Raw genomic sequence first — 144,179 nt, 5'->3', positions numbered from 1 at the left:
ACGCCGCTGAGTCCTAATGAAGGCAATGCCTTCAAAAGGGACAGAGAGCAAGGCAAGCCAGTGGGGCCACTCACGAACGCGAATCCTAGAAAGTAGAAACTGGACACATTCTCTCTCTGGGTGAAGTGACATGGTGTAGAGCCATGCGCTTCTATTTATTTAGGAACATAAGGAAATGGGGTATGATTACATATACATGTCAAAATGATACATAGCTTCAAACGTATCTTTGAGTTTTCTCCCTTTCCCATGCATATCAAGGAAAGGAACTTCAAGGATCTTTATACATATCAAGGAAGGAACTTCATAAAAGGCAGATGTTAATTCACACCTAGTTTCTTTTGAAGGTTTCTTCTGGCTAATCCCTCTTAATTGTCCTTTGATAGTTTGTTTGCTTCAGGCAATGAAACCTCCTCCCTTTGATCCTATAATGTCCTGTCCGGAGTTGTGAAAGCTTTAGAGATGTTTATTCTGAACCTCTGAACCAGGGATGCAGATTAGGTTTACGGCCTTTCCTTGTCCTGGGGTTTTTGAATCAGGGTCACACAGAGAATATATATATTTCTATGCTAGAATTCCAGATTAATAAAATCCTATCCCAACATAGTTTGATATACTGCAACAGGTAATCAAAACTCTGGTCTGCTGTATTCTTTGGGAAGTCTTTACTAGTTGCAAATTTCAACAGGAAACACAGCTAATCTCTTCAGCAAAATTGATGTTGGTGTTGGTTCTGTGCTCCACTTGCTCTTTTTTTTTCAAATAAGCCCACAGTTTCTTTTGTTTCTTTGAAACCTGATAGACATCGTTTTGCCTGTACCGCCAGTAACGTCTTGAAGTTCTCCTGAGTTTACAATGAGAACCATCAATTATATTTTTACCATAGCTGTTTTTCTCTGTTCAGTTTCATTTTCAATTGATTTTTCATTTTTCCAAGCATCATTGTCATCTCCAGTAACTCTTGCTTTCACATTATGTTTCCAAAATAACCATTTAAATTTCTTTATTAGGCTTCTCAGTTAGCATTTTATTGCCAAATGAAGAATACTTCTTGTAAATCTAGTGCATTCTTAATCATTTTTTTAGCAACACAATTTAAAGTCATAATTTTTCTTCATTCACCTTTCTGATACTTTTCACAGCCAATAAGTCACAATTGTAAAAATCATAGCCTTCGGAAAAATGTACTATTTTTGTGCGTTGACTCTCTCCTAATGATCCTGCATTGCAGAATTGATCAATCTGGCCCAGATAGAGGATTAAGATCAATTAAGTGGAACTATGCTTTAACACTCTGCATTATAATTCTGTGCATAATAGTAGTGAGTTGCAGTGGCAGCCACTACAACAATTGCAAAAGCTCTTCAGGAGGGCTTTAATAGGACTGCTCTACTCAGCAGCACTTGCTTAAGAGTGCCACGTTCATGCATATAATATTTAGCTTTTAATGCCTATGTTTTGGGAGCTACATTCCCTGCTTGCAGTTGAATATCCATTAGCTAATACCACAGCATTCTTTCTCGTCCTCATCATGCCAAGTAATTTAACAAGAGGATTGCTATTTTTTGCTAAGATTCCTTGAGTATTCAGCAGAGCAACAGCTAAAGGGAGTGGGGGGAGAGTATTTTTGTAAGTATGGATCCAGCTGTGAGCTGGATTAACTGATATAGAATCTTCTGATCATGACCAGCTGTCGGTAAAGTACAAATTGTGGTTGGCATTTAAATGTGAAAAACAGTGAATGAAGAGAAAAGAAGGAAGAAATAATATATAAAATAGATTTCCCCCCTAATGTTATGTATGTGGGCATTTCTATGCAGTATTTATCTGCTTTAATGAGAAGCCTACATTTCATTTTAAGAAACCCATTGTTGTTCCAATGTTATACAGTGATACCTTGTCTTACAAACTTAATTGGTTCCGGGACGAGGTTCTTAAGGTGAAAGGTTTGTAAGACGAAACAATGTTTCCCATAGGAATCAATGGAAAAGCGATTAATGCTTGCAAGCCCAAAATTCACCCCTTTTGGCAGCCGAAGCGCCCGTTTTTGCGCTGCTGGGATTCCCCTGAGGCTCCCCTCCATGGGAAACCCCACCTCTGGACTTCTGTGTTTTTGCGATGCTGCAGGGGAATCCCAGCAGAAGAATCCCAGGGATTTCACTGAGGTTCCCCTTGCTGGGAAACCCCACCTCGGGACTTCTGTTGCCAGCAAAGCACCCATTTTTGCACTGCTGGGATTCCCCTGCAGCATCAGAAAAACCTGTAAGTCCGGAGGTGGGGTTTCCCATGGAGGGGAGTCTAAGGGGAATCCCAGCAACGCAAAAACAGGTGCTTCACTGGCAACGGAAGTCCGGAGGCGGGGCATCCCAGTGGCGGCGGTGGGTTTGTAAGGTGAAAATAGTTTGTAAGAAGAGGCAAAAAAATCTTAAACCCCAGGTTTGTATCTCGAGAAGTTTGTATGACAAAGCGTTTGCAAGACGAGGTATCACTGTATCTTTAAAAAATAAAGTACATTTTAAGTTGCATCAATGTTATCATTTAAATTTTATGCTGTTCTAATCACCCTACACTATGGCAATAGTGATAGTCTAATGGCAAAGATTAGAAACAGCCGTGCTGCAAAGCAGTGGCAATCTCTAACAGCATTTCCAAGAAAGATTTTGGGTCCACTCCCTATGCATTCTTGCAAAATAAAGATGGAAACCCAAACCTTTGGCAGTAAGTAAAGATAAAATTTGAAGAGAACATCCCAAAGGATGGGGGGGGGGACAAGGAAAAGTGCCCCAGTTTGTTTTCTGTTGAATGCATGGTTCAGCGTGCCCTAGGAACCATTTTGTCAGAGTGACCTTGCCAAGTTCTCAGCAATATCCCAATTTGTTCAAAACAATTGGATCTGATTAACACTGCATTAGATAAACAATATTACTGAGCTACAGCCATGTACAATATCAATAATTCTTTCTGTGCAAATTGCTTGTCCAAAGGGGTACTTGAGAGTCAGAATTGAGTAGAGAAAAAAAAAATATAGTCAGGATTAGTAACCCTAAGTGATATCCCATTGTATTATAATGTAAAGTAAGAATGTAAGCATGTTATACTTTACAGAATGTAAGTTATGCCATAAAGTGTAAACTGCAACCCGATTGGGCCAGAGCATTATAAAATGCAGATCAACTTTACAATGACTGCTGCTGTTGTTGATAGTGGTTGTTATTTATTTATTTATTTATTTATTTATTACTTATTAATTGGATTTCTATGCTGCCCCTCTCCGAGGACTCAGAGCAGCTCACAACATATAATACATAATATACAATACCTTGAATCCAATTAATTAATTAAGAATCTAAAAAAACCCAAAAGCATAAAAAACTATCATTCCATCCCATTGTTACCTGGCTAGCTGGAGTAGTTTGAGCGTGAGTTAAATACTGAGTAGAGCTATGGTGTTGTTACAGAGAAACCTGGATTGGTTTAATATCTTCTTGAAACCTGGATTGGTTTAGTTTCTACTTGTAACCTAGATTGGTTTAGTATCTACTTCTAAGTAAGCACATAGCTAAAGTAAAGTTTGTTCCTGTAAATAGTAGACTAAGACAGAAGATATTTTGCTTGCACTGAAGAGTAAAACTATTTACTACTGTTTTCTACAAACGTGTCTTCTTCATTTATCTGCGCTGGTTCCTTAATTGCCACATTATAAATTCTGGTATCTTACCAAGTCCTCCTGCGTAGCTCTGTATATCCGGACAAATCTGCCGTCCTTTTTTGCTACTTAATTCAATTGCTAGACAATTCATTTGTCTCCCCCAAACTGGACAGACAGTAGTCAAGGAGATTTGCTAATAAAATCGTAAAAAGCAAAAGAAGTAAAAGCAGTTGTTTAATCCTAAATAACATCTATTGCGTGGTAAAAATAAACAAACAAAATTTTGCAATAGTAAAAGGAGACAAACACTCTCCAATCTATGGTGGATATGATAACGAATACATGGAAATGACACAATGTAACAAAATAACAAAGTGTTTTTGCTTAAAGCAATCTCAAAAGCCAAATGTAAGATGCTTTCATTTTCCATCTTCCTATTGTAAACCAGTTCATTATGTAGAATGAAAAAAATTGCTATAAGCATGCATATTTTTATAATATAACATCTATATTAACTTCAAAGTAGAATAGATGCTTTAGATTTTTCTTAAAATCATGGCAATCCAATCAAGTAACACTGAAATCTAAAAAAATAAACAATTATTTAAAACAAGCAATTGGATATTATTTTGCTTTTGCTTATAGATTTATATGCGATCATGGATACTTTTCTTGAAGTTGTCTGTCACAATAAACTGATGTTGAATTATAAAAATAGTCTGTAGTCCTTAAAATGTACATGATAATAAGTTTTCTTTAATATACCATAAGTTGTTGGGTTTGCAGTTTTGAGTGCTAAATTGACTTCTTTGGGAGGATTCTTGCAATGTACAGTAGATACAGTTAGGTTAGCCAATATTTTTTTAGGGCAGCTCTTCAAATAGCACTAATTTCCATTAGTATAGCTATACTAGGCTGCAATATTCCTATTTTTTCTTTAAAAGGCTAAATTATTTTTAATCTGTAAGGTCAACTGACTTAAATTTCATTTCTTTATATAAGGGTTTTTGTTTTTAATGAAAAATGTATAAGAAGTGGAAGAAGGCACGACGGCTTATATAGATTTGCAAGATGGTAAGCATAATGAGTTAACATTGTTAAAAGGAAATTAATGTTGAATTTAATTAGAAGAAAATTGGTTATCTAGATGTCAAAATTAGAGGTCAAGGTTTGGGAGTTTGATATGAACTGAAAGTAAATAATTTGGAATTGGAAATTTATTTTTGGAATTATACATGTCTAACTAATGAGAGACTGTTTTTATTGTAACACAAATAGAAGGTATTTTGTAAAGTATTGAAAAAGTTTATATGGGGAAAAAATAAAAAATTTATACCAACAAATTTCATTTCGTCAGCTTCAGATGCTATACACACATTCATTATGCATGTACACAGGGGTGGGCATCAGGCAGGACAGGGTGGAACGCAGTTCCACTGGCGGAAATGAAGATGCTTGGCAGCTCCAGCTGATCGGCAGCTGTCACTTCCTAGATTACTGGTCTCGGCTCAGCTCTCCTTTTTTCCCCTGCTGCTGCTGCTGCATCTGTGCTCATTGCTTTTTTCCTCTTTCCTCCTTCCTGGCCTTGGACGAGATTCCCTCTCTCCTGCTCGGCTCCCCTCCAGCCTCACATGGCCACCTCCCACCTAAGGTGCAAGCAGAAGGCATGGGTGGAAGTGGTGCTGGCAGCATTTATGCTTCTGGCAGCACTCATCCGCCTAGCTACCCAGCCTGAGGCAGAGGGAGCGACCCAGGAAGGAGAACGTGGGAAACATGAAGCAAATTGTCACCCCAGCGAGTGACACTGGTAAGGTTGTAAGTCGAGGACTTAACAGTTCACTTGAACGATGATGATCATTCAAGCCACTCCCACCTGGTCACATGGTGACAAGCCACTCCTACCCAGTCACATGACCATCAAGCCACACCCACAAAATAAGCCACACCCACAGTGTGGTAGTAAAATTTTTGGCTGCCCATTACTGCATATACACCAACACACAAATTCACCAAAAACTCTTACAGAGACAGCGAGTGGGGGGACGATGACAATGAATGGAAAGAATAGGATTGTCAATGAGTAATGAGAAGCATAACTAACTTTAACAGCCAAGAATCCTCTAGTATCTTAAGAACCAACAACAAGCTTTTATGAGTTACATCTGTGGCTTAGTTAAGTTTTCTCAGAAGTAGCCTTCAATGATGCATTGAGGTGGATGACATACTAACCCGAGGCAACATATCTCAAATTCTAATTGGCACAGCACGGCCCTCAGGTTTCTTCAGGACACATTTTATTTCTGTCATTATGCCATGATGAAATTGGAGGAAGGCATATAATAAAATTCCTTTTCTGTGCCCCTGGTTCATCTATTACGAATGGGAAAAGCAGATTTAAAAACAAGGGAGAGAATTACAGCACGTTCCTTTTGAGCGAGTCCTTAGATTTGTGCCTACTCCGGATTGATTTCAAGAATGTATGAAATGCAGAACAATATCTCTTTGTAAAACTTTGTAGACACATGGGCAACTTTAAAAACTTTGACTTGTCTGTAATATCTTTATGACATCTGTAAAAATGACAACTCTTCATACAATGCTTCTTAAAGATCATTTATAAGGTATCCCCATCTTTGCACTTTTGAGACATTTGAATCTAAGATCTATAATCCCCAGTTAGACATGTTGGCTTCGTTTCCTTTGACTAATATGACTAGGAATCTTGGGAATTGAAAAAAATACATCTGGAAGCCAGCAACCTGAGAAAGCTGCTTGAATTGTTCTTACTATGAGCAAACCATATGATATCGCCATAAACAGGTTTCAGCCAGCATGAGTCCCAGCAACCGGTCAGGTCCCATAGAGTCGGCCTTCTCAAGGTTCTGCCAACTAGACAATGTCCCTTGGTGGAGCCTAGGGGAAGAGCCTTCTCTATGGTGGCCCCGGCCTTCTTGAATCAGCTCTCCCTGGAGATTTGTACTGCCCCTACCCTCCTTGCCTTCTGTAAGACTCATTTATGTCACTAGGCTTGGAGTTATTAGACTTCTGCCCCCAGGCCAACAAAAGTTATGCGAGTTAGTGGATTGAATGGTTATTAGTGTTTTTATGGTCTTTGGATTTTTAGATTATTAGTTATTAATTGGATTCAGGATGGTATATATAGACATGTCATATGTTTTAAGCCGCCCCGAGTCCTCAGAGAGGGGCGGCATAAAAGTCAAATAAATAAATGAATGAATGAATGAATGAGTAAGTAAGTAAGTAAGTAAGTAAGTAAGTAAGTAAGTAAGTAAGTAAGTAAGTAAATAAATGCTATTGCTATTGCTATTTTCCAGTGTTTAGTAGTGTAATACAATTGAAACAGTCTTCTACCTGCTCCTGATTTTTCACTTCTTATACTGTATATAACTTGTAATTTATTTTCTCTGGCAAACCCAGCTACATTGGTACATTATTTTTTTTGTTGAAATGCCTCATTGTAATATCTTCATCATTCTCTGCAAATAATGTGTCCCGATCAATAAACCAAATACCACCAACATACAAAATCATGCACTCCTTCACATTCACAATCAACATTCCTCTAGCACCATCATGTGCATTACACATTACAATATACACATAGCTTGTGTATGTTATGTTCTGCTCAACTCTTAACCAATTTATTATCCATACTTGCTGTATTTTTTCATGCATTGTTTTTCTCACCTACAATATCTGACATTCAACTCTAAATTATTCAGTATCTGTCATCATTAATATCATCCCCTTTCCCCCAAATCAGCAAACATACAAAATACTTCCTTTTTCACATTCATCCATTTCTGAATAATTTATTAAAATCCCCCAATCTTCTCATTTTCAACTCCTGAATCCTTTCTTTCACTTGTTGCCTAGTGGCTGGGGAGATGTTGGTGTTTGGGTGTGAAAGAAAGAGAGGGGTACAGCCTACCTCCCAGATTTCCCAGAGGCAATTTTTATTATTTTGAATTTTCAATTTCTATATGAAAACACTTAGTCCTTAGTTGCAGACTGTTCCTGCACCCATAAGAGCCTAACAAGTATACATCCATGCTTTCCACCTGAATTTTGACAAACAACATCCTAGGCACATTTTAAGTGCCCTAGTTTCTGCTGTCAGTTGCTGCTGCTATCTGTCCAGTTACAAAGGAAAATGATAACAACCTACTTCCTGTTGTCATGTACAGCTGCAGCTTTCAGACCTGCATTTAAAAAGCTTTTCAGCCACTCCATGAACAAACCACATTCCTATTATACGAGTTCCATTATCAACACATGCAGCCTTCCCATTTATCAAATATATCAAAACATTTATTGTTAGATTGTGGGCAACTGAAGAGACAGAGGTGGATCTTCGACTTCAGTTGTGTATAAGCAATAACCCAGCAACTGTCTGACAGCTTGCCCTTTTATAGGTAGCTGTCAAACAGCTTAGCCAATTAGAATAAACTATCTTTCCCGCCTAGACGGGGGACCTGAATGAAGCCTATATTCTTCAGCTTCACCCTTTCATTTGGGTATTTAAAATTTATGATTATCATTCTTTTCTTTTCTTTTTTGCAGCATGAACATTTATGGCAGGTATTTCTTTGATACATCACTATAATCCCCATACAAATATATAAAGTATTTCTTGTAGCATTTCATTTCATTATTTCATGACTTCATTACATGATTTTTATTCATTGTCAAAAATCAAAATGAAGTCATGCATTTCATCACTTTCATCACTTTTATGTTTAATTTCTATAGACTTCGCTGGGCTTTTTTTTAATTTAGCTGATTTCTACCCATTTTCAAACAGTTTTTACTTGCTTCAAAATAAATGCCTTTTCTTTTTCTCTTTTCTCAAGCATGGTTCCTTGCTCTCTTTCACCACTTTAACATTTGCATTATCTTTACATGCTGCAACAATTGTTCTCTTAAATGCATTTTTCTACTACAGACTCTTTCATTTCATCATTCCACTAAGTGCCCTTTAGTATATTCTTGCTAAAGTAATGCCATGTAACTTCTATGGCAATCTACCAGAATGGAGAGGAAGAGTATGTTATGGGTTCCTTTTATATTTGTTTGTTTGGTTTGTTTGTTTGTTTGTTTGTATAGGATAGTAGTAATTTGTAAAAACATAACATAAGTAAAAAGTAACAATAAAAGAGGGCAATAAGATAGTAAGACAGAGACAGTAGGCACGCCGCTTAGAGACCTCTTAGAAATGGAGAGAGGTTGACTATAGACAATCTAAGGTTAAAAATTTTGGGGTTTGGGGAAGAAACCAAACCCCAAAACCTTTAACTCCAAAATTTTAACCTAGCCTCTGGGTTCCTTTTTCCTTCTCTTAAAGACCTCAATCTAGTGGGAATAAGAAGAAAAGCCTTCTCCATATTGGCTCTCTCCCAGTGGACTATCATCTCTTAGATCATGGGTATCAAACTCAGATCAGCCCACGGATGCTTAGATCTGGTTTGTGAGGCCATCCTGGAAACAGCAACAGATCGGCCTGTGGGTCCTCTGCTGGTGAAAAAGGAACTCAGGAGGCCTCCGGAACTCTGTTTCCAGCTGCGATGGCCTCCTGCAACTCTCTGCCATTGAAAACAGCGCAGGAGGGGTGTGTGTGTGTACAACCTTCCTGGGCTCCATTTTTGCTAACAGAGAACTACAGAACATTGAGTTTGACACCCCCTCTTAGATGATAAGAGATAAGACTGGGCACCATGCAGCGAAGGGCTCCTATCGGTACGGGATCCCGAGGCCAACACGGACACGCGCAGGTCTGACAGATGTGCATACACCCATGTGAGCTTTCGCTTCTGCACATGCGCCCGAAGCAATATCTCGCGTGAGGATGCTCACATGGCCGAGATTTCGGCAATTTTTGCCTTTTTTGTTTGCTTCTGTGCACGCAGAAGCGAAATCTCACGTGGGGGCGTGCACACATGTGTCTGGCACTTCTGCAGGCCCCCCTCTAGAACCCATTAAAAAGTCCTCTCTTTTTCCTTTATTTAGATTTTCCAATACAATAAAAAGAGAAAATATATACACATGCAGACCATAACCCATTTCTGAATCAAAATGCAACCGTTTCATATTTTGTTAGTTACTTTCATCAATGAAAAAATAAGTTCATCTTATTAAACGTTAGTATTTATGTGCTTCATCTGTTGTCATCTAAGTATGTTTTAGTCCCTCATCATCTCTTTCAATTATTCTGTTCTCAATTCTGTTGTACCATTTATCCCAGGGTTTGCCATTAAAAAGTCTTAATGGCAAATCACCAATCCCATTCATACTTGGTGGGGTGCATTACTGGCACCACCTTGATATCGTTTGGCGGGCCCCGGGGAAGAGCCTTCTCTGTGGTGGCCCCGGCCCTCTGGAACCAACTCCCCCCGGGGGTTATAACTCCCCCCACCCTCCCTGTCTTTCGTAAACTACTAAATACTCACTTATACTGCCAGGCATGGGGGAGTTGAGATATTCCTTCCCCCTAGGCCATTACAAGTTATGCATGGTATGTTTGTGTGTATGTTTGGTTTTATAATAAGGGTTTTTAGTTGTTTTATTATTGGATTGTTACATGCTGTTTTTATCATTGTTGTTAGCTGCCCCGAGTCTACGGAGAAGGGCGGCATACAAATCCAGTAAATAAATGAATGAATGAATGAATGAATGAATGAATGATTGAGTGAGTGAGTGAGTGAGTGAGTGAGTGAGTGAGTGAGTGAGTGAGTGAGTAAGTAAGTAAGTAAGTAAGTAAGTAAGTAAGTAAGTAAGTAAGTAAGTAAGTAAGTAAATAAATTCTTCTGAAAGATCCCGAAGACAAGATTTTGCCAGAAGGCCTGGGGATCCTGGAGAGATATGGACCCTATCAAGTGTTTGAGTGTTATCGCCAGATGGGTGGGGGTTATTGGTTTGTTATTTAGGGTTTTATTTCTGTAAGTTGCCCAAAATCAGTGTAAGTGAATGTACCTATACATTTTATTGAATAAACAAATTAATGATATTATTTTTACTCTAAGCAGTTTCCATGTCCTGTTTCCTTAGGACCATATTCCATCCTCCCCCCATAGATGCACTATTTTTTCTACAGTTGTTCTACTTTAATTTTTGCTTCCTTAATTATTTCCTTTTTTTCATGTCCATGTCATGCACCTATATTCAGAATCTCTCATTTTCCCTTCATCCTTCATTAATTCCTTTAATCTTTCATCAAAAGCAATTAAATCAATCATGCTTCTACTTTTATATAAACCTAATTCTTTGTTGTCTGTATATATGAATAAATTCATTCCAAAATCCTGTTTTTTGAATAAATACATCTTTTTCTAAACAGGAACTCATCAGCCATTCATTTATTCTTATGTCTCTGGATGGCTCAATTACTTTTTCTGTATTCTCTCATCTCATTCTCCTCTATCCATTCATGTCACCTACTGGAATAATTTTACTGCTGGCTCACATTCATTCAGAATGTTGCGCAATTTCCCCCAAAAGTCGCCTCTGATTCTTCCATTATCAGCTTTCACTGAAGCATAAAATGCAATTGTCACCAGCCTCCGAGTTCCTTTTTCATGTTTGCTCACAACAACCTTGATAATACAAATCCATTCTAACATATATTTTAGCTGTTTCATCCACGATTAAACCAATACTTTCACTTCCCATTCCACTCCCCCCCCCAAAAAAATCAGATGACTTTTATTTTTATTTATCCCTCTGCTTCCTCGTAATTCCATAGATAATATTGCTTTATTGATTTTAATTTTCATTAGATGGAGCTCCATATGCTATGATTGTCATCAATTGGATCCAAAGAAATGGATCTCCACAAGCAATCTGCCGCACGAATCCCAGCGACCGGTTAGGTCCCACAGAGTTGGCCTTCTCCGGGTCCCATCGACTAAGCAATGTTGTTTGGCGGGACCCAGGAGAAGAGCCTTCTCTGTGGCGGCCCCGACCCTCTGGAACCAGCTCCCCCCAGATATCAGAGTTGCCCCCACCCTCCTTGCCTTTCGCAAGCTCCTTAAAACCCACCTCTGTCGTCAGGCATGGGGGAATTGAAATTTCACTTCCCCCTAGGCTTATAGAATTTCTACATGGTATGCTTGTATGTATGAATGGTTCTTTAAATTGGGTTTTTTAAGATTATTTTTAATATTAGATTTGTTTTACATTGTCTTTTCATTGTTGTTAGCCGCCCCGAGTCTTCGGAAAGGGGTGGCATACAAATTAAATAAATAAACAAACAAAGAAACAAATAAATAAATAAATCATAGTTGTTAGCTAAGACTTTCACAAAATGTTTCTTAACAATCCCTTTAGTAAGATAGATTATGCTAGGCTATTAGCTTTAATTATACCACCTTGCATGCAGAATTACCCAATTATTGTAAAGTTGATATTAGCTAGTTTTAGTACCATTTTGCTTGCATGCTACAAATACAACCAAAATCCACAAGCACATTTATTCTCTTCTATGAAAACTTGGATATCTAATGTAGACCCTACCAAACCAACATTATTTGGATTCCACCAGTTAGGAGGTATATTCATATATTGGCACACTCAGGATGCAATAGATCATGGGTGGCCAATTAATTTTGTCATAGGGCCGTATGAGAAATTGGGATGGTTTTAGAGGGCCGGACTAATATAATTAACTCAGTTCTACCCAATACTGTAAAGACCCAGAACCTGGCCTGACTTAAACACCAAGATCCACTCTACAGACCCCTAATTATTTGCTTTATGGCAACATGGTGCACCACAGTTACTGCGCTGGAGTGTTTGCATGGTTTCTGTGCTTGGCCGTTCTCGGTAGGAGGTTGGGGTCCGCTCCAGTACGAGGAGGAGAGTCACCGCGTCTGCCGGGACTCCTCTGGTTCCTGCTTTCCTCATGATTCATCAGGAAAGCAGGAACCGGAGGACTCCTAGTGTTGTGGTTAGCTCTGGCCCAGCTCCTGCCCCAAGGACTGTGGATGTGGGGGAGACATCCACATGCTGCAGGCCTGTTTTGCCCCCGGTGGAATCTGCTGATGAAGGCTCCTCTGACCAAGAAGACATGAGTGACAGGGGGGAGGAGAGTGTGGCAGACAGCTCAGAAGGAGATCAATTATGTAGCTCCTCCTTGGATTCAGAACAAGAGTTAATGATATAGCCACACATGTGGAGAGCAATGCATAGACAACAACAACTGAGAGATTATTATCAAAGAAAATGAGGCCACATGTGTTCGGGTGGGGCTGTGGTAATTAGTGAGGCTGCTATAAATAGCAGCCTGTGGGTTTGGCCATTGTGGAGGATTATCTGATCGTTGTGTTTCGTGACTGATTTACTGACTTTGACCTTTTGTGTGCTGATTTTTCCCCGCTTTGAAACTAAACCAGAGCAAAGTGTGTATCACTTTGTGAAAAAAGAAGAACTGTGAATTGCCTCACAGCTGCAAGCTAAGTATCACAGGACTGATAAGGGACTTGTTCAAATTACCAGTTTGGTTGGAGATGAGTGCTCTTTGCTATACCAAAAGAGGGCTTGGTTTAAGTGAATTTTCATTATAAAGAACATTGTTTTGAATTTTCAAACATGTGTGTGTCTGAAATTTGTACCTGTGAATTTTTGGGAGGAGTCTACCAGAGAGCCCGACAGAACACCTGGCAGATGTGGTGAGCTCTTTCCTCCTCACACTGGAGCAGACACCGACCTCTGTGGATCGGTCACAGATAGCGGGCGGGCTGGTCACAGACAGTAGGCAGACCGCATGTGGCCCGCGGGTCGCCCTTTGCCCAGGTCTGCAATAGATAATGTAGAAGAAAAGCAGAAGAAAACAGCATCTGGGGCAGACATCTCAAAAATGGGAGTTCTTTCTCACTACATTTTCAGTGGGTTAACTGAGAACTATAATTATTAGTCATTCTTCAACTAAGTTACTTGGGAAAGATTTACTCTTAAGTGTATGCATTTAGGATTCTGACCTAAGATAACAACCTTGTTTTTCCTAATTGGTTCCTGGGGAAGGTTCGTAAGACGAAAAGTTCGTAAGATGAAACATTGTTTCCCATAGGAAACAATGTAAAATCAATTAATCCGTGCAACGAAAAGTTCTTTTTCAAGCGGGAAGTTCTTATGAACCTTTCGTCTTACGAACCTCCCCCGGGAACCAATTAGATTCGTAAGACGAGGTATTACTGTATATACCTTAAAAAATGAGACTTATTTTTCTGTTATTTCATGATTAAATCTTCTCTCCCCCAAGATGGAAAAATAGGCCCTTCTGCTCTTTGACTTTCGTTAACTGAGGGAAAGATTCATCCTTGTGAAGGAACCCTTTACTTCAGTGGTTCTCAACCTGGGGGTCAGGACCCCTTTGGTGTTGAACGGTCATTTCACAGGGGTTGCCTAAGACCATGGGAAAATACAAATTTTCCATGGTGTTAGGAACTAAAGCTTTTATTCTGTTGTCTTGGAACATATTTTTACAATCCGACCAATCAGGCGTTTACAGTGGGGGTGTCTCTCTGACCATTCTGCCAATCAGCTTAAAGCTCTGTTGGGGGAATTGGGGGGTCACCACAACATGAGGAACTGTTTTAAGGGGTCGCAGCATTAGAAAGTTTGAGAACCACTGCTTTACTTACTTACTTACTCACTCACTCACTTACTTACTTACTTACTTACTTACTTATTTATTTATTAGATTTGTATGCCGCCCCTCTCCGTAGACTTGGGGCAGCTCACAATACAATAAAACAGTTCATAACAAATCTAATAATTTACAATTTAAACTATTTTAAAAACCCCATTATTAAGCAGACATACGTACAAACATACCATACATAAATTGTATAGGCCCGGGGGGGATATCTCAGTTCCCCCATTCCTGACGACAAAGGTGGATTTTGAGGACTTTACGAAAGGCAAGGTGGGTGGGTGCAGTTCTAATCTCTGGGCGGAGCTGGTTCCAGAGAGTCGAGGCCGCCACAGAGAAGGCTCTTCCCCTGGGCCCCGCCAAACAACATTGTTTAGTTGACGGGACCTGGGAAAGAACTTCCTTTCCTAGTTCTTTCGTTCACTCTTGGCACTTTTATTTGAAGAACCCAAATGATATTTAAGATTGTTGAGCTTTCCACTGCAGTGATAAATATTTTCCTTTATGTTTGACTACCAGATTTCTTCTAATCTTTCAAAGAGGTTTACGCTTCAGTTGTGTCTATTTTTATATCCTTATCATGAGCATCATTTTTCCTGAATCACTGGGCAGGAACAGTTGTTGCAGAATCATTATCCTCTTCAGATCCTATCTGTCTTAAGTAAGATGCTTCCCTTTCTTAGTTAACCCGATTCTTAGGGATTGACTCAGATAAAGATGTGTGGGACGACATTATGAGTGAATCAGTGCCACATACCTATGTGAGAATAATAATTCAGCTTCTTTTCCCTGTACTGGGCAAATACCAATATATGTTTCTCTGACATTTCTTCCATAGATTAGAAAATAAAATTTCTTTCCAGCTTGACTTCTGTACAAGTACAAGTGCACTAGAGTGCCTTCCGTCCCCTGTCCTATTACTCTCCTATATCTCTTCTTCTATTCTTTCATTGATATATTCTATTCCTATATATATATGTATGTGTATGTGTATGTATGTATGTATGTATGTGTGTATGTGTATGTATGTATGTATATGTGTGTATATATATATATGTGTGTGTGTGTGTATATATGTATATGTATGTATATATATATATATATATATATATATATATATATATATATATATATATATATTCTATTCCTATATTCTATATATTCTATATATTCTATATATTCTATTTCTATATATTCTATTCCTATATCTTCTTTTCTATTACTTCTTAGATATATTTTACTATGAGTATCTCCTCTACAACCTTCATCATGTATTTTACTATGTGTATATTGATATATACTCACTAAAACCCTCATTGTGTATTGGACAAAATAAATAAATAAAAATAAATAAAATAACATTCATGGCTGTCCTGTTAGTTTCCTTCACAATAACATGGAAAAGAATAGCTGTTACTTTTTCTCAATAAGTTTTTCAATTTCTTTTTTACTTGCTAGTCAAGACCAAATCCCTGGTGGTCTTTCATTTAAGTATAATCAAACCATAACGTGTTTTTTAAAAATCAGCTACTTCAGTTATTGCCAATGAACTTACAGGAACTCACAGGAACTGAAAAAAATGTAACTAGCCCCATTGAATTTTGTGGAATTTAGTGTAACTAAGAATAGAAATGCATTATGTACCATATTTTTCAGAGCGTAAGACACATTTCCCCACTCTACCCATAAAAAAGGGTGAAAATCTAAGTGTATTTTATACACTGAATGTAGCCAAAAAAGCGAGGCAAGAGGGGGCAATGCTCTGTGGCAATCCCTGCAGCCTGGAACAGCTGACTGGGGGTATTCTGGGAGGCCGGTCCACCCTCCAATCAGCTGTTCATACTGAATCAGGCTGCAATATTGTGCTGAAACTGACCAGGCTGTTCACTATTTGCTGCAAGAATGTGTCAGAGTTTGCAGCAGCAATCACATCCAGAAAGCACACAAAAGTAACTGATTCAGCAGGATTCAGTAACATCTATTTATATATAATATAACACATGAAATAAATATACTATACCAAAAGTGGTAGCAAATACAAGCAAAACACAAGCAGAGGAGTTTCAGTTTTAGCGCATACTAGTTTTAGAGCTCAGCACACACTCAGAGCTGCAGAGCTAAGCCACACCCATGCTCCTTGATGCCTCCTTGTGGCTCACACAGCAAATACAGTTTTAGTTTCCAAACAGCCCTCAATTCTCTCACACACTGACAGGATGCTAGCTAGATGAATACCAATGGATGCTGGCAGGCAGAGGCAGATTTCCCCCCCCCCCCCATATTTTCCTCCCCAAAAACTAAGGTGTGTCTGATACTCCGAAAAATATGTTAACTGTAATCCTGTACAGGGACCCCTGCACTGTCCTGAACAAATCCAACTAGAGCACTGCTACAAATCCATTGTTAACATTTATTTATTTGTTGCATTTATATGCCACTCACTCCGAAAAAGACTCCAAAACGAACATATCTTACAGATTTAACTTTTTCCTTGATTTGAGCATAAATTATGATTAAGAATCTTTATAATAGAAAATCTCAATGTTCCTTTTCAATTTATAGATACAAATTTGTTTGGGAGCAAAAATACAAATATACACTGTTTTAAAGTATCACAAACAAGTATTAGAATTAATGAAGCTACTAAGTGTGTATATGCATAGAGTGGAATTAATTCCATGATTAGTAATGTGGAAGGAAGGGTTTAGAAATCTGGTGATACAATGGATTGTGAGAATGACCCTGGGAGATACAGGAAAAGCCACAGCCAAGGGAGACAGCTAAATTAAAGACAGACTAGGGGCATTAAAAGGCCCACAAAAGTATTGTGAGCATAGCAAACACACCACAAGGGATCCTTGATCTTGCCAGTCTTGCCTAGATTGGAAGCATGCCCATATGAACTAATTCTATTTTATTGTATGGTTACATTAACAGAATTAAACCTATCAGAAGACTGACAGTATATTTCTCCCCTGTCGCCTTTACAACCCAAGAAAGTAGGGAAAGTCCCTCCTGAAATGTTTGCACATCCCAAAGAAGTCTTTTCCCCATACTATAATTGAATTGGTACTGTACTAAGAATAACATAATTCCAAAATAAAACAAATAACATGTTGCTTCAATTTAGAATATTGGATATTTTAATATTGGAGATTTACAACAGAAACTATAAAGTGCTTCTTCAATTGTTTGAAAAATTGGAATACAATATTCAATTCAATTCAATTCAATTTATTAGATTTGTATGCCGCCCCTCTCCGAAGACTCGGGGCGGCTCACAACAGTAATAAAAAACAGTATAACAAATCTAATAATAAAATTATATAAAACCCCCCAACAATTTAAAAACCATACAGCACATACATACCAAACATAAAATCTAAGAAAGCCTGGGGGAGATGTCTTAATTCCCCCATGCCTGGCGATATAGGTGGGTCTTGAGTAACTTGCGAAAGACAAGGAGGGTGGGGGCCGTTCTAATCTCCGGGGGGAGTTGATTCCAGAGGGCCGGGGCCGCCACAGAGAAGGTAGCATAGATAATCAATTCTAGAGTCCAGAACTCTCATGTTCTGTTTGTCTTAGCAGCTCAAGGCTTCCTCAGAAATTATTATATGTGTCTAGGGGAAAGTATCTCGAAGATGACACCTCACCTCCTAGCAGCCATATACAGTACATGAAGATTCCACTGCCTTCAGGGAGATAGCAAACACATAAAAATAAATTTTATAGCATTCACTGAATGAAATTCTCTATGCATTCAGAGCTCCAGATGACCTAGGCCAGTGATGGGGTGCCACAGGTGGCACGCGGAGCTATATCTGTTGGCACACAAGCTGTTGCTCTAGCTCAGTTCCAATGTGCATGTGTGTGCCAGCCAGCTAATATTTGGCTCACATAGAGGCTCTGGAACTGTGTTTTTAGCTTCCAGAGAGCCTGTGGGGGGATGGGGGAGGGTGTTTTTACCCTCCCCTGGCTCCAGGGAAGCCTTTGGAGCCTAGGGAGGGTGAAACATGAGCCTACTGGGCCCACCAGAAGTTGGGAAACAGGCCATTTCCAGTCTCCAGAGGGCCTCCGGGAGGCAAGAGAAACTGTTTTCACCCTCCCCAGGCATTGAATTATGGGTGTGGGCATGCACGCATGCACATTAGCGCACACACACGCTCTTTCGAGACCTGAGGGAAAAAATGTTCACCATGACTGACCTAGGTGAACCTATGGCATATCCGAGGGCATGTGAAGTGTTGCCCTATGTCAGCTCCAGCGCTCATGTGCATTCTGGCCAGCTGATTTTTGGCCTTCCGGAGGGCATGGTGTTAAATCCTCAACATACAACCCCACCAGAAAAGCAAAGTCCTTGACTTACAACTGTTTTCCCGGCTCTCTGGTAGGAGCCTCCCGAAAATTCAAGGGTACAAATTTCACACACACACACGTTTGAAAATTCAAAATAATGTTCTTTATCCCAAAATTCAAAATAAACTAAGCACTCTTTTTATATTGCAAAGAGAACTCTTCCCAAAACGACCGGGTAGTCTGTACAATTAACGTTAAGCAGTCATTAAGTACTTAGCTAGCAGCTGTGAAGAAACTTCACACCCCTTCTTCTTCCAATGAAGTGAGACACACACACACACACGTTGCTCTGCTTTGTTTTCAAAGGTGTGAAAAATCAACAAGCAAAGTCCAGAAACCAGCAACCCAGGATTCCTGACGAACTGCGATCAGATACTCTTCCACAACGGCCAAACCCACATGCTGCTATTTATAGCAGCAGCCCTAATTACTGGAGCCCCACCCAAACACAGTTGGCCGCTCTTATCTCCTGCAATATGTCCTTACTTGGTCTCTTCTACGCATAATTCTGCGCTTGCGTGGGTCCAAAACGTCTTCATCCGAATCAATGGAAGATAAGGGAGATTTACTACCTGGGCTGTGTACCAAGCCCCCCTCTGCCGAGTCACTCCAACCTTCTTCTTCGTCCGAGGAAACTAAACTCTGAACTGACTCTGTTGGCAATAACACAGGCCTGTGGCATGTTGAAGTTTCCCCTGCATCCACCTCCACATTCCCTGGGGCAGGAGCTGGGCCAGAGCCAACCACAACAACAACTGGCCAGGAAGGCTAATGCTGAAGCCTGATTGGCTAAGCACAAGAGGCCTTTCGAGCGGGAACTTAAAGCATTGTGAATGGTTGGCTGTCTGACAGCCACACTATAAAAGGAGCTTTCAGAAGTGTGTTCGCTGTTCTCTTTAAGCTGAACTGGAGTGGTACTGAGTTGCTTTGAGAAGGGCGGCATGGAAGTCAAACAAACAAACCAGCAAATAAAATGCCACAATAAAAATTCCCTGTTTAAAAGGTCAAGCCTCTGCTAATTTCTGTCAGTGCAAAGACTCACCTATCAAACACAGGAGAAGGCTGTTTTCACCCTGCCCAGGCTTCAGGAAAGCGACTGCAGCCTATGCATGGTGAAAAATGCCCAATGGGCCTACCAGAAATTGCCCCTGGTTTTTGCCATCCACAGGCTCCAGAGGTTTTCCTGAAGCCTAGGAAGGGCGAAAAACAGCCCAACAAGCCTACCGGAAATCTGGAGGCTTCAGTGAGGCCTACGCGGATGTGCCTGGGGAGGGGGCACCGCATGCAGGGAGAAGGGCATTGCATTATGGGTAGTGGGCACATTGGCACCTGAGCAAAAAAAGATTTGCCATCACTGACTAGGCTTTGTAAAAGTGCTTTACTCTTGCGGATATCTCTATATGTACCAAAATAATCTAGTCATCCCATAACAAGGCAAGGAAAGGGCATTTCCCCCTACATCTGTCAACCTGTACAGAAAAAAGGCTCTATCTGGAAAGCAGGTTACTTGAAGTTTTACAACCTGTTAAAAGCATCCAATAGGAACTGTGGAAATTCCAGTCCCTTCTCCACTGTCACTTTGGTAGCTGTTGAAGAGCCATACTTTGAATATATGGCAAGGCTTGTATTGGCCAAAGATGGAAAACACCATTTTAATTTCTGATCAGACCAGAACATTCCAGGGTTGTGGATGAGAGAAAGGTTATGTTACGAAAATGTGATTACAGAGACACTGTTAAGCTGAAATTGGAATTTTTGTGGATATACTTCTGTACTTCAAACATCCAGATTTGTCCTCTATTTCTGGAAATGCTGAGTGCTTCTGTTTTGCTGTATCAAATCTCACATCCCAATGTAGATAGAGATGGTATTTATAGTTATCACAGTCTTTATTATAGTCTTCATAGAGCCATAGAGTCTGCAATAGCTCTATTCAAAATCAATACCTTTTCTTTTCATCACAAAATTAGATCAAAAACATGCATTTTGGTATTAGATTTTTTGCAGACCGACCTCCCCATACCTGGCTTGCTCTTAGAATGAATAGTATTAAATACTTTTTTTTTGGGGGGGGGGGGGGGAGAGATAATGGCAAACAATGGAAAATGGAGAGGGTTTTTTTCTGTGTTTCCGGAAGTTGCTTATGGTTGCTAAGTAACTATGCAAGCAAGAGATCTGCACAATTCTTTACTTGCTTTAGCCAAATTATTGCAGCACAATTTTTGCTATTATTCAACTGGATTTTTCTTACTCACCATGGATTGAGACTGGTGTTTATAAGCAGGAGAATTCATTGGTTGCCGATCAGTTTCCGGTCACAATTCAAGGTGACCTATAAAGCCCTTCATGGCACTGGACCAGATTACCTCAGGGACCGCCTTCTGCTGCATGAATCCCAGCGACCAGTTAGGTCCCACAGAGTGGATCTTCTCCGGGTCCCGTCAACTAAGCAATGTCGCCTGGCGGGACCCAGGGGAAGAGCCTTCTCTGTGGTGGCCCCGGCCCTCTGGAACCAACTCCCCCCAGAGATTAGAACTGCCCCCACCCTCCTTGCCTTTCGTAAACAACTTAAAACCCACCTCTGCCGCCAGGCATGGGGGAATTGAGATCCTCTTTCCCCCTAGGCCTTTACAATTCTATGCATGGTATGTATGTATGTATATATGTTTGGTTTTTATATTAATGGATTTTTAATCATTTCTAATACCAAATTACTATTGTACACTGTTTTATTGTTGCTGTTAGCCGCCCCGAGTCTCTGGAGAGGGGCGGCATACAAATCCAATAAATAAATAAATAAATAAATAAATAAATAAATAAATAAATAAATAAATAAATAAATAAATAAATAAATAAATAAATAAATAAATAAATAAATAAATAAATAAATAAATAAATAAATAAATAAATAAATAAATAAATAAATAAATAAATAAATAAATAAATAAATAAATAAATAAATAAATAAATAAACAAACAAACAAACAAACAAACAAACAAACAAACAAACAAACAAACAAACAAACAAACAAACAAATAAATAAATAAATAAATAAATAAACAAACAAACAAACAAACAAACAAACAAACAAACAAACAAACAAACAAACAAACAATAAATAAATAAATAAATAAATAAATAAATAAATAAATAAATATATGTTTGAAATTGATTAGATTGACTCTCTGAGAAATACCTTAAAACAATCCCTGTTTCTCCTCCAAAGTACACGATGTGAAAGCACACTGGAGACTTATAGATTCGGATGTTTGCAACTGTATAGAGATGAGTAGGACCTTCAGTGTGAGTCATAAGACACTGTAGTTCTGTTACTAATGTCCCAACCTAAATAGACCACAGTTGACTGCTTTGGGGGTGGAACTAATTAAAGTAACCACCTGACTGGTGCGCCACTAAAGTTGATTCCGTAAAGCAGATTTCGTAAAACTCTTCATTTGAAATGATGGTGCAGGCAAAAATATATATGTATGTAAGACTGTTATAATAAGACAATGTAGAATCTTATCTTGCTTGAAACAGCAATTCTGAATACACTTTTATAAGTTTGGTAGAGGAAGCTTCCCAATCTAGTACTGTCCATAAATGCTGGGTTTTATATTCTGTAATTTTAGTGTATCTGAATAGCAACAACTTGGAAAAGGTTTATAGTAATATGTTGTTGAAGAGATCTTATACTAAGGTGTGATCCTTTTATACAGTGGTACCTCTACCTAAGAACGCCTCTACTTATGAACTTTTCTAGATAAGGACTGGGTGTTCAAGATTTTTTTGCCTCTTCTCAAGAACTATTTTCTACTTACAAACCCAAGGCTCCAAAACTGTAACTGGAAAAGGCGGAGAGAAGCCTCTGTGGGGCCTCTCTAGGAACCTCCTTGGAGGAAACAGGGCCAGAAAGGGAGGGAGAAGCCTCCATGGGGCCTCTCTAAGAATCTCCTGGGAGGAAGCATGGCCTCCACCCTTCCTGTGGTTTCCCCAATCGCACACATTATTTGTTTTCACATCAATACCTATGGGAAAAATTGCTTCTTCTTACAAACTTTTCTACTTAAGAACCTAGTCACGTAACGAATTAAGTTTGTAAGTAGAGGTGCCACTGTACTTCTCAAAGGATTTATGACATATTAGATGCTAATCATTAAACATTCACCGATATTTGAATTATGGTTTAATAAATCAATGAAGATCAGGGTTAGATTTATTTACATACAATAACACTTTGATCACTGGTCAAAGAGAGAAATGACAAATGGCATAACCCATAATGGCGAACCTATGGCATGTGTGGCACAGATGGCATGCAAAGCCATATCGGAAGGCATGTGAGACATTGCCCTAAGTCAGCTCCAGCACACACATGTGCACTGGCCAGCTGATTTTCAACCTTGGGAGAGGGTGTTTCGTCCTCTGGATGCTTCAAGGAAGCTTCTCTGAAGCTCCGGAGTGCAAAAAAACATTCCAACAGACTAACTGGAAGTCTGTTTTTCCAAACTTCCAATTTGTACATTTGGCCATTTTTTCACGTCCCAGGCTTCAGTGAGGCCTGTGCACATGCTCAGGGATAGGGAGGATTGTGCACATGCATGGGGCAGTGTGTGAATGCATGCGTCGAGAGAGGGAAGGGATGTGGGCACATATACCCATGCTGGCACACCCACACAAAAAAAGGTTCACCATCAATGACTGTGTAGGGTTTTTACTTGTACTTTTAAAAAATATATTAGATTTGTCCCTTATGCTTTGTTTTTATACTTACTCTGTGAACTGCCCCAAGTTTTCGGAGAAGGGCAGCATACAAATCTAATAAATTGAATTGAATTGAATCGAATCATTGGCAACCTATTTATTTTATGTCCCCATAAATGTTCCCTATTCATCGTTATGTTTTATTGAATTTATTGTAACACTTTTGATTGTTATGAGCCACCCAGGCAGTAATGGGCAGCCAAAACTTTTACTGCCATACTGTGGGTGTGGTTTATTTTGTGGGTGTGGCTTAATGGTCATGTGACTGGGTTGGGGTGGTTTGCTGGCCATGTGACCAGGTGGGAGTGACTTGAACGATCAACATCGTTCAAGTGAACTGTTAAGTCCTCGATTTACAACCTTACCAGTGTCGCTCGCTGGGGTGACAATTTGCTTTGTGTTTCCCACGCTCTCCTTCCTGGGTCACCCCCCCCACCTCAGGCTGGGTAGCTAGGCGAACGGGTGCTGCCAGAAGCATAAATGCTGCCAGTGTCGCTTCCACCCACGCCTTCTGCTTGCACCTCAGGCGGGAGGTGGCCCCGTGAGGCTGGAAAGGAGCTGGGCAGGAGAGAGGGAAGCTCATTCGAGGCCAGGAAGGAGGAAAGAGGAAAAAAGCAAGGAGTGCAGACGCAGCAGCAGCAGAGAAATAAAGGAGAACCAAGCCGAGTCCAGTAATCCAGGAAGTGACAGCCGCCGATCAGTTGGAGCTGAGCACGTATCTTCATTTCTGCCGGTGGAACTGCGTTCCACCCTGTCCTGCCTGCTGCCCACTCCTGCAGATAGGATCGCTGATTGTCAGGCAACATACAGATATAATAAATATTATTATGGTTGATCGCATAATCAACCCAATCCTGTAACTGGATCTTTGCTGTTAATAAAATATATTTATTCATTATCATCTTACTCATGTCTGTCACTGGTTTTCTTCTTACATCAGAAAGAGTCTCATAACACCTTTCAGATTAACAGTTTTTGCTAAAAGCATAAGGTTTCCTGAACTAGAGCAATATGTAGGACAAACAGTCCAACCTCTGCACAAATGAATTAATGGATCCATGCATAACATCAGGACTCAAAACAAGGACAGAGTAATATCAAAGCATTTAAGTCTGTGAGGAGACTCCACCACAGATCTCATTAACTCTTTTAGAAAAATAAACTTTAAGAACACAAGTGAGCAAGAGATTGCTGAAGTCACTTGCACGAAATAATTCCAATGAACACAATGGGTTTTAATGCACTCCAATTGTTAATTGAGAAGGTATTTACGATGTGTCTCACCCAACCTGCTCCTACTTAACCAAGCCCCCTTTCCCCTCCCTTCTCTGTTACAGTTTAAATCCCAGATCAGTTTAGCCACTACATGCATCCGATGTAGCATATGCCTTAATAAAAAATTATGTCAGAAAACGTGCTACCAGTCTCCTTGTGATTTTTGGCTACTGTAAACTAGCATGGTTTCCTGAGAAATTCATTGTGGAATTTTTATCTTCTTTTTACTCCTCCAGCAGATTGCCATTTTTCAGCTAATCTTGAGTCCAAAAAGGTAAAGTGTCAGTTTTCATATTAACAGGATACTAATTTTTATTTTTATTTATTTATTTATATTTATTTTTATTTATTTTTATTTATTTATTTTTATTTATTTATTTTTATTTTTATTTTTATTTTTATTTTTATTTTTATTTTTATTTTAATTTTTATTTTTATTTTTATTTTTATTTTTATTTTTATTTTTATTTTTATTTTTATTTTTATTTTTATTTTTATTTTTATTTCATTTTTATTTTTATTTTATTTTTATTTATTTTTATTTTTTTTTTTATTCAATTTTTATGCTGCCCTTCTCCTTAGACTCAGGGCGACTTACAACATGTTAGCAATAGCACTTTTTAACAGAGCCAGCATAATTTAAAGCTACAGAATTGCTGATCGTCTATTTGGCTATTTTTTAAAAAATAATAAAAAATACCACGATTAGCTGTGTGAAGTGAATGTTTATTTTCAATCCCGGTTCGTAGCTTTCTACTGGTTTCTAAATAATTAGCAGTTTATTGCATGGTTGTTTCATTAATTGTCAGCAGATGGGGCTAATACTTTAACAAAATCGATAAAAGTCTGATTGGCTGGCTGGGATTTACACGTTTTATTCTTTACTATTAAAAACGTTGCTTCCACCAATTGTTTGACCAAAGAGATGCAGCAGTATCAGCCTATTTTGAATATGAGGACAGAGCTTAATAATGTGTTAAATTGATTCTTGGCACGCATTGTTGTTTAAAAGCGATAAGAAGAACCAGAAGTCTAGCAAATGCTAGATGGTTCATCATTAGCTTGTAATCTGCTTTCTTCTTTGGATTTTCTTAAGGGGCACTCGAATTACTAGCCTTAAAGCTAAGAAATTGATGGATTGTCATAGTGCTCTTAGATAAGATTTTCATTGCAGGGTCCTTGGCGCTGAACTTTGTCAGCACCCAGAGTCCTTGATAAAGGCAATGACTTGTGGAGTCCTTGTTTGCATACAGACTAGCAGTGGGTTGCTACCGGTCTGGCCCGGATCCACAAACCGATAGCGGCAATACTGGGAAATTCCGCCCACCCACTCCAGATGCTTCTGCGCATGCGCAGAATTGTCACATGCAAGTGTGAGCACCATTAGTGGGTTGCTACCAGTATGGTTGAAGATGGTGTACTGGTAGCGTCAGTGCGCTGTGTGTGCAGTTCAGTTTCCTTGCATGCGTGTGGACATGTCCCAGTGTACTTTTGCTTTGTGTGCATGCGAGAAGCAAAATCTTGCAAGGGGACGCATGCACGCACCAGATTTTGGTGATATTTTGCTTTTGTGCATGCACGGAAGCAATAATAATAATATTTTTTGATTTGATTTGATTTGATTTGATTTGATCTGATCTGATCTGATCTGATCTGATCTGATCTGATCTGATCTGATTTGATTTGATTTTTATGCCGCCCTTCTCCTTAGGCTCAGGGTGGCTTACAACATGTTAGCAATAGCACTTTTTAACAGAGCCAGCATATTGCCCCACAATCCAGGTCCTCATTTTACCCACCTCGGAAGGATGGAAGGCTGAATCAACCTTGAGCCGGTGATGAGATTTGAACCGCTGACCTAAAGATCTACAGTCAGCTTCAGTGGCCTGCAGTACAGCACTCTACCTGCTGTGCCACCCCGGCTCATCATCATCATCAACATAATCATCAATCATAATAATAATCATAATAATCATAATCATCATAATCATAAGAATGTAGTACAAATCCAATAATTAAAACTAAAGCTAAAAACTCATTAACATTTAAAAATAGTCAATACTACCCAGTCATAACCATACATAAATCTTATTAGCCAAAAGGAATACATCAATTACTCCATGCCTGGCGACATAGTCTGGCGACATAGTCTTCAGAGTCTTGCGGAAGGCGAGGAGCGTGAGGGCAGTTCAAATATCTGGAGGGAGTTGATTCCAGAGGGCCAGGGCAGCCACAGAGAAGGCTCTTCCCCTGGGTCCCGCCAGATGACATTGTTTAGTCGACGGGACCCCAGAGAAGGCCAACTCTGTGGGACTTAATCGGCCACTGCGATTCGTGCGGCAGAAGACGGTCCCGTAGGTTTTCTGGTACGATGCCATGTAGGGCTTTATAGGTCATTACCAACACTTTGAATTATGTCCGGAAACAACCAGTGCAGGCCGTAAAGTGTTGACGAGACTTAGAAAGCCCATAATTGCTCTCACGGCCCCATTCAAAATTTTTACTACCACAATGTGGCCGTGGCTTATGCATTTTCTTTCAACATCTTTCAGTGCAAATTGGGTGCTCTGGGGTGAAGCTCCATTTTCGCTACCCCACTGCGTCGTCCCCCCCCTGGCCAGGCAGTAACCCACCCCTGGATGTCCTGAAAAATGAGTTCATTTCATGTTAGACATTCCCACTTTAAACTGCCAAGTCTTTCTCATGCCAGCCCACGTTCTGTGCAAATGGTTCCATACCAACAGTCTTGCTCTTATGCTAAGTGCTTATCCTATCAGGGACGATGGATTTTGCTATTGGTGACCTTTAGTTCTAACTGGATTGTTGGAAGATAGCCCCCAGGATTTTCAGAAACTTGTCTGAACTATTCTGCTTCAAAAGATGGGCTGCCCATTTTGCACCTCTATTTATTTATTTATTTATTTATTTATTTATTTATTTATTTATTTACTTACTTACTTACTTACTTACTTACTTATTTAATTTAATTTATTTATTTTATTTATTTTATTTATTTTATTTATTTTATTTATTTTATTTATTTTATTTATTTTATTTATTTTATTTATTTTATTTATTTTATTTATTTTATTTATTTTATTTATTTTATTTATTTTATTTATTTATGTATTTATTTATTTGATTTGTATGCCGCCCCTCTCCGAAGACTCTTATATGTTAGGACATTTATAAATCCTATTCAAGTTCAGTTCGTAAGAAAACGTTCACATCTGAGGCATCTGTATGATTAACATTGTTTGGGGAAGATAATAACTTTGCTGGATTCTCATTGTTTTTGGCATGTCCTTGGATGACTGTACTTGCGCCAAGTGTTCAAGCAGTGGCTGCCAGATCTTTGGCTGAGATTAGTATGGATGCCACATATGTGGCTGATTCTGCCTCACTTGTCAAATTAGCTGATTATCATGTGCTGCAACTTACTTTTGATGTTTGAGTAAGGCACTGGTGACCTGAATATTAGCAAGCTGGCAAGAAGAGCTGTAGCTATTGTTTAACTTTGAATTTTAGGTAGAAAAAGACAGATCTAGCAATTGGATATCATGCCATTATTATTATTATTATTATTATTATTATTATTATTATTATTATTATTATTATTATTATTATGTCAGTGCAACACAGCAAACGAGATCACTATGCTAGATTTTGTATGTCATCACCAGTCGGGCGCTTCCCAAGCACCTAGGACTGTGTGATGTAGCGGCGAATTATGTTTGCCGATCCCAGTAAAGCGGCCTTTTGCAATTGACAGATGGAGATTTTGTCAATTTCGATGGTTTTCAAATGTCCACTGATATCCTTTGGCACTGCGCCCAGCGTGCCAAGTACCACTGGGATCACTTTCACTGGCTTATGCCAGAGACGTTGCAGCTCGATTTTTAGATCTTCGTATTTCACTAATTTCTCTAGCTGCTTCTCCTCAATTCTGCTGTCCCCTGGGATTGCGATGTCGATGATCCATACTTTCTTTTTCTCCACAATCAGGATGTCTGGTGTGTTATGCTTCAGAATTCGGTCAGTCTGAAGTTGGAAGTCCCACAGTAGTTTTGCTTGCTCATTTTCGACCACTTTTTCGGACTCATGATCCCACCAGTTCTTTGCCACTGGTAAATGGTAGTTCCGGCACAAGATCCAGTGGATCATCATCATCATCATCATTTAGATTTGTATGCTGACCCTTTCCGAGGACAATATATCTATTGTCTTCAAATATTTATCCTCATATCCAGAAATCTGCTTACAGCTGAAACTTATTAACACATTCCAGCTAAATATTGTTTTATTGCAGACAGTTTAGATCCCTATCACACACACCCTCTCTCTCACTCCTCCCCCTGCTCCCCCCCCTCAGTCTGGATTTAAATTGTAGGGTTGGGATTTTCAAGGTAATAGGTATTAGGTGTAGTATTCTTTGTGTAGGTCAAAGGTAATTTGGTTGGGCAAGCACAGTTATGACAAAAAGCCAGATATGGATGCTCAGTTCACATCATTCTGTTGGCATAAGTTAGCATGGGCTTTTTGCTCAGGCCTTGCAATCACAGAGTTTCTGGGTAGGCCTGGAAAGTTCAAGCCTGGTGCAATATGTTCCAGGAGGGACATGCTGGCTGGCACCATCAAAACACATTCTTTACCTGCTGCCAAAACTCCCTGAAGTTCTGTCTTTGCATCTGCAATGTTATCAATGATATACAATGTTAGTACAGGAGTACATGTGTGTTAGGGTTTGCCACTGTAAACTTGTACTGTCACTTTAAATGTTACAGTTGCTACTGTAAAACCTGTACTTGAAGAGTTAATATTCAAGGCTGTTTCCTCACTTCCTCATTGAAGCTATAAAAGCTCATTATTTTGCTCGGTCATTGCCTTTACTTTACTTTATTTTTCACTTTTGCCTGAGAGAGGGAGAGTTGTGTCTAAGCTCTGTGCTTGTATAAGTTTCGTGCTGCTTATCTATATTGTATTTTAGCTTCGTGCTTGTTATCTATACTGTGTTTTGCTTTGTGCTAATCTTGTAATTGCTCAGTGCGTATTATTCTGTATTTGCTTCGTGCTTATTCTGGATTGTTTATATTTTGTTTATATGTAAATAATACTTATTTAACTAAGTCTGTGTCTTGGCTTTATACCACATCCACGCTCTGTTAAAATTCTCTGCTTGGTGTTGTCGAAGGTTTCATAGCCTAGCTATACCGAGACAAGCCAACATACAAGTTAACACATCATGTAAACCTGCACATGTGCACAACCAAAGTAGGTTAGAGATAACAGTTCGATATATTAAACGTTGGCTAGAAAAAAAGATGAATTCATTTATTCGCTCCTATATGGTCTTTGCCTATTTTGAACCCTTCAGAACTCTTCAGTTGGGCTACTCTCTTCTCAGTCTTAAGTTTGCAAAACATCTGCTCAGTCTTCAGATTGTGGTTCTTCCAAGACTAAGAACCTTTTGTTCCCACCTTTCCAACTTCTTTGACCAATAGGTTTGTCCTACGAGTTATTATTATTACATGGTATAGATCAGTGTTTCCCAACCTTGCAACTTGAAAATATTTGGACTTTAACTCCCAGAATTCCCCAGCCAGCGAATGCTGGCTGGGGAATTCTGGGAGTTGAAGTCCAGATATCTTCAAGTTGCCAAGGTTGGGAAACACTGGTATAGATTATATAAAACAATTTAATTGATAAATATTTAATGTTGGAACACAGGGGTTGAAAGTTTAATTTCAAAGAGGACATTCAAAAGGGATAGGAAAGTATGTGTTATTTGCTCAAAAACAAACTTCCAGGGTTTTAAAAATGAAATTGTAGGGAGGGGTGTTTGATCAGGATTTCTGAACTATGTGTTTTTTGTACCTTCAAATCAGTGTTGACTCCTGGCAATACTGGGACTAGTCCTTGTAATTTTCATGGCAAGATTTTCAGAAAGCGTTTTCTATTGCCTTCTTTTTCGGGCCAAGAGATAGCAATTGGCTCAAGATCGCCCAGCTGGCTTTGTGTCTAAGAGAGGACTAGAACTCACCCTCTCCTAGTTTCTAGCCTGGTGCCTTAAGCCACTGCACCAAACTAGCTGGGGCACACAACTACAGAAAGTTTGAGAAACACTGATATATATAATGTGATACCTGAAGCTTGTTCTTTGCTTCCTACATTACAGTCCTTGTTTAATGAGAATCCACAGTTACAACACTGATGAAAGTGCAATTTTTATGACCAATCATCACCTTTACAACTTTCACAGGTCTGTAAAGCAAAGGAAAGCCAAAGTAAGATCATAAACACAGTTGTGGGGTGTTTTTTTTAGTGACCACTTCACTTAATGACCAAGTTGCTGGATGGGAGATGGGAGAATTTAGAGAAATAAAACAAGCAGCAATAGAAAGCGCTCAGGCGGTAATAGTTTTGGGTTGGAAGGATGCGACAAAATGGACAATGCAAAATTGGTATAGATACATGGTGGACCATATTCAATTTGAAATTATGGCTAAAAGGATAAATTTGGATAATTAAACTGAATTGAGACAACTGATGGGACGGTGGGACAAGGTAAGACGATATATGATGAATAGAATCCGAGACCAAGCTATAAGAAATAAATTGGAATCACTCTATAATATGTAAATAGATATATTGCTCTTGGGTCAAAGTGGATTATATAAGAAACACCCCCGATTGGTGGTGGGGTATGTGTGTGTGTTGGGGTGGTGGGCACATTTCACTATGCACTGTTTTATGTTGTGTGTACATATTAAACTTGTTAAAAATTAATAAAAAATATTTTTTTTAAAAACAAGTTGCTGGACCCAGTTGTGGTGGGAAAATGACAACTGCAAGGGAAGTATTTGGAGAAACATTGGTATTATTGGGCATCACACTAGCACTGCTGGCTTTGAAGTTTATATATCAGCTGAATCACATCGTTCTGCCCCCCCCCCCTTCCTTCTTTTCTTAAAAAAAAATTGCAATAAACTCTCAGCTTAATCGCTGAGGGATAGGCTTATTTTTAAACTGACAGAGATTTTCGCAGCCTGTTTAACATAAAATCAATACACCTCATTAAAGAAATGCATTCCTGCTTCATAGGATTTCCCCAATTAATTGTAAACTGTTTTCTTGAAGCCACCATTTGTCTTATTTGACTTCTGCCGCACGAATCCCAGCGACCAGTTAGGTCCCACAGAGTTAGCCTTCTCCGGGTCCCGTCAACTAAACAATGCCGTCTGGCGGGACCCAGGGGAAGAGCCTTCTCTGTGGCGGCCCCGACCCTCTGGAACCAACTCCCCCCAGAGATTAGAGTTGCCCCCACCCTCCTTGCCTTTCGTAAGCTCCTTAAAACCCGCCTCTGTCGTCAGGCATGGAGGAATTGAGATATTCCCTTCCCCCTAGACTTATAACATTTATGGTTGGTATGTCTGTATGTAGGATTGGTTTCTCAAATTAGGGTTTTTTAATTTAACTTAAACTTAAATATTAGATTTGTTTATATTGTCTTATTATTGTTGTTAGCTGCCCCAAGTCTACGGAGAGGGGCGGCATACAAATCTGATAAATAAATAAATTTTTAAAAGGATAGATTGAGAAGAAGTAAAAATATTCGAAAAAGGGTAACCCAGGGGTGTACAGTGTTCCCTCAATTTTTGCTGGTTCAAACTTCACGAAAAGTCTATACCACGGTTTTTCAAAAATATTAATTAAAAAATACTTCGCGGGTTTTTTCCCTATACCACGGTTTTTCCCACCCGATGACGTCATGTGTCATTGCCAAGCTTTCATCTGCCTTTAGTAAATATTTTTTAAAAATAAACTTTAATAAATAAACATGGTGAGTAATAATCTAAATGGTTGCTAAGGGAATGGGAAATTGCAATTTAGAGGTTTAAAGTGTTAAGGGAAGGCTTGTGATACTGTTCATAGCCAAGAATAGTGTATTTACTTCCGCATCTCTACTTCGCGGAAATTCGACTTTCGCAGGCGGTCTCGGAACGCATCCCGCGCGAAAAGCGAGGGAACACTGTATTTCCAAAATTCAAGATAGCCATGGTGGTTCCAATTGAAAGCCTGCCTATGTTTTTTTAAGCACACCACCAACCTATCTGCTGTCGTTTGGGCAGCTTTTTGAAAATGTGAATTTGGAATATAGAAACAGAAGAGCACTGAGAAGCCTTAGTCAATGATTGACAAGTGTGTGTGTGTGTGTGTGTGTGTGTGTGTGTGTGTGTATGTTAGGGACTCATTTAGGATTTAAAGTTTCAAAACCTTCTGCTCCAAATCCCAAAGCTCTGAGCAGGGCCAAATGGCGTTATATAAAAACCATATTTAATGTGCCCATTTTGTCTCCATTTTAAACAGCAGCTGCAGGGGCCTGTCAAGGATTGCAGGAGTCAAGGAAGGGTTGCTGAAAAAAAAAATGAAAAGCTCTGGTCTCTACATTTGCAAGAACATCATTCATATCCCAGGGTGTGAACCTGGCATTGAGCCAACCTCTCTCTTTTTTTTGGTCATTTTCTTTCCCTGGGACAAAAACCAGTACACACAATTTGTATATCAGTACCATTTAAAGGAGTGGAATTCTGGTTCTGCTCTGATTTGACAGTGGGAATGAATGTTTATCTTTGATAGACAGTCATTATTTTTTTTTCCAGCTCAGGCTCCAAGGATTAAAGAGGATAAGCTATGCTGTACCTAGGAAACATCTGACTTCTCCCCAAAGCATTTAAATTTAGCCTTACTTGCTATAAAAAAGCAGAAATATAGAGTTGGAAGTGGGTTTTTTTCTTTTCTTTTCTTTTCTAAGGTATTTTTTTTTTACTTTAAAGGTTGTTTTGTTAATAATATATGTTAAGAATGTTTTAAAAAGCACAGATGTATAATAGATTAGCTGTCAAACTTAAATGAACATGCCTGGAAAGTAGTTTAGGGCCCCCAGAATGGGCTGCATGGCACATGCAACTATACAGTACTTTCCCAGAGAAAAGGATGCTGGGAAGGAGTGACTGAGAAATTGTTGCTGCTGCTGCCGCCTACCCTTCAATTGCTTCACTCTGCTCCATAGTAGAGCCAACCCTGCCCTTGGGCATTTGTTCAGTGTGTTACTCATTTTCAAATGTGAAAGACTATGGGGAGTGTTGTATCCGTGTAAATAGTTTGGTTCCGTGTGGAAACGCTGTCTGAGCGAGAATCAGGAAGTCGCTCCTGATTGGCTCAGACGTGGCTGCTCTCTCTCTGGCGGGAACCGCAAATGTATAAAAGAAGCGGTTTCTCCCAGGTAGAGCAGACGGTCTCCGCTGAAGTCACTTATCCTACTGAGCTGAAATAAAGGAACCGTTCTCACCTAACCCTGTCTCTGGGTCTACTTCAGGGAGGCTGAGGAAGGAAGGGATGAGATGAAGACAATGATGATGATGTATGACCAATTCCTTGTTGACTCTTAGCAACCGCATAGATTTTCTCCATGATGGTCTATCCACGATATAAACAATGTAGAGATGACAGATGAATCAGTTGATACCTTTCTTCTATTCCTATATCTCTTCTTCTATTCTTTCATTGATATGTTCTATTGCTATATCTTCTTTTCTATTCTTTCTTAGATATATTTTACTATGAGTATCTCCTCTATAACCTTCATCATGTATTTTACTATGTGTATATAGATATATATACCCACTAAAACCCTCATTGTGTATTGGACACAATAAATAAATAAATAAATAAATAAATAAATAAATAAATAAATAAATAAATAAATAAATAAATAAATAAATAAATAAATAAATAAATAAATAAATAAATAAATAAATAAATAAATAAATAAATAAATAAATAAATAAATAAATAAATAAATAAATAAATAAAATACCTAATTTTTGATTGGCAGCTGCCAAAATTGGTTGAAAGATGTGTGTGTGTGCATTCCTACCATCCAGTTCACAGCCTATTTGGACAGGGAGTCATTGCTCACAGTCACTCATGCCCTCATCACCTCGAGGTTCGATTACTGCAACGCTCTCTACATGGGGCTACCTTTGAAAAGTGTTCGGAAACTTCAGATCGTGCAGAACGCAGCCGCGAGAGCAATTGTGGGGCTTCCACGATTCGCCCACGTTTCTTCAACACTCCGTGGCTTGCATTGGCTGCCGATCAGTTTCTGGTCACAATTCAAAGTGTTGGTCATGACCTTTAAAGCCCTACATGGCAATGGACCAGATTACCTCCGGAACCGCCTGCTACCGCACGAATCCCAGCGACCGCTAAGGTCCCACAGAGTTTTGTCTTCTCCGGGTCCCGTCGACTAAACAATGTCGTTTGGCAGGCCCCAGGGGAAGAGCCTTCTCTGTGGTGGCCCCGGCCCTCTGGAACCAATTTCCCCCGGAGATTAGAACTGCCCTCACCCCGCCTGTCTTTCGTAAACTACTCAAGACTCATTTATACCACCAGGCATGGGGGAGTTGAGATATTCCTTCCCCCTAGGCCATTACAAGTTATACATGGTATGTTTGTGTGTATGTTTGGTTTTATAATAGGGGTTTTTAGTTGTTTTTTATTATTGGATTGTACATGTTGTGTTTATTATTGTTGTTAGCCGCCCCGAGTCTACCGAGAGGGGCGGCATACAAATCCAATAAATTATTATTATTATTATTATTATTATTATTATTATTATTATTATTATTTCTGTCAAATCACCCTGGTATACCCAAATATGGGAGGGATCATACTGCTTCCTTTTTGCCTCCCAGCCCTGCTAAGGCAGTTGAATTTTTATCGCCGACAAACCATATTCTATATGTGTAACGTATTTTGGCTGATAATGAAAAGGAGGGGAGACTAGTATAGGCCTATATCAAGCTATTTTGCTCTCATCAGCTACCCATACCCTTACCAGGATTTGAACCTGGGGAGTCTGCCTGTAAGGCAGTAGCTTTAAACTCTAGGCTACAAGTTCTCCTCCTCTCAGTTTGTACTAGGGAACAACTCAGCTTGTTTATATATATTCTTTTAACAACCCTGTCATTTATTTATTATTTATTTATTAATAATTTATCAGCCCTCTCTGAAGACTCGGAGCAGCTTACAACATATAAAAGGAAACAGTGAAATACAATAGCTAAATCTAATTAAATTAGAATTAGATAAAGTAATCTAAAATCCCCTATTTTGTTTTAAAAAATCAATTATATCCATTCAGACAACAATCACACATAACATTCATTGGCCAGGGGGCCTAAGATCTCATGGTCGCAAGCCCGGCAGCATAAATGAATCTTAAGACTCTTGTAAAGGCGAGGAGGGTAGGGGCAGTGCGAATCTCTGGGGGGAGCTGATTCCAGTGGACCGGGGCCCCCACAGAGAAGGCTCTTCCCCTAGGCCCCGCCAAGCAACATTGTCTAGTAATACTTTGCACTGGGATGGAGAAGAAGCAACTTAATGAAGTTGTAGCGTTTATTGGCTGGATGCCCTTCCTGACACCTACACAGACTTTGCCGTCAATTACTCATTGCACTGAGAGAAATATCTACTGCTACCTACCATCCAGTTCACATCCTCTTGATTGTGAGGTGAGAGCTTCACCTCAAGGCCACCAGACCACTCACAGGAAGCTATACAAACAAATAAAAATCACATAAATCCACTAGAGAAATCTGAAATTTCAAATTTCTCAGAGAAACTTGACTGGTTTTAATGCACTGTTATTGAAGGTGGAAAATTCTTATTTGCATTTCCAAAGTTCCATGTCTACCTCTGATCAGCATTAAAGATACCTTCCTGAAATCTGTATGTCCTTGCTTGCTTGGTCTTGCCAGTTGTGTTGGACCTTAAACCAGGGGACAAATGAAAAAGAAGCTTCTCGTACCCTTCAGCCAATAGGTGTTGCACGATCATGTCACATATTTGGGTATTAATTAATATTATTTAATATTTAATCCATTATTTTAGTATATTATTAATATTTATATAGTGACATAAACATTTCTTCCTCCAGAAAGTAATTTGATACCTGAAACACAGGGCATGAAAAATAGTTAAGTGGTTGAGCGCATTATTCCAATGAATAGAAATAACTGAGGGAAAGAATTTGGGCACCATCCAGATACTTTGCAGGCCTGTGGATGGATTTCATGTGCTCTATTAGCTTCTCAGATTTTCCCTCCGTAAGGGGAGCTTCTTTGATCTGCTCTTGAAACGTCTCTACCATTTCTGGCTTTTGGTTGTTTGTGTGTGTAGTGTTTCTGAATAGAAGGGAAACTTTATAGAGGCCACCAAACACTCTGAGTGTTTCTCTGAATCATGGCCACTGAATATACAGTGGTACCTCTACTTAGGAACTTAATTTGTTCCGTATCCAGGTTCTTAAGTAGAAAGGTTTGTAAGAAGAAGCAATTTCCCCCATAGGAATCAATGTAAAAGTAAATAATGGATGCGATTGGGGAAACGACAGGAAGGGTGGAGGCCCTGTTTCCTCCCAGGAAATTCCTAGAGAGGCCCCATGGAGGCTTCTCCTCGTCTTTTCCAGCCCTGTTTCCTCCCAGGAGACTCCTAGAGAGGCCCCGCGGAGGCTTCTCCCCGCATTTTCTTGCCTTGTTTCCTCCCAGGAGATTCCTAGAGAGGCCCCAAGGGGCTTCTCCCCACCTTTTCCAGCCCTATTTCCTCCTAGGAGATTCCTAGAGAGGCCCCATGGAGGCTTCTCCCTGCCTTTTCTGGTTACCGTTTCGGAGGCTCAGGTTTGTACGTGGAAAATAGTTCTTGAGAAAAGGCAAAGAAATCTTGAACACCCGGTTCTTATCTAGAAAGGTTCGCAAGTAGAGGCGTTCCTAGGTAGAGGTACCACTGTAAACGGGGGAAAAAATCCATCTCAAGTTTTTGGACAAAATACTTTTTTTTCGTTCTTCTTTCGTATGTGATTCAGAGGAGGATGTTCAGTTTTGCTTTACAAATTCTGGTAGTTCCATGCCTGTATGCAGGTTGAGAAAGCCTGATTGTTCCAGTACAAAAACAGGATAAGCTGCTTTGGTAAATCTGTACTTGATAGCAGACAGCAACTGCCCTCTTTCTGCATTGAGAAATAGGAGTCTTCCTGTGTTGTAGTCTAGCAGGATGCCAATGCGGGCAGGCTGTTCAGTCACAATGATTTCACTCATCTCGCCGTTGTGCAGAACTTTGTATGCAGGACTGCAAAGAGCAAAAAAATATAAAATCAGTACAAATCTATGGCAAAGGTCCATCACAGAATTTGTTTAGTCCAATGCTATCTAAATCTCATCTAATTTAAGATGACCAGATGTCCTGCTTTTGGCAGGACAGTCCTGATTTTTAATAATTTTAAAAATTTCATCCCGCGAGGTTTTTAAAAAGTCCCAATTTTCCTTTCTCTGGACTGCCCAGAGCAAATAGCATTTCCTTTCTCTGGGCGCCAGTGGGAGGAAGCTTCCTCCCACCATCGCCCAGAGAAAGGAAATGCTTTATTTGCTCTGAGCCATCCATCACTAAAGCAGGACACCATTGACGGGGGGAGCATCTCCCCCCCACCCCATCAATGGTGTCCCATTTTACCAAAGTTATAATCTGGTCACCTTAATCTAATGCCAACCTGACTGGAAAGGCCAATTTGTAACCGACTCCTTAGAGCGACAAAAAAGTTTCTGAGATCTGAAAAGCACTGTGCAGAAATCTACCGCCTATTTAGAAAGAGATCTCAACAGGTTACTTATTTTTAAAATCTTTATTTTTAAAATCTTGGGAACAAGGATTTGGAATCCCATCGCTTAATAATGTATTCCTGCCACATACCTTCCAGAGACCAATAAGATCCCACAGGGTTGGCCTTCTCCAGGTCTCATCAGCTAAGCAATGCAGTTTGGAGGGACCGTGGGGAAGGGCCTTCTCTGTGGCTGCCCCAGCTCTATGGAATCAACTCCTCCCCCCAAATGTCTGTACTGCTCCACCCTACTGGCCTTCCGAAAGTCTATGAAGACCTGGCTTTGCCAGCAGGCCTGGGGACCATGAATACTACCATCTGTCACAGCCAAATACAATTATGTATTTATTTATTTTATTTGTTCATAAATGTTATTTATTTAACAAACATTTAACAATGTCATGTGTTCAATTTATTTGGCACCCATCACACCACGGGGCTTACAACAATAAAAAGGAAGAAATGGAAAGAAGTGTAAACAAACAGAAGTAAAATAATAGAACAAGGAAACAATGGTCATGAAAATGAGAATACTTCGATATGATAACAAAAGATGGATGGGTAAGAAGCAGAGACAGAAGAGTGTGTGTGTATGTGCTAACCTACAGGTTAACCCAAATTAACCTACAGCAGTGTTTCCCAACCTTGGCACCATTTGCTAGCTGGGGAATTCTGGGAGTTGAAGTCCAAATATCTTCAAGTTGCCAAGGTTGGGAAACACTGACCTACAGTATATGATGATAAATGGGCTATATGGATTCCAGTATTTTTTCTGCATGGAATCTAACAATGAGGCCTGAAGGGAAATACTGTAGATATGACCTACTCATCCCCATATACAGTGATACCTCATCTTACAAACGCCTCGTCATACAAACGTTTCGAGATACAAACCTGGGGTTTAAGATTTTTTTGCCTCTTCTTACAAACTATTTTCATCTTACAAACCCACTGTCGCCGTTGGGATGCCCCACTTCCGGACTTCCATTGCCAGCGAAGCACCCGTTTTGTGCTGCTGGGATTTCCCTGAGGCTCCCCTCCATAGGAAACCCCACCTCCGGACTTCCGTGTTTTTGTGATGCTGCAGGGGAATCCCAGCAGAAGAATCCCAGCAGCGGGTGCTTCGCTGGCAACGGAAGTCCGGAGGTGGGGTTTCCCAGTGAGGGAAGCCTCAGTGAAATCACAGCATCGCAAAAACACAGAGTTCCAGAGGATGGGTTTCGAGGACTTTGGTGTTTTTGCGATGCTGCGATTTCACTGATGCTTCCTTCGCTGGGAAACCCCACCTCCGGACTTCCGTTGCCAGCAAAGCGCTTGTTTTTGCGATGCTAAGATTCCCCTGCTGTGATTTCCCTGCAGCATTGTCCGGAGGTGGGGTTTCCCATGGAGGGGAGCCTTAGGGAAATCCCAGCAGCACAAAAACGGCCGCTTCGGCTGGCAAAAGGTGTGAATTTTGGGCTTGCACGCAGTGTTCCCTCTAATTTTTTTGGGGGGTGGGCGGAAAAGTATAGTGTCTGAGCGGCAGTCCCTTCGGGACTGGGCGGCACAGAAATAATAAATAAATAAATAAACAAACAAACAAACAAATAAAAAACCCACCCTGTTTTGCCTCAGAGAATTTCAAAATAAAATACTGTACTGTGTGTCTATAATAGTGAGCTCATAATAGGACAACTATATCAATATCAAAATGCCACTTAAATAGTTGAGCTAGTTTCAAACTAGATTTTGATTTTCTTTCTCTCTTCCTTACTCCCATTCTTTTTCTTTCTCTTTTCCTTCCTCTCTTTTTTCTGTTTCTCTCTCTTCCTCTCTTCCTCTCTCTCTCCTTCCCTCTCACTCTTTCCCTCTCGGCTTCTGGGCAGGTTTGGAAAACTCTGAGTTGATGATGATTTTTAAGTGAGCGATTGCTCACTGCTCAGCTTAGAGGGAACTATGCTTGCACCCATTAATTGCTTTTCCATTGATTCCTATGGAAAACATTGTTTTGTCTTACAAACTTTTCACCTTAAGAACCTCGTCCTGGAACCAATTAAGTTTGTAAGACAAGATATCACTGTATCTCCTTTTACATATGCATTTGCACGCAGAAATACTGTAAGTATCACCAAAGTATTAATCAAGCTGCTCATTCTTACAGGGCTGCTGAAATAATTACTAAGGAGGTATATATGCTGCACTTCATTTCATTAAGCACTCATTTTGAAATACAGCATTACAGATACTAACCACCCTTTTCAATGAATGAGTGTTAAATTAAAAATACTAATTAGATATGGAGAAGCCTGAAAAGCACCACAATGTGACCTTATCTGCCAGAAAAACGAGACAGAGTGTATCACTAGAGTACTATTCCTAGCTAACGATCATCCAGCATTTCAAAGTTCTGGATTGAGTCCAAGGGAACTGGTCTCTCTTTCGCTCCCAATACCAGTTATATCATCCGGATGACCTCGAGCGAAGCAGCCGTGGGAGCAATGTATTAACTATGCAGCAAATTGCCCCAGGATAAGACAGATGGATCTCATGGTTGGAGGATTCATTACAACAACAAATTGCAAAGGTTCGGAAGCTCTGCTCCTATTTCAGTTAATGAAAATTATACAACCAGAAAATCAGGAAGAGGACCTTATGGTGAAATTTTGTTCATTGTAGAGAGAGTGAGATGGAAGCTTCCATTCAAAATTGTTTACAAATTATTCAATTTCAGTGATAAATGAACTGCGGGTGGGTGAGGGTGATGATGAAAAACTGCCAATGGAAATATGGAAACAGACAAACAAGAAATGATCTAGAACAGTGTTTTTCAACCAGTGTGCCGCGGCACACTAGTGTGCCGTGAGACATGGTCAGGTGTGCCGCGAAGCTCAGAGAAAGAAAGAAAACAAGAGAAAGAAAGAAAGAAAGAGAAAGAGAGAAAGAGAGAGAAAGCAAGCAAGAGAGAGAAAGCAAGCAAGAGAGAAAGAGAACAAGAGAGAAAGAAAGCAAGAGAGAGAGCAAGCAAGAAAGAAAGCAAGAGAGAGAAAGAAAGCAAGAGAGAAAGAGAACAAGAGAGAAAGAAAGAAAGAGAGAGCAAGAAAGAAAGAAAGCAAGAGAGAGAGAGGGAGGGAAGGTGGGAGAGAGAAAGACATAGAGGGAGGTAGGGAGGGAGAAAGAGCAAAAAAGAGGAAAGAAGGAAGAGAGAAAAAAAGAGGAAGGGAGAGAAAGAGGGAGAGAGAAATAGAGCGAAAGGGAGGAAAAGAGAGATTTTTTTTGTCCAAACTTTTTTTAGCCCCTCCCCCTCAATGTGCCCCATGGTTTTGTAAATGTAAAAAATGTGCCGCAGCTCAAAAAAGGTTGAAAATCACTGATCTAGAAGAAGCAACCGATGGATGAAATTTGGGTAATATCAACAATGAGGTAATGTTAAGATTATGGGTTTGACTACTGTAATGCTCTCTATATGGGGCTACCTTTGAAAAGTGTTCGGAAACTTCAGATCGTGCAGAAGGCAGCTGCAAGAGCAATCATGGGCTTCCCTAAGTATGCCCATGTTTCACCAACACTCCGCAGTCTGCATTGGTGGCCGATCAGTTTCCGGTCACAATTCAAAGTGTTGGTTATGACCTATAAAGCCCTTCATGGCTTCAGACCATAATATCTCCGAGACCGCCTTCTGCCACACGAATCCCAGAGACCGGTTAAGTCCCACAGAGTTGGCCTTCTCCGGGTCCCATCAACTAAACAATGTCATCTGGCGGGACCCAGGGGAAGAGCCTTCTCTGTGGCAACCCCGACCCTCTGGAACCAGCTCCCCCCGGAGATTAGGATTGCCCCCACCCTCCTTGCCTTTCGTAAACTCCTTAAAAGCCACCTCTGCCATCAGGCATGGGGGAATTGAGACATTTCCCGCAGGCCTATATAGTTTATGCATGGTATGTTTGTGTGTATGTCTGGTTTTTAAATAAGGGGTTTTTAGATATTTTTTAAATATTAGATTTGTTATTGTATATTGTTTTTATTATTGCTCTGAGCCACCTCGAGTCTATGGAGAGGGGCGGCATACAAATCTAATTAATAATAATAATAATAATAATAATAATAATAATAATAATAACAACAACAACAACAACAACAACAACAACAATAAGGGACATGATAGTTTTAGACACCACAATACAAAAAGGATGCTGAGGAACTGGAAACAGTGCAGGGAAAAACAACAACTTTTCCCTAGTGCTAGGAAACTGCTAGAAGAATAGAGAAGAGGTTGACCAGCAGCAAAGTGGAGCCGTAGGGTAAAAACGTCCTCCCCCATACCCCTGGAGGGTCACTGGAAGCAAAGAACTCCCTCCCAGAGCCTCTGTGCAAGCCAAAAATCAGATGGCCAGTGCACACATGCACGCTGGAGCTCAGCTAGGGCAATGGCTTGTGTGCCGGCAGATATGGCTCCACGTGCCACCTGTGGCACCCGTGCCATAGGTTCTCCATCACTGCCCTAGGATTATAGCCTGTGCACAGCTGTACTCAAGTCCTCCTTCTGAGTCTGTATAACTGCTCTTGCCTCCCCTGCATCCTTTGCACACTTGCATTCAAGATAGGGTCCTTCACTGCCCCTTTCTCATCAGACCCAGAAAAAAGCCCCAATTGGGGTTGTTATAGTCTCTGCAGGACCCTCACACACTATCTCTCCTGCCTCCTCACTGTCTGACTCCTCTTACAGCCACACAGGCCAACCATGCCCAGACAGACCTGGTTCATTAGGCTCGGAATCTATTGATCCAACCTGGCTGCGATCCAACCACAACATTTTGCTATCAATTTTCCTATTGTTTTTGTGGGGCATTCTCTTGTTCATTTGGATTAGGATGCCCATCAGAGGAGATGGGAGCTGCGTCAGCAATGCTGAAGCCACTTTTTACACTCAGTGGTTTTTGCCTTCTTGACTTATTTGAAATTCCGCCCTTCCATGAGTGATGCAAATGTCAGATTCTGAAGATGAAGAAATAGAAACCTTAGTTTATCCTGGGTTACAGAGGTTAATAGATGACAGGGGAAACTAGTGCAAAAGAGAGAGTGATTCCGAACAGTCCCAGGGGGCTGAAGTTAATCTGTAAAATAGTTCCTTATCAGACAGTGATTTATCAAACAGCGAATGGGTGAACTGAAAATATAGAAGATTAGCAAAATGCAGGGAAGAAGTCGAATGTAAACGGTTTTGAATTCTGTAGTTATTAGATCTATGTTTCTGGACACCTCCCTTCTGGCAACACCGGAAAAGGGAAGTTTTGTATGCGAACAATTTACCAATGAATCATGGCTAGTTTTATTTGGTCTCCTGAAGAGAAAGCTTAGAAATACATAATGAAAGACCCTGAAAATGAGACAGAAGTAAATCCGCTGTTAGTTTCAAGTTGCTGGTAAGCTGTCTGCTAAAGTGGAATTTATACCTCCTGTCTTGCTGTTAATTTTAATGGGAAAATTTATGGGGGTTCAAATGTCTCAACCTTGCTGTGAGAAAACTCCCCGCCATGCTCTGCTTGACATTTGTTTAGCATTTGAAGAAGCATCAGTGTGTATGTGTATTTTGAACTGCTGAAGAGAAAAATAAAGCATTTAAGGTTTTGAATATCAAAGCCTTGCGAAGATCTATGTATTCCGTTAGCTGGGACCAGAACACTTCCCCTCCTACACAGATGCATCAGACTGGTCAAAATTTGTAAAAATCCAACCTTCTGCTCCAAATTTGGACATTGCTTTCGAAAGACCATCTGTGCCCACTATCAAAGAAAACATAAAGAGAAGTTTCAATAAAGAGCTACTTTGTCTTACCTTGTTTTGTTGGAGCAATGTAAGCACCACGAATTGTTTTTCTGTCCCAGGTCACTACTTTCTAGGCGTATCGAAGAGCAGACCCCAACCTTGTAAGCTCCACAATCACTGACGGTGATTTCCCAGTAATGCCATCCTTGGGCAGGCAAGAGCTCACCCAACACTGGTGGGCTTCTGCACAAAGAAATGGCAAAGAAAAGTGGCCTTGCATCCCAAAACAACCATGACAACTCAAACATTAAAGAGGTCTCAAGTCTCCTAGATTTTCACCATAACCTTAGCAGTGTTTGGGGTGAAAGAGAACCCCTTTCTCCTTTCAAAACCGATGGGGAGATCAGAAATAAATGATGTAAAAGGTCTCTGATGTCTGTCAAAATGACACATTTGTGGAAATGAAACAAGAGCAAAACTGGAGAGGAGAAGTCATCAAAAGAATGACTTGAGTTCAATAATGAGACCAATCCAGAGGGGGGGGGAATCCAATTTAAATTCCCCAAATGCAGGTGGGCAGGTGGGCAAAAGCTTTGGTTTGTGGATTCATAAATCTCTGTCCCTCCAGCAGGGTTCCCTCTAATATTTTTTGGGGGTGGGCGGAAAAGTATAGTGTCTGAGCGGCAGTCCCTTCGGGACTGGGCGGCACAGAAATATTAAACAAACAAACAAACAAACAAACAAAAAACCCACCCTGTTTTGCCTCAGAGAATTTCAAAATAAAATACTCTCTCACTCTTTCCCTCTTGGCTTCTGGGCAGGTTTGAAAAACTCTGAGTTGATTATGATTTTTAAGTGAGCGATTGCTCACTGCTCAGCTTAGAGGGAACTATGCCCTCCAGGTCATATGGCTTAGAGTGGAACAGTCTACACTCTTCACATGTGTGTGCACAAATAGACATAGATATACATGAATGGAGAATAGAAATACAGTATACAAATGCAACACATATGCACCCAATTTAGACACACGTACCCAGGCAACACATATATCCCCATTCTGATTAGCCCCTCTTTTATACATACACATCTGCATGTACTCAGATTCCACTAACACACCCAGGGCAATATACACTGCTCAAAAAAATAAAGGGAACACTTAAACAACACAATATAACTCCAAGTCAATCAAACTTCTGTGAAATCAAACTGTCCACTTAGGAAGCAACACTGATTGACAATCAGTTCAATTCAATTCAATTCAATTTATTGGACTTCTATGCCACCCCTCTCCGAGGACCCACATGCTGTTGTGCACATTCAACTTTGTACAGAACAAATTATTAAATGAGAATATTTCATTCATTCAGATCTACCCTGTTTCCCCGAAAATAAGACGTACCTCGAAAGTAAGGCATGTCAGGGGTTTTGCAGAATTTGCTAATATAAGGCACCCCCCCGAAAATAAAGCATAGTCAAGTTTACATACGGTACGGTGGAAAAACATATGGTACCATTCAAAGCTATTCATAGCGGTACTGTAATAATGTGGCACCCCCTGCTGGCCCCTTCCATCGCTTTGTACCGTCCAATACAGCAGACACAGTCTGCTGCTGTCTCACCGCCATTACAGTCTCCATTACAGTGCGTAGACTGTAGTTCCCCTGGTGGCCAGAAGCTGCAATAACGGGAGTATACTGTTGTACCATATAAGTGCCATCGTTTGTGTGTGTGGGTGCCATACTGACAGGTACCGTACCGTAATCAGTGTACCGCACGGTACACTTTCTTTGGGGGTATCAGCTTTTCTGCCTGTGAATTTGTCTTATTTGAGAACTATAATGCACCCTCCGAAAATAAGACGTAACACAACTTTTGGAGCAAAAATTAATATAAGACATTGTCTTATTTTCGGGGAAACACGGTAGGATGTATTATTGAGTGTTCCCTTTATTTTTTTGAGCGGTATATATTCATACATCCTGAGTCATCTCTGGAGAGAACGTCTTTACGGATGCCATATGTAACTTCATTACACAGAATAAATATGCAGGTGCTTTCTATGGCTACTATTGGTATAGGGGTGGAAAAGAATTCCAGAGGCTTTGCCTGACATGCTATTGTTTCCAAGCCAATGGAAAGTGGGAAATTAAAGAAACAAGAAGGGACTCAGAACTCAGGACAATTCTCCAAGAACAAGCAGAAATGAGACTGTTATGTTCGTTTAAAAGAAATAAGAGGAAATTCGCTGATTGGTTAAGACGCGGCTAGGTTTAGATTGCCGCCCAAAATAAACGGTTGTCAGAAAAAGTTCCCGCGTTAAGAAAAGGTATAAATAGGGCAACGGATTAGCCGTTGCCCTTGTTAGGAGTTGATTGTCGAGAAAAACTATTCTGTGTTATGCCTTCCTAAATAAATGTGTTTATATAGAACCAGTCTCCGGTGCAGTGATTTAACAGTGGCGACGAGGAGGTCGAACTCCAGCTGAACAACCATGAGCTCGGTCATGGCTCAACTGCCGCCTTTCTACAATCCAGACACAGAACCACGGATGTCTTACATGTCCAAATTTCGCATTTTTCTGCAGGCAAGTAATCTTCAGGATGCTGACGACGATAGAAAGCAAACCATATTTTTAAATTACTGTGGAACAACAATTTATAGCTTAGCGATTTAACAGAGACTGCATTTGACGTGGTGGGGAGTTGCTGACAGAAGACGCTTGGGTTTGAAAATTCCCCCTTGGATTCCTCTGAAGGTGAGCCAATTGGATAACAATTTAGAACACATCTATTAGAATGAAAGCCCCTTCCCTCCTAATTACATGTCCCTGAGTAGAGTATATGTAGTCCTCCAGTGCTTCTGATGGAACATACACATATCCTAGATCTAGAAAGCTTAGAACTATGACGCCTAAAACACGATCTAAGTATTGCCCACAAAATCATATGCTGCAATGTCCTGTCTGTCAATGACTACTTCAGCTTCAACCGCAACAACACAAGAGCACACAACAAATTCAAACTTAATATTAATCGTTCCAAGCTTGATTGTAAAAAATATGACTTTAGCAATCGAGTTGTCGAAGCATGGAACTCATTACCGGACTCAATAGTGTCAACCCCTAACCCCCAACATTTCTCCCTTAGACTATCCACGACTGACCTCTCCAGGTTCCTAAGAGGTCATAAACGCACTAGCCTGCCTTTCGTCCCCTGTCCAATTGTCTCTCCTTTATCTCATATATCATATATCTTTTCTTCCTTTCATATATCTTCTCCTCTACTTTTATATCTTTTATTTATATATAATACTTCATGTCTATCCTCTTCAATATGTATTGTGTATTGGACTAACTAACTAACTAAATAAATAAATAAATAAATAAATAAATAAATATAAACATAAATGCGTCATTGGGAAACAGCAAAAAATGTACATGCAGATTCAACGTGTTATTTCATCAGACAGACAAAATAGAAACATCTTCTGCTTGGTAAAAGGATTGGAAAGAATCCCAGAAGACATGCCCTGCATTCTTCCTCTATCTTGTTTACTAGTTGGGATATGTAGAGAAAGGGTGACAGGGCTCTACAGCGTGGAATAAAAATGATCTTGATCAAGACCACAAGCAACCTGCTGTTTAAAGGACAAAAATAACCTGTGTAAAATTGAAGTTCCAAGGGCCAGTTGGTGCTCCAGATTAGCTGGAGAGGGACCATCCAGAGTAACACATCAAAGCAACAAAAGAGGAAAAGAAATCCAGAAATCATTTGGATATTTTAATTGATTTACATGCATCCAAATGGGTGTTTTTTAAAATTGTCCTTTATTGTGCCTTCCTTAAATCCAAATCATTTGGCAAAGAAAACTACCCAACAATGACTTTTAAAAGATGACAACATATGCTATTTAACTAACCTGAAGTGGGGGGAAAAAGAAAAAAGAGAAGGAAAGGAAAGGAAAGAGGGTGGGAGAGAGGGAGGGAGGGAGGAAGGAAGGAAGGAATTTTTCTTCTATGAAAGAGGTCTGTTTTCTTTTTTTTAATGGCCACTAATCCACGTATCCGGTTGAAAATATCATCCAATAGAAAAAAAGAACACGAGTCAATAAAAACTTACTCAGGGAGATTAGCACCATCCAGAAGGGATATCATGGTTCCATTGGGTGATACTTGCAGTGCAGGGTGAACAAGTTCTCTCATTATATGAAATCTTGTTCCTATTGTAATTCAAAGGCAAAAAATAAACACCATTTCATGAATGAGGAAAAGGGCTGTTTATGTTGTATTGTAAAAACTATAGAAACCACTATTAAAAACTATAGAAATCACTATTACAGAAACAATATTGTGGTGAGATTGGTAGGCCTGCCCATTTCTTTTCCAATTAAGCATTGAGCAATAAGGGTCTTAAAATCCAACTCTAATACTCAATAGCAATAGTATTTAGACTTTTATATGGCTTTACAGTGCTTTTACAGCCCTCTCTAAGTAGTTTACAGAGTCAGCATATTGCCCCAGTAATCTGGGTCTTCATTTTACTGACCTGGGAAGGATGGAAGGCTGAGTCAACCTTGAGTCTGGTGAGATTAAATCTGCCAAATTGCAGGCAGTCAGCAGTCAGTAGAAATAACCTGCAATACTTCATTTTAACCACTGTGCTACTGCAGCTATTTCTGATTTTTTTTAAAAAAATTCAAGTTAGTGGAAAAATCATCACATCTTTCCAGACTAAGATTTGATCTGAATTTAGAAACTTGGATTCGTTCTACTAAACACCAAATCATTAGAACATTATGCTCAAAGGCAGAGCTCACCCCTTCAGCACTAAAGAGCAAAGGAAAATGATTGTGATCAATTTGGTCTCTTTTCCTATCCTACACGAGAAAGGCAACTAAAAAATAATTCCCAAGAATCACAAGTGCATCTTTTCCATTTGCAATTTAGCCTAATTTGCAGACCTTATTTTTCCAGAGAATTCTTGAAAATGTAATTTTGCACAATACTATCTCAATGTAATATTATTTTTACATAATACAGTGGTACCTCTACTTAAGAACTTAATTCGTTCCGTGCTTAAGTAGAAACGTTCTTAAGTAGAAGCAATTTTTCCCATTGGAATCAATGTAAAAGCAAATAATGTATGCAAACCCATTAGGAAAGAAATAAAAGCTCGGAATTTGGGTGGGAGGAGGAGAAGGAAGAAGAAGAGGAGACTCGCTGCCGAAGGAAGAAGGTGAGATGAGGGGAATTTAAAAAATTCAAAACTTTAAGGCTTAAAAAAAAAAAGAGGGACTCTGAGGCGGCGAGGAGGAGCATGCGCCACCCATGCACCCGGTGCGTGGCTGCCTCTTATACATTGCGCCAGGGAGAGAAACCCAGGGGGAATGACAGGAAACTGGCCAGGCCTTTGTGCCGCTCTCAAATTTCCTAGGAAATTTTTCCGGGCTCAGGTTCTTAAGTAGAAAAAGGTTCTTAAGTAGAGGCAAAAAAATCTTGAACACCTGGTTCTTATCTAGAAAAGTTCTTAAGTAGAGGCGTTCTTAAGTAGAGGTACCACTGTATATAAGTTTCCAAATCAGGCTTTTTACATGTAAACATACACAAAGTATGCATTTAAAAAATGTAAATATTAAGCCTTGAAAGTTGAAAAAGCATCCCAAAGGAGGATAACGACAAGGTCCTTCTCCAAGTCCATGAAGTTACCAGGAGTTCAGCTCAGCTAAAAGGAGACCTTACATAGAAACATTGAAACATAGAAGACTGACGGCAGAAAAAGACCTCATGATCCATCTAGTCTGCCCTTATACTACTTTCTGTATTTTATCTTAGGATGGATATATGTTTATCCCAGGCATGTTTACATTCAGTTACTGTGGATTTACCAACCACATCTGCCGGAAGTTTGTTCCAAGGATCTACTACTCTTTCAGTAAAATAATATTTTCTCACGTTGCTTTTGATCTTTCCCCCAACTAACTTCGGATTGTGTCCCCTTGTTCTTGTGTTCACTTTCCTATTAAAAACACTTCCCTCCTGAACCTTATTTAATCCTTTGACATACTTAAATGTTTCAATCATGTCCCCCCTTTTCCTTCTGTCCTCCAGACTATACAGATTGAGTTCATTAAGTCCTTCCTGATACGTTTTATGCTTAAGACCTTTCACCATTCTTGTAGCCCGTCTTTGGACCTGTTCAATTTTTTCAATATCTTTTGTAGGTGAGGTCTCCAGAACTGAACACAGTATTCCAAATGTGGTCTCACCAGCGCTCTACTCTATATAGCGGGATCATAATCTCCCTCTTCCTGCTTGTTATACCTCTAGCTATGCAGCCAAGCATCCTACTTGCTTTCCCTACCACCTGACTGCACTGTTCACCCATTTTGAGACTGTCATGTTATATGTAACCTTTTAAAACACATTTTCACTATCAATTTGTTTCTTCATATAAATCAGAAATAGCCACTCCCCCTCAGATGCACTTATCCATTACACATTGACTTTGGTCCAGAGAAAGATTGACAACTGGCGTTTCTACTAAGGAAGGAGCTGCATTTTAACTCAGAAACCTCTTTGGAGAATCTCACAAAACATCTGCCACAGAAATATATGAGGATTTAATTTGCACTCCTATCCCTAGAAACAAGATCTTTTAAAAAGACAAATGGATTGCGTATAAAGAATCCTAATGCTACATAAATAATTAGAGGAAAACCAGATGGAGCAGGGGTGAAATTCAACAGGTTCTCACAGGTTTTGGAGAATTGGTAGCAGAAATTTTGAGTAGTTTGAAGAAAGGGCAAATACCACTTCGGTCTGACCCCAGTGAGTTGGAATGGAGATTTTGCAATATCCTTCCCCCAGGAATGGGGAGGGAATGAGGGAGGATGGATTCTAACTTACCTTGCCGCCAATTCGCTTCCTCCCATGCTACATGGCTGTGCATGCATTGTGCATCACATGGATGTACCACAGGCACACACGCATATGCACAGTGTTGAAAACTCAGCTTCTGCACATGCGCTGAAGCAAAAACAAACAAAAAGTAGCAAAAAAGCCCCCCCAAAGATGGTGGCAAATGCACAGTGCCAAAAACTCACAGTGCCAAAACCCAGCAAAAAGTCCTGCCAAAAGATGGTGGCATCTGCGGCCCATCACCAACAGAATCAGCTCCCTGACATCACCAGCTGTTTACTACCAGGGCAAGCCGGGAGGAACCCACCTCTGGAATGGGGATTTTGCAGTATCCGTTCCCTGGAGTTGGGTGGGAATGGAGATTTTGCAATATCTTTCCCCTATCATGTCCACCAAGCCACACCCACAAAACCAGTAGGGAAAAATGTTGAATTTCACCCCTGAGATGGAGCCATAGTTGTGGATAACACGGAAAATAAAACCAAGATTGATTTAGGAATGTTAGGTAAAAGTCAAAGGTGGGCCTGGCCTGAATGGTGGGGAATGTGGTTCCACTGGTGGCAATGTAGCACATAGCCTAGCTCCGATGGTGCCGCCGAGTGTGCACATGTGTGCACATGCAACCAGTGCTTCCCTGGACCTCCGCCTGCCCTGCCTCGCCACGAGCCCTTCCTTCTTCTGCGGCGAGTGCTGCCTTCCCCCACCATGAGCCCCTTGCTCACTTTTCATGCCAGCGCTCCCCCACCGCCTGCACTCGTGCCTGCTCCCCCCCCCTCTGCCCGTGCTGCCACCATTCGCCTCTCGCACCGGCTTCCTCCCACCACCCGCGCTGCTGCCTTTCTCTTCAGTTCTCCTCTCGCACTGGCTTCCCCCCACTGCCTGCATTCACGCTGACTTCCCCCCACTGTCTGCGCTGCTGCCATTCACCCCGAGAGCAAGGAACAAAGGGAGGCAAACAGCGGCAGTGTGGCCACTTATCTTATTTTTGCCTGTTTCTGGGGTTTTTCTTTCTGCGCATGTGCAGAAGCGAAACCCCCCGAAATATCGTACATACATGTATTTGCATGAGATTTGGCTTCTGCGCATGTGCAGAAGCTGAACTCTTTGCAGGGACATGTGCGCAGGGCATGCACGCTCCCTGCCCATTCCGGTAGGGCCGGGAATGGTGTCCCGCCCCTGGGTAAAAGCTGATGAAATATATCTTTTTTTCCCCTCATTTCACCATGAAACATTCTTACAACCTCTGAAAGCATAACCAACTAAATCAGTGACCATTAACCTATTTACATCTGAAACAAAAAGTATCTGGAAAGCAACCAATATAGTATTTGCTCCCAACTCATACAGAATATGTTTTCGATTGCCTTTTGATAAATGTCTGGAATAACAGCATCCAGGAAGGCAATTAATCCAATATTTTGCAGAGTCACAACCTTCAAATACTATTTATGCTCCCAATACAATGAAATGACCCATCGTAAACTTTCTTCTGCTCGTATAGCTATTGTGCACAATACAATTAAGCCAAACAGTCAAGGTTAAAACCAATCCTGTCTTGTATGCTATAGCCTTCGATTGTTCTCCAGAGATTTTGCAGCCATAATTCTTTTTTGTATACTAAAAAAAAGGGTATACTATATTTTCATACATTTTATTAATTTGGTATTAAATGTAACATATGGAGCAGCATTTTATAACTTATTTGTATTTCTACACATCTTTACTAAATGCAAACTTCCTATCAGTCTTTGCATCAAATATTCCACCAAGCGGAAGATAACACTTAGACTTATACAGTGATACCTCATCTTACAAATGCCTCATCATACAAACTTTTCGAGATACAAACCCAGGGTTTAAGATTTTTTTGCCTCTTCTTACAAACTATTTTCACCTTACAAACCCACCGCCGCGGCTGGGATGCCCCGCCTCCAGACTCCCGTTGCCAGCGAAGCACCCGTTTTCGTGCTGCTGGGATTCCCCTGAGGCTTCCCTCCATGGGAAACCCCACCTCCAGACTTCTGTTGCCAGCGAAGCACTTGTTTTTGCGATGCTGGGATTCCCCTGCTGGGATTCCCCTGCAGCATCACAAAAACACAGAAGTCCGGAGGTGGGGTTTCCTATGAAGGGGAACCTCAGTGGAATCACAGCAGCGCAAAAATGGGCAGTTCGGCTGGCAAAAGGGGTGAATTTTGGGCTTGCACACATTAATCGCTTTTCCATTGATTCCTATGGGAAACATTGTTTCGTCTTACAAACTTTTCACCTTAAGAACCTCGTCCCGGAACCAATTAAGTTTGTAAGACAAGGTATCACTATATATCGCTTCATAGTGCTTCACAGTCCTCTATAAGCAAGTTACAGAGTCAACATATTGCCCCCAACAATCTGGATCCTCATTTTACTGACCTCAGAAGGATGGAAGGCTGAATCAACCATGAGCCGGTCAGGATTGAAATCCTGGTTGTGGGCAGTTAGCTTGCAATACTGCATTCTTATCACTGCACCACCAAAGCTCTGGTGAGATATTGGCTGACATATGCCAATTCTATATGTTTGTGTCTTGGGTGGGGAGAATAGACAGTTTTTGACAGGATATTTCCAAAGTTTATCAAGCCTGATTTTAAGCAAATGGCTTCATCAATCCATCAAATGTATTCCCCAAAATACAGTACTTGTTTCAATCACATGGCTAATGGGCCTTCATCTAAAAATACAGCTTTTTAAAAAACAAAAAATTAAAAGTATGCTATATGCAAGAAATCATATTAAGTTTTGTACATTTTCTCTCTATTGCTTGTAGAATAGAATAGAATTCTTTATTGGCCAAGTGTGATTGAACACACAAGGAACTTGTCTTTGGTGCATATGCTCTCAGTGTACATAAAAGAAAATATACGTTTGTCAAGAATCATGTGGTACAACACTTAATGATTGTCATAGGGGTCAAATAAGCAATGAAGAAACAATCAATATTAATAAAAATCTTAGGATACAAGCAACAAGTTACAGTCATACAGTCCTAAGTGGGAGGGAAAAAGTGATAGGAATGATTAAAAAAACTATTAGAAATAGAAATGCAGTCTTAGTAAAAAGTTTGACAGTGTTGAGGGAATTATTTGTTTAGTACAGTGATGACATTCGGGGAAAAAACTGTTCTTGTGTCTAGTTGTCTTGGTGTGCAGTGCCCTATAGCAACGTTTTGAGTGTAGGAGTTGAAACAATTTGTGTCCAGGATGTGGTCAGTAAATATTTTCACCGCCCTCTTTTTGACTTGTGCAGTATACAGGCGCTCAATGAAAGGCAGGTTGGCAGCAATTGTTTTTTCTGCAGTTCTGCAATTCAATTCAATTCAATTCAATTTATTAGATTTGTATGCTGCCCCTCTCCAAAGACTCGGGGAGGCTCACAACAATAATAAAAACAATATTCCAGTGAAAACAAATCTAATATTAAAAAGCACATAAAACCCAGCATATTTTAAAAAAGCAAGTTGTGAGTTTTTCCTTAGTTTACCTACCTTTTGTTGAAATCAGAGCAGCTTCACTCTGTTCACTTATTCCAAAGGTATTAACTGCTCTCACATAGAAGAAATAGTTTATGTTTGATTGTAGGTGAACCTTTATTTCAGGCTGGCGAATTCCAGCTAGAGATCTGAAAAAGCAGAAATATGTATAGTTGATATATTAAAAATTCATTTCCCCCCCCCTTCAAAGTTCTGCCCGAATTTTGGGGGGGAAAGAGCAACAAATGACAGAATTTGGATCCTTTTTCCTATGGAAAAGATAAGGAAGGAGGTAGAAGTGTGTTTTTGTATAGCTGTAGCACTTAGACATATATACCGCTTCACAGTGCTTCTCAGGCCTCTCTAAGCAGTTTTACAAAATCAGCATATTTCCCCCAACAATCTGTTTCCTCATTTTACCCACCTCAAAAGAATGGAAGGCAGGGGTGGGTTATAATTTACCTCGCTGCTGGTCCGCTTCCTCCTGCGCAACATGGCCACACCTTGTGGGCATGAGTGCACATGTGCAGTGCTGAAATTTTTTTAAAAAGCCCCCCCCAAAAAAGCCAAAAACAAGATGGTAACACATGCACAGTGCCAAAAACTCAGCTTTTCTGCATGTTCATAAGAAAATAATAATAATTAAAAAATTAAAAAGGAAATATCTTTCCCCCCCCCCCCCAAAAAAAATATGGCAGTGTCCACCAACCGGCGCCGACTGAACCGGTTTCATGATATCATCGTGACATCACCAGCGGGTCACTACCGGTTCGGGTGAACTGGTCCAAACTGGGAGGAACCCACCTCTGATGGAAGTCTGAGTCAACCTTGAGCCTGGTGCAATTCGAACTGCCAAATTGCAGTCAGCCGGCAGTCAGCAGAAGTAGCCTGCAGTACTGCAATCTAACCACTGCTCTGCCGCGGCTCCTAATGTTAATATTACAATTTGTATATGTATAATGTTAATATTACAATATTGGTTGAACATGCTAAAAACTTATAGAGGAACGAATTGTTGAGTATTTTCATTATGGCAAACAGGAAGAACAAAATTGGGATCAAGTATTTGTCCTCTAAATGATTCCAGATAGATGATTTCCAATTTAAATAATTTCATAGCATATCTCTCTCTCACACACACACACACACACGCACAGACGCACACACACAGACAGACAGACACAGACAGAGAGAGCATTTTTCCCAATCATTTCTGAAATAGATTCTGTAATAATTGAGATTGTATATGGAATGACTACGAAGTTTATATTAGATGGAATTTCTGGAGCTCCGTAATGCAATATACAAAACAATTTCAGGAAATGTTTACTATCAAGCAAGATCATTATTGTAATATTTCACTGGTGTCTCAATAATCAGCTAATGATGCTGATCAGCAGGAAGCAGTAGGATTTGGCAAGATCCCAATGCTACACCTTTAAACCAAAAGCTCAATTGTAATTAGCCTTATACTTTTATCAACGTAAGATAAAGGCGCATATGTTATCTTAAGAAAGCAGCACAAGCATGACATTCATTAGTTGAATGTTGTTGATCATAGAACATTGTCTTATTTTATTTATTTATTTATTTATTTATTTATTTATTTATTACTTAGATTTGTATGCCGCCCCTCTCCGAAGACAAGACTGAGGGACAACACTGTTCACATGTGCAGGATTTCATAGGGCACTCCCTATTTTAACCACTTGTTGTCTGTTTGACAAGAATGCAGTTGTCCAATCATAAAGGGGACCTGAGATGCCATAGGATATGAGTTTCAGAAGTTTGTCATGTACCACTGAGTCAAAGGCTTTACAGACGTCTATGTAAATTGCATCTATTGCTTTACCCTGTTTGAGATGTGTAGTCCATATATTTTTGCAGTGTAGGAGTTGCAGGTTACAGGATAATTTTAAAAAAAAACCAAATTGTATTCTTGCATACAATTTATATTGTATTTTCTTCTAGGCTATATCTGAAGTGTACATCTACATTGGCTTGTAGCATAGGACTGTGGCTAAGATCCATATTTTTATTTATTTATTTATTTATTTATTTATTTTATCAAGTACATACTGGAGGTATGTAAAGATATAATATTATTTATATACATCATACTAGTAAAAAGAAAAATAAGAGAAAAACATTAGATATAATAATATTCATATACATGATACTAGTAAAAAAATATAAAGAAACAATAGGACAAGGGACGGAAGGCACGCTGGTGCACTTATGCACATCCCTTACTGACCTCTTAGGAATCGGGAGAGGTAAACAGTGGATAGTCTAAGGGTAAAGTTTTGGGGGTTAGGAGATGATACTACAGAGGTTGGTAGTGAGTTCTGTGCATCAACTACTTGGTTACTAAAGTCGTATTTCCTGCAGTCGAGTTTGGAGCAGTTTACATTAAGTTTGTATCTGTTGTGTGCTTGCTGTGGTTGAAGCTAAAGTAGTCGTTGACAGGAAGGACATTGTAGCATATGATTTTATGGGCTATGCTTAGATCATGTTTAAGGCAAAATAGTTCTAAGCCTTTGTTTTTCAGCACTATACATTGTTTGTAAGTTGTCAAAAAAACCACCTTATTTCTACATGGATCGGTCGCTATGCAACTAGAATACATTTTATTTGATTATATTGTTCATTATGTCCTTCCTCTATTTTTTAAAATATACACTAACTTCAAAAAGAATGATTTTTAGCCAGAGTGAATATCAGTCTCCCAGATTCTTTTTTAGGATTTGATCTGAGCTAAAGCTTTTTCTAATTGGCTTGACCACTCTTCTAACAAAATCAATACTGTAAAAGTAAATATGTGATTTTTTAAAATTTGATTTGGTGGAATGGAAGGAGTGTTCAGGAAGGAGAACATAACCACCTGGGGGAGCTAGCCATCTATTTGCAACACCTTTGGATCTCTAGACCTTCAACTTTAAAGAAAAATGGCTGAAATCTTGCAATAGCATCTCCGGGGAAGTCCAATATTCTGAATTAGAGATTTAACAATGAGATTTTTGTCTGTTTTCTGTTGAAAGAGCTGTACCAGCATCATTTACCATGTGAATGAACAGAAGATGCAGAATATAATGTTGGGTAAAAAGAAGGATCACAAAAAGGTGCTGTATCTATACAATACAGTGTTCCCTCGATTTCCACGGGGGATGCGTTCTGAGACCACCCGCGAAAGTCGAATTTCCGCGAAGTAGAGATGCGGAAGTAAAAACACCATTTTTGGCTATGGACAGTACCACAAGCCATCCCTTAACACTTTAAACCCCTAAATTACCATTTCTCATTCCATTAACAACCATTTACTCACCATTATTACTGGTACTCACCATTGAATAGTGATCCTGATATATGTAAACATAATTATTTGTTAACAATATTTTTTTTTGTTTATTTATTTGCAAAAATTATTAGTTTGGCGATGACGTACGACATCATCGGATGGAAAAAAACCATGGTATAGAAAAAAAACCGCAAAGTATTTTTTAATTAATATTTTTTGAAAAACCATGGTATAGGCTATTTGCGAAGTTTGAACCCGCGAAAATCGAGGGAACACTGTACTCTAATCCAGTGATGGCGAACCTATGAGACGCATGACCCAGGTGGTACGCAGAGCCATATCTGACAGTTATGGCAAGGGGGGCGTTTGCCCAGGTTCGCCTGGTGCACCAGTTGCGGCCCTATTTGGACTGGGACTCACTGCTCACAGTCACTCATGCCCTCATCACCTCGAGGTTCGACTACTGTAACGCTCTCTACATGGGGCTACCTTTGAAAAGTGTTCGGAAACTTAAGATCGTGCAGAATGCAGCTGCGAGAGCAGTCATGGGCTTCCCCAGGTATGCCCATGTTACACCAACACTCCGCAGTCTGCATTGGTTGCCGATCAATTTCCGGTCACAATTCAAAGTGTTGGTTATGACCTATAAAGCCCTTCATGACATCAGACCGGAATATCTCCAAGACCGCCTTCTGCTGCCCGAATCCCAGCGACCGATTAGGTCCCACAGAGTGGGCCTTCTCCGGGTCCCATCAACTAAACAATATCGGTTGGTGGCCCCAGGGAAAGAGCCTTCTCTGTGGCGGCCCCGACTCTCTGGAACCAGCTCCCCCCAGAGATTAGAACTGCCCCTACCCTCCTTGCCTTTCGCAAACTCCTTAAAACCCACCTTTGTCGTCAGGCATGGGGGAACTGAGATATCTCCCCCGGGCCTATATAATTTATGTATGGTATGTTTGTAGGCATGTCTGCTTAAAAATGGGGTTTTTAAACTATTTTAAATTGTAAATTATTAGATTTGTCAGGAATTGTTTTTATTGTATTGTGAGCCGCCCCGAGTCTACGGAGAGGGGTGGCATACAAATCTAATAAATAAATAAGTAAGTAAGTAAGTAAGTAAGTAAGTAAGTAAGTAAGTAAGTAAGTAAGTAAGTAAACAAACGAACAAACGAACAAACAAACAAACAAACAAACAAGCAAATCTCCAGTGTGCATGTGCGCTGGCCACCTTGGGGAAGGCCATTTTCACCCTCCCCAGGTTTTAGGAGGCTTCCCTGAAGCATCTGGAATGCAAAAAAAAGGCCTAACAGACAAACCAGAAGTTTGGAAAAATGGATTTCCAGTTTGCCCGTTGGGCTGTTTTTTCACACCTCAGAGACATCAGGTTGAAAAATGGCCCAACTGGAGGGGGGGCACATGGATGAGGATAAGTGAAGGGCTACCAAATTTTTTACTACCACACTGTGGATGTGGCTTATGGAGGATACCCTGCATTTTCTTTCAACATCTTTCAGTGCAAATTGGGTGCTCTGGGGTGGAGCTCCATTTTAGCTACCCCACTGCATTTCGCCCCGTCCGGGCAGTAGCCCACCCCTGGTGGGGATTCATGGATGTGCAATGTGATGTGCAAAGGGGGGTTGGGTGATGACATGCGTGCATGCTAGCGTGTGCGTGCAGTCCCATTTTTGTCACGCAAGAAGAACAACGTTTGTCATCACTGCTCTAAACCTTTGTAGAAGTCTATCCAAATCTTAATTACTCTCTGCCAACTTGGTACTTTCCAAGGGTTAAAACTGCATTCTCTTCTGACTAGATCAGTGTTTCTCAACCTTGGCAACTTGAAGATATTTGGACTTCAACTCCCAGAATTCCCCAGCCAACAAATGCTGGCTGGGGAATTCTGGGAGTTGAAGTCCAAATATCTTCAAGTTGCCAAGGTTGGGAAACACTGGACTAGATTTTTATCAAAAGAAAAGGAATTTTTTAGAGTTTATTGATAGATATTTTTTAAAAATCAAGGGTCCAATTTCTGAATTCTCTTCTGAGCGAAATCACTTGAACCGCAGCCTTAGTTAAGATGAGAGCAGTAACATGCACAGGGCTTGGCACTTTGGTATCAGTAGCCTCCTACACACTGTTCCACATCCACAATATTTTCACATAACAAATCTGCTCTTCCAGATCGCTGAGGAAGTGCCAACATATGGAGCCAGCACAGAAAACAAACCTAGGCTTCCGGTGAATGGAATTTAATAAAGCTCTTTCTCCCATATAGGGGTGAGACAGAATGGCACATTTCAATATAGACTGCTCAAAAAAATAAAGGGAACACTTAAAAAACACTTTAAAAACTCCAAGTAAATCAAACTTCTGTGAAATCAAACTGTCCACTTAGGAAACGACACTGATTGACAATCCATTTCACATGCTGTTGTGCACATTCAAGTTTGTACAGAACAAAGTATTTAATGAGAATATTTCATTCGTTCAGATCTAGGATGTGTTATTTGAGTGTTCCCTTTATTGTTTTGAGTAGTATAGTAAACTACACTGCTCAAAAAATAAAGGGAACACTTAACAGAATATAACTTCAAGTGAATCAAACTTCTGTGAAATCAAACTGTCCACTTAGGAAGCAACACTGATTGACAGTCAATTTCACATGCTGTTGTGCAAATGGAATAATTGTGCAAATGAAATATTCAATGAGAATATTTCAATCATTTGTTGGGGTTGGCTCTGGCCCAGCTCCTGTCCCAAGGAATGTAGAGGTGGATGTAGGGGAAACATCCACATGCCACAGGCCTGTTTTGCTCCCGATAGAATCTCCCGACAAAGTCTCCTCTGACGAAGGAAGCGTGAGTAGCAGGGAAGAGGGGAATTTGGCAGACAGCCAGGAGGAGATCAATCATCTTTATCATCCCTGGATTCTGAACAAGAACGTATGACGGACCCACGCATGCATAGAGTGAAGCATAGGAGAGAACAACTGAAGGATTATTACAGGAGATAAGTGAGGCCACCTGTGGTTGGGTGGAGCTGCTGTAATTAGTGCTACAGACAAAAAGAGCAGCGTGCTGGTTTAGCCTTGTGGAAGTTTATCTGATTCATAGTTTCGTCAAGATCGTGGTTTTGCTGTTTCCCTGTTCAAGACTGTGTGTGGCCTTTCTGGACTTTGGAATTGGACTCAATTTCCCAGTTACTGGGTGAGAAATTGGATTCCATTTAACCTGTGCCTTGTGTGTACCAGAAAATCCCTTTGACATTTAAAAAGGGAGTTTTTTCTGCTTTTCTGTTGATAAAGACTTTTGGTTTCTATCGTGTGGTGTGTGTCTTTTTGGACTAATTACCCTGTAATTACGGGCGGTTGGGACACGCCGGCAGAACATCATTCAGATCTAGGATGTGTTATTTGAGTGTTCCCTTTATTTTTTGAGCAGTATATTTCACAGACTATTAATGTGAAATCTAATATGGATTCAAGGATCAAAATGATTTGAAGCAACACATTGAGGTACACACTCTGTGGTGGCTAAGCAGTGAAGGACTGCAAAAAATTTTACTACCACAATGTGGGCATGGCTTATTTTGTGGGTATGACTTGCCGGCCATGTGACCAGGTGGGAGTGGCTTAAAGGTCATGTGACTAGCTTAAAAGTGGCTAACTTGACGTCATTCATGTCAAGGGTTTGGGTTAGGGTTAGGGTGCCTGGCTCCTCCTCACCTGAAAGAGATACAATTTCCCTATCTATTTACTATTACTGAACATCCAAAATACTGTATACTATTTAATTCTATGTATATATGACATGTGTGTACATACGTATTACACACAGGCACACAATAATATACATTATCTACTATATAAAGTGTATGTGCACACATGCACACACAGCTCTTCTAAAATTATACACATTCAACCTCATTTACTGTAGAAAGGAAAAACATACCTAGAGCCCAGAAGGGAAAAAAAGAAAAACATTCAAAAAATTTCTACCGCTTCTGCGTACCTGACTGTAGCCGTCGGAACCCATCACTGATGTGAACATATTTATTTAAACTGATCAGGAGAATTAAAAGGTCTTCTGTTGCTGATAGGTAATGATGCCGCTTTTTGCAGCATCTTATTGTTGGGGCACAGGAGAAGAACAGTCAAGGAACTTCATCTTCAGATAATGATGTAGGGCTTAAATGATTAAAAAGGCAGCACTGGATTTGACTCAAAAATCAAATTGCTAGCCACAGCCAATGGCAAGATGTAGCATGATATAATTCTATGGGCCAAGAAAAGTAGTCTAGACTAAGATTATTCATAAGGAGATGGATTTAATTTTTAATGGTTGATATAACCAGAAGCAGCAGGGGGCAGATTAAGTTTTCAACCCAATTCCATTCCTAAAACAGGGTTGATCAGTCCAGCAGACAGAATAAAGCTGCATTTGGCAGCAGATTTTGGAAGGTAATAAGAAAGGAATTAATCGCTAGTTGTTTATTCTAATCTAGGGGAGGGCAGGTTTTTCAATATAAATAGATCAGCTCTTTCATTCTAGAGTAGACATTATGCTTTGGTAGGAAGGAAGGCAAAATTGGGTACAGATTGATCAGTGGTCAGGACTGATGAGAATTGTGTTCCAAAATCTGCAGGGTCACAGGCTACAAACCTTATAATAACTGTGAGATCAGATAAACTTTCCTTGACCATACTGACTGACCAATTTCTGAGCTATTTTCCAACCCGTTGTAAAGACACCAAGCTGGGGAAGGCTAGATTAGATAATATAACATAAGAAATTGCTTCTGGCAAAAAGAATAAATGGTTCACTTAGTTCTTCCGATCGCAAGAATTTAATGTATTTTAAACTATCACAAATGGTTAAATCCTGATATTTCTATCCTGGAAGAGAAATGAGAAAATCAATCTTTAAAAACATTTGAAGTGTTACAGATTATCTGCGTAGAAAATTCTATAAAATAGAGCTACACACTTTCAGTGCTGCTGGCAAAGAATAGCTCCATTGTACTATCAAAGCGTGACAAATTCTGGCAGTTTTTCAGGAGGCTTCCTTGAGCTTTCATGAAGTGATTGGCTACAATAATTTTTGAAAGAATGCAGAAGGCACAAGAAAGGGAAAAGGCAGAAAGAATATAATTCTGTGGGGGGTTTTGGCACCTACAAATAATTCCCCTCTTCTTCCCTATTTTCTACTTACATGTTTCCAATCACAAACCAAAATGTTTCTGAAGTAGATTTTAAGGGGGAAAAAATGGTGATAATCTATCTTTGCAGTCATTAACATCCTGAATATCCAATTTTCCCCCGCCCCCAGAATGAGTGGTGGTGATAGGGGTAGTGGTAAAATATAAGACCATTTGTATTTTGGCATTTTAATTAATTAATTAATAATTTAATAAATTAATTAATAATTTAATTAATGGTATGGTGAATTAATTATTGGGGGACTAAAACCCGAGCTAAGGACTTGCAAAGCTATGGAGTAACTTGAAGAGCTAAGAAAAGCACCAACTTATTGTATCTCATGTACTGTTGGAAGCTGCCAAGCTTTGAAGGATCTTGGTTTGCGAGGATAATTCTGAATATTTTTAAATACATGCAAAAACAACAAAGGAGTCCTAATCCCAACAAATTGGGCTCCTGTCATTTCCATTATTCTCCAAATAGCTTGGAAGTGATCCAAATAAGGGGCAGCAGCGGAGGGCTTAGCTTCTAATTATTTTTTGTTTATTGCTAGCACAAAATAAAGGGATTTGTGATTTATGGCAGTGGTGGGCTGCACCCAGTATGGGACCACATGGTAGTGTGGTAGCAAAAATCATGATGCGCACACAGCTGCGCATTCCCAATACATGCACGCATGCCCCCAAGCGAGATTTGGCTTCTGTGCATACAACGCAAGCAATATCTCACGCGACAACCCTTGTGAGTGTGAGATTTCGCCTATTTTTGGTGTTTTTATGCTTCTGTGCCTGCGCGGAAACAAGAAAAATCGCTGAAAATAGGCGAAATCTCTCATGCATGAGCATCCACACGTGAGATTTTGCTTGTGGCGCATGCGCAGAAGCTGAATCTTGTATCGTGTGAGCACACGCGCCAGCCTCAGAGAACACAACTGTAGCGCTGAAGGTGAGCAGCCTTTTACTGATTTATGGAGTATGGACCCTAAGACAGTGATGGCGAACCTTTTTTTTCCTCGGGTGCCAAAAGAACGTGTGTGCACACTATCACACATGCGCGAGTGCCCACACCTATGCTTGGAGAGGTCGAAATCCGCTTCCTCCATCCCCCCATAGGCCCTCTGGGGGGCGGAATCGTCCTGTTTCTCAACTTCTTGTGGGCCCAGTAGGCTCGTGTTTCACCCTCCTCAGACTCCAAAGGCTTCCCTGGAGCCGGGAGAGGGTAAAAATGCCCTCCTCCATCCTCCTGGAGGCTCTCTGGAAGCCAAAAACACCCGGTCAGAGCCCCTATGCGAGCCAAAAATCAGCTGGCTGGCACACACATGCACGTTGGAGCTGATCTAGGGAAATGGCTTGCAGGCCAATATCTGCTGGCCTGCAAGCCAATAGGTGCCACAGGTTCGCCACCACTGCCATGAGATTAACACCTGGCAGAATGGTCACAACTCTGCAAAAATGGATTGCTTATTTTCTGTAGGAAAACCCAGAAAAGAAAACACTCGCTTTGACATAAGCACAGTCTCTGGGCAAGTCTGTCTAGCCCCCGCTGCATTGTATCTATTCTTCAAAGCAGAAGAGACTGACCTGAGGCCTTCACCTTCAGGGGAATACTGTCTGCAGTACTCAAGTGTAAAGGAATCTGTTGCTTTCAGGTTGCTGGTGCTCCATCGAATAGTGGCAGTGTCCCAACAGATGGTGCAGTCTTCTGATTTTATTTCAGGAATTGGAGGAGCTGTGAATAGAGCGGGATATTTGCTGAGCCACAAGAAAGGCTACAATCGCTGGTTTGTACACGCCAAAAGTAAAAAAAATCCAGACATTTTTCTCCTAACCTATTAAAAATTTGCCATCTGCATTTGATTGTTCGCTTCTTATTTTTGTTACAGGTAGTCATCAGTGTTGAGCTCCTGCTGGCATGGCTAATTGCACAGAGCTCTGTGGCTTTGGTTCGTGAGTGCAGGATCGAGCGCAATTTTGCTTCCCGCACCTGTGCAGGTAGCAAAATCTCACATGGGGATACACATGCACGTGTGTTTCAGCTAAACATGCATGGATGTGTGTCCCCATGTGAGATCTTGCTACCTGCACAAATGCGGAAAGCAAAATTGTGCTCAATCCCACACTCAGCTGCAGAGCTGCGTGCAATTAGCTGCACCTGTAGGAGCTCACCACTGGTAGTCATATTTTAATTATTGCTTGCTCATTGGCTATTAGAATTTAACATGGTGGTGAATGAATGGTGCTTAAGAACTGTTGTGGTTAGCTCTGGCCCAGCTCCTGCCCCAAGCAATGTGGAGGTGGATGTGGGGGAGACATCCACATGCTGCAGGCCTGTTTTGCTTTCAGTAGAATCTGTCTCCTCTGACCAAGGAAGCGTGAGTGACAGGGAAGAGGGGAGTTTGGCAGACAGCCCAGGAGGAGATCAATTATCTGTATCATCCCTGGATTCTGAACAAGAATTAATAACACATCCATGCATGCATAGAGTGATGCATAGGAGACAACAACTGAAGGATTATTACAAGAGAAAATGAGGCCGCCTATGGTTGGGTGGGGCTGCTGTAATTAGTGCTACAGATAAAAGTGCAGCCTGGTGTGTTAGCCTCATGGCAGTTTATCTCATTCATTGTTTTGTCAAGATCGTGGTTTTTTGCTGTTCAGGATTGTGTGTATGGACTCTCTGGACTTTAGAATTGGACTCAATTTCCCAGTTATTGTGTAAGCAATTGGATTGCATTTAACTTGTGCCTTGTGTGCACCAGAAAATCCCTTTGACATTTAAAAAGGGAGCTGTTTCTGTTTTTCTGTTTATAAAAACTTTTAGGTTTTCCTTTTATCGTGTGGTGTGTGTCTTCCTGGACTAATTACCCTGTAATTACAGGCGGTTGAAACATGCCGGCAGAACAGGAACCATCCTAGTACTTAAAATGGTTGCGGTATCCCACAGTTATGGATTGTCATTTGTGACCTTCACCGCAAGCAAAGTGGCAACCATGTGATGTTGTGCTTAATGATAGCATAAGAGTCACAATGACAGAAATGCAGCTGTTGCTAAGTGGTCAGAGATGGGTTTGAACTTATCTCGCTGATGGTTTGCTTCCTCTTGCACTGCGTGGCCATGTCTTGTAGGCGCGTGCACACTTTGTGTGTGTACACACACGCAGTGCAAAAAGATCCAAAAACCCCTCCCCCCAAAATGAAAACGAGATGATGATGCCTGCACCGTTTCAGAAACTCAGCTCCTGTGCATGCACAGAAATTTTTTAAAAATGGGGAAAAAAATCCCACCCCCCCAAAAGAAATCTGTTTTTTTTTAAAGATGGCAACAGCTGACCTGGTTTCATGATATCATCATGATGTAAACAGTGGTTTGCTACTGGTTCGGGCAAACCAGTCCAAAGCGGGAAGAACCCACCTTGGTAAGTGGTGCAGTCACATGACATGACATTTTACAACTGCATTACTTACTGATGGAAATTCTGATCCAATTACCTTCCTCTCCTCTCCTTGCTAAGTTTGCTACGTTAATGACTGTTCTAAGGAATAATGATCAAGGTATATTAAAATGAAGTTACTAGCTTTCAATCTTTTTCAACAGCCCACTGCTTCAGATGAAGGTAATTTTATATTTTTTTTTATTCCTTCTGCTTCTCTTTATTTGTATTTGTTGTTCTTAATATAAATATTGCAATTATTTTACACAATAGATAACAGAAATAATACCAATTAACAATTAAAAGGCACAAGCTGTAACCTGTAATATTTTAACACTTCCTCTAATCCTCATTACCACATTTAAGGCTGGGTATGTTCCCAATTCTATATAAGTTTATAAGTTATAAGCTTATAAGAAAACAATCAGAGGAGATTGTCATGTTATGAACTCTAACAGATGAGACAATACCATGTGAGTAAAAAGACAAAGACAGTCTTATCTATATAACACTCATGCAGGTGTAAATACAGAATACAACCTTCCCAAATCAAAATAGCCTTTTTATGATATGTCCTCTGTCCTCTGCACTTTCTTATGTTCTTTGTACAGTGATACCTCTTACTTACAAACGCCTCTACTTACAAATTTTTCTAGATAAGAACTGGGTGTTCAAGATTTTTTTGCCTCTTCTCAAGAACCATTTTCCACTTACAAACGCAAGCCTCCGAAACTGTAATGGGAAAACGCAGGGAGAACTCTCTGTGGGGCCTCTCTAGGAATCTCCTGGGAGGATACAGGGCCTCCACCCTCCCTGTGGTTTCCCCAATCACACACATTATTTGCTTTTACATTGATTCCTTTGGGAAAAATCGCTTCTTCTTAAAAACTTTTCTACTTAAGAATGAATTAAGTTCGTAAGTAGAGGTACCACTGTACTTCCTTACAGCATGGCTAAAAATATTGAGTGACAGAAAATATTTAGAAGACGAAACAGCTTACCAGTTCTAAATGTGGATTTATCACTGGGAAAACTACATCCTGCATAATTTATGGCCATGACCCATACGCTGTAGCAATGACCAGGTTCCAGATCCTCCAAAATGCAGTTACTCTCTTTCACAATGACACGATATTCTTCAACAAAGCCTACAGCAAATAAAAATAACATGTACACAGGGAAGAAGCCATGGAAAATGCCCTTTCGCTTCATACAACAGCAAGTGAAACATTTGATCAAACAAGAGTAGATTGGCAGGAAAATTCTACATAGAAGTTGGAAAGGGAAGAAATGAACACGATTCATATAACAAATTGTCTCTCCATCCACTTAATGGTTGTTGTTTCTAATGTTCCTCTTCTATTGGAAACAACACGAAGAAAACAATTCAGGCTTGTCTATATTTGGATTTATTTATTTATTTATTTATTTATTTGTTTGTTTGTTTGTTTGTTTGTTTGTTTGTTTGTTTATTTATTCCAATACACAATGAGGGTATATATCTATATACAAATAGTAAAATGCATGATGAAGGTTATAGAGGAGATACTCATAGTAAAATATATCTAAGAAGTAAGAGAAAAGAAGGTATAGTAATAGAACATATCAATGAAAGAATAGAAGAAGAGATATAGGAATAGAAGAAAGGTATAGGAGATGTAGGAGAGCAATAGGACAGGGGAGGGAAGGCACTCTAGTGCACTTGTACTCGCCCCTTACTGACCTCTTAGGAATCTGGATAGGTCAACCGTAGATAATCTAAGGGTAAAGTGTTGGGGGTTTGGGGATGACACTATGGAGTCCGGTAATGAGTTCCACGCTTTGACAACTCGGTTACTGAAGTCATATTTTTTACAGTCAAGTTTGGAGTGGTTAATATTAAGTTTAAATCTGTTGTGTGCTCTTGTGTTGTTGTGGTTGAAGCTGAAGTAGTCGCCGACAGGCAGGACGTTGCAGCATATGATCTTGTGGGCAATACTTAGATCTTGTTTAAGGCGTCTTAGTTCTAGGCTTTCTAGGCCCAGGATTGAAAGTCTAGTCTCATAGGGTATTCTATTTCGAGTGGAGGATTGATTTAAATTCTCCACTGGATTGAGTTCAATGTGGGAATTGAGCCCCCTTTGGAATGTTTCTTGCTATGGGAAGAGGGGAGGGGTGGTTGCATGAGGAGTTAGAGATAGACAAAAAAAAAAATCCTTTTAAAGTTTCAAGGTCATTTTTGTCAGCACTGTGCCGGAAAAAGATGTACGGACCTGGTGGCAGAAGATTAGTGGCCCATGCAGTGAAGGCCTACCAAAACTTTTACTATCACACTGTGGGCGTGGCTTATGCAAGACACCCTGCATTTTCTTTCAACATATTTAGGTGCAAATTGGGTGCTCTGGGGTGGAGCTCCATTTTTGCTACCCCACTGCATTCCCTCCCCATCCGGGCAGCAGCCCACCCCTGGGTCCATGTGACAAACTTGTGGGTGTGGGACAGGAGAATAAATTATAACCTGGAAGTCAAAATCCTGGGGAAATCAGATCTGGCTTTCCCCAGAAACGTTCCAAGATGGCTCTAAGGATAAATTGGAACTTTGTGGGAGTATTTGCCTTGGACTCTGATTTAAACTTAGATGTTAGTTGGAACTTTGACCCTAGCAGGGAACCAAACAATCCCAAAGCTCTGACACGGTCTCTTTCTGAACCATCATATATTTGCTAAATTTATTTATTTTTATTGTATTTTCTTTGTAGTTGCTATCCATAATAGCAAGAAAAAAATGCAGGTAGTACTCAATGTATAACCACAATAAGCCCAAAATTTCTCTTGCCAAACAAAACCTGGCTTAAGTGAAATTTGCCCCAATTTTTGACCATTCTTGCTGAAGTTGTTAAGTTGTTAAGTGAATAGCTGAAGTTGTTGACTTAGTGGCATGGCTGTCAAGTTTATCTGACTTGCCCATTAACTTTGCTTGTCAGAAGTTTACAAAAGAGAATCACTTGACCTGGGACAACGCAACTTGTCATAAATATGGGCCAGTTATCAAGCATCTGAATTTTGATAACGTGGCAATGAGGATGCTACAAGAGTCATAAGTGTCACATGTCCCAGAGACTAATCCGATCCCACAGATTTGGCCTTCTCCAGGTCCCATCAGCCAAACAGTGCCGGCTGGTGGGCCACGGGGAAGGGCTTTCTCTGTGGTGGCTCCGGTCCTCTGAAATCAACTCCCCCCAGAGATTCACACTGCCCCCACCCTCCTGGCCTTTTGAAAAGCTTTAAAAACATGGCTTTGCCATCAGGCCTGGGGCCGTTCAGCGATAACACTATGCTCCAGCCAATAATATGCTAGCAGTAATGGATGAGTGATGGATGAATGTATTTTTTTAATGTTTTTTTTAATATCTGGGGTTTTACATTTTGTTTTATTCTGTATACCGCCCTGAGTCCAATAGAAGAAGGGCAGCCTATAAATTTAAATAATAAATAAGTAATAAATAAATAAATAAATAAATAAGTGTGAAAAATGGTCATAAGTCATTTTTTTCAGTGCTCTTGTAACTTCAACGGTCACTAAATGAACAGTTGTAAATTGAGGACTAGCTGTGCTCATTGATAGTAACACAGAATAACTGAATTTATCAACAGCAGGTGACGTGAAAAAACAACCCCTCTAAATCTAGTAGCAGTAGAAAATCCTGCTTATCAACAGCCTTAACTCCTCCTAGCGTGAAATTACTAACAAGCGGAGTCCCTGATGCAAAAAACTCAAATTCTTCTCACAATGTCTAAGAATATTCAAGGTGGTTTATCTACACTTGATGATATTATCATTATGGCTGTTATTTTGCTTCTGTAAATTCTCCTCCCCACAGCCCCCACCTCCATCCCCAGTCAGAAACACTCACACACCACTTTGCTCTTTGATTCCCGGAGATTCCTCCATACAATAAACCTGGAAAAAATCCACAAAATCGTCTTCATTCACAGTCCAATAGACGGCAATCGATGTGCTGGTAGCTGAGTTTGGATCCTGAGGCTGTAATTTTGGACTCTGCGGGACTAGAGGGGGGGGAAATGTAATCAGTTATAAGGATGTATAGTTCGGTCAAATATAATTTTATTATGTTTTTCAGAGCCTTAGTGGCACAGTGGTTAAAGTGCAGAACTGCAAGCTACTTCTGCTGCTCACCGGCTGCCAGCAGTTTGGCAGATCGAATCTCACCAGGCTCAAGGTTGACTCAGCCTTCTATCTTTCTGTTCTGTCGGGCTCTCTGGTAGACTCCTCCCAAAAATTCACAGGAACAAATTTCAGACACACACACACGTTTGAAAATTCAAAACAATGTTCTTCATAATGAAAATTCACATAAACTAAGCCCTCTTTTGGTATAGCAAAGAGCACTGGTCTCCAAACAAACTGGTAATTTGTACAAGTCCCTTATCAGTTCTGTGATACTTAGCTTGCAGCTGTGAGGCAATTCACAGTCCTCCTTCTTTCACAAAGTGAAACACACTTTGCTCTGGTTTAGTTTCAAAGCGGGGAAAAATCAGCACCCAAAAGGTCAAAGTCAGTAAAGCAGTCATGAAACACAACGATCAGATAATCCTCCACAATGGCCAAACCCACAGGCTGCTCTTTATAGCAGCCTCACTAATTACCACAGCCCCACCCAACCACAGGTGGCCTCATTTTCTTTGATAATAATCTCTCAGTTGTTGTTGCCTATGCATCGCTCTCCGCATGCGTGGCTGTATCATTAACTCTTGTTCTGAATGCAAGGAGGAGCTAGATAATTGATCTCCTTCTGAGCTGTCTGACACACTCTCCTCCTCCCTGTCACTCATGTCTTCTTGGTCAGAGGAGCCTTCATCATCAGATTCCACTGGGGGCAAAACAGGCCTGCAGCATGTGGATGTCTCCCCCACATCCACAGTCCTTGGGCCAGGAGCTGGGCCAGAGCTAACCACAACACTTTCCAAGGTCGGTAAAATGAGGACCCAAATTGTTGGGGGCAATATGCTTACTTTCGATAAACTGCTTAGAGAGGGATGGAAAGCACTGGAAAGCGATATATAAGTCTAAATGCTATTGCTAATGTTATTGCCATTTTTTATAACCTTACATTTATTCTGACCTATTTTCATGGGGTTTAAAAAAAAAAAAATCTGTATGGCATTTCACATACATTTGGTACATTCTGTAATTAAGGGGAACTTGAATCTCAAATTCTGCTTCCTAACTCAAATAGTACTTTGAGCAATGCAAATTAAGTAAACATAGAAACATAGAAGTCTGACGGCAGAAAAAGACCCCATGGTCCATCTAGTCTGCCCTTATACTATTTTCTGTATTTTATCTTAGGATGGATATATGTTTATCCCAGGCATGTTTAAATTCAGTTACTGTGGATTTATCTACCACGTCTGCTGGAAGTTTGTTCCAAGGATCTACTACTCTTTCAGTAAAATAATATTTTCTCATGTTGCTTTTGATCTTTCCCCCAACTAACCTCAGATTGTGTCCCCTTGTTCTTGTGTTCACTTTCCTATTAAAAACACTTCCCTCCTGGACCTTATTTAACCCTTTAATATATTTAAATGTTTCGATCATGTCCCCCCTTTTCCTTCTGTCCTCCAGACTATACAGATTGAGTTCATTAAGTCTTTCCTGATACGTTTTATACTTAAGACCTTCCACCATTCTTGTAGCCCGTCTTTGGACCCGTTCAATTTTGTCAATATCTTTTTGTAGGTGAGGTCTCCAGAACTGAACACAGTATTCCAAATGTGGTCTCACCAGCATTCTATATAGCGGGATCATAATCTCCCTCTTCCTGCTTGTTATACCTCTAGCTATGCAGCCAAGCATCCTACTTGCTTTCCCTACTGCCTGACTGCACTGTTCACCCATTTTGAGACTGTCAGAAATCACTACGCCTAAATCTTTTTCTTTTGAAGTATTTGCTAACACAGAACTGCCAATACAATAGTCAGATTGAGGATTCCTTTTCCCCAAGTGCATTATTTTACATTTGGAAACATTAAACTGCAGTTTCCATTGCTTTGACCATTTATCTAGTAAAGCTAAATCATTTACCATATTGCCGACGCCTCCAGGAATATCAACCCTATTGCACACTTTAGAGTCATCGGCAAATAGGCAAACCTTCCCTACCAGACCTTCCCCTATGTCACTCACAAACATATTAAAAAGAATAGGACCCAGAACAGACCCTTGTGGCACACCGCTTGTAACCTGACTCTGCTCAGAATACTCGCCATTCACAACAACCCTCTGGTGTCTATGCTTCAGCCAGCTGCAAATCCATTGAACTATCCAGGGATTAAGTCCAATCTTCACTAATTTATCTATCAGCTCTTTATGTGGAACCGTATCAAAGGCTTTGCTGAAGTCCAGGTAGGCAATATCCACAGCACCACCTTCATCCAACACCTTTGTGACATAGTCAAAGAAATCAATGAGATTAGTCTGACATGATTTGCCTTCAGTAAAGCCATGCTGATTTGGGTCCAATAATTTATTGTTTTTTAGGTGCTGATTTATCCTCTTTTTCAGTAGAGTCTCCATCATTTTAACGACAACTGATGTCAAGCTAACTGGCCTGTAGTTACCAGCTTCTTCTCTACTGCCCTTCTTGTGGATAGGCACAACACTTGCCATTCTCCAATCCTCAGGAACATCTCCTGTTAATAAGGATTGGTTAAACAAATCAGTCAGGGGGGTAGCAATGACAGATCTGAGTTCTTTAAGAACTCTGGGGTGGATGCCATCTGGACCCATTGCCTTATTTATCTTTAATCGTTCAAGTTCTTCTAAGACATCGGCTTCTAAGATCACTGGAGCTGAATCCGTACAGTTGGAGGCAATGCTATATCCCTCTATAGTATTATTTTGTAAGGTGTCTTTTGAGAAAACTGAACAGAAGTAGCTATTAAAATGGTCAGCGATCTCCTTATTCCCATTAAGTAAATCCGCAAACTGAACAATTTCTTTCTTTCTGTTTCCAACTTTTTTCATTTTTCTAGTATTGAACAGAGAATGTACCAACAAGATTTTTTGGAACTGCCCCTTAAATTCATTATTATTCCTTTTTACTTGTTTATACTGCAAGAGTCAAAAAGAGGGTGGGGAAAATATTTACTGACCCCTCACTTCCTGGACACAAACTGTTTCAACTCCTACCCTCAAAACGTCGCTACAGAGCACTGCACACCAAGACAACTAGACACAAGAACAGTTTTTTTCTGAACGCCATTACTCTACTAAACAAATAATTCCCTCAACACTGTCAGACTTTCTACTAAAACTGCACTTCTATTCTACTAGTTTTTCTCATCATTCCTATCACCCATTTCCTCCCATGTTGACTGTATGACTGTAACTTGTTGCTTATATCCAAATTTTTTATTAATATTGCTTCTTCATTGCTTGTTTGACCCCTATGACAATCATTAAGTGTTGTACCACATGATTCTTGACAAATGTATACAGTATTTTATTTTATGTACTCTGAGAGCATATGCACCAAGACATATTCCTTGTGTGTCCAATCACACTTGGCCAATAAAATTCTATTCTATTCTATTCTATTCTATTCTATTCTATTCTATTCTATTCTATAGAGACATAGGATTGGCCTAAAACTTTTGACTGATTGAGACACAAAAAGCATCAGATGGATAAATGGTTGAAATGTATTTCTCCATTGGACTATTATGATACAGTAGTACTTTGGTATTCATCGTTAATTAAATTTTCACATCAAAATGCATTCAGCACCAAATTTGCTGAGTTTCAAAGCAGTTGAGTATCAATGCACCTCTATAGCTGAAACAATACCCAAGTTTAGGAGATCTGGTCTAGCTGGCGATTGAAGGAGGGTAAAAGCTTGCCTTTACTAGCTTCTGTACCCTGAGACTTAGGCATCCTCTGCCCAGTAGTGAGGCTAGCCCAGAATAAATAAAATTAAATGACCCAATTTTATATATCATCACTAGAGCTCAAACTGTACTGCATTGTACTGTACTAAAATGCCTTCAGGGAAAAGAACAAAAGGATGTGTGCGGTGATTTTGGCCTTCAGAAAATATTTAGGCTACAAATAAGGTTTACCGTTGATAAAACTGCCTGCCTGCCAAGGCACTCCCTAAAGAAATGGGAATTTAGTGATTATATTAGAAATACTTGGATAGAAAAATGCTATTATATTCAAATATCGATGCATAATTTGTCTTGGAAACAAATAGATAGCTATTCATGGAGAAATGATAACATTAGTATAACTTGCTAGCATTCTGAAGGAAGCTAAGTGTGTAAGAAATGGAAATGTTCAGTGAGTCGTTAAAAAATATTACACCTCAACATTAAACTTCTTCATGCCATTTCTTTTCCCGTTCTTCGTAGATTTGTATTAGATGGAAGAATATTTTCTCCACTCACCCAGTTTTAAGTTACTTTCTGACACAATCATGAGGTTTTTTGGCAGAAAAAAAACCTGCTGACACTAGCAGATTCCTTGTGATTAAAGCAAAGAGCTCCCTGACATTCATAATGTGCTTCCTTCCCATTACTGAATACAAACTAGGTTATTTGTTTCCTGGAAATGCAGCAGCTACTTCAAAGGCGAGAGAATCGGAACGCAATTAGGTGCCAAATAGAAAGCATTCCTGAATAGATTGCCTACTGTTTTCCTGTTCAAAAGCAGTTACAGGTAGGAAGTACGTACTGTAAATCAATCAAGGTCCCAGTACTGAAAAAAAGAGGACTCGTTCTAATGCCATTTCTCCCCCAGGTGGGATTCAATTTTCTTACTGCTGGTTCTGTGGGTGTGGCTTGGCAGGCATGAGGTGGCTTGGCTTGGTGGCCATGTGAGTGGGTAGGCATGGGTGGGAGTGGCCCACTCAATGTCACTCCCACCCAGTCACATTACACCTTCCCCACCACACCTACCCAGGTTTTGTGGCTCCTGTTTTTTTCTGTGGAAAATGGGTCATGTGACTAGGTGGGCATAGCCAACTTGATTGGTTTTACCCTTAGGAAATTTCTCCTTAGTCCAACTCAGAATAAGAGGGGCGGCATACAAATCCAATGAATGAATGAATGAATGAATGAATGAATGAATAAATAAATAAATAAAATAGCACAATAAATTAGCATTGTTCCAATATTTAGAATAGAATGGAATGGAATGGAATGGAAGAGAAGAGAAGAGAAGAGAAGAGAATAACAGGGTTGGAAATGCCTTTGGAGGTCTTCTAGTCCACCCCCCTGCTTAGGCAGGAATCCATACACCACTTCAGACAAACAATTATCCAATCTCTTCTTAAAAACTTTCAGGATTGGAGCATTTACAACTTCTGGAGGCAAGTTGTCCCACTGATTAATTGTTTTGTCAGGAAATTTGAGGGGTTCCTACAAAAATGAGGGAGTCAATCTATTTTCCAAAGCACCAAAAGGCACAACAAGACACCATGGATGGAAATTAACCAAAGGGAGAAGCAACTTAGAATTAAGAAGAAATTTCCTAAGGGTGAGACCAATCAACCAATGGAATAGCTTGCCTTCAGAAGTTGTGGATGCTTCATCACCCACTTCAAAAAGACTTTCCAAAAAAGTGAGGAAAGTACACCCCAAAAGGACAGTGCCAGGAACCACTAAAACAATGCAAAAAACTTAAAACAGCCATTTCCTCTTTTTAAAAAAAAGTCAAACCCAAAGCAAACACAGCAGCTGAGAGGGAAACTAAGAGCAGCTGCTCACACTAACTGCCAAAAGCATTAACCCTTCCAACTCTATTATTCTATGTTCTAAATTGGATGCTTTACAGCAGAAGCAATATAGTTAGCTGGACCACCCATGCATTAAATTCATGGCCTGTATGATCAAGCTACATCAATGTCCCCTCCTGTATCTTTTCCCCCAGGGAGAAACAAGAAACTCTAGGGAGCATTAGCTGATCACAGAAGTGTTGCTTAATACTCTTTATAATGAAAATATTTGTAATCTTGTCCTTCTTCCTGAAGGGAAGAAGTTAATCCCATCCCTAGATGGATGATTAATGGGTTTCTCTGCCCTAATCCTGTCAGTTGTTGTTTATTGACTTGAGTCAGTGTATATCAGCTACATTCTAGGTGCAATGGTTAAATGGATCTATTATCTGAAGAGAGAGAGGGAGGGGAAAAACCTCCCTTGCACTTTATTTTTAACATAAACATAACCAATGTATTAAGGGTTTGGGCTAACTGGTTGAATTCCACCTGTACATTTCTCCAATGAAAACCTTTCCAGGTTTATTAGGCAAATAATTTATGGTGGGGGCAGAGACATCCAAGTAATAATAATAATAATAATAATAATAATAATAATAATAATAAATGTATTCTCATTGTCAAAACAATGAATTGTCATTGGCAACAAAAGTCGTGTGACACCCAGAGACCAGTCCTACCATACATAAAATTAGAATAGATAAATTTAAAAATAGAATTAAAAATAGAATTAAAAAAATAGAATAAAATGTCCCACCCACTACAAATTCCCCACCCTAAACTACTCAACCATCTACATGACAAACCGAGTAATAAGTACTGTTGCTCCATTCCTGTAGAACAGGGGTGTCATGCCCACCCCCAGTTTAGTGGGAAAAATTGTGAGACATCACATGATGACGTGTCATTGCAAGTTTGACACCCCTGCTGTAGAACACCATGCCCAGAGGTGAAACTGGCCCCTACTTTTCTGGCCTTCCAAAAGAGTGATTATTGTGGGGGCCCAAAAGTGAAGGGCCGTCCTGTGGGGGTTGGTGCTTTGAGGATACTCTCTGCACTTTGTACAATGTTTGTACGGATTTGTATGGTCTTTTTACTCGTACGCCGCTCAGAGTCACTTATATAATAAAATGGGCAGGGTATAAACCCGATAAACAAATAAAATGAGAAGCCAGTATTTCCTTCTTTCCCAGCCTTTCTGCAACTAAACTTTTAAAAACCTTAAATTACAAGTTACATTTCTCCGGAGAGGGGCAGCATACAAGTCTAATAAATTATTATTATTATTATTTAGTTGCATTTAGTTTATTTATTTATTTAATTGGATTTGTATGCCACCCTCTCCGAGGACTCAGGGCGGCTCACAACATATATAAAGAGACAATAGTAAAAACAATCCAATTAATACATAAAAACAATCCTTAAAAATCTACTTTAAAAACTTCCATAACCATTCATTCAACAATCGTACTAAAAACATTTGTTAGTCAGGGGGAAGATCTAGTAACCGCACAAATCCCAGTGACCGGTTAGGTCCCACAGAGTTGGCCTTCTCCTGGTCCCGTCGACTAAGCAATGTCGTTTGGCGGGACCCAGGAGAAGAGCCTTCTCTGTGGCAGCCCCGCCCCTCTGGAACCAGCTCCCCCCAGATATCAGAGTTGTCCCCACCCTCCTTGCCTTTCGCAAGCTCCTTAAAACCCACCTCTGTCGTCAGGCATGGGGGAATTGAAATTTCCCTTCCCCCTAGGCTTATAGAATTTATACATGGTATGCTTGTATGTATGAATGGTTCTTTAAATTGGGGTTTTTAAGATTATTTTTAATATTAGATTTGTTTTACATTGTCTTTTCATTGTTGTTAGCCGCCCCGAGTCTTCGGAGAGGGGCGGCATACAAATCTAATAAATACAAATATACAAATACAAACCCCAGACCTTGTGACAAAGATGAGTTTTTTGGCTGTTTAGGAAGACAAGGAGGGTGGAGGCAGTGTGAATCTCCGGGGGGAGCTGATTCCAGAGGGCTGGGGCCCCCACAGAGAAGGCTCTTCCCCTAGGTGCCATCAGCCGTTGTTTGGTCGACGGGACCCTGAGGAGACCCACTCTATGGGACCTCATGGGTTGCTGGGATTCATGCGTCAGAAGGTGGTCTTGGATATAGTCTGGTCCTATATCATGTAGGGCTTTATAGGTCATAACCAACACTTTGAATTGTGTCCGGAAACAATTACATTGTCATTGGAATTAAATATCAAATTAAATTAAATATCAGGGTGAAATGCTCCTGGTTCGCTCATGCCTGCCGGACATTGAAGAGTCAGTTGTGATGGGAGCATGATGCTCCGCTCACCCACCCACCCTCTTGGATGCTGCCATTTGTGTTCTTTTTATTTTTATTTTATTTATTTATTTTGTCCAATACATAATACACATTGAAGTGAAAGATATGTAATAATATAAGTAAAGAAAAGAATAGAAGAAAAGGTATAAAAGTATAGGTGAACATATTTGAAAGGAAGAAAAAATAAATGAGATAAGGAGAGACAATTGGACAGGGGACGGAAGGCACACAGGTGTACTTATGCACGCCCCTTACCCTCGGCCCATGCACGAAACATTCTGTGCAGAGGGTAGAAGAACCCAAATGGTGGTGTCTGGGTGGGTGGGCGGAGCCCTGTGCGCCCTTCGTGATTGGGTCTTCAACGATTGACAGGCATGGGCGAAATGGGAGCATTTCACCCCTGAATCAAGTTATTCAAATGGTTTGATTGAAAGAGGGACAGTAGGGACAGGGATAGTAGCATCAGAGGGAGAAGGTTCATCCTGTTCCTTCCTAGCTGCAGCCTTCTCCACCTTGAAAAGGCCTTCCTCCTCATGTTCTTTTGCATATCAATTTGGGAGCACTTAAAAAAAACCAGAAGTGAATTTGGTCTTTTCATCTAATGTGTCTTTATTCACATGGAGTCCATTATATAATGAGTGATCCAGCTTCCCTTGTTAATATGAATAAAGAGCATGCTGTTCTTTCTCCAGCTTTCTTCCGCACCATAATCTAAATACTTAGGCACAATCAGCCTTTGCTTCAAACTCAGCTGATTACTAATTACATGCACAAGCTTGCAACTCCAAATTTCCTTTCCCAACACGTTCCTTTTTAAGGCATTGATACATTCTCAACACTCTCATGGAATGGTTTGAAGGGCTTCTTACCAGGCACGAGTTGTAAAGTCCTGTCACTATTGGCAAGGCCACCAGCACATGGTTCAAACTGTGAGAAAGCAGCAGGCATCTTTTCCAAAGTCACAATATTTTCCACAGCAGAAAGTAACCTATACAAATGAAAAGATATACCACCTCTTCAGAGTATTCTAAGAATATCCAGCTAACAATTTCCTAGATCAGGCCTGTACAAGTGGTGAGTCATCAGTCCAAACACTGCTTAATTAGCCATTTATAGCCACTCACTAGTAAATAGCACTCCATTTATTGCACGATGTTGGCACTCTTAAGAATAGCATAGGGCAGAGCAAGAAACAAATCTCCAGCCCAGCAACACAGATAAGATGAGATCTCAAAGAAGCCTTGGGATTTTAGGCATGTCATAGGCCAGTGATGGCGAACCTTTTTTTCCTCATAGAAACATAGAAGACTGACAGCAGAAAAAGACCTCATGGTCCATCTAGTCTGCCCTTATACTATTTTCTGTATTTTATTTTAGGATGGATATATGTTTATCCCAGGCATGTTTAAATTCAGTTACTGTGGATTTACCAACCACGTCTGCTGGAAGTTTGTTCCAAGGATCTGCTACTCTTTCAGTAAAATAATATTTTCTCATGTTGCTTCTGATCTTTCCCCCAACTAACCTCAGATTGTGTCCCCTTGTTCTTATGTTCACTTTACTATTAAAAACACTTCCCTCCTGAACCTTTAACACATTTAAATGTTTCGATCATGTCCCTCCTTTTCCTTCTGTCCTCCAGACTATACAGATTGAGTTCATTAAGTCTTTCCTGATAGGTTTTATGCTTAAGGCCTTCCACCATTCTTGTAGCCCGTCTTTGGACCCGTTCAATTTTGTCAATATCTTTTTGTAGGTGAGGTCTCCAGAACTGAACACAGTATTCCAAATGTGGTCTCACCAGCGCTCTATATAAGGAGATCACAATCTCCCTCTTCCTGCTTGTTATACCTCTAGCTATGCAGCCAAGCATTCCACTTGCTTTTCCTCAGGTGTCAAAAGCGCATGTGCGTGTGCTATCACGCATGCATGAGTGCCCACACCCATAATTCAATGCCTCTGGGCAGATGGCAAAAACTTCCCTCATCCCCCAGAAACCTCTGGAGACCGGAAATGGCCTGTTTCCCAACTTCTGGTTGGCACAGTAGGCTCATGTTTTGCCCTCCCCAGGCTCCCAAAGCTTTGCCCCATCCACCCAAAGGCTCTCTAGAAGCCAATGCACATTGGAGTTAAGCTAGGGCAACAGTTCGTGTGCCAGCAGATATGGCTCTGCGTACCATCTTTGGTACAGATTAGGTCTGTACTAATCATGGTTTAGGTTTTTAAAAGATTTGAAACAGTGCTTCTCAATCTTAGCAACTTTAAGATGTAGGGATTTCAATTTCCAAGACTTTCCAAGCCAGCATGCAGAGTTTGATAGGATTTTTAAGCCATATTTTTAAGCGATAAATAATGATTTAGTTCACATAACATACCAAGCAACAAAAAAACCCCCCAAATGAACCATATTATGGCTTAGGACCTATGGCATATGTGCCGGAAGTGGCAGGCAGAGCCATCTCTCTGGGCATGCGGAGCCATCATACTTTGCTCTTCTGGGTTCTGGCACACCATCCAGCTGGTCTTTACGCATGCAGGGCTGCCGGAAACCAAAAGAGCAGTTACCCCCGGTGCGCATGTGCACACTGAGAAGATGGCCTTCTTGTTTCCGAGTGTGCATGTCTACTAGCCACTTGGCCTGGTATCTGGTGCATTTGCACACGCAGAGAACTGCTCACGTGCCCAAAGACATGGAGACAGTGGTCGCTTCCTAAGGCAGCAGAACTATCAGCCTGGACCAGTTGTCCAGGGCTTCTCTCCCTCCCCATCTAAGCTGGCTTCCAGTTGCGGCTCCAGCTCTCCAGCCAGAGGTGAGCTGCTAAGGTGGGATGGTAACGTGTGCTCACCCCTGTGGCTCTAGTGGAGTCCAGCGCAATTCTGCTACTGCCCCTGGGCAGGTAGTGAAATCACATGTGGGCATGCTGTGGCACACCTGAGAGTCCATGCGCAATTTTGCTACCTGTCCAGGTGCAGAAGCAGAATTGCTCTGGACTCCGCTAGCACTCAGAGCTATGCGGGCAAGCACACGTCACCATTCCACCTTAGCAGCCCACCTCTGTCTCCAGCCCACATTGATGTGTATCTGAAGTTCAGAGCACCTGGCCAATTTGGTCACCTCCGAAGAGAAGCAGCAGCAGGTGTGGTGGGCGGGGGTGGCAGTTCATCTCCAAAATCCTGGCCTCAAACAGCAGGGTGAGAACTGCTGCACAGCCTCCCTGCCCTAGGAGAGCAGCAGTGGTAGGGCTGCTTGTTCTTGGTGGTGGGTGAGGGTGGAGTGGCCACCAAGAATAAGCAGCCCTACCTCTGCTGCTCTCCTAGGGCAAGGGGGCTGTGCAGCAGTTCTCACCCTGCTGCTAGTCGCCAGGATGCTGGAGGAGAATACACCCCTCCCCCAATTCCAGTACATGCCCAAATCAGACATATCCGAATCATTTTAGACAGATGCTTACATCTGAAATTTTGAGAGCATACAACACTATGCATATTCTCATATAGCAACTGCCATGAAGAATGTGGCCAATTACAAGCATCAATTTCCTAAAAGGCCAATTGCACCCATTATGAATCCTGGTTTCCCAAAATGGTCTCTGGTACCTCTATTTATTTTTTTCTGGGCAGGTGGCATGTTTCAAAATAAAATTAGGCACAATACACTAAGGAGTCTTTCTTATATCAAGGGAAGATATCTCTAATCATGAAGTAGTGCTATTGGTGAGCAGATAAAATTCTCTATGATCCCACGTGACCTGCATTTCGCTGACGGAGTGTACCTTTTCATATTCACATCCTCATAAAAGGCCTCTCCTTTGTAGCTGTTACTCTATTGCCCTGAATTCACACATACTCCTCCATGATGCAATTTGTTTCGATCGTAACTTGTCAAACCAGATGTAGCAGTATGGATCACAATTAATATTAAGGTTCAAAATAAAAGGTGTACATCACAATTCTTATGTTGCTACATTATATTAAAAAAGAAAGAAAGGAGTAAAACAAAAACTCTAGCATACCATGACTTAGAACAAAATGGAAAACAATGCTGAGGAATATATAATAAAACCTTTGAAGTGCAAAAGGATACTTCCTGTCTATTAAATATTACTATGAAATCTACACCCTTTAGTATCTATGTCAATAGAAAAATATTTCTGTATCTATCCACATATTTGTTTTAAAAAATTACAAGCAATCTCATAAGGTGATATCTTCTAATATAAGGAGAATGTACTCCCCTGATTTATGTCATTCTTAATGTACCGTAAGTTGGCCAAGACCTTACAGACCCAGTGTTAAGTGTTCTTTGCCATTTAAATCTTTTTGATGCTCTCTTTTCAAATGCAAATTTTACTATTTTAAAACTCCTTTTTAACAACACATTGCCTGGTAGTTGCATGCAATATTCAGTATGATACCTTTTTTCCCCAGAACCCTTTTATAGGAGGAAGATGAATACTAATAGCGTTTGTTGAAATATAAAATCTACTGTGAGCAGAACATCCAACAAAATTCATGGAGCAATTCTTTTAAATCTCTATTGGTGGTGGATATTTTTAATCTCCTCCCTCTTCACCCTCCCACTATCCTATCTAAGTTGTTGAGTTTTTTTCTTTTAATTTTTTTTTAATTTCAAAAATTTGCAAGATTTCTTTGTTAAAAAACTGCAGTAGGTCCAAAGAATTCACAACTATAGCAGGAACAATTTTGGCATATTTTGATCACTTTTCACTAATAGACAGCAAGTATCCTTTTGCACTTCAAAGGTTTTATTATATATTCCTCAGCATTGTTTTCCATTTTGTTCCCCCCTTCAGTCCAGGAGGGAAGTGTTTTTAATAGGAAAGTGAACACAAGAACAAGGGGACACAATCTGAAGTTAGTTGGGGGAAAGATCAAAAGCAATGTGAGAAAATATTATTTTACTGAAAGAGTAGTAGATCCTTGGAACAAACTTCCAGCAGATGTGGTTGGTAAATCCACAGTAACTGAATTTAAACATGCCTGGGATAAACATATATCCATCCTAAAATAAAATACAGAAAATAGTATAAGGGCAGACTAGATCGATCATGAGGTCTTTTTCTGCCGTCAGTCTTCTAGGTTTCTATGTTTCTAGAAAATATATAGATTCCCAGATCTTTTGAAAAGTCATATAAAATAGTCCTCTGATTAAAACCAGAACTAAAAGGACAAATTCATATTTAATTGGAGTTGGAGTTTTCACTGGTCAAAATTTAATTATTTTACCAAGCTAGCATTTAGGATCATTTTCATTAACATTTCATCTAATACTGTAATTAAATCAACATAAACGGAATACTCATGAATATTGACATTTTGCACAATGCAAGTGGTTACAAAACCGCAATAAATGCCCACTTTGAAATGCTCTGCAGATGTTATTGAAAACAGGATGGAATTGTATCATGCCTTACTTATTAGTATTTAAAAGCAGAGATCTAAAATTCATGCTGAATATTCCCAACTCTTGACTATCACTGCCAAGCACACCACTTTTTTTTTTGTTTCATCGAGACATTTCTAAAATGAGATATTTATACTGGCAACATGCCTCCAACAGACCTTGACAGGATTAAAGTATTAAAACATGCTCATCCTAATTCTCTCCACAATGCATCAGAGCTACATTTCAAATACCTTTTATTTATTTCTTCAGATGACTAGAAGAAGGAAGAAAGGGATTAATTGATTCATGTTATTCAACATACTGAAAATAAAACATGCAAGATTTTGTTTACTGACATGCTCCACATATATTAGAGCAGGATTTCCATTTTTTTAAAAAGATTTTTAAAATATTTGTACGAAACCCTCGCCTCCAAATTTGCAAAACTAAAGGAGAAACAGTATCCTAGTAATTCATATAGAGACCTGAATTAAATAATCACTACTAGCAGTGGTTGAGCCTTGGCAAGCTTAAGTTAGAGTATTCTATATTAAGAAGATTCCACCCACACATCCTTCAGTCTCTTATTTTATTTTACTTTTAATTATATATATTATAAAAGCAGAGATCTAGATGTTTCCAAACTGATGAGTTCCAATTATGTTGGACTACATTGGTGGCTGAAAAAACTGGAGATGTTTTCTTTTTAGATTCTTTTTTATCCCACTTTATTATTTATATAAATAATTCAAAATATTCACTTCAGAATCCTGTGAAGTGAGTTGGGCTGAAAGAGAGTGATTGGCCTAAAGTCAGATGGTAGCTTTAAAACTCAGTCTCCTAGACTGGTGCCTTAACTGTTGGCCCATACTGCACTTTAATTTTAATTCAGCTTAGTGTGCTTTGTATTAGCTGTAGCTAAATGCCAAATTGGAGAAAACAGATCCTTCTTTTTCTGCAAAACAAGCTTGCTGCTTGATTGGCAACAATGAATAGAAAAATAATTTGAGGTCATTGGTGGCTGTCTGAATTTTTGCAGCCTGGTGAAGAATAGAATAGAATAGAATCGAATAGAAGAGAAGAGAAGAGAAGAGACAGAACAGAATAGCTTTATTTGGCCATGTGACTAGACACACAGTAAATTTGTCTCCGGTGCATAATTTCTCAATGTACATACAAAACAACAAAGTAATAATAAACATGATACCAATAAGAGAAGAAGTTGAAAAGATGAGAAGCATAATAGCAATACAGCTATATTATTTGAGTACTTACATACTATACAGTGGTACCTCGGTACTTGAACGCTTTGGTTCTCGTACATTTCGGATAACGAACAAAATTTTCAGCAAAAATTTGCTTCGGTATCTGAACAAAAATTCGGATAACGAACAGCCACAGAAAATTTTGTTCACTATCAGAAATGTTACCGTCGGGGGCTGCTGCAATCCCAGCAGCTTCAGGGGGCTGAGGAGCTCTATAAGAGCTCCAAGCTGCAGGAAGGGTGGGGGTGGCTGCAATCCCGGCAGCTTTGGGGGGCTCCTTTCCTCATTGCTTCCTCTTATTACCTGTAAGCAGCTGCAAAAACTTTCTCCTTCCCGGCGGTGGCAACGGTGGCGGCTTCCCTTCGAGTAGCAACAGCGCCAAGAACGTCACGTGATGAAGGGAAGCCGCCGGAGCCATCTCAGCAGTTGCCGCCACTCCAGCAGCTTCCCTTCATTACGTGATGTTCCCGGCGCTGTTGCTTCTCGAAGGGAAGCCGGAAAGAGAAAGTTTTTGCAGCTGCTTACAGGTACAAAGCATTGAGGAAAGAAGCCCCCCAAAGCTGCCGGGATTGCAGCCACCCCCATCCTTCCTGCAGCTTGGAGTACCAAATTTATTTATCCCATAGGAAATAAAGAAAATAGATTTAATTGGTTCCCAGCGAGTTAACAGGGGCTGGGAACCAATTAATTCCATTTCCATTATTTCCTATGGGATAAATAAATTCGGTACTCGACCAAATCGGTTCTCGACCACACTTCTGGAACGAATTGTGGTCGAGTACCGAGGTACCACTGTACTTAGCCCGGGGTGGGTTTCAGATTCTTCTACTACCGGTTTGCTCAGGGAAACGGCACATGGGCAGTCATATGCTGCCTGCACATGCACAGTACTAAAAAAAGCTTCTGCAGATGTGCAGAAACAAAAAACAAGATAGTGCCGCCTATAGCACTGCCAAGAGAACCAGCTCAAGTGCATGGCAGGCCTGGATCGCTGTCGGTTCCAGCAACCTAGGCCACCAAGTTACTAACAGTTTAATGGAACTGGTCCAAACCAGTAGGAACCAACTCTGACTTAGAAATAAACAGTGCTGTGGCAATTAGGTGTTCAGCAGAGTATTGGCAGAAGGGGGGAAAAACTGGTTGTTTTGGCATGCAATGGCCTGTAGCGGTGGCCTGAGATAAGGATATGAAACCCTTTATGTCTAGATGGTGAGGATTCTGTAGATATTTTCTCAGTCCTCTTTCTGACCCATGCAATACAGAGGTCCTCAATGGAAGGCTGGTTGCGATCTCCCCCCCCCCCTGCATTCTTAACTATCTGTTGAAGTCTGTACCCATCCTATTTTGTTGCTATACCAAACCAGACAGTTATAGAAATACAAATGAAAGACTCAATAATTCCTCTATAAAACTGCATCAATAGCTCCTAGGGTGGGTTATCTAATAATGGGCTTCCCCAGGTATGCCCATGTAACACCAACACTCCGCAGTCTGCATTGGTTGCCGATCAGTTTCCGGTCACAATTCAAAGTGTTGGTTATGACCTATAAAGCCCTTCATGGCTTCGGACCAGATTATCTCCGGGACCGCCTTCTGCCGCACAAATCCCAGCGACCGGTTAGGTCCCACAGAGTTGGCCTTCTCCGGGTCCCGTCGACAAAACAATGTCATCTGGCGGGACCCAGGGGAAGGGCCTTCTCTGTGGCTTCCCCGACCCCTGGAACCAGCTCCCCCCGGAGATTAGGATTGCCCCCACCCTTCTTGCCTTTTGCAAACTTCTTAAAATCCACCTCTGCTGTCAGGCATGGGGGAATTGAGACATCTCCCACAGGATTATATAGTTTTATGTATGGTAAGCTTGTGTTGTATGTTTTTAAAATAATGGGTTTTTAGATATTTTTTAAATATTAGATTTGTTCATTGTACACTGTTTTATTGTTGTTCTGAGCCGCCCTGAGTCTGTGGAGAGGGGCTGCATACAAATCTAATAAATAGATAGATAGATAGATAGATAGATAGATAGATAGATAGATAGATAGATAGATAGGTAGGTAGGTAGATAAATAAATTAAAATAAATTAAAATAAATTAAAATAAATTAAAATAAATTAAAATAAATTAAAATAAATTAAAATAAATTAAAATAAATTAAAATAAATTAAAATAAATTAAAATAAATTAAAATAAATTAAAATAAATTAAAATAAATTAAAATAAATTAAAATAAAAAATAAAAATAAAATAAAATAAAATAAATTAAAATAAAATAAAATAAAATAAATAAAATAAATAAATAAAATAAAATAAAATAAAATAAAATAAAATAAAATAAAATAAAATAAAATAAAATAAAATAAAATAAAATAAAATAAAATAAAAATAAAAATAAAAATAAAAATAAAATAAAATAAATAAAATAAAATAAAATAAAATAAAAATAAAAATAAAAATAAAATAAAATAAATAAAATAAAATAAAATAAAATAAAATAAAATAAAATAAAATAAAATAAAATAAAATAAAATAAAATAAAATAAAATAAAATAAAATAAAATAAAATAAAATAAAATAAAATAAAATAAAATAAAATAAAATAAAATAAAATAAAATAAAATAAAATAAAATAAAATAAAATAAAATAAAATAAAATAAAATAAAATAAATAGTGGTAGAATAGGAGAACTCCTCCTAAAATCCACTCTCATGTCTACGGTTTTAACCGTGTTCAGCTCCAGATTGTTCTGGCTGCACTTAAGAGCTGGTTGTTCAACTTCCTATAACTTGATGTATATCAAGATACAATAAAATAAAAATAGGGACTTCCAGTCTCCCTCAGCACTTTGAAAATGTCTGTCCTTAATGGATTTGGAAGTTAAGTCCAGGATAGTCCCATCAGTGCTTTTAGGAAGTATGCAAGTACAACATAAAAGAAACCCGGGAGAATATTAAAGAGATGGAGACTGTTACAAAGTTTCCTTAATTTGATGTATCTGACAGAGAATTTTAAGCGTTATCGCTCCCACTCAAGCTATCTCATGACAAAAATCCTATGAATATTATTTCAAAATTAAACGCCAATGTCTTCAAAGGATTGAATTCCTCAGTTAATGTATAGGATTGAAGCCTCAAAAATCTAGCCCAATCCTGAGCCTGCTGATAAATAACAACCAACCTATTTCCATGAAGAGCTATGTAGAAAAGAATATCAATTATAGACTTTTTTCCCCCTTGACTCCAAACTTTGGGAACTTAATATAGTTTTGCACTACTTACCTTTAGGAAAGAAAAATCATCAATTTCCTCAGTTTCCTTTATTATCATTTCTAGTGTCTCCTTTGCTGTATCGATATAGTCTTGAAAATTAACCATCTGTTCATAAAGATATTCCATTTTTGTGTTCTTTGCTTCTTCAAAATTCTGTGACTTTCTCTCATGGTGATCACATACCATCTTTACTACATTTTCATTTTGCTCTTCTAATAACTTCTCATTTTCCTTACAGTTGTCCTAAGAATAGAGGTCAGAAGCAAATATAATATTCCAGCATGATACATTAAATGAAATTTCTTTGTAAATGTTTCTCTTTTAGGAGCTGAGACTTCTAAGCTACTTTTCCAGATAAAAATCTTCAAAATAATATGCCACTGTTGAGCACAGTCAAACAAAACAAGTGCTCACAATGTAACTTGGGTGTTTGGCTCTATTGTCAATGGGTTTTACAATGAAGAAGATCATTATATTGCATGTTATGAAGGGAGACTTACCAGGCGTGGTCAAAAAAATAAAATGCCATATATAGTGGGGGAATCAAAGTTATGTTTTGTTTTTATATATGTTATATACCAAAAAACAGGCTGTGCTCTGATCACACTATACATCTATGTGGTCTTTTTATGACCATAACCTGTGTACTCACTTGTATTTTGCACTTCCACATAATAGTAGTTATGGTTTTCTTCTACATGAAAGTCTTTAGGCATTTGGAGAAGGGCTTAATACTATGTCTAAAATATTTATTTGAAAAAAGACTGATGTAGAACAACAATTTTGTTTTTCTGACAAGATAGCATTGATACCAAAAGTAAATGTACAATTGGCAGGCCAAAAATTACTTGGAAAAGGATGTTTCACTGGAGCTACAAAATAAATTGGCTGATGTTTTAAAATTCAAAAGGGAAATACAAATGATTAACCAAGACATTTTTTTCTTTATTGGATTTACAGAAAGATATTATTAAAGATATTATATTATGTATGGATGTTTGGTTTTACAATAAGGTTTTTTTAGTTGTTTTAGTATTGGATTTACATGCTGTTTTTTGTTACTGTTGATAGCCGCCCCTAGTCTATGGAGAGAGGTGGCATACAAATCCAATAAATAAATAAATAAATAAATAAATAAATAAATAAATAAATAAATAAATAAATAAATAAATAAATAAATAAATAAATGAATGAATGAATGAATGAATGAATGAATGAATGAATGAATGAATGAATGAATGAATGAATGAATGAATGAATGAATGAATGAATAAATAAATAAATAAATAAATAATAAATCCTTGAAGAACTCTGTACAATGGGACAAAGAAGAGAAATCAAATTCTATGATAATATTTAAATGATCTAAAGACAAAAAGGGAAAGGAAGGAATATAAAACCGGTCTAATTGATCAAGTTGAAACAAAATGTGTTATTACATCTTAAGATGATAATTGTTTTAATTATAGAGGACACATGGTGTCACAAAACCTGTTTACACTTATTATAGGATGGATCCCATGTGACCTGGGAACTTTTATTTTTTATTTTAATTTTTTAAAATTCAGTTTGTGTTAGTTTTTATTAATATAATCAAAATTCTTAATAGAAATATACTGTATATCCAATGAAGAACAGCTTCACATACATGGTTGTTTAAATCACTGCCAAACATATGATTACAATAGTATTAAAATCTAATAAATAGGTATGAAAATCACAATCTTGGTTCACAGAACTGATTAAAAACCCAAAGCAAAGATACTATATTATGACTTAGTAGGTTATACGAATCCAGGAAAGATAATATTAATTTCTTTCCACAGCCCATTGTCATTTTTTTCTCAAGGCTAAAAATACAGTAATCCAATTCCCTCTCTCTTCATAAGATATTTATTCACTACCAGTGTTCGGAACTCATTGTTTTGAACTCATCCCAAGTAATCTGAATCCTTTTTTGCATTGTGGTGTATAAAATATGCACCATGTTCAATAAACAAAGAAGAAAGAGATATTGCCCAATATGTGAGCTAATTAACAAAATTTTGGCTAGTTCGTATCACAGATAAACAAGCCACAAGATGATTTTAAGGGCTGTGTGAGCCCTGCATTGTGAGGCATGATAAAAGCCTCATGACTAAGCAATCTAGCGAGTTCTGTCTTAACTAAGACGATGGCACTCATTAAGCAGATTCCTTGCCCAACCTACCTCTAGAGTATTAAACAAAGCCTCTATTTCACTGACACATCCTTCAATTTTCAAAGATCTTTGTTGCAAAACATCTAATAATCCATTCAACTGTCCCTGAAAGAGATAAGATATGTATATATTTAAAATCATAATTGCCTAATAATGTTCTCATGCATAGAATTAGACGCTAAAAATTGTTAAAGTTTTCGTGAAAGGTTTCTCAAAAGCCACCATTGCATCACGGACACACAGTAAGAGACAGGCTCTTTGACAGTCCTGAAATCCTCACCATGGAATTGAGGTTTGAATGAAATATTCTATTTCATGTTATTGACCTATATGCTTGTTTCTTGGACTTATTATTGGATGGGATGTTTATTTCAGTCTTGTTGGGTAGCATTTTCATAGCACCTGAATCAAAATGCAAAATCAGGAGATTTAAGCAAATTGTTATGAAGAATCTATCTGAAAATAAACCCCATTAAAGTAGAATTAAAATGTGTGCTTTTATGTCATTTTTTCTTTATTTCTTCCCTTCCTTCCTTCCTTCCTTCCTTCCTTCCATCTTCCTTGAAAACGTTTGTCTATTTAACTTGTTTTTTTCCAACTTTGTGTCTCCAAATAATACCTCTGCTTCTCATTCACAAAAATTATTAATTTTAAATTAATGCCTCAGAAATCCCCCAGTTTTGTAATGGTACATTTAATTATATACAACCAATTAAGTAAGAAATGTATATACCAAAGCCCAAGGGCCAAATCCTTCCAACCTATACAGTATCTGACTTCCAACAATTGCCCAAGGTCTGTCAGAGAGCTAGTTTTTAAATGCACCAGAGATTGATCTGGACTGTTTTGACAGTTTTTGGATCTATTTGGACATTTATGATGCTCTGAGCACAGGATGTTTACAAGTTTACAAGGCTGTAGACTTCACAATGAACCAGCAGCCATTAGCTGAGTACAAGACATTGTCAAACCACCAGTGCTTGACATCCAATAATTGGTCAGATCTTTCACCTCAGTTCTGTTTTTAAATGAAAATCCTTCACCCTCTTCACAAAATTAAATGGAAATAAAGAGCTAATATAGCTCTTGTTTCTATGCACACTGTTTTGACACACTTCAATTTATTTATTTATTTATTTATTTATTTATTTATTTATTTATTTATTATTTAGATTTGTATGCCGCCCCTCTCCGAGGACTCGGGGCGGCTCACAGCAGATATTAATAAGCTGGGGCTCAAGCAGGGCAACTTTAAGATGGACTTCATACAGCAGGAACCAAAGAACCCTACCCCTACTCCAAGTGAGAATACAGGATGTCCTCTTAAGCACTTGTCTACACTTTCTTTATTATTATTACATTTATTTTTTACCAATCTCGCTGAATTCAAGATGACTCTGAGCGGGATTCACTTCCTTGAAATAGTCCTTCTGCCTCCACATTATACCATTATTGCTACAGGAATAATGATCAAATTGCATTCAATTGCAAAGTCCCAATTATAACATTGTGTGATCAACAGGTTGCTCATCTTGTTACACTTCCTGGATTGCACCTTTATTTGGAGAGTCTTCGTGTGTTTACAAGTTTGAGCATATTTTTACAATCTGACCAATCAGGTGTTTACAGAGGGGATGTCCCTCTGACCTTCCTGCCAATCAGCTTAAAGCTGTGTTGGGAGAATTGGCGCTAGACTTATGGTTGGGGGTCAACACAACATGAGGAATTTTATTAAGGGGTCACGGCATTAGAGAGGTTGAGAACCACTGAGAACCCTCCACTGAGTTAGAGGGAGGCTATAGAAGGGAAAAGGGCAGAACATTGCAAGTGGCTCCTTTAGCCACAGCAAGTGGCTCCTTTAGATTGCAGGCATCCTGTTTAATCAAATAAATGCTATTTTCTCATATTTATTTATTTATTGTCTGTCAAAGTGGGGTTTTGAACAGGCAGTTGCCATCTCAACTTTTTAAAAAACTCTTTTGCTGGTATACCTGGTCCTTTCGTTGTTTGACTTGCTTTTCGTCCATCTCTAATTCCGCTGTGATAAAACTGCACTTCAGATAATTGAGACAATGCTCATGAAATAAGTTGGATTTTTTCAGGTTCCCTTCTTGACCTTCCTACAGAATATTTAACCCTCTGTCTCCAAATAATTTGAGAAAAACTGACCTTAATGGAAATCATATATCACTATTTGCTTAAAAGGAAGATTAGGCTCTTAAAATAAACATAACATTAGTAACACCCGTGAATTATAAAAATGCATACAGCAGAATGCAATGTTATATTCCAATGAATATATGTTTCAGGTGGAAATATTTGATTTTAAAGAACAACCACTCTTAGCTTATTAATATTGTTTCCTGATTTCTTGTTGGTACCCTACGACAATCATTAAATGTTGTATGCTTCTTGTATGATAAGCTCATGATTCTTGGCAAATGTATATGTTTATATATATATATTATGTACACTGAGAGCATATGCACTAAGAAAAAATCCTTATGTGTCCAATCACACCTGACCAATAAATTATTCTATTCTGTTCTGTTCTGTTCCATTCTATTCAGTGATGGGATGCTGCTGGAACTGCTAATTGTGCATAGCTCCGCAGCTCCGCGGCTCTGGAGCGCGAGTGCGGGATTGAGCGCAATTTTGCTTCCTGCACCTATGCAGGTAGCAAAACCTCACAGAAACACACACACACACATGTCCCTGTGCAGGATTTTGCTACCTGCACAGGTATGGAAAGCAAAATTGCGCTCGATCCCTCACTCGCGCTACAGAGCCATGGAGCTGCACACAATTAGCCATTACGGCAGCAGTCCACCAATTATTCTATTCTATTCTACTCTACTCTATTATATTCTTTTTGTGCAGAGCACATTCTGTAATTGACAAAAAACTAAAATGGTTATTTTCAGTTACCTGTACATTTTTTTACAGAGGGATATGATCACATATGAATACAGTAGTAGAAATGAAGCAGAAATGCCGTCTAAATGATCTTTCTGCCTGGTGGAGCTATACTCGGGAAGGAGACTTTATTGCAGAGCTAGAATTCATTTCTGGCTCTACTTATAAATTGCAGGGCTAAAGGCAGATGTCACAGAATGTCCTTGGGTACTTTGACTTTCAAGAAACTAATTTAGGGACAATTCCAAGGCCTATGATTCTGCTGATATTCTTAGCAGCTGCTTATCGTCCAGCACAGTAATGTGGAAAAGCTACCTTGTCTCAAGCTAGGTCCTTTTATATGAGCAACTCCCATAATTCTAGTCAACATCCCATGATTTGGAAGTATATCTGCCCTGGGGCATCAAATTTGTGAGGCTATTATATAAATCAGGACAGAATAGAGCATGGTATTCAGCTAAAAAATCCTCCATTCATATTTCAGCTCTTAAAGAACTTCACTAAACTCTTAAAATGGTATTGAAGGCCAGAGAGGGCACTAAGGTAAATAATTGAAAATGTCCAAGCTTTTGCTGTTTACATGGAGTTTGTTCTTCTGCTGCTGGTGTGTGGCGTGATCTTTCTAACTGTTAAGTAAGGAAGGGAGGGAGGGAGGAAGGAAGGAAGGAAGGAAGGAAGGAAGGAAGGAAGGAAGGAAGGAAGAGAAGGCCCAGGCTATGTCTCTGCAATAAAATCAGAATATATCTGAAATCTATGATTATATGCTGAACATAGTACCTACCTGCCATCTGATTGGGACTTCTAGAATTCTCTCTTGGTATCACTCGACTTTTCATATTTTATTATACTATGCTATGTTAAACTACAGTTAAACTACTGTGTTACAGTATAGTATAGTATTTGATGTGCAGGTAGAAAATACTCCAGGGGTAGTTTACATGTATCAAAAGGATGGATGGATGGGGGAATGGATGGATGGATGGATGGATGGATGGATGGATAATTTAGTATCTTTCATACATATCAAACATCCACAGAAAATTATGAACAAATTCATAATTCAAATTCAAAGGCAGGAAGGGTATATCATATTTAACATCTGAACTATTGAAGTGAAGATAACAATTTCAAGAGCAATAGCACTTAGACGTATATACATTGGCTGCCGATCAGTTTCCGGTCACAATTCAAAGTGTTGGTTATGACCTTTAAAGCCCTTCATGGCATTGGACCAGAATATCTCCGAGACCGCCTCCTGCCGCACGAATCCCAGCGACCGATTAGGTCCCACAGAGTTGGCCTTCTCCGGGTCCCGTCAACTAAACAATGTCGGTTGGCGGGCCCCAGGGGAAGAGCCTTCTCTGTGGCGGCACCGGCCCTCTGGAACCAGCTCCCCCCGGAGAACTGCCCCTACTCTTCCTGCCTTCCGTAAACTCCTTAAAACCCACCTTTGCCGTCAGGCATGGGGGAACTGAAACATCTCCCCCTGGGCATGTTTAATTTATACATGGTATGCTTGTGTGCGTGTCTGTTAGTATATGGGTTTTTTTTAAATCTCCAAATATTTTAAATTTAGTCGGATTATTTATGATTTGTTCCACTTGTTGTGAGCCGCCCCGAGTCTTCGGAGAGGGGCGGCATACAAATCCAAATAATTAATAAATAAATAAATAAATAAATAAATAAATAAATAAATAAATAAATAAATAAATAAATAAATAAATAAATAAATAAATAAATAAATAAATAAATAAATAAATAAATAAATAAATAAATAAATAAATAAATAAATAAATAAATAAATAAATAAATAAATACCACTTCACAATGCTTTACAGCCCTTTCTAAGAGGTTTACAGAATCAACATATTGCCCCCAACAATCTGGGTCATGAAGGTTTTCCTGTGGATTGCATTCTACAGTACAGCAAACCTTTGGGTGAAACATTCTGCAATTATGCTGTCACCCTTCTAAAAATAAATATGGTTAGCATCTTACCATCTGGGATTGTATCGAAGGGTGTGTTTACATTAACAGAAAGCATGAGCAATTGCCCAAGACAGGACCCTTGGTTTTCAAAATCTTTCCCATCCATTTTCTGTTCTGAAGAGCTGCCTTTGAGAGTCAAAAGGATGCAAATTCCAGTGTCTCCCAAGGGATACCTAAGTAAAACATGTGTAATGGTAGTCCATCCAAAAATATACTATGTTTAAAAGGTTCAGAGAAAGGTTGAAATTTTTTGGTCAACAGTGTTACAACTGGGAAAGCCACATTCTAAACTAAGAATCACCCCAGAAATTACATAGAACCCTTAGGATCAGATTCTGAGATTTTCTGATTTTATTAAAAAATAGCACGGTGTGATTCTAATTCTGTGAGAGCCAGTGTTTCCCATTACTACCTATCTTTTTTTACCTGTCTTCATTTCTCAATTAAAAAAAGAGAGAACCTCAAATTTCTGTGGAAAAAACCATCTGTAGAAATACACCATTGCTTCTGAGCTTTTAAAGAACTGTTGTTTCTCCAAGCCAACTATAAGCATATTTTAATAAGAGCTTGTATTATATTACTGATAAGTGTTTGCTTTCTTCATCATGCAAAAATGTTCCCTCAGATTTTCTTTCCCTCAATATATCGTCAATAGCCATATTGTCCAGAGCCTTAAAGGTCAAAACATCTAGAGCAGTGTTTCCCAACCTTGGCAACTTGAAGATATCTGGACTTCAACTCCCAGAATTCCCCAGCCATCATTCACTGGCTGGGGAATTCTGGGAGTTAAAGTCCAAATATCTTCAAGCTGCCAAGGTTGGGAAACACTGATCTAGAGGGCACTAGATATATATTGCTGCATTTGTCTATTTTAGTTAAACACTAACATATGCCAGTGTGAGAATAAACGGAAGTATAACTACATACTTTTAATGTCTTACCTTTAACACAGTCACAGCTGTACCCAAATCGTCTACATTATGGTCTTTATGCTCCTCAAAGAGCTTATCCTCAGAGGAGATGGGACATTTGCACTGGTAGCAGTATGTATCCAAATGTGTTTGATCAACTTCTTTCTGTAGAAATTCATATTCTGGTACATTTCTTTGTAGCATTTCAAGATCAAGCGATTCAGCCACCTTTTCTTCAGCGTACATTCTTGCTTCTCCTTCATTCACAAATTCATAAGTATCACTAATGCCATCTAGGGATTCTTTATCATCAAAAAGCAATTCTTCATGAGCTATTTCTGAAGAGATTTCTTCCTGAAAGACATCATCGTGGGTAACCACTTCATAGTTTAAGAGCTCAGCTAGATCTTCGTCAATGTCACTGTCCTCTTCCTCTTTTATTGAGTATAATGGGTAGGTGTCAAAATCATGTGACAAAAGAGAATAGTCAACTTCCCCAAATTGGTTATCAGATTTTCTTCCTGCTGCTAACTGGTCTGGGGTATCATACTGTATTTGACCCTGGGCACTATTTTCTCCAATTCTGCTCTCGGGTTTTTGCACTTCGGTGTCCAAACATGGAAGATCTTTGTCATCTAAAACTTTCGTATCTTGCATTGGGGGCTCAGCTAAAACATACGTATCTTCGAGTTGACTTTCACTTTGCCTCTCAGCCTGACCTAATCCTTCAAGAGACTCTGCATTTTTTTCGGCAGTCTTTACAACTTCACCCTCATCCGTTCCATGAACTTTTATTTCAGACTCTTGACTTTGGACGACTGCATATCCAGCATCATTACTTGATCCACCTTGCCCAGATGAATCAGCCTGATATATAGTTGCTGCATAATCAAGTATTGGACTGGACTCCTCGTCGCTTGTTTCTTCTGGTACCTGCTGGCCTGTGTCATCCGATAAGGATTCTTCTTCTCTTCTCTGACTACTGTCGTCATTGCTGGCTCCTGAGCTATAGAACTCTCTTCCGAAAGGAATTGCATGCGTTGGCTGACAAATCCTAACTTTTATGTCACTCACAATCTCGGTTACCCCATTTGTAAGTGTATCACTCAGACATTCCTCCAGTTGGACAGATAGACCAGGTTGAATATCTTCAGACTCATTCTTTTTTCCATTTTGTTCGTAAAAATGATCCGTGACTTTTGGTTGGGTTAAAGCTTCCACTTTAAAAGACTGACCACTTAAAATGTCTTCTTTCTTGGATTCTTCCTCTTTAAAAGACTGACCACTTAAAATGTCTTCTTTCTTGGATTCTTCCTCTTTAAAAGACTGACCACTTAAAATGTCTTCTTTCTTGGATTCTTCCACAGTACTTGGAATGTAATCTCTAGGAATTTCCTTCTCCAGATGTGTTTTAATCCCATCATCTGGAATATGATCTCTGATATGAAAAGGCAGATCAATATCCTTCACTTCTGTCCATTTGTGGTTATCTGTTTTAGAATCATCCCCTGCTTCTTCATAGAAATCTTTACATAAAAATGCCAAGGCTGGTGACATCTCTAGAACCTCAGAGTCTACTACAGTCTTTGGCAAGGAAGCAGCTGGAGACCGAGACAATTCATCTTTCTCAGTATTAAATAAGACTGCATTAGTGTTTGCTAAGTTAAACTCATGCTCTATGCTTTTGTCATCATCCCTAACAGCTTCAATTGTTTTATCTTCATTTGCTGTTTTTGAAATATCTTCATGGGTAGCTGTTGCACTTTGTTTTTCTATCAATTCATTAGAGGCTTCATTCAATTCTCTTTCTAATAAAGACAGCTCCAAAATATCCTTTGATTTTGCTACTGGATATGTCACTTCCACATATTGCTTATCTACATCATCAAATGGCCTCTCTATGTCCTGAACAGACTTCTCTTTTTCTGCTTGGGTGAAGGGTGTATTTTCAATCAAAGTATCCTTTTTGACATAATCCACATCGACATTATAAATATTATCATACGTGCTCTCTGGAATAACAGAAACCTCTTCAATTTCTGTGCTTTCCTGAATATCCTTAACTTTTCTAAGTTCCTTTGATTCATTTTCTGTCATTTCATGGTGATCTACCTTTAAGTCCTCTGTATATTGTTTATTTAGTTTGTCGACTGAAGGTTCCTTATCAACAACCACATCTCTGGTATCATCAGATGCTTTTGTTTCCAACAATGAAATGGTTTCTACTGCCTCTAGTTTAAGCTTATTTCTATCAACAGAGGAAATGACAGGAACATTAGTTTTCACAAGTTCACAACTTCCAGAAATATTAACTATGTCTTTTCTTTTATCAAGATTAGGAGCTGGTAAGGCTGCTTCTTGCAATTTCTCTTGATCTTTGAATTCCTTCTCTTTACTCAAATAGTTTTCAGGCACTTTCAAAGTATCCTCTGCGGTAGGCAAATGTTTTGTTTCTTCTGCTTTTGAAAGATGTTCTGTACTAATGATTCTGTCTACCTGGAATTCTGATTCAAAATGTGTTGGAGAAAACTCAGTTTTCCTCTCTGCCGTTGCATTTTTCTCAGAAAAGACAGTTGGACCAATTATTGAGTCAGCATCCCCCAAAGGAACTGAGGTATCTAAATTCTCTTTTTCTGAGCTCTGTGGGGGGAAAGTTTCTATCATCTTTGCCTCAGAAAGAAGGAATGCAGCAATGGACATGGGTTCTTCTGGCATCTCCTTTGTTATTACAGTTGTGCAAAGCTGATTTTCTTGTTTCTTTTCCAGATCCAAGGTAGCAGAGTTGGATGGGCTCAATAAAGATGTTGAGACTAAAGATGGATATGAATTCTCTTCTGGCTCTTTCACTTTCTTGGTGAAAAGAGATGAAATGAGTGGTTCTTGTTCAGAAGTCAGATTTTGTTCCTCCAATGAATAGAGCTCTGGTTGTTTTGAATAAGAAAAATCTGACTGTTTTGTATCCAGGGATGCAGTGAATGATGGATGCAGGTCAGGTTTCGTTTCATTTTCTAACAAAACAGATGGTTTACCTTCTATTTGAGCAGCTTCAGACCACATTATCTGCACATCTTGTTTTTTTGCATCATCCATCAACTGTGATAATTCAGGAACACCAGAATCTACCTCTTCAGTTTTAGGCAGATAATCAGCTTGTTCTTGGAGTTTCATATCAGCCAATTGGGATGAATCTTGAAGAGTTGCAGAACAATAAAGTTGAAGTTCTTGCAGCTGTGATTCCTTCACTGGCTGCAACAAATTGTCATCTTTTAATGGTGCATCCGGGCCTTTAGAACATTCAATCTGAGAAGTTCTTTGTTTTTGCTCTTCTTTTTCTTCATGGCAATATAATACTCCTTGAGGCAAGGTGGAAAGTGAATCTAAAGCAGCGTCTTGCAATTCAGTGGCATTCAATAAAGTGAGACTTTCCGGCTCTGATTGCAATGCCACAGGACCATATAGCTTGCTATCCTGGCTCTTGGTTTCAGAATGTGAAGTAATAAGCAAATGAGATGGTGCATCTTCAATGTTTGCTTTCCTAACAGCCACATCTATTGATTCTTCATTGAGACCTGAATGGGGCTGCACTTGTTTCTCTTTTTCAGGAACAGAACAAGATGAAATAGGTTCAACAAAAAGGTGTTCTGCAGACTGTGCTGCAGAAACAGGAGACTGTTCATTTTTTTCTTCAGATGTAGCATCATCTAGAATGGATCTGGATTCCTCAGACTCAGTTTTCATGGTCATGGATGAATGCAGTGGCTCTTTGCTGACCTCTTCTATAGAGGAAGTTGTAAGGCATGGTAAATCTGACAATACATCTTGAGACTCAGGGGAAGGGAAATTATTTTCTTCTATTTCAACTTTGTCCATAAGTTCTGAAGAAGTTGCATTTGATTGCTGTGAGGCTGGTAGTGAACTTACTACTGATTCGGTAAGTATTGCCTGGGGCTTTATTTTATCAGGGACAAATGATAAAATTAATGGTGATGATCCAGCTGCCTCATTTAATGTCTTAGACAAATCATTTTGATTTCCCTGTGTTTCTGAAGCAGAACCTTTTAATTTGGATGTCGGAGTTATGGGTGCACTGCATTCAGTTTCTTCCCTATCTTTTTTAGATAATATTGGCTGTTCATCTTCTGCCTCTGCTGTCACAGACACGGGCATTTGAAGGCCTTCTCCTTCTGTGCTTGAAATGGGAAAAGCTTCATCTAAACGTTTTCCCAATTCAGGCATGAAATGGATCTCATTTGTGGAAGGAGCCTCCGATTGTGTAGTTATAAGTTCAACAGCATGTTTTGCCAGGTGCTCAGATTCTGGATCAGCAGTGCCATAGTGGCCTGCATCGGCTTTATTGAGTTGCATGCTTACTAGTTCGGGATCTTTGGCTGCAGTTCCTGAAATATCTTGATTTTCTTGCACATCCGTTGAATAAACTGACTGAGATAAAGCCTGCCTAGTTGAGGGCAAAGGAAGCTGGGTCCCATTTATCTCCTTTTCTTCTCCTACCTGCACCGTATCCACTTCTATGGGCAGAAGTGTTTGTGATAAATGCTGGGGAGCGTGCTGCTGCACAGCACCTGTCTCTGGTGGCTCAAAACCAGGGTGCAATGAATCAGGTTGCAATGGCTTGATGACAGGTTTATCAGGTTGCATAATTTCCTTGTGCATTTCATTGGCAGAATGCAAAGCAGTTGTTCCTTCCAACTGGGATGAAACAGTAGAATCCTGCTGTATAAAATGCTCTCTGGATTCAGATTCTAGCAATTGCTTCGGTTGATCTTCGCTTATTTCGCAAGAGGACTTAGCTTGTTTCTCAACATCTGGCTGTGCTTTCATAGTGGGGTGCAGCTGATTTTCTAAATGCAATTCTTGCCTTTGAACAGGGGCTTCACCCCAGTGCTGTGCAGATACAGTAGGGGAAAGTTGCCCTGTTTTTGTACCTGTGCCAATTTCTGCCTCCTTTGATTTAGATACTAATTCTTCTGCTAGACCCTCTGTGGATGACAAGGATGGATTTTCTTCCTTTGTTGTTTCAGCATTTTGGAAAGACCCAGCAGAAAGTGATTCTTCTGCTGTTACAGAAGTTAATTCAGTAGAATCAGATGAATTGCTTGGTTCTTTCATTTGCTGAGGCAGGCAGGGTATATTAGAGTCTGCCTCTTCCAACCATGATCCAGTAGCCTTTAGTGAGTGTGGCTGTGTCCCATCAATTCCCACACTGGCCATAAGAAAAGATGGAGTAGATTGCAACTGTTCTGACGAGTTGACTGGCTCAGTAACTTTGTCCCTAAGCAGCGATACCTCTTCGCATCCATGTAGCGACTTTGTGGATTTGGAGATTGCAAGATGTTCCGACTCTGACCGTGCTGCAGAATGTTGTTGAGCCTTTTCCTCCTGTGCATTTGGAGCTGTGTGTGTAGAATCTGGACCCAGAGGTTCTGTTGAGGCGAATGGAGTCTCTGTTTTGTCTCTTAGATGTTTTCCTTCTGAAAGACAAGGCTGGGTCTGAGCAGCTTGTTTTGGCAAGTCTGATTTCAATTTTTCTTCTTTTGTGGCTTCTTCTTTAACCATAGTATAAAAAGACTCTGAAAGTCCAGTGGGTTCTTCCACGGTGTTACAGATTTCCTGTGTCGTGGAAGCCAGATCAGGTGCAAGTTCAGTTTCTTCCCCTTCTGATTTGTGGACCAAGGGAAGATAGTCTGACTTTCTTTGGGAAAGCGTTTGATCCTCTGCCTTTGCTTTGTCTGGCGACTGTTCTATATCTTGCTCTTCTCCTTCTCCAATAGAATATGCAAATCTCGCCTTTTCAGGGATGGCCTCTTTCATTTCAAGAGGGACTGTTTGCTTCTCGGTTTCTCCATCAAAATGCTCCAAGGGTGGACCACTGACTTCCATTTCTAAAGGAATTTCAGATTCCATAGTTTGATGTCTAATTTCAGCTAAATCACACACTTCAGATTTGCCATGCATAGCTGCTAAGTCAGATATGGGTTCAGACTCGTAAACTTTGGATTTGGGTTTCAAACATTCAAACACGGGTAGCTGTTCTGCCTTTCTTTCAAAAGGTTTGGTTAATTTATTCCATAACTGCTCCTCTTCTTTATATTCCTCTGCCAGCTGTTCTTTTTCTTTCTTTTCTGCTTCTTTAACAGAAGATGGTAATTTTGATTTTTCAGGGATGGCACTTTCGGTTTCAGTTGAATAAAAAGAAAATTCTTCTCCAAACAAATGGTCCAAGGGTTCACCTTTGACTTCCGCTAGAGATGGAATTGTGGATTCCATAGTTGGACTTTTGATTTCAGCTAAGTCAGACACTTCAGGTGCTGCTAAATGAGATGGAGGTTCAGTTTCATGAGCTTCAGATTTAGGGGCTGGGCAACTAAGCAAGGGTAGCTGGTCTGCCTTCTTTTCAAAAGGTGTAATTAATTTGTCCTCTAATTGTTCCTTTTCTGAATATTGCCCTGCCAACTGTTCTTCTTCTTGCATTTGTTCTTCTTTAAGAGAAGATGGCAATCCTGTCTTTTCAGAGACAGCATGTTTGGTTTTAGTCGAATAAGCAGGAACTTCTTGCTTCTTGGCTTCTCCAGCAGAATGCTCCAAGGGCTCACCTCCGACTTCCATTTGCGAAGACATTTCAAATTCCAGAGCTTGATTTCTAATGTCAAATAGGTCTGACACTTCAGGCTCGTCACCAAGAGCTGCTAAATCAGACACAGGTTCAGTTTCATGATCTTCATATTTATGGTCTTGACAACCAAACAAAGGTAATTGGCTGAACTTTGGTTCAGTAGATGCAGTTAATTTGTCCTGTAACCTTTCTTTTTCTGAATATTGCCCTCCCAGCTGTTCTTCTTGCTTTTCTCTTTCTTTAACAGAAGATGGTAACCTTGCTTCTTCATCTTTCGTTTCAGTTGAATACAGAGCAATTGTTTCCTGGTCTGCTTCTTTAACTGCATGCTCGAAGGGTGTACCACTGACTTCCTTTTCTGAAGTAGGAATAGCTTGATCTGTAACTGCAGTGAAATCAGATGATACATACTCACCAGGCCTTGCTGGCATATGAGATGCTGGTTCAGTTTCGTCAGCTTCAGACTTGTAGTCCAAACAACCAAACAAGGGTAGCTGATTTAACTTTGTTTCAAAAGGTGTAGTTATGTTGTCCTCTAACTGCTCTTTTTCTGAATATTGCCCTGCAAAATGTTCTTCTTCTTGCTTTTCTCCTTCTTTAACAGGTGGTAATCTTGCCTTACCAGGGATGGTGTCTTTGGTTCCGGTTGAATAAAGAGGAACCTCTTGTTTTACTGCTTCTTCAACTGAAAATTCCAAGGATGTACCATTGACCTCCATTGCTGAAGGAATGGTGGAGCCCATAGTTTGATTTCTACTTTCAGCTAAATCAATGACTTCAGGTTCAGCATTCACTACTGCTAAATCTGATGCAGATTCATTTTTTTGAACTTCTGACTCCAAAGATAGCAAGGGTAGATGGTCTGGTTTTGTCTTGTTAAATTGCTCCGGCATCCTTTCTTTGCCTAAAGACTTCTCTGATAATTGTTCTTTTTCTTGCTTTTCTGAATATTGCCCTGCAAAATGTTCTTCTTGCTTTTCTCCTTCTTTAACAAAAGGTAATAATCTTGCCTTCTCAGGGATAGTGTCTTTGGTTTCAGTTGAATAAAGAGGAACCTCTTGTTTTACTGCTTCTTCAACTGAAAATTCCAAGGATGTACCACTGACTTCCATTGCTGAAGGAATGGTGGAGTCCATAATTTGCTTTCTAATTTCAGATAAATCAATGACTTCAGGTTCAGCATTCACAACTGCTAAATCTGATGCAGATTCATTTTCTTGAACTTCTGACTCCAAAGACAACAAGGGTCGCTGGTCTGGTTTTGTCTTGTTAAATTGCTCTGGCATCCTTTCTTTGTCTGAAGATTTCTCTAATAATTGTTCTTTTCCCTGCTTTTCTGTTTTTCTAACAAATGACGGTAATTTTGCCATCTCGGGGTTAGCATCTATGATTTCAGTTGAATGAAGGGAAACCTCTTGCTTCTCTGCTTCTTCAACAGACTGCCCTAAGGATGTATCTTGGATCTCCAGTCTTGAAGGAATTGTAGATTCCATAGATTGAGTTCTAATATCAGTTAAGTCACAACTTTCAGGTTCACAGTGAGTAACTGCAATGTTATGAGGGTGTTGTACATGTTGAACCGATGTTTCTGATAACAAGGTTCTAACTGAGTCAGATTGATTTTCTGTTTCTGATTCAAGATACGGAAGTGTTTCGACAGGAACTGGAGAACAAGGCTGAGTTCCTTGATTCTCTGATGGTGACCTTACTTCTTTTAATAAATCAGAAACTTCGAAGGTCGTTGGTGCATGATCCTGAATTTCCTTTTTTTCACCAACAAAGTTGAATGATTTTTCCAGTACAACATTTGAAATATTTGGACAAAGAGACTGTTTTTCCTTTTTTCCCATTTTGTCAGACTCAGCTGGTTGAATCGGTTCTGGTAGTGAAGTATGAATTGCAGGTAAATACTGCTTGGCGTCTGGCTTCTTTGCTTTTTCTTCAAGGTGTGTTGAAATGGTTGGTAGCTTTTCTAAAGTCTTCTTTTGTGTTTTAGGGAGAAACAGATGCTGAGGTTTCCTCTCCTCTTTACTGTAAAGTGCAGACTTGGAACCTTTAGTCTCTACATGTCTGAGATTATAACTCAGAACTTCCTTCTTGTTATTCTTCTCTGCAGTGTTTTGTTCACTGTGCCGTAAGGATACAGATATTGCTCGTCTTGAGAAGACTTTGGGTGGTTCTCTTGGCTTTCTGATCACCTCTGAGGGTGGAGGCGTATCTTTATTGTTTATCCTTCGGAAAACCTTTTTATGTCTTTCTTCCAATACGGCAGTGATTTGGAGAATCCTGGCTCTTACTGTTCCTTTGATAGGCAGCTCCCCTTTTCTCATCAAAGTATTTTCTTTCTCCTCTGACCCAGGGGTCACTTCCTGTGTGATTTGAACCAAATAGTCTTTAATCTTAGAAGGTTGCACTTGAGAGGGCCATGACTGTGGATCAGAGGGATCAAACTTGCTTTCTTCAGCTTTGTTCAGCACTGATGTCTGAGAAAAATCACATTCTTGGCTGTCTGGTTCTGTCGTCTCATTTAACCTCTGATGGGCTGAACTGCTCGTTTTTTCCTGCATAGTCTTTCTCTCTTCCTTCAGGGAAATAATTTTCCCCAGAGAACAATCTGTGTATGAGTTTTCCATACTGTATACCCCAGATGTAACGCTGGCTTCTGAGGCATGGGATGTGGAACATCTACTTGAATTGGTCTCCCATGTTAAACTACTTTCTTCACTTTGTACAGCCTCCATGGCATCAGACAACTTGGTTTTCATCTCTTCATTCTGGCTATGTTTTCTAAAACTGCTAGAGAAACAAACAGTAAGAAACTATATCATTCTTTAATGAATACAAGAATAACCACATAATAAAATACATCAGTATTGCTTTTCAGAGTCTTAAATCTGACTCATGAGACAGTACTGGGACTGAAAATCTCCCTTACGATAAGAATGCAATGTTGGACTATTGTTATACGATACTCTAAGACCATGATGGCGAACCTATGGCATGTCACAGCAGGCACGCGGAGCCATATTGGAGGGCATGCGAGATTTTGCCATGTTTCAGCTCCAGCGTGCATATGCAGACTGGCCAGCTGTTGTTTGCCCTTGGGAAAGGCTGTTTTGCCCTCCAGTTGCTTCAGGGAAGCTTCCCTGAAGCCCAGAAAGCAAAAAAAACGTCCAACAGACAAACCGGAAGTTTGGAAAAACGCACTTCCGGTTTGTTGTGAGCCGCTCCAAGTCCTCGGAGAGGGGCGGCATACAAATCTAATAAATTATTATTAATTATTATTGCTGTTGTGCTGGTTTTTTGCACTCCAGAGGGTTCAGGGAAGCTTCCTAAAGCCTCTGAGTGCCAAAAAACAGCACAATGAGCAAACCAGAAGTGCATTTTCATGAATTTCTGGTTTGCCCGTTTGGGCATTTTTTTCACCTACCAGGCTTCCGAAAGGCCTGGGTGCATGCGCAGTAGGCAGTGCGGGGCAGAGGTTGCACATGCGTTGGGGAAAGGAAAGGGTGTGGTCACGTACACACATGCTAGCATATCCATGCACACCACTTTTGGCACGCGAACCCAAAAAGGTTCACCACCATTGCTCTAAGATAATTTAAGAAGGGATAATTTTTTTTCCTAATAATCTAAAATTGATTATGAATTTGTATGTGTGTGAGAGGGGGATATATTTTATGTTCTCTGTGCAGTATGTTTCAGCCTCTTGACTTTACACAGCTTAACTTGGCTGCCAGGCAAAGAAGTCTCTTAAAATCATAGTGTGGTGTGTGATTAGTTAAGAATTTATTTACCAAACTGGAAGTAACTACATTAACTAGCTGATTGGCCTCTGAGTACAATTCCTACCACAAACAGTTTCAATTTATTGCTCCTTCTTCCAGCTTTTCCCTATGTTTCATAGCTGAGTGGTTGAAGCTAAGTGGCTGTTGGTTATTGACAAAATTAATAACTTTGCCCCAGTGAAGGGCTACCAAAACTTTTACTACCACATTGTGGGCGTGGCTTATGCATTTTGTTTCAACATCTTTCAGTCCAAATTGGGTGTTCTGGGGTGGAGCTCTATTTTCGCTACCCCACTGCAGTGTTCCCTCTAATTTTTTTGGGGGGTGGGCGGAAAAGTATAGTGTCTGAGCGGCACAGAAATATTAAATAAATAAATAAATAAATAAATAAATAAATAAATAAACAAACAAACAAATAAAAAACCCACCCTGTTTTGCCTCAGAGAATTTCAAAATAAAATACTGTACTGTGTGTCTATAACAGTGAGCTCATAATAGGGCAACTCTATCAATATCCAAATGCCACTTAAATAGTTGAACTAGTTTCAAACTAGATTTTGATTTTCTTTCTCTCTTCCTTACTCCCATTCTTTTTCTTTCTCTTTTCCTTCCTCTCTTTTTTCTATCTGTTTCTCTCTCTTCCTCTCTCTCTCCTTCCCTCTCACTCTTTCCCTCTCGGCTTCTGGGCAGGTTTGGGAAACTCTGAGTTGATGATGATTTTTAAGTGAGCGATTGCTCACTGCTCAGCTTAGAGGGAACTATGCCCCACTGTGTCCCCCCATATCCAGGCAGTAGCCCAACCCTGATTATCTAATACAGTGTTTCCCAACCTTGGCAACTTGAAGATAGTTGGACTTCAACTCCCAGAATTCTCCAGCCAGCAAATGTTGGCTGGGGAATTCTGGGAGTTGAAGTCCAAATATCTTCAAGTTGCCAAGGTTGGGAAACACTGATCTAATATATAAAGTGTATGTACATCTAAAATTATACACATTCAACCTCATTTACTGCAATAGGAAAAACATACCCAGAGCCCAGAAGGGAAAAAAACAAAACAAAAAAAATCAAAATTTTGCTACCGGTACTGTGTACCTGACCAAAAATTTGCTACCAGTACTGCATATCTGACTGTACCTGAAGGAGTCCACCACTGCTTTGCCCTGAGAACTAGTAATTCTTTTTTCACTTTCCACAAAGGCCATGTTTTAAATGTCTGTTATAGAAATGTATGAAATGTTTTCAGCTAATACTTCATTAAGGTCAGAAATTTGTTGAAGATTTCCAATGAACTAAGAACAGGTGTTTCAAGCTCCAAGAAGCTAATTTGGGTTCAGAATGGGCTATTTTGAACTCAGGAGCCTTTGAACCCAAAATCTTTTGAAGGAATTAATATGCTGTAAGATTTTATCCTGATTTAAGTAGAGTTTAGGTAGTGAATTACCAAAACCTCTTCCTGGTTCCTGGTAACTTTCTCATATTTTCATTAGCCTTCAATAAGAATATTACCAATTACTACTAATAATAGCTACTATTACTAAGGAGTCAGATGTACCAGGGACCCAATCAATGTCAATTGATCTTGGTAATCCTGAGTACTCCTAATCAAAGGAGTAACATTTATGAAAAACTATAAAAATATTTTCCTTTTTTTTTTTACCGAGGCTATTTATTTATTTATTTATTTATTTATTTATTTATTTATTTATTTATTTATTTATTTATTTATTTATTTATCAGATTTGTATGCTGCCCCTTTCCGTAGACTCGGGGCGGCTCACAACATAATAAAACAATTCATAACAAATCTAATAATTTACATTTTAAAATTTAAAGTAGTTAAGAAAACCCCATTTTTAAGCAGACATACCTACAAACATACCATACATAAATTATATAGGCCCGGGGGGGATATCTCAATTCCCCCATGCCTGACGACAAAGGTGGGTTTTCAGGAGTTTACGAAAGGCAAGGAGGGTAGGGGCAGTTCTAATCTCGGGGGGGAGCTGGTTCCAGAGAGTCGGGGCCGCCACAGAGAAGGCTCTTCCCCTGGGGCCCGCCAATCGACATTGTTTAGTTGACGGGACCTGGAGAAGGCCGACTCTGTGGGACCTAATCGGTCGCTGGGATTCGTGCAGCAGAAGGCGGTCTCGGAGATATTCTGGTCCGATGCCATGAAGGGCTTTGTAAAATGGGCACATTGTCTTTGAAAAATAAGGTGACTAATTTAAGTAATTCTAGATCAAAACTCATTTCTCGTGTTTTTAAAATGGATATAAAGGTTTAGAGGTTCCTTAGCTCAGTGAGTCATATTGCATTGTAAGGTTTATTCTCATGGAAATCAGCATCTACAAAGGCCTGTTGTTTCTGGAAACTTATATTCCTAATTACAAATGGAGAATTGAACTTCAATATATTTTCTCACACAATGTCATGTTCTAGTTTTTTTGTAGGATACGTTTATAATTGAATTGAACTATAACTGACAATTTACAATAGGGTTAGGATTATATCAATTGGCCAATCCATAAAACACTTGTTTCTCCTTCACAAATAGCTTGTTTCAATTTATCTATATTTTAAAAATCCCTTTTAATATGCAGATTTCTCCCCTTGATGTGTATCAAAGTTAAATCAAAGCTAGTATTCTTAGTCTGAAAGCAATTTATTCAAATAATAGAGCAAATTGTCCCTCATTTCACAATTGGACAGTTTAGTGTTCCAGTTATAATCTTTGTCTGAAACCTTGTAGTTTATGTAAAGCTGTACACTTTAAAAAAATGCTATTTGCCCATTCATATCATTTATTTTAGCAAAAATTGAATTTGGAGACTTCACAACTCAAGAAGCTGGTGCCATCAGATTGCCACTTCAAATCTTTTTATCTTACTACATTTATTTATTTGGGGACTGAGTGAGAGTTGTTAAAGTTAAACAAGAAAACAACCTTTCTTTGTGTAATGTGGGTGTATGTGTGTGTGTGCGATTATATATGTTGCAAGGAAAAGATACAAATGTTAATCTTTTCAGCGTTATACACTTTACAAACTATGTGGTCTGAATTAAAAATTAAACCATATATAAAATGGAAATGGGGAAAATGTATGGAACTTTATATTTTAGAGAAATTCTAGTATTTCTTTCATTTGTCTTATAAATTCCATAATGAAAATACAGCAGAGATTGACTAGTTGTAACTATTTCTAGAACTACGGCGCCTAAAACACGATTTAAGTATTGCCCACAAGATCATATGCTGCAACGTCCTACCGGTCAATGACTACTTCAGCTTCAACTGCAACAACACAAGAGCACGCAACAGATTCAAACTTAATATTAACCGCTCCAAACTTGACTGTAAAAAATATGACTTTAACAATCGAATTGTCGAAGAGTGGAACTCATTACCGGACTCAATAGTGTCAACCCCTAACCCCCAACATTTCTCCCTTAGACTATCCAGGTTCCTAAGAGGTCAGTAAGGGGCGTACATAAGTGCACTAGTGTGCCTTTCATCTCCTGTCCAATTGTCTTTCCTTTATCTCATATATCATATATATTTTCTTCCTTTCATATATCTTCTCCCCTATTTTTACATATTATCTTTATATATATTACTTCATGTCTATTCTCTTCCATATGTATTGTGTATTGGACAAATGAATAAATAAAAATAAATCTGGGAAAAATGATCCAATTAAAGGTCACATATTTAGTTGTTTGTGAGTCTGTAACATTCATTCAGAACTAACAGCCAATGAGTACTTGCACTTTCTGACCAATAGCTAAGCTATGTCACAAAGGTGTTGGATCAAGGTGGTGCCGTGGATATTGCCTATCTGGACTTCAGCAAAGCCTTTGATACGGTTCCACATAAAGAGCTGATAGATAAATTAGTGAAGATTGGACTTAATCCCTGGATAGTTCAGTGGATTTCAAGCTGGCTGAAGCATAGACATCAGAGAGTTATTGTTAATGGCGAGTATTCTGAGCAGAGACAGGTTACAAGCGGTGTGCCACAAGGGTCTGTTCTGGGTCCTATTCTTTTTAATATGTTTGTGAGTGACATAGGGGAAGGTTTGGTAGGGAAGGTTTGCCTATTTGCCGATGACTCTAAAGTGTGCAATAGGGTTGATATTCCTGGAGGGGTCTGTAATATGGTAAATGATTTAGCGTTACTAGATAAATGGTCAAAGCAATGGAAACTGCAGTTTAATGTTTCCAAATGTAAAATAATGCACTTGGGGAAAAGGAATCCTCAATCTGAGTATTGCATTGGCAGTTCTGTGTTAGCAAAAACTTCAGAAGAGAAGGATTTAGGGGTAGTGATTTCTGACAGTCTCAAAATGGGTGAGCAGTGCAGTCAGGCGGTAGGGAAAGCAAGTAGGATGCTTGGCTGCATAGCTAGAGGTATAACAAGCAGGAAGAGGGAGATTGTGATCCCCTTATATAGAGCGCTGGTGAGACCACATTTGGAGTACTGTGTTCAGTTCTGGAGACCTCACCTACAAAAAGATATTGACAAAATTGAACGGGTCCAAAGACGGGCTACAAGAATGGTGGAAGGTCTTAAGTATAAAACATATCAGGAAAGACTTAATGAACTCAATCTGTATAGTCTGGAAGACAGAAGGAAAAGGGGGGACATGATCGAAACATTTAAATATGTTAAAGGGTTAAATAGGGTTCAGGAGGGAAGTGTTTTTAACAGGAAAGTGAACACAAGAACAAGGGGACACAATCTGAAGTTAGTTGGGGGAAAGATCAAAGGCAACATGAGAAAATATTATTTTACTGAAAGAGTAGTAGATCCTTGGAACAAACTTCCAGCAGACGTGCTTGGTAAATCCACAGTAACCGAATTTAAACATGCCTGGGATAAACATATATCCATTGTAAGATAAAATACAGGAAATAGTATAAGGGCAGACTAGATGGACCATGAGGTCTTTTTCTGCCGTCAGTCTTCTATGTTTCTATGTTTCTAAGCTCTGAAAAACTTTAGCCAATCACTGCCTGCATGAAAGTGAGCCTCTTTTTGCCCCTCCTGCCAAACAAGCCCCTCCTCCTCTTGTGAAAAAAGAAAAATAAATTATATTACAACCTTGTAGGCATCATGGAGGCAAGACTTGCCTTCTAAGCATGATTTTTGCTGTCATGCCTTCTATACTTCCTTTATATAATCATACCATCCAGCTACCGCATCAGGAAATCAGGAACTGAGAAGTAGGACTAGGCAGGCATTCTCCTCAATAACAAATCTAACCACCTTATGACAGATGGTGTAGCAAAATGCTAATGCTTTGGCTCCATTGTTCATGATCTGAAATCATGGAGCAGCTTAGTACAGCGATGGTGAATCTATGCCACAGCTGCCACGCGGAACCATATCTGCTGGCACGTGAGCCGTTGTCCTAGCTCAGTTCTAACATGCATGTGTGTGCCAGCCAACTGATTTCTGGCTCACACGGAGGCTCTGGGAGAGCGTTTTTGGCTTCCAGGGAGCCTCCGTGGAAGCCCCAGCTCCAGGAACGTCTTTGAAGCCTGGGGAGAGCAAAACACAAGCCTACTGGGCCCACCAGAAGTTGGGAAACAGACCATTTCTGGACTCCAGGGAGCCTCAAGGGGGGCAGGGGAAGCTTCAGGAAAGCCTTCCCCCTTGCAGAAGAAATGGGCCGAGATGTGGCTGGTTGCAACCGTCCAAAGCCAAAGACCTCTCACAAATTGGTAGCGCCATCTCCACCCCCGCCTCTGTCATAAGCGGTGTTCCCCAGGGAAGCGTACTAGGTCCTACTCTCTTCATTCTCTACATCAATGATCTCTGTGACCATATCGAAAGCAACTGTGTTCTTTTTGCCAACGATGTGAAACTTTTCAACACCACTGATAACACACTTACTCTCCAAAAAGACCTGGACTTTGTCTCAGACTGGTCTAACACCTGGCAACTTCAAATATCAACCAACAAATGCTCTATCCTCCACATTGGCAAAAAGAATCCTAACTGCACATACAAACTGAATAAACAATCTCTCACTGCCAACCCACATTCTGTAAAGGATCTTGGAATACTAATATCAAATGACCTAAGTGCTAAAGCCCACTGCAACAATATCGCCAAAAAAGCCTCTAGAGTTGTCAACCTGATCCTACGCAGCTTCTGCTCAAGCAACCTCACCCTACTCACAAGAGCCTACAAAACTTTTGCCAGACCTATCCTAGACTACTGCTCATCTGTCTGGAACCCACACCACATCTCAGACATCAACACCCTTGAAAATATCCAAAGATATTTCCCCAGAAGAGCCCTTCACTCCTCCACTCGAAACAGAATATCCTACGAAAATAGACTAACAATCCTAGGCCTAGAAAGCCTAGAACTACGACACCTAAAACACGATCTGAGCATTGCTCACAAGATCATATGCTGCAATGTCTTACCAGTCAATGACTATTTCAGCTTCAACCGCAACAACACAAGAGCACGCAACAGATTCAAACTTAATACAAACCGTGCCAAACTTGACTGTAAAAAATATGATTTCAACAATCGAGTTATCGAAGCGTGGAACTCACTACCAGACTCAATTGTGTCAACCCCTAACCCCCAACACTTCTCCCTTAGACTCTCCACGATTGACCTCTCCAGGTTCCTAAGAGGCCAGTAAGGGGCGTACTTTCCTTTTTTCACCTATCTTATATATTCTCTTCCTTTCATATATCCCCTCCTCTAAGTTCACCTTCACCCTCTTTTTATATTATCACATGTCTATTTTCTTCCTATGTATTTATGTATTGGACAAATGAATAAATAAATAAATAAATTAAATAAATAAATAAACAATGAAAAGGAAGCTGAAGGTGAGCACACAAGTGAACTTCAGGTTAGACCATTGGGGAGAGAGAAAACAGCCCCCCAAAAGGCTGAAAATCAGCTGCTGGAACTGGCATAGAGCAACACCTTGTGTCTCATAGGTTCATCATCACTGTACTAGCCGTTGCCATCAAGTTCAACCCAGACAAGACTGAGTGGCTTTGGGCATTTCCTCCAAAGGACTATTCCATCTGTTTGTCCCTTGTTCTGCGGAGGGAAACTCTGACCCCGTCTGACAAGGTCCCCAAATTTAGTGTCTTCCTGGATTCACAGCTGAGTCTTGATTATCATCTCTCGGCTGTGGCCAGGGGGACCTTTGCCCAGTTTCGCCTGGTATACCAGTTGTGGCCCTCTTTGGACAAGAGGCTTTGCGCCCTCATCACCTTCCATCTTGATTATTGTAATGTGCTCTACATGGGGCTACCCTTGAAGAGTGTTCGGAGACTGCAGATAGTCCAAAACGCAGCCGCATGAGCCATTATGGGTATACCTTGGTACGCCCATATAACACCAATGCTTCGTGAGCTGCACTGGCTACCAATTAGTCTCCAGTCAATATTCAAGGTATTATTACTTATAAAGCCCTACATAGCTTAGGACCAGACTATCTCCGGGACTGTCTCCTGCCGCATACCTCCCAGAGACCAATAAGATCTCACAGGGTTGGCTTTCTCCAGGTCCCGTTGACTAAGCAATGGTGGGGCCACAGGGGAAGACCTTCTCTGTGGCTGCCCCGGCTCTATGGAACCAACTCCCCCTGATGTTCGTACTGCTCTCACCCTACTGGTTTTCCGAAAGGCAGTGAAGACCTGGCTTTGACAGCAAGCCTAGGGGCCATGAATACTACCATCTGTCATGGCCAAATTGTGTTGATTGGATAAGTATGTATGTTTGATTGATTGGATTGCTGTGGGTTATTATAGGACTTTATTGTTTTTATGTGTTGAGTATTAACATTGTCTTATTTTATTATTATATTATATTGTATTTTATATTGTTGGGCGGCATACAAGTCAAATAAATAAATAAATAAATAAATAAATAAATAGTTTCAAGACATCCTAGGAAATATACAGATTGAACATGTCCTGTGACTCAGTCCTCCTTGAGTCCATTTTATTTATTCATTCATTCATTCATTCATTCATTCATTCATTCATTCATTCATTCATTCATTCATTCATTAGATTTCTATGTTGCCCTATTCCTCGGACTAGGAGATTCCTAAACTAGGAGAAGTATCACTAATAGGTGCTGAGCAGCACCTTCTCCAATAGATAGTTCTTGGTTTAAAACAAATTAAAAGTCTGTTTATAGATTATTACAAATACACACAACATGTGCGAATCGCTCCATCCTGGCAGCTTTTTGATATGTCCTCTGTTAGCTTTATTTTCACAAAAAAAGCAGGCAAGTTTCCCAGCTTGGTTTGCAGCTTTGTACAATTATACTGGGGGAGTTTCATATTTATTTTTAATGAGAAATAGAAGCAGAAAGACACTGCATCTGGACTCCTGCCTTTTATTTCTACAATAATGAAAGAATGCTGGCTTAATTAGAAGAAATATTGACTAAGTATAAAAATAGCAGCAAATCTTCATACTTTCTTTTTTTTAAGTATTTATTAAATTTTTTCTGTTTTAAAAACAATACATAATCATATTTACAGGTGAATCCACATCAAATATACATTTCTATCAACGTTATCTTTTGATTGCTTTTAGATTTCTTGATGTTTTATTTCAATGTTTAGTTTGAGTTTCTTTTTTTTTGTCCATTGGTACCATTTTGTCCAGATTTCATAGTAGTCCGAATCTTTTTGATTATTAAGTTCCATGGTCAATCTGTCCATCTCTGCGCAGTCATATATTTTCTTGATGATCTCGTTGTCTTCAGGTATTTGCGGGTTTTCCCAGTTCTGTGCAAATACAATCCTTGCCGCTGTTGTTATACGCAAGCTTAAATATTTTACATTTTTATAATAAGACCCTCTCATAATGCCCAGTAGAAAAAACTCTGATGTATATTCTATTTTTGTGTTTGTTATTTGACACAACCAATTACAGTGGTACCTTGACATACGAGTTTAATTCATTCCAGACCCGAGCTCGTAAGTCGATCAACTCGCATCTCGAACGAATGCCTTTAGACTTTGTTTTTCGTGCCAAGATAACCGAAAGCAAGAAGTTTCTTGCACCACCTAGTGGAAGCTCGGCTCGTATCCCGAATTTGAGCTCGGGTGTCGAACAGAAATTTTGCTCGCGTCGTGGCTCGTAACTTGGAATACTCGCATGTGGAGCAGCTCGTATCTAGAGGTAGTATTGTATTTATTTTTTTCCAATATTTTCTTGTCTCTTCATACTTTTTAAGGTGGTACTCTCTGTTATACAGATTGGCTACCCTCACTGCACTCTATGAATTTCAAGCTATTTTATTTATTCATTTAACTAATTATGCCGACTTTACACCTTTATAAGTAACTCAAAGCGGCAAGCATGCCTTCCTGGATTCACAGTTTCCCCAGTTTAACCTGGGCCTTAACTACTATCAAACTGGCTACCCTGGCAGATGCCCTGTCTTTTTAATTTTAAATGAGCTAAACTTCCCAGCGCACAATTATATGGAACTGGGTATCCTTGACACTCAGAGGGAGGCAAGCATCTACAAAAGAATGAAGCAGTTTCTTCCAAATTGGGATTGAATCCACAATCCGTCAATGACTGGGTTAGTTATGTGTTAGGGTAGTGAAACCACAGTGCCAGAAAATGTGAAGAGAACAATGTGCCAGCTTGCCAAATGCCCTATCAGTTTCCCCAGTCATGTTTTAAGAGACAACCTTCTTTCTCAAATTGAAGCTGCTACACGTCAGCAGGTTCATGTTTGTAAATTCTGACCCTGGGCATCTTCAGATATAGAGTTCCATGCAACCAAAACTTCTAGGCATGGAATTCAGGATACATGGAAACCAGAGGATGAGCCAGTGTAACCAATATCATTTGCCTTGGATGGGAAATGAACACTCGGACACCAAGCTGGGTAAAATGGGTCACTTTATTAAATATTAACAGAAAGACCTGCAGGGGTCGCTAAATGGGGCGGAGTTTCCTGAACACAAACATGCTTGGGCAACTAAATGGGTGAACTCCATGCCTGGTCAGGGTGAGGCATGCCCCGCCTACACCCAGCCCATAAAGCCATGCCCAGCATGTGGGAGGGCTCACCCTGCATGACCCGGAACTGGAAATGATGTAGGTGAGCCCCAAGGGCACAACCTTCACACCTCTCTGTCCATGGAGGAAGCATGAGCTGTGCAACGGGAGTGCCAATCATCTTACCAAAAGATGCCCAAAGGAGAACACACAGTTGCTACTGATACCCTTTCCGCCATATAGTGACCAAGAATATAAACATCCAATTGTTGAATCAAAACCTATTTACAAATCCTTTCCCTCGTTTAGGATGGAGTAGGTGAAAAACAATCCATAGCAAATGCCATAAGACTGCAAAAATTCCTACTCAGTCCCAAACCAGGCAACCTATAAAAACATCCTAGATTGAGTGGAGGGTGGGTGGGTGTCTGTTTTCTGGCAAGCTCAGAGGCAAAAGAAGCCGGGGGAGGGCGAGCAAGCCCTGATAAAGGGCGCACGCCCCACCCCCGGCTTTCCTAGAATGCCCGAGAGGTCACTGGTTGGTCTGGAGCATTCCTGCGTTACAGCAGAGATCACCCCAGCTGATGGGCAGAGCCGGGTTGGTTCCCGCCATTGGCAACTTTCGGCCGGGTGTTAATTCACCCGGCCTCTCATATACTGGCTGATACCCATGCTTTGCTACGAAACTATGTGATGGGGCTTGATAAATTGATATTAATGCTTGACAATTAATAAGTAGGTAAAAAAAGGGATTGTATTATTTCATTAGAGATGGTAAGCTAATTTTCTGTTACAGATAAAGATTGTTTGCATAGCATAGACTTTCAATTCGTCCTTCAGGTGAATTGCTCAGGACCTCCCTGTAAACAACATTCCTGCTTTTGCTGTCTGGCTGGAGGATGACCAGGCTGTCAGGTGAACTAACTCTGGAGCATGCCACATAGAACTAGCCTTGGGAGAAACAGGCAGCTTCCTTTACTTATGTTTTCCTAATCACATCTGTAATTTTTTTTCTGGGTTTTTTGCATCTTTTCCCTTTAAGTGTTGTTACAGTAGAAGGGACAGATTTGTCTGAACTAAGGAGGAAAATAGGGGGGGGGTATTTCTGCCTACCAGCATCCATTGGGATTCATCTAGCTACAGTCCTGTTAGTGTGTGAGAAAGTTGAAGGGCTTTTGGAAACTCAAACAGTATTTGCTGTGTGACCAAGAAAGAGACAGGAAGGAGTCTGTGCGTGGCTTAGCTCAACTGTTCTGTAGTAAAGCTGCTTGCTGCTGTGAAAGCCAAAGCAAACTGAAACTCCTCTGCTTGTGTTCTGCATTTGGATCAGATTTCTTTTCAGGTGGGGAGGGGGGAATAGAACTCCTTAGCATCAGAGCTTGTTAATAATAATAATATAAAAAGTACTCATGCTCATTTTGAAAAATCCTTTCTTAGTGAGCATCTAGAAGACAAGAGGGAGATACTGTATATGGCAAATTTCAAGTTTGTAAGTTTTATGGTTCTGGAAATTTCATGATTAATGTGTGAGTGGTTTTCGCATATATGTATACAGTGGTGGGCTCCTACGGGTACAGTCAGGTACGCAGTACCGGTAGCAAAATTTTGGTCAGATACACAGTACCGATAGTAAAATTTTGATATTTTTTTTCTTTTTTTCCCTTCTGGGCTCTGGGTATGTTTCCTATCACAGTAAATGATGTTGAATGTGTATCATTTTAGAAGAGCTGTGCGTGCATGCGTGTACATACACTTTATATAGTAGGTAATCAGGAATGGGCTACTGCCCAGACAGGGGGAAACACAGTGGGGTAGCAAAAATGGAGCTCCACCCCAGAACACCCAATTTGCACTGAAAGATGTTAAAAAAAAATGCATAAGCCATTCCCACAGTGTGGTAGTGAAAATTTTGGTAGCCCATCACTGTATGTATGTGGACCTCGTTGAAATGTTACCAGAAATCTCTGAAACCTACATGGTGTTCTGTCTGGGTTCCCCCAGACCTCAACACCAACTGGAAAAAACATCCAGACACACTGGTAAAAGCAAAAGTACTTTATAGCTTGAAAAATAAACACAGAGAAAAACCTGTTCTTCCCAACAGGCAGGCTAGGAGACTTTACAGCAGAGTCCTGATGTCCAGACAATACAGCAAACTTCTTGCTGGCACACCCACCACTGTAGAGCATAAGACCCCCACCTTTTCCCCCCAAGGTTTCAGTAGTCAAAGTAACAAACCAGAATTCCAAGACGCCAAAGATCACAGCCAGGTCCCAGGACTCCCAAAGATAATACTCCACAAGCCAGGAAGGGTGGGTCTGCCTTTTAGCCTTTCCAGAGAGCACCACACCCAAACCCAGCTGTTGCCTCTTTAGTGCTGAAAGTACCTAGCCAATTGGTCCCTTCTTTGTGTTGCTCTTTTCTGTCGCAGATCGATTATTGCTTGTGCATTTTCCTCTAAGGAATCCAGGCTGCTTGCTGGGGAGAGCTCCCTCTCGGGGGCCTCTGGCTGTTCCCCCTCTTCCTCAGCCTGGGATTCCTCCTCCTCGTCTGCCTGCACCTCCTGTTCCTCATCCTCCCCCTCTGAGCAGGAAACCGACAGAAGATCAGCCGTTCCCTGAGGGGCCTCGGATGGAATCACAACACATGGGAAGAAACCCGAATATGCCAAGAACTTTCATACATACTGTACATACATACTGTATATACTTACATACAGTATATATGTAACATAATATCTGCAGAGAAAGAATGACAGACGTTCTCCCTCTGACAGAAAAAATTCCTATATTGATTGCAGTATTTATTTATTTATTTGTTCATTCATTCATTCATTCATTCATTCATTCATTCAATTTTTATGCCACCCTTCTCCTTAGACTCAAGGCAGCTTACAACATGTTAGCAATAGCACCTTTTAGCAGAGCCAGCATATTGCCCCCACAATCCAGGTCCTCATTTTACCCACCTCGGAAGGATGGAAGGCTGAGTCAACCTTGAGCTTGTGATGAGATTTGAACCCCTGACCTATAGATCTACAGTCAGCTTCAATGGCCTGCAATACAGCACTCTACCTGCTGTGCCACCCAGGCTCTTTCCAACTTTATATCCAACTTTTCAACTGGTGCACACATCAGGAATTTCTATGCAAGTTCTGCCTTGATGGCCCCAATCTGTCATGAATGTCAGCATATAAGACCATAGATGAAGTTACTCCTTCATCACCCTCATCACTCCATCACTGCTTCTAGCCTCTCTCCTCCTCCTCTGGTGAACTGGGAAAACAATATAGCTTCCACCATTTTTATTCTTTAAAAATGTCTATGGAATTCATATACAGTCCACTGGAGAATGGCCTTTATTTTGCAGCTGATCAGCTTGAAAATAAGAAGAATCTGTGCAACTTTAATGAGTGCCCAGGGAGGTAACAGTGGTATGTGCGTATAACTCTGTTGAATTACTGTTCTGTCCCCCATCACATCTGTACAAAAACTTGTATTGTGTCTTACTGCAATCAGGTTCCTCGGTTCCCCCCAGAAACAGCCAATAATGAAAAAGGCATTAAGGAATGATCACAAACAAGAAAGTATTAATGTTTTTTTGGGAGGCACAGAGGAAGTGTTGATTTTGAAGCCTCCATTCTGTTTCCCCCAAAATGCAATTCTACTTTCAGCACAGTGGCTGAACTGGATTTTAAGGATCTTTTAGCAGTCCCAGATTAATAGCAGACTATGATGCATCTTCTGCTCTTATGCCTCTAACTCAATTTTATCTCAGTCTACTGATAAATGTCAAGATAGATTTTGTAAAAATCATTTATTACTATACAGAAAAAGCACACAGCAAAGTTGGGCGAGTTCCCAGAAGCATCCAACATTTTTAGCAACCAGCACAAGTCATTTCCATTAAGTGCTGCTTTGCAGAAGCTGCACACAAATACACAGTGAATCCATTTTGCTAATTAAATTATGTATCCGTAGTGCAGAACCCAATATCCTTAGTAGACTAATACTAATTAAATATTATGAACTTATTGGCTGCAATTAAAAATGATTGTAGCAGGTTTTGTTTAAAAAGAATCACAGTAATGGTAAAATTTAAATTCATTCCCTGTTTGTAATATATGTTTATTTTTTTCTCTCCCAAAAATCTAATGTACAGCTTCTGTTAATGAAATAAAGATTATCTAATTGTAAATCCAACTAATAAAAACAAGTAGAAATTAATCTAATAAGTCAGTGTGGTTAAATCTGAATCCAGGTTTCTTTATCATGTTTATCCCTTGTTATTTGGCCACAACAATTTGGAAATATTATTGTCCCAGATTTTGCTTCTATTATAATGTTTATACAGATAGAAACTGAAGTGAACTGGTAACATTCGGAATAGCTATATAAAGAGTTGTGCATTTATTATTTCAATCTATATATTCATGTTTGAAAATAAATGTCATTGAACTCACTGGGATTTATTTCTTTAATAGAATGCAGCGAATTTTATTATTAATATAAATTATTTCTATGAGAATAATATGCTAAGCCATGATAATTGAGGAGCCTACATTTCTCTTACATTGTTCACATGCTCAGCAAAAAAAATCTGTAGTTTTCTTTCACTTGTGATACATGTTTGATAATTATTTTTTTAAAGGAGCTGTTTTAATTTCAGCACTTCTCATAAAATTAATAAAATTTAAAAATTATTAATCTATTCAAATTAATAAAATCATTAAATGCAATTATTGTCTAATTGTACTTGAAGCCATTCATTCTCAAACCAGGAGAACAGACCATTGTTCATCTAACGCAGTGTTGGTGAACTGAGTATCAAAATAGGAGCGAGCGCATGCAGGGGGGTGAGCACCAGAAACCGAAAGAGCAGCTCCCCAGTAAGTGTGCAGGGGAGCACTGGAAACCAGAACAGCAGCTCCTCAGCATGCATGAACATGCTGTGAAGCTGAGCTTCCGGTTTCTAGGGCATGCATTCACACCGTCTGCCTGGTCTTCTGGTTTCTGGCACCTGCGCATGTGAAGACCAGCTGATTGATACACATGCACAAATTGATATTAAGAGAAAATACCATCAACATAAAGCACTACTATACCATTGAGAAAATGAAACCAAAAAAAATGGATATATTAACAGGAAAATTAACAAGATGTATATATGTGTAATTACTAATAAAGGGAAAATATTACTATAAATGAATGAGCTGCAAACCAATTACACCACTAGCAGTGGTCAATACTAAGCTATGATATCAAATAATCCATGTATAAAGCACGATGCTTTATTTTTGTTGTATGTTATATGTATATATTGTTGTTCTGTTTTTCCATCGTTTTCTTTCTTTTTTAATGTATATATTTAATAAAGTATTTTTAAAGATACACATGCACATGTCGGAAACCAAAATCTCAGCTTCCCGGCACATACATGCACGCCAGGGATCTGCTCTTCTAGTTTCCATCACTCCGATGTGTGCAAAGACTATCTGGCCAGTGCCTATGGGTGCACCAGAACCCGGAAGAGCAACGGACAACAACTGGTGTCCCCGGAGAGATGGCTCTGTGTGCTACTTTTTGCACATGTACCATAGGTTCGCCATAACGGATCTAACTACATTTAAGCTACCTTTATAGATGCAACTGTTTCTTCCAACTAAATTCCATAGATGGAAATAATATTTCAGATTACTTGCAACATTTATCATACCTTGCGATTAAAGCTATAAAGTGCCGGAAATATCTTTTTATTTGGTAAATATAATCTTTCAAAGTTTTGAAAGTTCTACAAGATCCATATAGTACTCCAGATAGGTTTTCAATAATTTTTTCTTCTCTATGTGTATAGTAAACCATCTTCAAGCCGTCTCTTGGGACAGGTGCAAATCTGACGCTACAGTTTCACAAGGTTAGCGTCAGAGCTTAAGGAATGTCTTAGGAAGTTGGGTCATTTGTTTTCTTTCTGGTTCCTGCACGTATTTGAGATAAATGCCCCATTCATAATGTAAAAAAAATCAAAAAAGATTTGCAGGTATGCTTGGCAACCTATGTCTGAATGAACTGTTTTAATAAAATAGGAATAATAATGAATTCTTGTAGAGAGCAGCCAATTTCATTTACCTGATGGTAATAGGCTGAGACGGCAATCACAATAGAAAATTTTAAACTTAGGTTGGCCATTTGACAGGAAGACTATAATTTTACATTCCTTTGCAATTCCTAATTTGAGCAGGACTTTCAACATATGACTTTCAAAGTCTTCCAACTCTATAATTCCTTCCCTTTTACCCATAATTATGGCCGTGCTGATTTTACACATTATGTGTTTTACACAATGTATAAATACAGAACATGGTGCCACCTCTCTTTTAGATATTGGTTAGAATCTGAATCTATGGTTCAAGCCCATTTACTCAATGTTCTTTTCTAAACATTATCTTTCTTTAAATCAGTGTTTCCCAATATCTTCAAGTTGCCAAGGTTGGGAAACACTGATTTAAATGTTAAAAATGTTGTATGTTTCAAACTCCTCCTCAGTCCGGTAGTGCTCAGCGGTTTGGTTACTGAAATGGATGTCCATGTGCCGCCTCTGTGTTGGTTGAGGCAGGCAGGATTCCCTTGAGTACCATTTGTTGGGGGTCTGGGGAAAGGGAGGGTCTTGCCTTCTCTTTCTGCTCAGGATCCCCAAGGACAATTGGTGGGCCACTGCGTGACACAGAATGCTGGACTCGATGGGCTTTGGCCTGATTCAGCATGGCTCTTCTTATGTTCTTATGTTTAGATACTACCAGACTAAGCAAGCCATGCGCAATTTGCCTAAAAGTAATTGGTTACAGACTCCAAACACGAATGGAAATGGAATTCCCTAAAAGTTACTGATCCTTTGACTTCAAACTTCTTTCCCATTTTTCATCACTCAAAACCTCCCCATTAATTTTCACAGAACAAAATCTGTCATTTTACACTTGTACATTTCCCCCCTGTATATCTTAGAGTAAATGTGATTGAGATGCATTGACAGCCCAGCTAGGGAGGAGGAAGAGGAGATGCCAAATCCAAAGGGCTCAACGTCAGATCTTTAAATAGAAAAATGCCTTTGGTGCAGACAGAAACACAACCGGCTACATTTACATCATTTACCATGAAAATTCCTCTCATTTTTCACACTTTATTTCCACTAAGGCTCACTGCATTTGCATAAAGCTCTTGCTCCAATTGTCTGATTTCCCAAAACCTCTCAATCTGGCACTGGTGGCTTTTATTTTCTTTGAAGAACAATACCTTTTGTTGAATTCTTCACCCTGTGACCCATCCTCTTCCTCCTCTTCATCTTCCACTGAAATATCAAGTGATTCATCACATTCTGAGATGCAGTCCGCCTCCATTTCTCTCCAGGTAGTTCCTCCGCTAGGTTTTCTCCCTTCTACTTGATATTCTCCAGAATTGCCAGAAGCAAACTGTCACCCACCACAGCTTAGTGGCTCTCCTGACTCAGGAGAAGTCTTTAAATAGAACAGAAAGTTGAAACAAACTGCTACTGCCACCTTGGACTGAATGCTGGGTCCTAACACCACCTTGTTTCTAGGGTCAAACCAGTCTAAACTGAAGGCAGCTCTGGAAGTCACTGAACTTGATCCCGGTTTAGTCACAGGCCATCATTAGCCTTTAGTAGCAAATAGACATTCTTATGCACATCAAGATCAAGGGACAACTGGTTCAGTTGACCTCAAACCAGACATTGCAAATTCTCTGTCTGGATTCACCTTCACCTTCAACCACAGCAACACACGAGCAGGTTATAGATTCAAACTAAATGCAAACCATTCTCAACTTGACAGCAGAAAATACAACTTAAGCAATAGAGTGATCAATGCCTGGAATGCACTACCTGACTCTGTGGTTTCTTCCCCAAAACTTTAACCTTAGATTGTCTACAGTTGACCTCTCTCTATTTCTAAGAGATCTGTAAGGGGCGTGCATAAGCGCACCATTGTGTCTACCGTCCCTGTCCTACTGCACTATTGGCCTTTGATCATTACTTTTGACTTATGTTTTATATGTATATATATTTTACAAACTACTATCTTGTACATGTTTGACAAATAAACAAACAAATAAATAAGTTGCCATTTCTACCCTGCCTTTCCTAAAAACTTCATATATTCTCCCAAACTTTCTCATTAATTTTCCCTGATTAGGCAATGAACCAACAACCTACCAAAACTGGTCACTCTTCATATGTGCTTGCTTGCTTTTTCAGATTTTCCCATGTTATTTGGATTATTGTCTTGTCATGGTGAAGGAGCGTGCTTAGCTCAATGAAGCTAAGAGCTATGCCATGCAGGGCCACCCAAGACAAGACAGGTCAAAGCAGAGAGCTCTGACAAAATGTGACCCACTGGAAAATATAATAAAATTATTTATTATATAATAGTGATAGAATTACAGAGCAGTCATTGCAGGATGCTAAAATGTCTGATTGCCTTCTCAGAATTTATTGCTTTTATATCATTTTCCAAGAGTAAAGGGTAACAAAAAGAAACAGCATCTTTATTGGTGAATTCTCCCTGCCAATGCTTAAGAACATCTTGTTGATACAATCTAGATGAGATCACGTACCAGCCAGGGATAGTGTCCTACATCATCCTGGTGATGTGAACTGGGTGAGATCATGTAGGTATGTAAGGTCTACTTGAGTTAGGCAGTTTGCTGCATACAACCCCTACATGACCTCTATCTCTACGGATAGAATAAAATTCTTTATTGGTCAATAAAGATACTCCAATAACTTTGCCATAAAAACCTAACATAAAAAGGCAAAAAGATATGATGAACCCCTCGGGTCAGAAGGTGTCCAATATGCTACTGGGGAAGAGCAGAGGGCTAGTACTACCCTGTTTCCCCGAAAATAAGTCACTCCAAAAGTAAGACATAGGAGAGGTTTCATAGAATTGCCTAATATAAGGCATCCCCTGAAAGTAAGACATAGGAGACGTTTCATTTCGCAGCATTCCCGAACAGAACATATATAACACTGCTGTCCACAAATTGCATCCCAAAATGCTGCATCAATCTTTTCTCTTTCTTTCTTTTTTATTGATTAACATAAATTATTGCAATTAAAGTCTAGGGTAGCAATAGATTGATATTGACTAATAGTTGGGAGATAGGTGTTGCCAAGTATATAATAAATGTTCATTGTTTTTCTACAGCAATAAATGCAAATTTTTCTTCGTTGAAAAAAAATAAGACATCCCCTGAAAATAAGACGTAGCACATCTTTGGGAGCAAAAATTAATATAAGACGCTGTCTTATTTTGGGGGGAAACAGGGTAGTAGTGCCAGAAAGAGTGAAGTGACTGGGCCAAAGCTGAACAGACGGTCAGCTATTGATGTATCTGACGATGAAAGGAAAATGCCATACTGTAAAGATCTATTCTCCATAGGAACCTGGAATGTAAGATCCATGAATCAAGGCAAGCTGGATGTGGTCAAACAAGAGATGACACGACTGAACACTGACATATTGGGAATCAGCAAACTAAAATGGACAGAAATGGGGTGAATTTAATTCAGAAGAACATCAGATTTATTTATTTATTTATTTATTTATTTATTTATTTATTTATTTATTTATTTATTTATTTTGTCCAATACACAATGAGGGTTTTAGTGGGTATATATCTATATACACATAGTAAAATACATGATGAAGGTTATAGAGGAGATACTCATAGTAAAATATATTTAAGAAAGAATAGAAAAGAAGATATAGTAATAGAACATATCAATGAAAGAATAGAAGAAGAGATATAGGAATAGAAGAAAGGTATAGGAGATATAGGAGAGCAATAGGACAGGGGACGGAAGGCACTCTAGTGCACTTGTACTACTGTGGGCAAGAACCCATCAGACGAAATGAAGTAGCCTTCATAGCCAATGAAAGAGTAGGAAAAGCAACACTGGGATACAAACCCCAGAATGACAGAATGGTCACAGTTCGAATCCAAGGCAAACCATTCAATATCACAGTAGTCCAAGTCTATGCCCCAACCCCTGGTACTACAGAGGATAAAATGGACCGGTTAAATGAAGTTCTACAGCATCTTATAGAATTAACACCAAATAATGATGTCCTTATCATCATGGGGGATTGGAATGCTAAAGTAGGAAGCCAAAAGATAACCGGAATAACAGGCAAGTTTGGCCTTGGAGTACAAAATGAAGCAGGTCACAAGCTGATAGAAATTTGCCAAGATAATATGCTGGTCATAGCAAATACTTTTTTCTAATAACCCAATGACTCTACACATGGACATCATAGTCAACACAGAAATCAGATTGACTATGTGCTTTACAGCCAAAGATGGAGAAGCTCTATACAGTCAGTAAAAACAAGACCAGGAGTTGACTGTTGTTCAGATCACAAGGTGCAAGGGAAAAGAGAAAGATACACCAAATTGAATGCATAATTCCAGAGACTAGCTAGAAAAGCTCGGAATGACTACTTAAACAAACAGTGCAAAGAAATAGAAGAAAACAATAGAATTGGGAGGACTAGAGATCTCTTCAAGAAAATTGGAGATGAAGGGAACGTTTCATGCAAAGATGGCCATGATAAAGGACCAAAATGGCAGGGATCCAACAGAGGAAGAAGAGATTAAGAACAACTGTCAAAAGTAAACAGAAGAACTATACAAGAACAAGTTTAATGTCCCTGATGACCACAATGGGATGGTCACTGACCTTGAGCGAGACATCCTAGAATATCAGGTCAAATGGGCTTAAGAAATCTGAGCAAGAACAAAGCTAGTGGAGGTGACAATATCCCAGCTGGACTATTAAAAATCTTAAAAGATGATGCAGTAAAAGTGCTACACTCAAGATTGGAAAAGGTTTGAATTGAATTGGATGGGATTCCATTGAAAAAGTAGAGACATCACCCTGCCAACAAAAGTGTGTATAGTCAAGGCTATGGTTTCCCGAAGTTGCTGTTAATGGTGGTGAGGTTCTGCATTCTTGAGAAAAGACTTCTTATTGATCACCGTCTTCAATTAGGAAGCTAATGGTGTTCTTTATGCAGGCCAGGTACATTTGGGTATTCAACTGAAAATTGTTCTTTCTTCCTAGGTTTCTCTGAGGTTCTTGGAACTTGAATCAATATGGAATCTGAGTGTTTCAAGTTAGTTGTTCCTTCTAGCTTATACCCAGGAAAACATCCAACAATTTTGATGACTAAAGCACTGAATGCACTCTAAGTTCCTATCTTTCATTCTTCCTGGAAAACAAAGATTCAGAAATAGAACAGTAAAGTGAATATTGAACTGCAACCAAGACTGCTCATACAAATCTGGTTTTGTTAATCAGATAACCACCCAGGTTAAACATTAAGGGCCATATTTCTTATGGTTTGAATTTTCTGCTATCTTGAGGAAGGGTACATAACACATGAAAGGGAAACAATTTCCAATTTTCCATCAGACATGAACATGAGCTTATACAATGAAAGAGAGTGGGATCCAACCATCCAATGTATCCACAACCCTGTGTAATTTTTGAGTCCTTCAAAAAAAGCCAACAATAGAACATGTTTTATGTGACAGAAAGGGGAGGAATTACTAAAATGGGGAAAAAACTGGATTCACTATATTTATATATTTTAATCAGGGGTTGGTGAATATGTCATTCGATAGGCTATTCAGTATCATTTGGGGGGGGGGGAAGAAATTTAAAAACCTGCATTTTTTTCTCCATAAACAATACCAAGTAGTGCAGTGATGGCAAACCTTTTAGAAACATAGAAACATAGAAGATTGACAGCAGAAAAAGACCTCATGGTCCATCTATTCTGCCCTTATACTATTTCCTGCATTTTATCTTAGGATGGATATATGTTTATCCCAGGCATGTTAAAATTCAGTTACTGTGGATTTACCAACCACGTCTGCTGGAAGCTTGTTCCAAGCATCCACTACTTTTTCAGTAAAATAATATTTTCTCACGTTGCTTCTGATCTTTTCCCCAACTAACCTCAGATTGTGCCCCCTTGTTCTTATGTTCACTTTACTATTAAAAACACTTCCCTCCTGAACCTTTAACATATTTAAATGTTTCGATCATGTCCCCCCTTTCCCTTCTGTCCTCCAGACTATATAGATTGAGTTCATTAAGTCTTTCCTGATACGTTTTATGCTTAAGACCTTCTACCATTTTTGTAGCCCGTCTTTCGATCCATTCAATTTTATCAATGTCTTTTTGTAGGTGAGGTCTCCAGAACTGAACACAGTATTCCAAATGTGGTCTCACCAGCACTCTGCCTGTATATAGCGGGATCACAATGTCTCTCTTCCTGCTTGTTATATCTCTAGCTATGCACCCAAGCATTCTACTTTCTTTCCCTACCGCCTGATTGCACTGTTCATCCATTTTGAAACTGAAGGAAATCATTACCCCTAAATCCTTCTCTTCTGAAGTTTTTGTGAACACAGAACTGCCAATAAAATACTAAGATTGAGGATTCCGTTTCCCCAAGTGCATTATTTTACAGTTGGAAAGTCCAGATAGGCAATATCCACGACACCACCTTCATCCAACACCTTTGTGACATAATCAAAGAAATAACCTTTTATGGTTCGCATGCTAAATGGGGGAGGGAGCATGGGGTCGCAATGCGTGTGCCCACAGCCATAGTTCCATGCCTCCCTCGTGCATGTGTGCGTAGCCCACCTGTTCCCAGCATGCAATGGCACGGCCGTTTTTTTGCTCTCCCTGGGCTTCAGGAGCCTTGGAAGTGCAAAAACAGCCTCCCCCTCCCGGAGGCCCTCAAGAGGCAGAAAATGGCTCATTTGCCAACTTCTAAATGGGCTGTTTCTGGTCTCCAGAGTCTCCAGGGGCATGGAGAAAACTGTTTTCACTCTCCCCAGATGCCTAGAAAGGCTGTGGAGCTTGGGGAGAGCAAACAATGGACCTTCCCCACCTCCTTCAGAAGCTAGAAACAATCTGTTTCCCAACTCCCAGTGGGCCCAGAATGCCCAAAAATTAGTTGGCCAGTGCCCACATGCTGGATTCGAGTTCACGTTCCCACTGATATGGCTAAGTGTACCATTTGTGGCACATGTAGCATAGGTTCACCATCACTGGAGTAATGTATCAAATGACATATTGGTGTAAATAATCTGTTCCAAAACAAATCGCCAATCAGGATGGAGGCTTAGGCTGCTCCTGTTGCCCTAAGGTCAGTAATCAAATGAACTACAGTGATACCTCATCTTATGAACTTAATTCGTTCCATGACCAGGTTTGTAAGATGAAAAGTTCGTGCAACCCCATTCCAAAAGTCACCCCTTTTGCCTTGCGCTGCTGGGAATCCCCGCCTCTGGACTTCCATTGCCAGCCGAAGCGCGGGGATTCCCCTAGGCTCCCTTCGCTGGGATTCAAAGCAGCACCAGCAAAAATGAAGGGATTCCCTTCATTTTTGCCAGTGCTGCTTTGAATCCCAGCGAGGGGAGCCTCAGGGGATCCCAGCACTTCGGCTGACAACGGAAGTTCGGGGGTGGGGTTTCCCAACGAGGGGAGCCTCAGGGGAATCCCTGCGCTTCAGTTGACAACAGAAGTCCGGAGGCGGGGCATCCCAGCGGTGGCGGCTCAGGTTTGTAAGGTGAAAATAGTTCAGAAGAAGAGGCAAAAAAATCTTAAACACCGGGTTCGTATCACGAAAAGTTCATATAAAGAGGGGTTTGTAAGACGAGGTATCACTGTACTTGCTTTTAAGAATGTTTTAGGGGCTCTTCATTTTTGAAATATGTTGGTGGAGCTCAGGTCATGTGATCAATAAATATGCAATCAATCCTTCCCTCCTTCCACATACTTCTAAAATATGGCTGTCAAACTTGCAGGGCCATGAGGCAGATGCGTCATGCACTGGCCAGGCCCACACCATGTTTAGCAAAGGGGGAAAGTCACAATATATCATGTGATGCCGTGACAACACAAGTTTGATAACCCTGGCCTTAAATAAACTGTGTACTGTATTGTAATTCAAATTGTCCTTCTAAGTCATTAACTAGAAAAAGTTGTTTCTCATCCGAGTCCAAGCCTAGGACTACATTATGATAGGTACTCTTTACGCCTTAATCTTATGAATGGGGTTTTTTCTGCGAAACTGTGACTGAATAGGTAACACAATGTTGTATATATTCAGCAAACTTTCTTATTGGTCTGTAAATAAAGTCATAACTTTGAAAATAATAAAAATTATTCCATGCCAAAAATGTTAACTCTTACAAGAGAATACTCTGGCAGGTCTTTTTTCCCCCTAGATACAAATATCACCAGACATATTAGACCAGCGGTCCCCAAACTATGGCCCGGATGCGGCCCGCTGAGGCAATTTATCCGGCCCACGGCAGCACACGAGATTTTACATGGAGCCGGGAGTTGGAGTTGGGGGCGGGGAGCGACAAAAGTGTGAGGCCGGCTAAAGTTTTTCTTTTTTTGAATGGTGAAGGTTTTTCTTATTCTGAATGTTGTGCGTGCATGCGCACTCCCCATCCCCTTGTGGGCTGGCAGGGGGATGGGGGCAGAGAGGCCACAACCGAGAGGCTCGGCACCCGCCCATCCGCGGCGGGCGGGGGCGGCTGCGGCTCCCTTTCCTTCTCCCGCCGGTAGCCATCGCTGCAGGTTCCTTGGGTGGGAGCTGCCTCTCCCTCTGCACAGCCCAGCCAGGCAGCCGTAGAAAGTGCAGAGATTATTAGAAAGTAACAGAACCCACCCGAGGAACTTGCGGCGACTGCTGCCGGCTTGGCTGGAGGCAACGGTGGTGGGTGAAAGAAAGAGCCACGCTCGCGTGCCGTGAATGCTAGTGAGAGAGAGTGAGAGAGAGAGAGGAAAAAAAAAGAAGAAGGAAGAGAGAGAGAAAGAAAGAGAAAACTCGGCAAGGAGTTGGGGACTTGTTCTACTTCACCTCCTCCTCCTCCCTCAAGGCGGCGGCATTAAGAAAACCGCAGGGTTTTTTTTATAGTCCGGCCCTCCAACAGTCTGAGGGACAGTGAACTGGCCCCCTGTGTAAAAAGTTTGGGGACCCCTGTATTAGATTATTGGGCTGCTAGGCAGCTAGAGGGTGCTATTCAATTTGAATAAACTAAAACTCAGTTCCTAGCAACCGACTAGAGTTAAACCCATGTTGGACTCTCCTTAGTAGCGTACTGGAGAAAGGAAAGAGAAATTAAACAGCTGACTGGGGAAAAAACCAGCCCATATAACAAAATTGTTTTATTTTCAACAGAGAAACTTTATTCCACTTTAACACAATAAAATGTTTAAACTTTAAAAAAGAAAAAAGCAAGGTTGACACCAACGAAAAATAATTATTCCTTAACATATTACTTGGTCTGCAATAAATATAAGAGGCACAAATTGTGCTACAGCAGATCTAAAAGAAGTTCCAAACTTTTTTTAGAAAAAAAGTTAAAATTTAAGATTTATTTTAAATCCCAAGTTATATAGCGGTTCTAATATTTACATAGAAACAAAAAAATAAGAAAAAAAACTTTATTGTAGCAGTTACGATTAGCAATCATCAGTACATTATTGATACAGAAAGAAAATGTTGAGAGCCTGACTGAGAGCAGATCCACATCTTGGAGCAAAGCGCATGAGAAATGCAGAGGACACTTCTTACATTTATCGTGATGCGAGGATTTTTTTATAGATGTATAGGCAGCAGTACAACCTTGGCAGGTTTTCGGGTTTTTTCCTATTATATTAGAAGTGCAATTAAGGGGACCATCACTCTTGATTGTGCTTGCTTTCCATCTGCTTCATAATAGTTTAAAGCTACCTCTGGTCTGAAAACAGTAATAAACTCCTGCTACTCCATTTTGTAAAAACAAAAAGGAAAGGACAAATATTTCAGACCGGCAGTACCTAGGCATTTTTTTCCCTAATTATTTTATTTTTACTCCCTCAGGAAGGCACTACTGCTGTACACGACCACTAGAATATAATAATCTGACACTACAGCCTAAATATTACTCCTAGTTATAAAATTTCAACTAAGGTTCCATAAATCAGAATTCTTCAAAACGACAGTAATTGCATATTTGGGATCTACTAATTCAGACAACAGTTACTGAATGTTTTCTGTGATAAAATTCTGCACATCTGCGAAATATCAAATCAAATATCAAAATAAAAATGATACATTTTTCTCAATGTTTTTACTTTCCTTTGTGAATATTTATGTTCTTGTATACAGCAGCATCTAATCAAATAGATTTTTGTATGCAATTAGCATAGGCCAGATACAAGTCATGATTTCAATGAGAATCAGCCTAGATAGATAGGAGTAATCCGGACCAAGTTGTTAATATTGCTTAAAAGCTGGTGTTTATTACATACTATGATATTAAAATTGGAATGAACTAAAGTGCATATTATAATTAGTAGTTAGAAAGCAGAGACTACTGGCTTGTACTTCCTACTCTTATGGAAAAGTACACCATTATATTTTTTATTATCACTGCTGGCTGTCATACATTCATCTTTCTGTTTCAGTATTTAGTGTGGCTGCGTAAACTACTACAATACATAGTAACAGGAAATCAAACTGCAACAGATTCCGCAAAATTCATATTACAGCAGTAGTTTCTTTATTGGTCACTGATTCAATAACTCCAGAAGCCAGTGTTCAAATGGATTTAATGTCATAAAGATTGCAATCTTCTTTGAATTCTTACAAAAAATTTCCCTACCAAAAACCTGAAAGAAAAATATCTTCTTTAAAAAAGTGCAGCAGGGAAGAGAGAGAAATTACATCCCGGGCATTTCATGTATTTATATGCTGTATTTCAGAAAAGTCCAGTTAGTGAGGCCAATCATCTTTTTTGTATAATTCCTCTTACAGGTAGTATACAGTTCAAATCCTTCCTGTCTCTCAGTCTTTGCCATGACTACAGGATAGAACAGATCATACAATTAGGTTAGTACAACATAGCCATACTTTTAAAATCATACAACATAAAAAGAACATTAGTACTGAGAATAATCATAAAGACATGTAAAAATGCATTAAATATTTCCTTTAATAAAAACTGAGAAGTAAAGTTCAATGTTAGATTAAACTAATTTTAAAAGGTGAGAAAGGGGATTTAAAAATATATTATAGCTTTCTGCTCTGCCCTACAATTATAGAATAGAATAGAATAGAATTTTTTATTGGCCAAGTGTGATTGGACACACAAGGAATTTGTCTTGGTGCATATGCTCTCAACGTACATAAAATAAAATATACATTTGTCAAGAATCATGTGGTACAACACTTAATGATTGTCATAGGGGTCAAATAAGCAATGAAGAAGCAATATTAATAAAAATCTTAGGACATTCGCAACAAGTTACAGTCATACAGTCAACATGGGAGGAAATGGGTGATAGAAATGATGAGAAAAACTAGTAGAATAGAAGTGCAGATTTAGTAGAAAGTCTGACAGTGTTGAGGGAATTATTTGTTTAGTAGAGTGATGGCGTTCGGGGGGAAAACTTATCATTCAAAAATAGATTATACTCAATTAAAACAGACATGAAATGTAGTTTTGTAATTAAATTATAACTGTAATGTAATTCAAAAACAAAGAACTTTTCATGGATTCAGAATTGCACAGGAAAAATTACTTCAACTTGGAAATTCAGGTTTTAAGGGGTGATACCACTAACTGCCTAACCCTAATCCTTTCTGGCAACAGGAAGACTCCACTTCAAGTCCAAACATAAGGTATCTTGTGTGACTTGTGTGACTCATTTTTAGTCAGCCCATTGAACACAGGGGAAAAGAGGAATATGAACAAAAGGCAAGATCTTGACTGACTTGATTATTGACAGAATGAATTCCTCATTGTCAGCCCTTCGCACATTTCTTCCCTTTATAAATAAAAACCAATCAACAGTCGAACAAGATGCTAAAGTAACTACTTAACTGATTCTTAAGAGTCAATCTAAGGAAAAACAAAGTATTTTAAAGATGAATTTACTGCGACAGGCTTACAACTAAAATAATGACGCCACAATCTAGAGAATTTTAAACTACTTTTGGATTGATTGGCATAATTTTTTTGTCCTCTGAGGAGAACTGTTTGTCATATTGAAAGAAAACTCCATCACTGAAACACCTTTGTCAGTTATATTGGAATAACTGTTTGGGGAATGCAAGCGCCATTTCAGAAAAGCAAAGTTTTAAAAAAATAAGATAATGGATATATACATTGTGCCTATTACAGACAATTTTTTTCCTTGCAACAATTGTTACACACAAATAACTTAAATGAGATGTTTCATTAGATTGTAGGTACTTTTACCTTTTGAAATTCATTTAGGATAACATCATACTTCTGTTTTTCATGTACTGCTCTAGCAGTATTTGTTCTATCAAAAGGTTCTGGAAAAAATTGAATTATGCATTATTTCATTTATATTTACATATCAATGTATCTATCTATCTATCTATCTATCTATCTATATATATATATATATATATATATATGCATAAAGAAACAGTTCTATAATTATACATCTATGGAAAATCCTGTTGGAATAATTGACATTACTTAGAAACATAGAAACATAGAAGACTGACGGCAGAAAAAGACCTCTTGGTCCATCTAGTCTGCCCTTTTACTATTTCCTGTATTTTATCTTAGGATGGATATATGTTTATCCCAGGCATGTTTAAATTCAGTTACTGTGGATTTCCCAACCACGTCTGCTGGAAGTTTGTTCCAAGGATCTACTACTCTTTCAGTAAAATAATATTTTCTCATGTTGCCTTTGATCTTTCCCCCAACTAACTTCAGATTGTGTCCCCTTGTTCTTGTGTTCACTTTCCTGTTAAAAACACTTCCCTCCTGAACCCTATTTAACCCTTTAACATATTTAAATGTTTCGATCATGTCCCCCCTTTTCCTTCTGTCTTCCAGACTATACAGATTGAGTTCATTCAGTCTTGAAACTATTTTCACAATGCTGTTTTTAAATTTGACTGGTTTTTAGTATAACTGGGGATTTTAGATTGCTTAATTTTTAATCAATTGGATTTAGCTACTGTATTCTGATGATTTTATAAGTTGTAATCCGCCCCAAGTCTTCAGAGAGGGGCAGCATATAAATCCAATTAAATAAATAAAAATAAATAATAAATAAATAAAACATATGTTACTTTGCAAGAAAAGGTCAAAACTATTTTTCAGTGAATTTTATTAACTGAGTATGATTATATCTATCCCTAAAGATGGCATTTTAATTAATACATATTTAGAATGTTTGATTATTTTTTTTTGCTACTTTATTATTAAAAAGACATTTCTGGCAAAAAAATTCCCCACTTCAACAGTTAAAAGCAGAGCAAAAATGAAACTACATTTAAAGAGTGGTGTGTAAATTTATAGGAATACAGTGATCCCTTGTTTATCGCGGGAGTTACGTTCCTGGAGCACCCGTGATAAACGGAAATCCGTGAAGTAGGGACACTATATTTAAGTATTTATACACTATGTTAAGGCTTTATAAACCCTCTCCCACACTTTTATGCTACATAAACCTTTCCCATTCCCTTAATAACCATTCCCACACTGTTCTGTGCACGTATTGTACCTTTACACTTACTGTAAAATGTTTTGAATTCCTAAACCTACACGATGAAACGATGCTCCACGTGAAATGGCCGAGCGTAGGAGCAGACTCACAGATGGGGAAGCTGCACACATACGAAAAGTAAACAACGTGCTACTGTACTGAGCCAAGCAGGCTCTGGGATACAAAGCAGCACTCTCTGGTTGGTCACTTCTCCATCAATCAACCAATTGTGTGTTGTTTACAATCTCATGTAGACAAGTAGCGTCTCAGATCGAGTTCCGCAGAAAACCCACGAAGTAGCGAAAATCCACTGTTTTTTTTTTCCATTAATATTTTATAAAAACCCGCGATGCACCGAGTCCGCGAAAGGTGAACTGCAAAGTGGCAAGGGATCACTGTATATAGCTCCCACCCTTAAATCAGTGGTGGGTTGCTACCGATCCAGTCTGATTCTATGAACCGGTAGCAGAAGCAGCAGGGAAATGCTCTGCCCACCCGCCCTGGATGCTTTTGCATATGCGAAACGCCGCATGTGCATGAAGTGGTAGAGATGGGATTTAAAAACCGTCACTGCATAAGACTTTCTATAAATGGGTGAAAACATGGCTTTCCTGAAAGTTCTTCAGAAATTATTTATAGCCAGCAGTGTCATGGCCAATTCAACAGGCCTTGGGACAATGCTGAATGTCACCCAACTCTGTGCTTTCTGGGAATGGCTTGGGGATTTCAAGAAGTAAAACCTCTGAATTCGGGGTATTCTGAACATGGTTCTGGTTTGGAGGATTATTTCCTGAAACCACCCCCGAAATTGTAAGATGATTCAATATTGTCTGGAGGAAAGGGGGGCATTCCAGAGTTTTCAGAATGTTCTCTTCCCACCTCAAAATTTGGCAAGTGTTATATATTGCTTCTGATTTTCTTCAGTGGAAGTTTCTTTTTATTTTAGATAAAGACATCATCATCATCATCATCATTATTATTATAAACAAATCAACAGAGAGGAATATAATTAACCTGTTTGATAAAATGATAAACCATAATAATAGACATAGAGACATAGAAGTCTGACGGCAGAAAAAGACCTCATGGTCCATCTAGTCTGCCCTTATACTATTTCCTGTATTTTATCTTACAATGGATATATGTTTATCCCAGGCATGTTTAAATTCAGTTACTGTGGATTTATCTACCACATCTGCTGGAAGTTTGTTCCAAGGATCTACTACTCTTTCAGTAAAATAATATTTTCTCATGTTGCTTTTGATCTTTCCCCCAACTAACTTCAGATTGTGTCCCCTTGTTCTTGTGTTCACTTTCCTATTAAAAACACTTCCCTCCTGGACCTTATTTAACCCTTTAATATATTTAAATGTTTCGATCATGTCCCCCCTTTTCCTTCTGTCCTCCAGACTATACAGATTGAGTTCATGAAGTCTTTCCTGATACGTTTTATGCTTAAGACCTTCCACCATTCTTGTAGCCCGTCTTTGGACCCGTTCAATTTTGTCAATATCTTTTTGTAGGTGAGGTCTCCAGAACTGAACACAGTATTCCAAATGTGGTCTCACCAGCATTCTATATAGTGGGATCATAATCTCCCTCTTCCTGCTTGTTATACCTCTAGCTATGCAGCCAAGCATCCTACTTGCTTTCCCTACCGCCTGACTGCACTGTTCACCCATTTTGAGACTGTCAGAAATCACTACCCCTAAATCCTTTTCTTTTTCAGTATTTGCCAACACTGAACTGCCAATACAATACTCAGATTGAGGATTCCTTTTCCCCAAGTGCATTATTTTACATTTGGAAACATTAAACTGCAGTTTCCATTGCTTAGACCATTTATCTAGTAAAGCTAAATCATTTACCATATTACAGACGCCTCCAGGAATATCAACCCTATTGCACACTTTAGAGTCATCGGCAAATAGGCAAACCTTCCCTACCAAACCTTCCCCTATGTCACTCACAAATATATTAAAAAGAGTAGGACCCAGAACAGATCCTTGTGGCACACCGCTTGTAACCTGACTCTGCTCAGAATACTCGCCATTAACAATAACTCTCTGATGTCTACGCTTCAGCCAGCTGCAAATCCATTGAACTATCCAGGGATTAAGTCCAATCTTCACTAATTTATCTATCAGCTCTTTATGTGGAACCGTATCAAAGGCTTTGCTGAAGTCCAGGTAGGCAATATCCACGGCACCACCTTCATCCAACACCTTTGTGACATAGTCAAAGAAATCAATGAGATTAGTCTGACATGATTTGCCTTCAGTAATTTATAATTTATTAGACTTGTATGCCGCCCCTTCTGATTTCCAGAAATCAAAATACTAAATTCCTAATCACACACAAGGAAAGACTATATAAGCCTGAGGTTCTTCATACCATGTCCATATAATGTAGGTCTAGGACAGTAGGTCTCAGCACATCTCTGCAAACATCCCAAATTTTCCATTTTGGGCAGCTTAAATTAAAGTACAACAAAAGTACAAAGGAGCCATTTGGTGTTAAGGCATCAGGCTAGAAATTGGGAGGGATCATGAGTTCTAATCCAGTTTTGAGCATAAAACCAACTGGGGCAAGTTACTCTCTCTTAGCCCTAGAAAGGAGGCAATGGCAAACCACTTCTGAAAGAAAACCATGCCAAGAAAACTAGTCCATGCGGTTGCCTACAATCAAGGGACCAAAAAGAAAAAAAGATACAAAATCTTGTCTCATCCTTGATGTGATGCCAATGAGTCCCAGAATGAGCTACGCTCTCCCAGAAGCAAAACTAAAAATTATAATTGCATAAATAAATAAATAAATGACTTTATACTAGCATGGAACGTATAGTTCTAGAAAACATAAACTATGACAAAGATGGAGGATTTACCTTCTATGCAAATGAATTTGTTTCTCCATTCAATTCCATCCGGTCTTGGAATAGCTTTGCCTTCACGAACTGAAATCATCTGATTGTTCCAGCTAGCAAACAAAAAGGAAAATAGTTGTCTAACATGTTTCAATAAAATGTGATATGTAAGTTGTCATGTAAAAGCCAATGGGGAATGATTTCTAAATATTAGAGTGGACTACCATTCTATAAAAGTTGGACTTTAACACCACTTCCTATCTGTGTCCCTTAGAAATAGGAATACAATTGCTGGGCCCAGGAAGAGGAAGTAAATCATGTACACGGCTGCTGAATTAAAATTCCATTGGACTGGGGGGAAGGGAGAATGGGCCCTTAGTCTTCCATTTCTCAGGAGAGCGAGATATTCTGGGATTCCATTTTATCTAAGTGCAGTTCTCAGTATAAGATTGAAACAAAGGCCACTATATAATCAATTAAGCATCCTATTTTCTTTAACTGAAGCAGTCAGTGAGTAATATTAAGGTGGTTGGACTGGATGCCCTGGCTGTAGGTACAACAATTTCAGAATATGAAGTTGCTCCTCAAGAGGTTTTCTAATGGTAGTAACATACATTTTTTCCCAGTATCATCCAAGGAGATCTCTAGAGTATCCCCTCCCATTCTAATCTAAGCCCAGAAGATAGAAATAAAAGCAAGACAGCCAGCCTCTATTGTCTTCGCTAAACATGTCTAGAAATGTTTAGAAGGCAGAAAGCCAATATGCCTATGTCTGTGTGTTCAAGGCACAAGACAATACTTTTGTTTTAAAAATAAAAACTTAAAACCCCAAAGGTAGATGCCCAGAGGCCTTAGAAACTCTCTGAATCTTCACATGGCACTCTACCTGTTGTTTTGTAGTAGTGCAACATGGCAGATCCTGCTGCTATTATGTAACTTCCAGTAAGTACCCCACCAAGCATTGATACCCTTATCCTGACGTGTTAACTAGATCAGGCTGCGACATCATTCTGCTAAATGAATGGTTGAAAATGAAAAAATAAACAATTCCAACAGTGCCACTTCCTGTTCATATTGACTTGAGTGTAAAAAGTGTTTTGGCCCTTCTTTGGGAGATGGCCCAATTTCATAAAAGCTCCAATGCTCCAAGCAGAGCACAACCTGATGTATTACAAATAAAAAAACCTCATTTTAAAAAGAATAGAGTGAAATTTCAAGTTATTGTTTTAAAATCACAAAAGGTACCTACCTATTTCCTCAAACAGAGCCCAAGATATGTCTAATATATTGCAATATACAAAATTGGTGTACAGTGATCCCCCGCTCGTTGCGAGGGTTCCGTTCCAGGACCCCCCGCAACGAGCGGGTTTTCGCGAAGTAGCGCTGCGGAAGTAAAAACACCATCTGCGCATGTGCAGATGGTGTTTTTACTCCCGCAGCGCTAGCGAGGAGCCGAAGATTGGGGGCGGCACGGCTGTTTTAAAACGTCGCCGCCAGCATGGGGGGCTTCCTAGCAGCCCCCCAAACCCGGGTTGGGGGTCCGGGGGGTGCTGGCAAGCCCCCCAATGCCGGCGGCGATGTTTTAAAACAGCCGCGCCGCCCCCAATCTTCGGCTCCTCACTAGCGGGCAGGCAGGCGGCGGACAAGCCGTTCGCTGGCGCTCGGTCTCGCCGCTTTCGAGCTGAGTCCTGCAGCGAATTCGCTTCAGGACTCAGCTCGAAAGCGGCGAGACCGAGCGCCAGCGAACGGCTTGTCCGCGCTCGGTCTCGCCGCTTTCGAGCTGAGTCCTGAAGCGAATTCGCTTCAGAACTCAGCTCGAAAGTGGCGAGACCGAGCGCCAGCGAACGGCTTGTCCGCGCTCGGTCTCGCCGCTTTCGAGCTGAGTCCTGAAGCGAATTCGCTTCAGAACTCAGCTCGAAAGCGGCGAGACCGAGCGCCAGCGAACGGCTTGTCCGCGCTCGCTCACGCCGCTTTCGAGCTGAGTCCTGAAGCGAATTCGCTTCAGGACTCAGCTCGAAAGCGGCGAGAATGAACGGCGTGGGCGGGCGAAGGGCGGGCGGCAGCGAGGAGTTTGCGTGGGCGGTGGGGAAACTCCTTGCTGATGCCCGCTGCTCGCCCTCCCGCCAGCAAGAGGGGGAAGACCCAGGGAAGCCGCCCAGCAGCTGATCTGCCAGGCGCCATCTACGCATGCGTGCCAATAGAAAAAAGGGCACGCATGCGCAGATGGTGTTTTGACTTCCGGGTTGAAAATCGCAAATTACCCTGTTCGCAATGGTCGGGGACGCAATAACCGGGGGATCACTGTACTTACAGGCAGAAATGAAACACCAATATCTAACACAAATGCCTCCCTAATTCCTTCAAAAGCACGTGTTCTAGTTTTTCCGAATTTGTTTTTTTTTTCCTGGAAAAGCCCGATTTTAATCCATGTGTCTGAGGCTGTTGCTAACCACCTGTTTTCTTAGCCTCGGTCTAGCAATTTCTAGATCAGTTTTAAAAGCATAAAAACTTTGCTATCCCACTAACACAGGGAAGGGTGGGGTATCTCATTGTGTACAAGGTAGAGCGCATTTTCTCCTATACAGATGTGGCATCAGTAATTGTCCTATCTGGGCTGTAGGCTGGCCAGCTGTCAGGCTTGAAGTGGCCAAGCCTATCTGTTAATTTTACCAGCAGCTACTGTAACTCATCCCAGTTCTGAAGAAGGCCCTGCCCAGGTCTGGATACTTTCTGTTAGCCTCATGCAGCACATGCTCTGCCCTCCTGACTTCTCCAGAAACAGGAGCAATGCAAAGACTGTTTTTCCTGTTTAAACTTAAACATAACTGTCTTCTTCAAATTTGATCCAAATCCTTCTAGGGGACACAACTCATAATTTTCCTATCACCTATGCAAAGCATAGAGGAATGTTACAAATTCTAAGAAGTTTATAAACTAAAAGCTAGCCCTGAAAATACTGGTCACTTCCCACACTATTTCCCAGAATTTATTTACAGGCAATAAAAGGAATGGCAGTGAACTAGAAGCATTTTTTGTTCCAGACACCCACATGAACTCAGCAGAAACATGGCTCGTGTAACTTGATTCAAATATAAAAAGAGAGCAAAATTAAATCATCGTGCTTCGGTGTTTTACTTTGAATTTTACAGTTGCCATTGTATAATTAATTCCAGTTTTGCTATGATGATATTTTTAATCCTGCCAAACAGTTCAGGCTTACATATTGCAAATTTAACCAAAAAGCTTAATCACCATGAAAAATTCACAATTAACTAAATGCATAGCAACATCAGGCAGCAACTTTGGTCTAAAACAGCATTGATTAATTTAAGCGCTCTCAACATCTATGAACTATGTTCAGGGATTCTTAACGAAGGCCATGCTGACTGGGGAATCTTGGGAGCTGAAATCCACATATAAAGTGTCAATGATGGAAAGCACTACTATGAATTCTTTCACTGAAAAATCCCCTTGTGAATTAAGAAATAACACTTGGTGCTGAACAGCAGTGAGAAGCACCGACCTCCGAAGCAAAATAAAGTACCTTTAAAGGAAAAAGCAAACCCCAGCATCACAATGCCAGAGAGAAAGATCTGAATTTTATTGATTCTATTTTACACTTTCAAGAGAAGCTATGTGTTTTGCCCATCGTGTTAGAGGAGGACCTTGACATCTAATGGGTTGTAAGCTATACGTGATGTGTCCGGAGGTGGCTGGTAAGGTCTATACAGGCACGAAATGTTTTGATGCATGTTGAACAGACATGAGTGGGCACCATTGTCACAGAATTGCAGCTGTACAAATGCTTCTCTTCAAGAAGATATAGTACCTCTCTAGATGTAGAAAAGGATATCATAGCGATGATGATGATGGTACCAAATGATTATGACACCATCGCTACCATCAGCCTGAATGGGTGTTGATGTGCATCAGAGCTCCTTTAATTATGGCTTGTACCCATATGATCAACTCTGAACCAGAGATGCTTTTTCAAGAGGCAACTGTTTTTCTTGTTTTTCTTTGAAGATATTTTACTTCTCATCCAAGAAGCTTCTTCAGCAGCTGTAGAAGCTTCTTGAATGAGAAGCAAAACATCTTCAAAGAACCAAAAGAAAGTCCAGTTGCCTCTTGAAAAAGCACCTTTTTTATCAGAAGCACTGATCTGGATGACTGAGAATCTCCATAGACATCTGAACCAGAGACTGTGAAATCTAACAAGTAGATTATATCATACATTTTCAGTACGCCTGTACAGTGTTCCCTCGCTTTTCGCGGGGGATGCATTCCGAGACCGCCCGCGAAAGTCGAATTTCCGCAAAGTAGAGATGCGGAAGTAAATACACTACTTTTGGCTATGAACAGTTTCACAAACCTTCCCTTAACACTTTAAACCCCTAAATTGCAATTTTCCATTCCCTTAGCAACCATTTAGATTATTACTCACCATGTTTATTAAAGTTTATTTTAAAAAAAATTTATTAAAAGCAGACAAAAGTTTGGCGATGACATATGATGTCATCGGGTGGGAAAAATCGTGGTATAGGGAAAAAAACATGAAGTATTTTTTAATTAATATTTTTGAAAAACCGTGGTAAAGACTTTTCGCGAAGTTCGAACCCGCGAAAATCGAGGGAACACTGTACATGCAAGCGTTTAACTTATCTCTAT

At 39.7% G+C, this 144,179-nt stretch overlaps 2 protein-coding genes and 1 pseudogene across 13 annotated transcripts in view; 1 reads left to right on the top strand and 2 right to left on the bottom strand.

Moving 5' to 3' along the window:
- Positions 1-37,646: 37,646 nt before the first annotated feature.
- On the bottom strand, positions 37,647-126,566 carry CMYA5 (cardiomyopathy associated 5). The gene is made up of 15 exons (XM_070743234.1): positions 126,476-126,566; positions 104,530-106,008; positions 97,868-104,137; positions 96,612-97,795; positions 90,775-90,870; positions 88,575-88,808; positions 84,288-84,310; positions 79,502-79,620; positions 70,414-70,563; positions 67,518-67,664; positions 64,667-64,814; positions 54,607-54,740; positions 48,289-48,388; positions 44,237-44,410; positions 37,647-37,899 (listed from the first exon to the last, which is right to left on the bottom strand). Exons 2-15 carry the CDS (start codon positions 104,594-104,596, stop codon positions 37,647-37,649), a joined length of 9,099 nt encoding a protein of 3,032 aa, XP_070599335.1. The 5' UTR covers positions 104,597-106,008; positions 126,476-126,566.
- LOC139159604 (craniofacial development protein 2-like) lies at positions 124,713-127,497 on the top strand (annotated as a pseudogene).
- Positions 127,498-132,293: 4,796 nt separating this feature from the next.
- TENT2 (terminal nucleotidyltransferase 2) overlaps positions 132,294-144,179 on the bottom strand; it is a 52,697-nt gene continuing 40,811 nt past the window's right edge. For 10 of the 12 annotated variants that reach the window (XM_070743236.1, XM_070743235.1, XM_070743244.1 and 7 more), the window contains 3 exons: positions 139,533-139,624; positions 135,376-135,455; positions 132,294-133,974 (listed from right to left, as the gene is read on the bottom strand). In XM_070743236.1, coding sequence (XP_070599337.1) covers positions 133,900-133,974; positions 135,376-135,455; positions 139,533-139,624 — 247 coding nt within the window. In that variant the 3' untranslated portion in view covers positions 132,294-133,899. The remainder of the gene's footprint in view (positions 133,975-135,375; positions 135,456-139,532; positions 139,625-144,179) is intronic. The other 2 variants (XM_070743240.1, XM_070743241.1) reach the window with 1 other exon arrangement.

The sequence above is a fragment of the Erythrolamprus reginae genome, chromosome 2 (genome assembly GCF_031021105.1).
Source record: "Erythrolamprus reginae isolate rEryReg1 chromosome 2, rEryReg1.hap1, whole genome shotgun sequence".
Lineage (NCBI taxonomy): Eukaryota > Metazoa > Chordata > Lepidosauria > Squamata > Dipsadidae > Erythrolamprus > Erythrolamprus reginae.
Note: the sequence above shows the minus strand (reverse complement) of the source record. Positions and strands in the feature narration are given on the sequence as shown.

What these genes read in the sequence shown, in the direction of transcription:
- CMYA5 (XM_070743234.1), bottom strand. Translation starts at nt 104,596, where the DNA reads ATGCTAACCCCGAGATGGCAAAATTACCGTCATTTGTTAGAAAAACAG. An exon ending in CTTTGTTTAATACTCTAGAG is followed by an intron (nt 88,809 to 90,774) that starts GTAGGTTGGGCA and finishes CTCTATTCTTAG; the next exon opens with GACAACTGTAAGGAAAATGA. An exon ending in GACTTTACAACTCGTGCCTG is followed by an intron (nt 70,564 to 79,501) that starts GTAAGAAGCCCT and finishes CCCCCCCTCTAG; the next exon opens with TCCCGCAGAGTCCAAAATTA.